Source organism: Ursus arctos, unplaced genomic scaffold (genome assembly GCF_023065955.2).
Source record: "Ursus arctos isolate Adak ecotype North America unplaced genomic scaffold, UrsArc2.0 scaffold_39, whole genome shotgun sequence".
Lineage (NCBI taxonomy): Eukaryota > Metazoa > Chordata > Mammalia > Carnivora > Ursidae > Ursus > Ursus arctos.
The window spans coordinates 1,514,324-1,658,502 of NW_026623055.1; the positions used below are offsets into that span (position 1 = coordinate 1,514,324).

A 144,179-nucleotide genomic window follows, 5' to 3' on the forward strand; every position below is an offset into this window, starting at 1 on the left:
ATGAGTAACAAACTAAGGGCTTCAGAGGGGAGGGGGTGGGGGAATGGGATAGGCCGGTGATGGGTAGTAAGGAGGGCACGTATTGCATGGCGCACTGGGTGTTATACGCAACTAATGAATCATCGAACTTTACATCAAAAACCAAGGATGTACTGTATGGTGACTAACATAATAAAAAATATTATTAAAATATAAAATAAATAAATAAATAAATAAATAAATCTTGACCCTTAACACCATACACAAAATTTAACCTCAAAATCGATCAAAGACCTAACTATAAAAGTAGAACTTTCAGGAGAAAACAGAAAAGAAATACCTAGTAAACTGTGCTTAACATATATTTCTTTTTTTTTTTTTTTAAAGATTTTATTTATTTATTCGGCAGAGATAGAGACAGCCAGCGAGAGAGGGAACACAAGCAGGGGGAGTGGGAGAGGAAGAAGCAGGCTCATAACGGAGGAGCCTGATGTGGGACTTGATCCCAGAACACTGGGATCACGCCCTGAGCTGAAGGCAGACGCTTAACCGCTGTGCCACCCAGGCGCCCCTTAACATATATTTCTTAAACAGAGCATCATAAGCAGAAACTGTAACACAGGAAAATTTATAAAATGGACTTCATCAGAATTCCAACCTTTTGACCTTCAAAATACAATGTTAAGAAAATGAAAAGACAAACCAAGGACTGGGAGAAAGTATTTCCAAAATATAAATGCAACAAAGGACTTGTATCTAGAACATATAAAAAACACTTACAGCTCAAAGACAAATAGCTTAATTTTTAAACTGCCAAAATATTTCAACAGACACTTTCCCAAAGAAAATATATGAATAACATAACAGCACATGGGAAAACTCTCAACATTATTAGTCATTAAGGAAATAGAAACTAAAACTCCAACGAGATACCATGACGTACCTACTAGCATGGTTAAAATTAAGAAGACGGAAGACATTAAATGATGCCAAGAATTTGGATCAGTTGCAACACTCTTCCACTGCTTGTGGGAGTGCAAAATAGCACAACCAGTTTGGAAAACAGTTGGGCAGTTTCTTAAAAGGTTAAACATAACATCTACCCTATGACCCAGCTATTCCACTCCTAAGTATTTAACCAAGAAAAATCAAAGTGTGTATCCAAATAAAGAGTAGGACATGAATATTTATGGCAGCCTTCTTTTTTTTAATAATAATATTTTTTATTATATTATGTTAGTCACCATACAGTAAAACTATGGCAGCTTTCTTTGCAATTGCCAAAGTCTGGAAAATAACGAAATGTCCATTACCAGGTGAATCAATAAATTATGGTATATTCATGAGAAGGATTACTACTCAGTGATAAAAAATAAAACTATTGATACATGCAATGGTGGATGAATCTCAAAATAATTATGCTGAGTGAAAGAAGGAAGACAAAAATAAAGTCCTACTGTACAATTCCATTTATATAAAATTCTGGACAATGCAAAGTAATCTATAGTGACAGAAACCAGTTCACTGGTTACCTGAGAATGGATTACAAAGAGATATGAAGAAACTTTTGGTGGTGACAAATATGTTCCTTATTCTGATTGTGGTGATGGTATCATGGGTATATCCATATGTTAAAACTCATAAAACTATACACTTAAGGTAGATGCCATTTATTTTATATAATTGCATCTCAGTAAAACTCTGGAAAATGAGCATAAAAGACTATAGGTCATCTCTAAGTAGGTGTGCCATCACCATAAACTATTTCCTTGATCATGTCAGGTCACATTCAGAAGAAATGTGTGTTTCCTTCAGGGAAAATGTTCCTTTTTCCAATTCCTTCTCCATGTTTTTCAATGAAATTTTTATCCATCTTCAGAAGTGACAAAAGCCAAAAACAGAGACTATCCAAACAGGCACACTTGAAGGATCTCTTTGTGTAAGACAGGAACTTCCATTGTCTTGGCCCTGAGACTCATCTTGTGTGTGGGGAGGACTTGCTACTCACGACACTTAGAGCTTGCAATCCTCTCTAGTGTGAAGGGAAGTACTGGAGATAGATTGAGGCAAACTGTGGATCTGGTGAAAAGATATTTGACTTCCACAATTGGAAAGGAAGTGGATCCTCACAAAGAGAAAAGAGCTGAAAAATGGAAACTACTAGATAGAGCAGGAAAACATTCTGCTGAAAACACTGATCAGTCCAGAGAGCTGTATAGGGTATCAAGCAAAACCTCCCACCACTCCATCCTCCTTCTGCTCTGCTGCCATTGACCGCACCCAGCATCAGCATTGGCTCCTACCAACAGTCAGAGAGCTGTAGACCCATCAGTTCAAAGAGAAGAAGATGGGGTAGGTGAGGTCCCCTTGGAGAAGTTCTCATCGTATTTCCTGTTGTAAATGGAATGCAAGACCGCTCCCAGAGGATATTATGGCCCTTTCCCTGGAACAGATTCCACAGTGACCCGTCTCCTTCTTTTGTGGAATCTGGAGACTGAAAATCCCAATAGCTCTAAGGCGAAATTATATCCGCCCAACTCATCAAGCCCGCACCTGTCCATGCAAGGTGTTTCCTGGCTCGAGACTGCTCAGGAAGCTGCACAGGACCCACCTGTGGTCAGTGAGGCAGGTGGAGAGGATTGGCAGGATCTCCTAGGAAGGAAGCAATTTCTGCTCATTCCTGCAACACATACTTTGTGGGAGCCCACAAAGTACCAGGAATGTTAAGTATAGGAAACACATCTTTGACCAGACAGGGGATAATCCCTGGCCTCAATCCCTGAGCTCTCTGACATGTCCATGGTCAATTATATTCTGCTGCCTCTGGAGGTGCAGTGCAGAGAACGTGAGGCTCAGGATTGCTGCAACCACTCACCCTAAGGGAGGCCCAGAAGGCAGGCAGGACAGGCCAGAACAGCCCTTGATGTCTTTAATGACATGACTAAGTCACTGAATTTGAATATCAATTATCTGATTCAATAAAACATATAAAGTGTGGGACTTGTGGGGGGGGGGGGGAGAGTGGGAAACAGAAATAACCCAGTAGAAAAGTAGACAAAAGGCAGGAACTGACATCCAAAAAAGGAGAAACAGGAATGATTAAAAACCCAGAATACGAAAAGATCATCATCTTCATTACTAATCAAGAAACAGAAACTAAAGGAAACCTAACTTACCATTTAACATCCATCAGACAAAAAAGTAATAATAATAAAATTAACGATTCCAAAGTGTCAAGCAAAGAAAACTCTTTAAATGGTAATCAGGATACAAATTCCTACATCCATTTGGAAAAACAGTTTGACATTACCTTCTAAAGTTGAACACATATATATTCCGAGATCCAGGAACTGCACTGCTAGCTATATACCTAGAGCAATTCTTACACAAGTATATTGGAAGAAATGTATAGATAATCTCATACCAGCATTGTCTTAATAGGAGGAAAGAAAACAAAACTGGAAAGAACCTAATGGCCATCATTCGGAGAGAGACTAAACAAAGTAAGGGATGGTCACACGGTGGAACACTACACAGCAGTGAACTATAGCTGCATGTTTCCACATGAATGAATCCCAGAAATAAAACAGTAAATGAAAAAAGCAAACTCTAAAAACATTCTCAATGAAACCTGTTGGTTAGAGATACCACCACCAAGCTTGGTATTAGCCAGTATGCACTGGCACAGCTGTGCTGAACACTTAGGGCCTCATCCCAGTCACCAGGCCCACATCATACTGGTTGTTAAATATTTAGAACATTACCCCTCCAAAAATCTATGAAGAAAGCAGAGGTCATGTAACCACAATGTTCAATACCTTCCCATTTTGGGAAAGGAATGAGATGTGGGGAACAAAGGCTTGAAAGTTAAAGTTATTGATAATGTTTTATTTCTTGTACTTGTCTGAGAGTACCTATTTCTCATTTTATTATTCTTTTATTCTAGACACATTTGTGTGTGGGTGTGTGTGTGTGCACATGTACGTGTGTGTGCACACACATGTGTACTCTTTCCTTGGGGGTGTTTTTTTTCTCCACCTCAATAAATGTATGTGTGTGTCTACATTGTTTTGTTCACATAGTTCAAGTGGCAGCCCGTGTCCAAGATCCCTCCTCAGCGCCCCCATCCTGGTCTTGCTATCTGGCATCAGTGCCCCCCTGCATGTCCCCTCCCACAGTAAGAACACCTGGCTGTCACTACAGAAATGACAGTGTGTGGTTTCCAAGTTTTGGTCACAAAAAGTAAATTCTCACCCATTCTGAGAGAAGCCAGCGGTCATGTTGTGAGGAATCTCAAATAGCCCGGGATCCACGCAGTAAGGAATTGAGGCCTCCTGTGTACAGCCAGCAACAACTGGCCAGCCAGGTGAGTGAGACATCTTGCAACTGGATCTGCTGGTCCTGGGAAAGCCTTCAAATGACTGCAGCTCCAGCTGACATTTGAACTGCTACTCCAGGAGATGAGACACCCTGAAGCAGGACCACCAGCTGAGTCGTCCCCTAGTTCCCAACCCACAGAAAATGGGTAGAGATAATCAATGGTCATTATTGCCTTAAACATCTAAGTATTGGGGTGGTTTGTTATGCAGCAGTGGGTAACTAATAAATCGGGGACCATGGAAGTAAAGTGCTACTAAAACACAAACCTACAAGGTGGGAGAAGCTGTGTGCTTGGCAGCGGGCAGCAGCGGGGGGAGGGTACTTTGAAGAGGGCTAACGAGAGCCTAGAGGACTTGGAACAAACTGTTAGCAAAAGCTGGTGGCATTTGAGGAGGCTGCCTGTGAGGGCTTCAAGGAAGCAGAGGAGACTATTATTGGAAACAAGAGGTTGTGTAGTGGCAGAAAGTTGATGATCAACACTGTCATCTACAGAACGTGGAGCATATAATGTACCTCCCGAGCTGGTGACGGAACTGAATTCTGAAGGTGTGCTGGTGTTTGTCTTACTGCTCAGACCAAAATGCAACAGGGCAGAGATAAGCCAGAGGAGGGACAATTACACAGGAAGGATCCAGGAATGGTTGCATTTGAAAACCCCCAGTCTCCCCAAATGGAAAGGATGCTAAAATTAAGAAATGGCTTCTGGGCAAAGAACAAATCCAGGGCCCTCTCAAGAAAACGTGGTCTAAAGGTGAAGCTGAGAGTGGAACTGAAAAATCCTTTGTTATGACCTCAAAGAACTGTTCAGCCCCATACTGTCTGGGACTTCTAAGGACTTTGAAGGCATTGCCTTTCGATGTCTCAGTCAGTAGCAGCCTAAGGTAGAGATAAAGTCTTATCTGGAAGAGATTTGTGGGTGTGGCTTTCGTCCAAGGAATAAAACACACTATGGCAGGAGACCCACAAAAACTTTAATAAGAGAATCGCTGTGGCAGAAACACCACCAGCTTGGACTGAAAGGGCAGAGACAGTTCAAAATGAAAAGTAGACTTTGGACCTCAAACATCTACAGACAGGAAGACTGGGAAACTACTTGGTTACAAGCATAGGCTGCCTCTCATGGGAAAGGAAAGATGATTAGGGTAGAAATAAGAGCCAGATGGCAAAGCCAAAAGGCAAAGAGACTCATTCCAAGGCAGCAGTAGGACTGAGTCCTTTTAAAGTGATTTTTTAAATGTATCCCAATGGATTTCAGAATTGCTATGGACCAGTGACTCCTATGTGGCCCCCTTCTCCCTGCTTTTTGGCAGGAATGTCTATAACAGTTATCCCGTGCCCGCTGCCCCACCATTGAATATTGGGTGTGTGAGAGGCAAATAACTTGTCTCTTTAACTCACAGATCTTCAGACTGTGAGCAACTGGGCCTGAGTAGCCCCACAGTTGGCCCTAATGTAAGTAATGAGATCCTAGGTTTGGTTTTCTTTCTTTCTTTCTTTCTTTCTTTCTTTCTTTCTTTCTTTTTTTTTTGAGGAGATACTTTAATGGGATGAAACCCTTAACAAGGGACCTTGAGAAGAGATGAGTATATTTTGGATGTGGGAAGGACATGAGTCATTGGAGGCCAGAGGGTGAACTATGGTGGCCAGTCTCCAAGATGGCCCCCAATGCTCCTCACCTCCTGGTATTTATGCCCTAGTGTACTTCTATTTCACAGCGAGCAGGGCCTGTGTGTGTAACCAATAGAAATCACAGCATATGACTTCCAAGACTAGGTCATCAAAGACGTTTGGGACTTCCTTTGAGCTCTCCTGGATCACTCACTCAGCCGAAAGCCAATGACCATGCCATGGAAAAATACAGGCAGCTGTACTTTGAAGAAGGTCCACACAGCAAGCAACAGTCAGCCCTCACTTACTGGCCATTCAAAAGAGACCTTGAAATTGTTGTTTCAAGCATCTAAGTTTTGGGGTCACTTGTTATGCAGTCATGCAGCCAGAGATAACTAATAGACTTGGGAACTTGGTAATGGGATGCTACTATAACCAAAATCTAAAATGTGGGAGAAGCTGTAGATTTAGCAGTGGGCAGAAGCTGGGTCCTCCACCCCCTGCACAAGCTTTCTGACAACTACAGGGCTAGACCAGGTCTTGAATACAACCTCGTGAGCAATTTCAAGCTAAGCCACTCCCAAATCCCTGACCCCCCCCCAATCAATGTCAGACAATACATACATGCCCACTGTTTAAAGCCACTGAGCATTGGGGTAATTTTTTATGCAGCAATAGATAAATAATACATTTCATAGTAAATATATTTCACAAAAGAAATAAATTTACTGAAACTCAAGGGAAGCGTAGACCATAGTCAGGAATCAGTAACACAGAGGGGGCAGGTGGGGTGGAAACATCTGACTATTGTGCACAAATGAGATCATCCTATACTTTCTATTCTGTAGTCTGTGGTGCACCCTAAAACTTCTACAATGTTTCAGAGCAGAAGGAAATGGTATGTCAGTTGTATGTTTTTTAAGAAAGATTTTTAAAGCAATGGCCAGTGAAAATTATATTCTGGGTGGTTTTCAAATGGAAACACTCATTCCAGTGAAAGAAAAAAGAAGTGTGCAGTGGGCTGCCCCACCAGAAAACAAAGCAAAAATATGATTTTTACTCATCACTTTAAAACAAACCATAATTAATAAAATGAATTTATAATACTTTCATTTTATTAATAATACAAACTTTGTAAAAATCTATCCAGGTGCCTGTCAAAGAGATAGTTTCAACTCCCTGTGCTTTTTTCCTAGTTTCTACCCAACTGCATATAGTTTTCAGTGGTTAAAAGCAAACACACAAGGTGTATTCTTTGCTCACTTAACATTACATTGTCTTACAGGGGTTTTTGTGTTTTGTGTTTTGTGTTGACCCATAGACTATGTTTATCATTATTACGAGTGTATTTTTTTTTCCCTGTGGAAAAAATTATAAACCTTTATTTTTTTAATGTTTTTTTTATTATGTTAGTCATCATACAGTACATCCCTGGTTTTTGATGTAAAGTTCGATGATTCATTGGTTGCGTATAACACCCAGTGCACCATGCAATACGTGCCCTCCTTACTACCCATCACCAGCCTATCCCATTCCCCCACCCGCCTCCCCTCTGAAGCCCTCAGTTTGTTTCTCAGAGTCCATAGTCTCTCATGCTTCATTCCCCCTTCTGATTACCCCCCCTTTCTTTATCCCTTTCTTCCCCTACCGATCTTCCTAGTATATTTTCAAGCATTTTAAGGCCCCTTCAAATTTCTTGTAAAATTTATAAATTTCTCACTTCATACCCAAGTGTGCAAAGAAAACATGGGTTCTTTATCCTCTGTTAACTACTTGGATATTCTCATGATCCCACACCTCCTTAAGAATAAGGACCAGTAAACTTTCAACTTGACAGTTTATGTTGCTACAGTCTCTGCCCAATTAATTAAAGGAGTTCTTTTGGATGACTTCTGGGGGTGGATAAGATGTCCTATGTTCTCTCACTCCCATGCCCCTATCCACGAGGTCGTCAGGGCTTAGAGGTGCTGGTGCCCTAGTGTATTCCTATTTCACAGCGAGCAGGGCCTGTGTGTGTAACCAATAGAAATCACAGCGTATTCCTTCCAAGACTAGGCCATCAAAGACATTTGGGATTTCCCTTGAGCTCTCCTGGATCACTCATTCTGGGGGAAACCAATGACCATGCCACGAAAACATGCAAGCACCCCTAGAGGGCATGGAGGCCTTGCCTTCTGCTGACCTCCACCTTGGACTGGGCACTAGGAATGCATAAGCTGGTTTCACTTAGCGAGGTGGTCTGGTCCTGCCCCTTGTATCCAGCTGGAAAATGAGGCTTCTCCTTTGGCATTTCTCCCAAAGGGCCTGTCGACCTGCTCTGGCTGATACACCCCAGCTCAGCCCTTGCTGGTGCTATGGGCCCCTTGGGGTCCCCTTGTCACAATTACAATACAGTCTCCACCCCATTCCTTCTCCAGGCAGCTCACCCTAGCCACGTTCATCTACGGGGTCCCATCACCACCCCCACCTTGGCAGCCATCTAGAGGGTTCGGCCTGCTGGCCCCTGAGGATGTGCACGCATGTCCGGGCCCCAGCCCCCAATGTCCCACAGGGGCTGATGGGGCTCAGGCCTGCCACCTGGTGCTGTTCTCTTTTCCTACACTGTTCCATCCAACCTGATCACCACCACCACTGCCCCACCAACAGTTCTGAACTGGAAACAGGACCAAGTTCCCTCCCCTTTTGCTTTTTATAACCAACCTATCCAAGACACCTCCCTCTCTGTTCTTGATCCCACCCCCACCACTCTGTTTCCATCTCCTTTTGACAAGAGAGTGTGTGGAGCAAAACAGAAAAGTATCTAGGACAGAACCCAAAAGGAAAAACAAGGGTGGCAGGACCCCACACATTGGAAATAAGCAGCCAAAGAGGGAGGAGAGAAACCAGAAGCATCTAGGGTAACAGTAGTCATGGGAAGAGAGAGGCTCACAGAGGGAGAGGGGAACCACCTAGGCATGAGAAGACAGGAAATGCCCAAGTGTCCACTGCCTTTAGCAACATGGAGGTCAGTGGTGAGAGTTTCAGGGGAGTGGAGAGGAGCAAGGAAGCCCGACGGAGTGGGGCAAGGGATGAGTGGGGGGAAGGAGAGGGAGACAGTGAATGTAGACACTGCTTTCAAGAAATTTGGCTGTGAAAGGGAGGAGACAGAAGATACAGGATGGGGATGTGGCATCCTCGGAGAGGCTGGCTTTGTGTTTTGTGTTTTGGTTTTTTGGACGGGGCAGCATGAGTGAGTTAAATACTGACAGGAGTCGGCCAGCCGTGAGAGAGAGGCTGGCAGGGCAGGGGAGCTCTTTACCAATAGCTTCTGTCTTCCTCTGTGAAGCGGGAGGGAGGCAAAATCACCCACTAGGAGTTTGGTGACAGGTGGCAGGACCAAAGGACTGGGGGAGGGAAGCTTTGAAAGAGCTTTTGTGCTCAATGGAAGGGAAAGCCATGTGGGAACGTACACAGGAATTGCCATGGAGTGCTGGATGCCCACATGACCTCAGCAAACATGACTCGATAGGGGCAGCAAGCCGGAGGGAAGCATGAGTGTGATTTTGTGTGTGTGTGTGCGCGCGCGCACGTGCCAACACTCAGGTCCAGTCACAGAGATGGCCAGCCATCTGTCATGTCAGATCACTTCATGCAACCAGCCACTGCAGGCCACGCACGTGCTTTACCACAGTGACCCCTGGGGGCTCCGGGAAACATGCTACCTGGATTATACGCTCCTGGAGGGCCGGGATGGTGCTGTCTACAGTAGACACAAAGCTGGAAGGGTCCTTAGAAATCATCTAGTCAAACCACCCTATTTTTCACAAGTTAAAACTCAGGTTGGGGAAGGAGCCAGGAATCCAAGGCTGTCCTTCCCCAGCTTAGCCCAGCACCCTTTCTCCAGCACGGGCCACCCCTGTCTCCCTCAGTGCACACAGCCACCGCTTTGGCTTCTAGGGTAAGTGTGACTTTTCAAAGGACGGCTTTACCCAGTGCCAGGACTTGGTAAAATTGTAAAGTAGAAAGACCATTCGGTTTCTAAAGCAATACAACCTCTCCCAGTGATGCTAAGTGATTTACTAAAATCAAGTGTATGGCTCTGGAGAGGGGATCCGAGGGGATCCAAGGGACATTAACATTCCATGTCTTCGGATTTCCAAGGGGCTAAGCTTCTTGACTTGTGAAAAGCTGTTTCTTCTTCCGTTAATGTGACACAGAGTGGGTTAGAACAAGGCTTTCTGCAGTTCTGAATGATACCAGCAGAGGGCAGTCTACACCACCATGCATTACATTGCCTGTGCCTGTTATTTTAGGGCTGAAATTCACGTGGCATCAGTCACCTTTAACCACACAAGTGGCTCACACTTCTTGGCTCATCTCTTATTAATTCAGCAGTAGAGAGGTATAGGAGGGGAGAGGAGGAGAATGGGAGAGCTGGGTCCAGACAATGGGAGCATCATGAGAATGCTGCTATTTGTCTACTAAAAGCAGAGAGAAAATAGAATTTGCTGATATCACAACAAAAGGGAAAAGGCCCAGCTTTAGAAATTAGCAACTTCAAAGTCTAGTCGTTACAACCGAGCAACTCTTCTGAAAACTCGAGAAGGTAAGTACATCAAGAAAGGAGGAGTGCGAAACTCTAGGAATACAAACACGTAGGAGGCATCGTCCTGGTCTTCAAGGAACTGAGGGTGCCGAGGTGAAAGAAGGTACAGAGCCCCGAGTGCTCTGCGGGCAGTTCGAGCGGATTCAACCTCATCTAATCTGCATAGCTAGAGTGGAAGGTTCCTGCCAGGAATCAGAGGTTAGCCTGGCCAGGTTATGAGTCAGAAGTCAAGAGAGGGCATGCAGCAGTGTTCACGTTTATGAAGGCCTGTTATTCTTCTACACCATAATCTTAACTCCAGGGCACAAAGTTTATACTCCTCCTAAAGGAATTCACCGGAAGTCCCATAGCACTAAACCACAGCTTTCAGATCAACACTGCTCTCTCCCACAAGGGGCATAGGCCCATTATTGGGGCATCTTAGCCGAACAGAACTTAGAATTAGGCCACTCACCAATATAGTGGTTTGCAACAGATTTTATTCCAGACTTTTAAATCCCCTGGATCTCTGGCATTCCCAGGAGGGATAGTGTCCCTTAAACAGCTTCTCATAAAAATTGTCTGTGAGTGGCAAGGCTTCATATTTATGGCTGAGTAATATTCCAGTGTATATGTATTTGCCACCTGACCTTCGAATCGAAGAAACAAATGAACATGGTGGGGGAGGGGGGAAGAGAGAGACAAACCAAGAAACTGACTCCTGACTATAGAGACCAAACTGATGGTTACTGGAGGGGAGGCGGGTGAGAGGGGGTGGGTGAAACAGGTGACGGCGATTAAGGAGTGCCCTTGCTATGAGCGGCACCGGGTGACGTATGGAATGTTGAATCCCTAAATTTTACACCTAAAACCAATATTACACTGTGTGTTAACTGATTTAAATAAAAATTTGGAGGGAAAAAAAGTCTCTGTGACTTGTCCAGGTGTAGAGCACATTTAGCAAACTCAAGCCTCCAGATGTGGCCCTCGAACAGGACCATCGTTTCTACAACAAAGGAGCACAGACGAGAGATGAGGACCGTTGCCACCTCTGATCTGTGTGCATTTGGGGCCTTCCTGTCCTGATGAAATGACCCCCATCCCAATGAACAACTGCAAAAGCAAGAACAAAATGTACTCTGTTCTAAAGGCTTTGTCGCTTCAGCTATGATGTCAAAGCCATTCCCAGAAAGTGATTTTTTTTTAAGCCAAATTTCAGATCTTGAGACAGGTAGCAGAGAATAGTAGTTTGTGAAATGAATGGAGAAGCTAAAAAAGTGAGAACAGCATCTCAGATGCTCATTAATAGACTGAGTCCAGAACGCCTTTTAATGAGAAGGCAGGAACATCGTGCCTCAAACTCTCAAGAAAGTGGCCACCACCTGTGCGGCCAGTTCGGCCGGCCAGCGTCCCGGCCAGCCGGTATCGAGAAGCCGGTGAACCCGTCTGGTTCGTCTTCGCATCATGGAACTTAATACTTCAACTGTTCCCTCCAACCTCCAGCTTTTCTTGCTACCATGTAGCAGGTGAACTTCTCTCAAAGTTTCAAAGAAAATACGAAGCCTACAGCCAGGAATTCTGTCCTATCCTGCCACCATCTTATCTGAACCTATGGGCAGCCCTTTCGCATTCACTCGGCCTTCACATCTCTGGCTGCTTCATAGTCCCCTCCCTGCCCCGTCCTCTCAGGCACTTGACTTCACTTTCCCCTCTTTCCCATATAACCTCAGCCTCTCCTTACAAGCTTCCTTGCCAGCAGCCTTTGGACCTTCTCTCACCTTCCCGAAGTGAGCCCTCCCCGGTGGCCCCCACCAAACGCGCCTCATCTCTTCTTGTCCCAGCCTCGCTCCAATTCATCCACACTCCACTGTTTGCTTTTCTTTGGCTCCCGTACTCCTCAAGCCCCTCCGATCGAACTGCCCTCTGCTAAAACTCTCTTTTTTCCTTCCGGTCAGCAATGGCTCTGCACGTTGATAAACCTGCAGCCTCTTGGTTTAAATCTTTTGGACCTTTCAGAAGCCTTGAGCGCAGTTAACTATTTTGTTCCTTCTTGAAACACTCTTCCCTCAGCTTCCCAAGTGACCGCTCTCTCTGTTCACCTTCTGATTGGCCCCTTTTTCTAAATTTGCTTTGAGAGCTCTCTCTTCGCCTCCAGATCTTTAAACAGTAGAGTTAAACCAAGACTCCATCCTGGACACTCCTTTCTAGTTCTCCCTCGCAGGTCTAACCTCTCCCGTGGCTTCACAGATTCATAAAGCCCCAGTCCCTAACTCCAGGCCAAATATCTGCTCCAGGTGGCAGACCTCCACCCCAGCTACCTACTTCCCATCTCCATGGGGAGGTCTCACTTGCCCCCAGCCTCTACAAATCCAAAAGGAATGGCTGGGTCTCTTCCTCCCACACAAACAGCTCCTCCCTCCCTCTCCATCCCTCTCCCCTCGTGAAAGGGCACCTCCATGCTGAAGCTCTTCGTGCTAAAACCAGAGCTCATCCTTGACCCTTCCCTGCTTCCCTGTACCTCCCCACTTGCACCCAATGGGTTGTTGAGCTCTGCCTATCCTGTCTCCTAAGTATATCCCCAACCCATCTACTTTTCTCCATCTCCACTCCCTCCGTCCTACCCAAAGCACCTGTAACTTTCACTGTAGGACACTCCCAAAAGCATGTTAAAGATTTTCCCCTTTGCACATGCTGCCACACCGCACTTGGTAGTGAGGACACAGCTTCAACTTAAATCACTGAAGATGTGATCCTTAGCCTGGTGTCAGGCTGGAGCAACATGGCCCTCCCATGTGGTCTCACCACCACCCAGTCTTCCCCCTGGATCCTGGGTCCCAGACCCATGGGGGCATTTCATACCATCTTGGGCACCAAAGTCCTCCCGGCCAGGAATCTTCTGCCATGAGATCCCCCCTGACTGAGACAATCTTCTCTCCTCCCCTGCCTCTCCCCTTCTCCCTCCCTCAGGCTTTCCTCCTCTGCCCAGCCCAGCCTGGCTAATTCCACTCACACTTTAGAATCTCACCTTTCACTTTACTCCCACGGGGACATTTTGCTGATTGCCACCTGCCCCAGAAGAGGTTATACCCTTCTGTGTATTTACAGCATTTCTCCACAGCACCACACTGGTAATTAAAGAGTTGTTTAGTTATTGTTAAGTGGATATCTGCTCTCCTAAACTATAGACTCCCAGAAAGCAGAAACCTGTGCCTGGCTTTGCACACTGCCGCTGCCTCCCTAGGGCCCAGGGCAGTGCTGGTATTAGCAGACACTCAATAAATATTTGTGGAATGAATGAACCCTCAACTCAGACTGCCATGTGGATGAGAGTTGTAGCAGAGCCCCTTAGGCACCTTTGCAGAGCCTCGAGGCCTCATGAGTCCCGGATCCTGCTCTTCATGGGCTCTGAGGATGATGGTCATGCATCCCAGTTTGCCCAGACCAGCCCCAGTTTACGCCTGTTGTTTAGACATAATTCACGTGTCCCTTTCACTCTCAAAGGGGTCCTGGTTTGAACTTTAAGAGTGGTGCTGCCCACGTGCCTCTTGTCCCCAACCCTGGGGAGGTCACATGAGTGGGTGGAGCCTGGCGTGTAAGGGAGCTGGACCCCCAGCGTGAGACCAGACCCAATACCTGGATTCTTCCCCTTTCTCACTGCCGAGGGGACATCTCAGGGTTTGGCTGGGGCGGCCCCTCAGAGGCACGGTCCCGTGGACTGGGACATCAGTCGTGATTAACAGCGGCAAGTTCCCTGCTATGGACTCCCCTGCCGCCCTCCTTTTTATCCCTGCTCCCTCTTCCTTCTGCCTCCAGCCTTGATTTCTAGAGAACCCAGGCTAAAAACCAGGACTGACTTCCACGGGGCCCCAAAGGGAAGAAGTAAATCTGGAGAGTGGGAGAGAGTAAGTATGAGAAGACGCACTTGGGCTCAGGAAAACACCTGCCAGCACCAAGTACGTGCTTGTCCCTCTTCAGAGGTCATGAGTTCCCTGTCATCAGAAGTGTGGGCATAGAGGCTATACACTGTCAAACAGAACACCATGAAGGTGCGTCCGGACCAGACCCACCTCAGCAGACTTCTAACCACCTTTCTGCCTGAGGCTCCCAGGCGCCCTCTTGGGGGAAAGGTAACCAATCTCAAGTACTATTGTGAATAGAGAAAGCAATTGACACGTGGGTAAACGGCTCTTTGGTTCAGAAACCTTCTCCAGAGAGCTCTTTTCCACAAAAGTTCTGGCTCGTCATGTGCCCAAATAAAGGTATAATGGCCAAAAGATCAAGGCTTAAAAATGATGAGAAACACAGATAACTCCCCAAACATTCATACCTGGCATAATGAGCAGGCACAATCCATCTAAAAAATTTGATCTTGAAGATCTCATTGGCTGACACGTAGTAACACGCTTAAACTTTTTTCTCAACTTAACAATTCTAAAGAAAGTCAATTTTATTTTTAAGTTAATTTGTTTAAAAGCTCCGAACATTCTTAGATAAAGTTCATATCAACCTCCCATACTCTCAAGCTATAGTTTGGGATGGTTTTCAAACGGGAGGTAACTTCCCTTCTCAGGGACGCTTCACTAAGCACAGTGTGGATGCCAGCAAAAATGCCACGTGGCTTCAGCACCTTGAACGTGTCGAGGAAGGGAAAGGAAGCCAGTCCTGATGGCGCCCTGGCAGCGACCAAAGCTGCCGGCCCAGGCGAGCACACGCATCCCCCCGGTAAGTCTACAAAAAGAGGCGCAGCCGTTCTGGCCACTCGGGGCTTGTGAACGTGGAAGTCGTCCGCTGCAGCGGTCGGGGGAGGAACCCGGCTTTGGGAGGCGGTGTAGGCGGCCGCCCAGGATTCACAGAAACCATCTAGGCGTGACCGGACTCTGACCACAGCCGGAAGAAGGGCCAGCACATTCCTGCCAAGGGGACCAAGAAGTTAGGCCGGGGGTCGGGACCCTCGGCACACAAGCTCCAGTGCCAGTGCGGGGGCCTGGGGTGCTCCGTGGGGAAGGCGAGGCGCACAGCACTCAAAAGAGCTGCAGTGACTTGACAGGGAAAAAGAAAGGGGGGGGGCAATGCGCGCCTCGGTGCCTTCGGTGGACACACGGGGCACCCAGCACCCTGGATAGAAGGCTCACAAGAACCCTTTCAGAGCCCCCCACTGTGGCCTGCGACCACGGTCCCCGGCGGGGCCCCGGCTCAGATTAGCCCCGGAGCCCAGGGAAGAGAAATGTGTAGGTGGGACCCAGCAGAGGCGCCAGTGCGAGCAGCTGAGGAAGGTGCACAGGCACCGCCGTCCCCCCACGAGCTTTGGGCATGTGCCCGACTCATTTTTTATTCATATACACATTTGCCATTCACAAGGGATATGTCCTAAAGCCATCTAGAAAGCCCCCACAATTCGTGCGCAGCGAGGGGAGGCGGGGGCGGCGGGCATCAGCCCAAGCGCTCACTGGAACAATTTCGCGAATCAGCTTTTCCTTTCCCTCTGTGGAGGGTGTGTTGAAGCTGTACACGACGAGGCCTGGAATTTAACTTGATTGCAAAATTCAACTTTTGCCCACTCATTGCCCTCCTCACCTCCGTCACCAGATTGCTTTTCAAGGCCAGTTCTCACAAATGAACCACGCGCATTTCGCGTTTCAAGCATTCACGGGAGCAACCCGCAAGAAACCGCAGGGCAGGACCCAGCCTTCCACCTCCGTTCTCCAGCTACGGGGCCCTCCTCTTGCCTACACCTCCGACCCAACTTCTCAGTGACATCTCTATGCCGCTGACCTTTGCACCTGTTGTCTGTCCTGGAAAGAACGACGCCTCTTATTGCATAGGATTAAGCTATGGATATTAGTAAATGTTCAAAAAACCAAGCGGAAACCACCTGATGCTGGGGATGGTCCTGGCCTCAAAGGATGGCGGTCAGAATTTAGAGCTGAGAGGAAGCCTTAGGTGGCCCCTCACTTTACTCCCATACTCACAGGGGTGAGAGCTGAGGGGGTCTAGGGGACTTGCTCCCTTGAAGAATACGTAAAAAAACTTGCCCAAGGATGCCCGCTGGTTAGTGGTAGCAGTGGAACTAGAATCCAGATCAAAGCTTGTCCCATGTCACGGGCTCCCCATGTTTACATAGCATGTGAGAGCACATTTACAGCGGCACTTGGAAACTTGTGACTCTAGATGCCTTCCTCTTCAGTCGCTGTCCCCTAAATGACAGTCAACCACATTCAACAAGCTATGAAGCAGCGCTCACCGGGCACTTCCTATGTGCCAGGCACTATGGAGAAGGAGTCAAAGGAAGGACAAGCTGTCCCACTGCTCAAGAGCTTACAATCTAGTTGGAGAAACAAGACATTTGTCCACTAGAGTTTACTGAGTGGCCATGTGCCAGGCACCACTGGCGTGAACTAAACTAGACCTCACTGAGCTTCCCACCCAATGGGGGAGACAGGGCAAAAAGCAGACAAGTAAGTAAGAGGAGTCAAAGCGGAGCTCATGAAGGGTGGTGTGGTGGACAGTGTCTGCACCACTCTCAAAGACTGGGGGGCGGGGGGCTGGATACCATCTCTTCTCTGAGGTGTGATGTGTGAGTTGATGCATCTCGTAACCACAAGGGAAATGGTCCAAAGGAAGAGCCTTCCCAAGCAGAGGGACAAGGAGGCACAGGTTGACATGCCCCACATACAGGACGAAGGCCAAAGGAGCAGGTAACCCAGGAGAAGAAGAGTCCGAATTGAGCTCAAAAAGTCAGGCACAAAGCAGACCACGCAGAGCCCTTAAGCGCAGGTGGGGAATTGGGATTTGGTGTAGGAGAAGGGCGTCCTCTGACCTTCCAGGCACAAAGCTGACTGAATAGGAATCGGCATATGTACTGCCACAAAGACTCATGCCACGTCCAGGGGAGGGACTGCGTGGAGGTGAAAGAAACTGGTGAGGGGGCCGAGATTCCTGCCCAAGGGAGCAGAGCCAAAAGTGTCAGAAGTAAAGCGCAGGCCCGTCTGATTTCTGAAATGTACAACACGTGTTTATTACAGGCCTCGGCAGAGAAAGGCAGCTTTTTATGATCCCGAGTCAATTTTGCATACAGGAGCTAAATATACAGGCAGAATAATTATTTTCACTTTTTGTTAGAGGTGGTAGCACACGGGAGAGATTGCTCCTTTGGGAAGAAGAGGAACAGCCTTCCAAAAGGTGAGGAGGGCAAGTGCAAAGGCACTCAGCTCTGGGGCCCTGTTCAGGGTGGGGGCGGGGGTGGGGGAGAACCGGAGAGGTGAATGCACTACCTGGAGTTCACCGCCAGGTTTCCACCGAAATGCTATCCGCATTAGGGTCAGCTTGTCCATTTGTACAAAAAATGCAGCTGGGATATCGATAGGGATCACACTGACTCTAGTCAATTTGGAGAGTACTGCCGTCTTAACACTACCAAGTCTTCTAATTCACAAACATGACATGTCTTTCCATTTACTTAGATCTTTTAATTTTTTTAAAGCTTTTGTTTATTTGAGAGAGACAGAGTACGTGAGCAGGGAGGAGGAGTAGAGGGAGAGGGAGAAGCAGGCTCCCCAATGAGCAGGGAGCCCGACATGGGGCTCAATCCCAGGACCCTGAGATCATGACTTGAGCCGAAGGCAGACGCTCACCTGACCGAGCCACCCAGGGGTCCCTAGATCTTTAATTTTGTTAACAGTGTTTTACAGGTTTGGTATATAGGCATACTTGTTTTATTGCACTTCTCTGATACCGCTTTTTTTTTTTTTTTTTTTTTTTTTACAAATTAAACGTTTGTCGCATCGAGCAAGTCTATCAGCACCATTTTTCCAACGGCATTTGCTCACTTTGTGTCTCTGTGTCACATTTGGGTAATACCTGCACTGTTTCAAATGTTTTCATTATTATCATGTTTGTTACAGTGATCTGTAATCAGTGATTATGACTCGCCGGGAGCGCAGATGATGGTTAGTATTTTTTTTTCTTTTAGCAATAAAGTATTTTTAAAATAAGGTAAGTACATTATTTTTCTAGACATAATGCCACTGCACACTTAACAGACTACAGTGTGGTGTAAACACAACTTGTATATGCGCTGGGAAATCAAACAATTCATTTGACTCGCTTTATTGCAATATTCGCTGTATCACAGCAGTCTGGAATTGAACCTGCGAGTCTTTCACTTCTTCTGTTAAGTTTATTCATAAATATCTTCTAAGATGCTATTACAATTGGAATTGCCTTCCTAATTTCGCTTTCGGATTGTTCAACGCACGTGTATAGAAGTACCACTGACTTTTGTATATATATCTTGTATCTTCCAACCTTGCTGAACTTTTTTATTAGCGCCAATATTTTTTTTTGGGGGGGGGGAGGGAAGCAGGAGAGGAAGAGAGAATTTTAAGCAGACTCCATGCCCAGTGTGGAGCCTGACACAGGGCTCGATCTCACAACCTGGAGATCACGACCAGAGTCGAAATCAAGAGTCAGATGTTTAACCTACTAAGCCACCCAGGCGCCCCTCCAATACTTTTTTTCTTATTTCTTGGGATTACTATATGCAAAAATCACATCATCTGCAAATAGATAGTTTTACTTCCTTTCCAGTATGCTACCTTTTATTTCTTTTGCTTCCCTAATTGTCCTGGCTAGAATCTTCTGTAGCAAAAGTGGACATCCTTATCTTTTTCCTAATCTTAGGAGGAAAGCATTCAGTCATTCACCATTGAGTATGAAATAGCCGTAGGTTTTTCTTAGGTGCCTTTTATCGTGTTTAGAAAGTTTCCTTCTATTTCTAGTTTGTAGAGTGTTTTTAACATGAAAGGGTGTCGGATTTGGTCAAATGCCATTTCCTCGTCAATTAAGATGACCATGTCATTTTTGTCCTTAATTCTATTAGTATAGTGAATTACATGGATTCATTTTCATTCGTTGAACCAGCCTGCGTTTCTGGGATAAATCCCATTTGGCCATGGTATATAGTCCTACTATATCTTGCTGGATTCAGTTTGCAAGTGTTTTGCTAAGGATTTTTGTCTTTATATTCATAGAGGACATCAGTCTGTAGTTTTCTTTTCTTGTGACATCTTTGTCTGGTATACGTATCAAGGTACCAATGGGTCCTCATATAAGGAATGGTCTTATAGAGTGAGTCGGAACGTATTCCCTCCTATTCTACCTTTTGGAAGAGTTTGTGAAGAACTGGTATTAATTCACCAGTGAAGACATCTGGGCCTGGGTTTTTCTTTGTTCCCATTCACGTTTGTACAATCAGTGGCTAGCGAAGGCCTGGCGGGGTGTTGGGCACCTGGCGATAAGTGTTGGCTAATGTGGAACGAACTTTTTATTTTACTAGGACCTTGGTGTGGTCACCAACAGGTCCTCTGAGCACCTGCACTGACCCATTCCATGGAGTCACAAAATGAGGTTCACATCCCCTCCTCTGCAGTAGGGAGAAAATTGCACCCCTGGCCCTGAGTGGGGAGGACATACTCACCGTCATCCAGGATGACCAACAGTGGAGCCAGGAGGTCACGTATGCCCTGGACATAGCCGATCTCAATGTGCTGCCAGATGTAGCTTCAAGAGAGACAAGGGGCCCAAGGATGGCACTCACGACCTGTCTCTCCAACCCGCTCATCCTCTCCCTCCTCCCTGACGCAGTTCCCCACCCCTCACCTGGACCACTCATTCCTTCAGCTCCCACCTTCATTCCCTTCCCCCATCTGACACGCTTCAAATATCCTATTCTCAGGCACCACGATGGCCTTCCTAAAGCCCAACTCAAAGCACCACATGTTCACAGGCCCCCCACTATGACAAGACAACATGCAAACCCCTTCGCTGGGGGTACACGGCATTCACTGTCTCCTCCCCATCACAGCCCCACCACCTCCTGGTACTTCCTCCTCTCAGGCACACATTCATGCCCCTGTGCTTTGCCCTGGCAGTTCTGTGCCTGGAGTTCCCATCTGCCCCCTTAATAATAACTAATATCTACTGAGCATTTACTGTATACTCAGCCACTAAAAATGTATTACACCATGAAATTCTCAAAATAATCATATGAGAAAGGTATTATCATATCCCGTTTTACAGATGAGGAGACTGAGGCCAGAGACACAAGTGACATGCATAGAGTCATACACCTAATAATAAATGGCAGAGGCAGGATCTGAACCCAGGTGGCCTCACCACAGAGTACATATATGCCAAGTGGTTTCTTGAGTCTCTCCTAATTTTGTCAAAGGCCATCTTGAATGTCACCTCCTCTGTGAGGCCTTCCATGATTTCTTCCAAGGCCATAACCCAGAAAAGGTTGGTTTATCCTTCCTTCTTCCCCAGCACCTTTTCATTTTAATGTAACATACTATATTAAAGTTCATTATATTTGTATCTCCTCAACTCAATTTTGAGAGGCAATGATTGCTTAGGAGACTGTAAAATAGAATAGTTAAGGGATAGTACTTATTAATAAAAATGAGTTAGAGCAGGGATTGGCACACCTTTCCTGAGAGGTCCGGATAATAATTATTTTCAGCTTTGCACGCCGTGCGTTCTCTGTCTCAACTACTCAACTCTGCAGAAGCAATCATAGAGACTATGCGAACGAATGGGCATGGCTGGGTTCTAATAAAGCTTTATTTACAAAAACGAGTGGTGGGCCGGATTTGGCCTGTGGGCTACACTAGTATAGCCCTAACCCTGAGTTAGAGCAGCCTGGAGAGATGCCCACGATGCATGATTAAGTGTATAAAGCAATTCGTAGAAGACAGAGTATTAATCCCATATAGATAAAATAAAAAAACATTAAAACACATATGTACTCATGTGATATTATATAATACACACTATATTATGTTATTTTACACATAAATATACACATGGCTTGGGAGGATGTTTACTCAATTGTTAGCAGTAGTTTCTTCTAGGCGAGGGGGCATTATGACTGGAGAGGGAAGCAGCTTCTCTTTAGACCTTAGGAACTTGTGGTTTCGCTGGGTGATTGAGGTTTTTAATAAGCCTGAGTTACCTTCTTATTTTAAGAAAGAAAATATTCAGTATGTAGTGAAAAGTAATGAGAGGCTCCAGGTCTTGGCTTAAGGAAACAAAGCACAAGACTCTGGAGCCCGAGAGACGTGAGTACGAGCTCCTGCTCAGCCAACTGCCCGCTGGGGGACGGGAGCAAAGAGCTGGCCTTCAACCTCCATCTCCTCCCCTGTGGACGGGGGTAACACTTCACCCCACGGGCTTGCTGTGAGGACGAGATGAAACAGTGTTTAGTGAAGGGCTCAGGAGAGTGCCTGTATACAGTAAGTGCTTAATAAATGCTCCCTGTTGTGATCATTGCTCGGATTGTTATCTTATTGTCAGCGTGGGCTGGTGTAAACGCCAGGTGGGCAAGGTGCCAGGGGCAGAGGCTGCCGTCCGGCTGGGCTCCCTGTGAGCCCCGTCTCTGCCACCCCTCCCGCCCCCCCCCCCCCCGCAGACCTCCCCATCCCCCCACCTGCACATGATGTTGCACAGCTTCTCCAGGTTGGCGGGCGTGAAGTACCAGTAGTTGCGGTCACATCTCTGCACGTCCTTCTCGATGCGGTGCAGGTTCACCGTGTACAGGTCCAGGAGCTCCGGCTGCAGACCCAGGGGACGGGGAGGAAGGAACAGTTACACCCCAACTCCTCCCAGAGGTGGGATTCCAAGGGTTCTCCCTCCTCCCTCCTCGCCCTCTCCTGCTGCCACTGAAAAGCATGTCCTCTCCCTGGCCTGGGTGGGTGTTCGATTTCGTTTCTGTTGTTTCCCCCGAAAGCCTCTTTTCACTTTGTGGGATGGAAGTTCTTTTAGCTTTTCTCCCTTCTATAAAACAGAACAATTCTCTAAGGTGCACAGACGAATGGTCCCCGTTGAGTGGACGAGGGTTATAACCAGCTGGAGGGGCAGCGACCCTCCCCCACTGAACACCGGACAGGAAGAAGGGAGGAAGCGAGCGGGAGTCTGGTTCCCACCATATGCTGGACTTACTGCCTTGACCCCACCTGATGAAAAGGTCCAATGATATGGCAAGAAAAATACGGAACATTCCAAGGCCAAAATTTAACCCAGAAAGGCAAGAAAATACCAAATCTGGCTTCTGCCTTGAAGGAAGCTTCCAAATTGGCAAAACATAAGCTTGGGTTGAATGGTTTTGGGGTCTTTCTCCCCTAAGGTAAGGAATCTAATAAGAGACTTTCCTGCATGAAGGTGGGACCCCCTCAAAAGCCCCATCCCTGGTAAGGGAACCCCGGAAGAAAAACTAACATTTGGGTTCTCAAGGACAGCTGCCTGTTTTGAATCAAGGTGTCAGATGAACTGTAAAATAGATCTCTCTGGATAATTAACAGCTTTGAATCAGATTTACAACATACACAGGTGCATAATTCAAAAGCAAAAGTAACCTCCATGTACAGGTGGAGAAAAATCTAAGATGACAGCTATCCATTGGGAGCAGTGGACCGGGGAAGGCCACTGGAGAGACTTCGCGAGACATACAAATGAACAGAAAACCTCATGTGTCCGCAGTGTTCCAGGAGAGATTTAGAAAACTGGCAGAGTGCGGAGGCTGGGGGCATGGAGTGATGACCCATACGTAGCAAACGTAGGAAAAGACAACAGAGATAAGGAAATCAAAATGCATCCGGGGAAAACAAAATTGTTTTTGTAGGAAAGAAAAAGAAATAGTGCTTCCTACGTGGTGTATACATTCTGTTGTTATACGAGTGTGAACAAGAGCCATTTAACTGAAATCATTGTAACTGTAGTGGATGGATGGGGATGGGAAGGTGTCACTTATGGGGCGAGGGTGTGGGTGTGGAATGTCTGGAATTGCAGAAAAAAAGAGGAAAAAAAGATCAAGAAGTAGCAATACAAGTATGTTATTTACGGACACAGGGGTAAACACCAGATAACTTGGGCAGAGTAAGTAACCATTATGACCTCTGGGGAGGGCTCCACGGGGGCAGGTGGGGGGCACTTCTGATTTCCTATTCAGCCTTGTCTGTTTGACTCTACAAACTATGGGCATGTGTATCTTAGATAGAAATAAGTTCTTCAAAGGAAAATGGAAACACAACTCCTGGCTCCGAAAACCTCCCATTCAGTTGACATCCTTTGGCTTGGACCTTCTGGCAAGAAAGCAAACTTGAGGATTTAAAGGACGTTGGACCTGATCGTACGCCAAGATACTCATCCTCAAGGCTGCTATTGACTGAGAGGTCACCGCATGTCAGGCATGGAGGACCGGACTCACTAATTCTGAGAACAGCTCAAGAGAGAAGGTACTCGACTGATAGGGAAACTGAGGCTCAGAGACATGAAGTGGCGTGCCTCAGCTGGGATTGAACCTGGGGTGGTTTGAACAGCAGAGCCTGGTATGATATTGTCCTCCCTCCCAAAGGGGCTTTTCCAGTGCAGCCTCTGTGCCTGGGAAAATGTAACAGAGCAGAGGTCGTGCTGGGAAACTGAGGCTTGTGGGACACGCCCACCCTCCCACAGCTGTTAGGTGAGAACACGGAGTGGAGGAGAATCCTGGTGACTTACAGAGTAAGTGACGCCGCTGGAGGACACGGGTGATGCCTCGTTGTTGGCAGAAACGGCCACGGCCAGAGAAGCCAGGGCGGGGAAGAGACTTTCCATCTCGGGTTCTTCTGAGAGCTTGTCCTCACTGTCCACCTGGCTGTGCTTCTCCACCTCGCCGCCCCCCCAGCCCTCCATGGCAGCCCCCTCCACGGGCAGGGCCACGTCCATGCTGCCGGTGAAGGACATGAACTCGTCCATGCTCTTGTTGGCGAGGAGGTCGCTCTCCAGGCTGTCCTGCATGGCCAGCTCCTCATGGGGGGCCTCATCCCAGGAGGTGGTGGCCTCACTGCTCTGCCCGTTCTCCACGCTGCTGTCCCCAGGCCGAAGTGCCAGGGGGGCATTCTGTTGGGTGTCCATGACACTGTCTTCTGTGCTCAGGCTGGGCTCCGAGTGCTCCGAGAGGCCCGAGGAGACGTTGTGGGAGGAGGGATAGCCAGAGTCTGGGAAACAGGTGCCATTCACCAGGTTCCCATTGGGGATCTTGGGCTGTTTCTCCTCCAACCTGCCTTCTGCCTCGACTTGCTCCACTTTGTCACAGACTCAAACACCTGAAGACGAGGTGCACAAAAACAGACAGACAGAGAATGTCCCCTGTGGCCTGGTTCCAGCAGCCGCCTAAATATCCATCAGCAGGGGACTGGTTCAAATATGGAACATGCACGTGGAATACTATACAGTTGGGGAAAAGGATGGGGTGGAACCAGGTATGATACAAGCTCCCGCTGTGAAAAATAAAAAAAGTGACCTATTGCATGGAAATGCATAGAATAATCCAGAAATAAGGAAGCACTGAAATTGCCTGAGGAGAGAGTACTAGGGAATTCAAGTGGCAAGGAGCGTAACTTTCATCACACAAAATGATAGGCACATAGTTTTTAAAGCAAAAAATTGGTTAAAAACAGAAGGAACAGGCTAGAAACAGCATAGTATATCCACGTGCTTGGCTGTTACGGATTAATTTTCAAAAGTACTTTGATAATGTATGAACTACCATGGAAAAGCCTCCAGGATACATCTCAAAGATTGTTCTGTGGTTCTTTGTGTCCTGAGGTCAGATCCTATCAAGGATGTAAGACCATGTTCCAAGGGAACACGAAGTATTTCTTCTCTGTGTGTTTATGTCACCAATCTGATTTGCTGTTAAAATCACGTTTTTGGTTTTTCAAAATTTCTTCTAGATTCAACTGTTTTAAATTATGCAAAAAAAAAAAAATGTCCCTAACTCCAAAGTTGGAACTAGGAAACAAGGGCTATTCAGGGAAATGTAGCTTCTTTTCCTGAGCCCTCCCTTGACTCCTGCAGGCGACCATTCTGATTCATTTCTGGCTTATTCATCCATTGTTTTTGAAAATAGGTATATTAATATTAATATTCCCTCTTGTTATGCAAGAGGTGACATAGTACACCTATTTTGGGGGCTTTGCTTTTTTATTTAATATCACGTGAGACGAGTTAACATTTCACTGAATAAAATGGAAAGCTGTGGACCAACACACATGATGGCATTTATGTAGAAATTTTCAAAAATTACCAAACATTGCAATATGTCCTCTATATACCGTGTACATATTTCTGTGTACGTACAGGCAATCAGTAGGGTCTGACAGCACACACAGCAAAATGATGCTATTTCTAGGGAGGGCAAGTGGGTATTAGGAATGATCAAAGCCAAATTTAGCTTTTTCTGCAATACTTTAATTTTTTACAGGGAGAAGAGATTCATATATTACTTGTGTGCCTAAAAACTCCATTTTTAATGCTAGCATGAAAAGCTAAAACAAATAAACCCTAGGTGACCTATAGATGATGGACCTCCCATCCCTTTACTCCAGGTTGGAGGGAGAGGGTGGGTGGGGGAAGGGGAGTCTGGGGAAGGGGCGGGGCCTCTGGAAGGTCACCTGTGTGCTGCTGCTGGAGTCACTCTGCAGGCGGACATGCTGGCGGCCTGAACTGCAGCTCTGGGAGGACTGATAGAAAAAGGGGCCGAGAGAGCAGGGGTGAGGCTGTATCCCGGCTTTGGGGCCCTGCTCTCAGCTCAGGCAGGGATTCTGTAAGTGCGGCCTCATCTCTATTCCTGACTTGGGCAGGTCCCTTCAGGGCCTCAGCCTCCTATCTGTACAATGAGAGTGGGGGGGGGGTATCCCTCTGCTCCCTGGAGCCTCAGGGCCACACAGCAGCCAGGGGACCCCAGTTCCCACTCCTGCAACCGCAAAACCCTACCTTTAATTGCCCTGTACTTGAGACTTCCGCCTACTATTTAAGTTCAACTCCCAGTGACTGGTTGGCACTAATGGCCTGATTTTTTTATTCCTCTGTCTACATGCTTTTGCCCTTAGAACTTCTCATTCCTGCCTACTTGGCTGCGAGGCTTGGCCCTGGGACCTGCGGCAGCCCGGGGATGTGAGCAACCTTGCCAGGGCAGACGTTTAACCAGCCCTCGTGTATCTCCACTTTGTCTATGATCTGCGTTCACTATGAGAACATGCCCAGCTCTGCCTGCTGGACGATGGGACATGTGGGGCACATCCCGGTCACCCCAGACATGGCAGAGAGCCCAGCGAAGATCAAGAAACCTTTTAGCGGACCAGGCGCTGACAGCAGGCAAGAGTGAGCCCTGCCAGCCCCACTCAGAAGTGCTCCGCTGGGGCGCCTGGGTGGCACAGCGGTTAAGCGTCTGCCTTCGGCTCAGGGCGTGATCCCGGCGTTATGGGATCGAGCCCCACATCAGGCTCCTCCACTATGAGCCTGCTTCTTCCTCTCCCACTCCCCCTGCTGTGTTCCCTCTCTTGCTGGCTGTCTCTATCTCTGTTAAATAAATAAATAAAATCTTTAAAAAAAAAAAAAAAAAAAGAAGTGCTCCGCTGAGCCAGACCCACGAGGACACATTCAGGGCTCATTGTCAGAAGTCACTGACTTTTGGTGGTCGCTTGCTATGCTGTGCAGCGTGACTGCTGGCAACCCGATGAGTGTGCCTCGCTGGGGAAGAGAATTAACCTTGTTCTCAGCTCCTTCTTTGGGCTGCCAAGCCGGCGCTTCGGTGAGGGCGGAGAGGTGTGATGTGGCCACGGGAGCGTTCCCGACATTCCAGAACGCGGTGCTCAGCGCGCATGTGCCGAATATGTGAAAGTCGAGCGCTGTGCCAGGCGCTTTGTATGCACGATCTCACGTGAGCTGCACACAAACTTCCCCTATGCCAGTGGGTGTTCCCTTTAACAGATGTGGAAATTGAGGCCCGGAAGTAAAGGTGCTTGCTGGAGGCCCCGCAGCCAGAAAATGGTGAGGCTGGATTCCAATGCAGGTCTCTCGAACTCCAAGGTCACCTCCCACCCACATGCTAGGGGTGACAGCTCCAGACAGCCGTCACCGTCCCTACAAGAGCTACACGGAGCAGATCCCTGCCTTTACCGCCCCTCCCCCACCCTCGTGCTCCCAGATGGGTGCCGCCCATCACCTCGTTGCTGATGGTAGCGTCCCTGTGCCTCATCTGGTGCAGGTGGCCGTCCAGGCTGGCCCCTGACGAGCATTTGGCCAAGGCAGCCGCGTGGGACTCCCGCTCCCTCTGCCGCACGATCGCCTCACAGCCCAGCCATTCGGCCATGGTCTGCGCATAGCACGCGTGAATCTGCTCGTCCACCTGCCGGGGCAGAGACAAGGTCAGCCCTGGGGAGAGCCAGCCCAAGCCAGACGAGGACGCCAGCTCCGACCTGGGAGCCTGAGCCCCAGAGACACCCCAGATGTCATGGACATCCAACGGACACCCACTATGTGCAGGGCACCGGCTGGGCCCTGAGGGTACACAAACGTGCGCGAGGCTGCATCTTTCTTTCAATGTTCCCTTCCTCCCTCCTATTCATTCATTCATTCATTCATTCATTCATTCACACATTCAAATATCCGTGGAGCCAGGGAGCATACTAAGCCCAGGGTGTACTGAAGTGAGAGGACTGTTTCTTTCCTTTCTTATTACCTTCTCTCCTTCCTCATTCACTCATTCACCCCTAATTCGGGAGGCACCTACAATGTGCCAGGTACCCACTCCACCACCCGTCCACCCTCCCCCCCCCACATTTACTGAGGGCCTCCCACGTGCCCTGTGCAGGGCCAGGTGCCGAGGATACAAAGATGAACAAAACTGACCCCTCCCTTTACTTACAGGAGGACTACAGATTTCAAGCATTTCCCTTGTGGCATGTCAGCGGATGGGAGGGTAGCTGGCCTTGTTCCTGATACACGGCCTGGGTAACCGAGGCTCTGAATCAGCCCGGCCTCTGGGCACAAGTCGGGACAGACAGGCTGATCTAAGTAAGGGTGTGGACAGGCATGAAGACAGAAGGCAGGGAACTTGCTCCGTGTCCAGGTTGGGAGGGGTGGGGAATCCTTTAGCTATTCAGGGCTTCCAGAGAGAGACTCAGGGTCCACCCTGCCCAAGGCCTGTCCTCCCTCCCACGGACTTCCAGAAGATTCATCCCAGCATACCTCCCCATTCCCACTGCCTTTCTAGGCTAGGTTTCCATGACCCTGCACCAGGACGACCCCAGCAGCCTCCTTCCCGGTGCCTGCTTGTCCCAGCCTGGCCCCTCCTATGAGTTTACCCCTCAGCAGCCTCCTCTTTTTTCCTCCCCAGCCCCACCTCTCACTGTCACCCCCCACCCTCCTGTCCTTTATGTGCCAGCCACCATGTCCACCATGCCCTTCCCGCCCTTCCCCACACAGATACACACACACACTGCATTATGCACGAGTCTCCCCTTGGGCTTAGCTCTGGCTGGCCCCTGTTCCTAGAGGCCCTGCCTCACCCCCATGGCCTGGAAAGAGAGCAGGTAAGCCTTCTGCCTGGTAGAGGTGCCTCCTATGCGCTCTTACAACCCTGGGTTTGCCTCCATCGGACTCTGCACGACCCCCACTAACCTGGCAAGGACCTCGTCTAACACACCGCTGGGTCCCTGGTCCCAAGCACAGGGCCTGGCACCCCAGAACGCTGTTCCTGTTCACCGGGAGCCCAGCAGGCAAGGGGGTGAGGTGTGGCAGGGGCCTCCCGCTATTTCCGAGACGATTTCAGACAGTTCACTGGCATGGGGTCTTATCATACAGAATCACGGTGTGATTTCTATTTTCAGCTCCCCTTTAACTTTTCAGATTACGGGGAAGGTCAGTCTGGTGCTACAGTGTCTTGAACACCTCCTATCACACTTCAGAAACCCCCTCCTGACAAAGAGAGAGCTGGCCTCAGGCAGGCTACGGCATCTGCGTGGAACTGAATTATGTCCTTTTGTCATATCCTATTTGTTTTTATGGTTTCCTTCTATTACGCAAGTCATGTCAGTTTTCCATTGATGGCAGGGATACCAAATATCATTTTAAATAAGCTATATACATAGTGAGTCAATTTACTGACAAATGTATAATAGCACAGGTGGTACTCGGATATGGAATGTTAATACCACCAGGTTTTAAGAACTTAGTATGAATAAAAGAATGCAGAATCTCTCGATAATTTTTATATTGACTACAGGCTGAAATGGTAATATACTGGGTATGTTGGGTTAAATAAAATGTATTATTAAAATTACTTTCACCTTGATAAAATGATACAGACCTACCCATACACACACACACACACACACGCACACACACGCGTGTGCACACACACGAGATACTGCAGAAGCTGGTGAAGTCCTAGTGAGGCCTGTAGTCAAGGGAGCTCTATGGTGCCCACGCTAACGTACCGGTTTTGATAATGAGCTACTGTTCTAGGCGATGCTTCCATTGGGTACGGCAGGACCTCTTTGTCACAGTTTTTGCAACTTCTTGTGAACTTATCATTTGTAAAAATATTTATGGGCATCTGTTCCTTTCTACTTTCTGAAACAGGACTACTAAAGCATTAACCGAACACTCAGGATCAACGTAGGTGCCCCGGTGTGCTATCGGCTGGAGACGACTCACAGCAGGGTAGCATTAGACCAATGCAACGGAATGGGAATCCACACTAACGGGCCCAACTGATTGCTGACAGGGACACAAAAGCAGTTCAGTGCAAGAAGGATGGCCATTTTGTCGAATGGGGCTGAAGCCGCTGGACGTCAAAGGCAAACAATGAACCCCGACCTCAACCACTCCCTGTATACACAAAGGAACTCAAAATGGATCACAGACATAAGTGTAACACGTGCAACTATAAAACTTTGAGAAAAGAAACATAAGAGAAAATCTTCGGAATCTAGGGCTAACTAAGCAAAACGTTCTTAGACTCGACACCAAAAGCTCAATGTACATGAGGAAAAATTGGTAAACTAAACCTCATAAAAAATTTAGACATTTGTTCTGCAAAAGCCCCATTAAGAGGATGAAAAGACAAGACACAGACTGGGAGAAAATACTTGCAAACCATTTATCCAACAGAGAAGGAATATCTGGAGTGTATTAAGAACTCCCGAATGCAACAGTAAAAACCCGAACAATTCAGCTAGAGAATGGACAAACGACGTGAGCAGACACCTCACCAAAGATACCCAGATGCCAAGTAAGCGTGTGCAAAGATGTTCACTGTCACTGGCCATTTGGGAAATGCAAATTAAAACCACAATGAAACCTCCTTGACACCTGTCTGAGTGACTAACGTAAAAAACAACAACGAGACCAAAACTCCAGGGAGGGTGCAGGTGTGGCTCACTCGGATATTGCGGGTGGGAAGAGAACACAGCTCAGCCGCTGCAGAAGCTGGACAGTTTCTCCCAAAACTAAGCATGCATAGTGTGCGTCCCAGCATTGTACCCTTGAGCGTTTAATGATGACTTACACTCCCACGAAAACACGAATGTTCACTGCAGCTTTCTTTGTAATAGCCCAAACCAGGACAAAACCCACCTATCCGCCGACAGATGGATAGTCAAACTGTGATTCACCCAGGCCGTGGGACACCATGGAACTCTTGGCCATAGAAAGGACAGACTGCCAGGGGATTATGCTGAGTGAAAAGGTCAATCCCAAAAGGTTAGATACGACATGATCCCATTTCTACAACATCGTCCAAATGACAAAGTTGCAGGAAGGAGGAACAGACTGGTGGTTGCCAAATGTTAGGCCGGGAGGTGGGGCTCAAAAAGGGTAACACGAGGACCCTGGTAGCACCGGAAGTGTTCAGTATGTTGACTGGGGTGGTACACACACACACACACACACACACACACACACACACACACACACGTCAATGCCCTGGTTGTGATACTGTATTATAGTTTTGTAAGATGCTACCATTGGGAGAAATTGGATAAAGGATATGCGAGACCCTTCTGCATTATTTCTTGTAACTATGTGAATCTATAATTATCTCCCAAAATAAAATTTTAAGCAATGGCATCTGTGGCTTGCATTGTATTTCTACCGGACAGCCCCGCCCTGGGGTTTCCTGGCTCCCCCACGTTCCCCTGCCCCATCTTGGTCCAGCATGAAACCAGAGCACCCCCAGCCCCACCTTTTGCTGCCAAAGACCCCACTGCCCATCAGGGGCAACCAACCTCCTTCCTTTCTGCCTCTGTCATCCCGAACTGGTAGTGGCCCAGGAGGAAGGGCCACACAGCCTTGCGGATCTCTGGCTGGATGCCGCCATAGGAGATGAGATGTAGCAGCTCCCGTTCCTCGTAGCTCTGTGGTAGGTGGCAGGAAGTAAAGGGTTGGTCAACAGAAAACCAGAAGGAGGGCTCCGTGACCTGGCAGCCCTACTTCTCAGACCTGGCCTTTAGAGATCATGCTGTGAATAAGCAAAGCTGTGTGTACCGGGACAGCCATCCTGGCATCATATGGGAAAACCCCCAACTGCCCGCTGACAGAGGAACAACGGATCCCTACATGGGAACACCACATCAAAAGGGCAGGAGGAGAAAGGGCAGGACGCGCATCCGTGAGAACTTACACAAAAAGATGTTCAAAGTGTATTATTAGGTGGAAAAAAATCCCAAGAGGCGGAACATATCTAGTGTGAACCCATTTTTTTGCAAAAAATCCCAAAAGGTCAGTATAGAATGAACGAACATTTCTACTGAATTTTTAGTCGATGTTGTGCATTGTGTCGATATGGCAGCATGAGTTCAAAGTTATTAACCTTGATTCAGCTCAAAGAAAATTGCTTAAAAGCAAATCAATCCCAAATGAACATTTCCAGCTGGTTCTTCATGCACTATGACTCCTGTGCACACTAAGACGACTTTAACAACTGTTTGCTGTATTGTCCAATAGATTTACTCTCTTTTCAAAAATTCACTTTCAGGCAAAGACTTTGCAGTTATAATTAGTCATGCTGGGCACCCAGCAGGCCCAATCTGTTCATGTTTGTGTGTGTGTGTGTGTGTGTGTGTGTGTGTGTGTGTGTATGGAAAGTACCAATGACTACTAGAAAGCTACTCTGAAGGGTAGTAGGGTTCTGTTTCCTCCTATCTCTTTACATTCCAAAATTACAAGCATATGTGACATTTTTTAAAAGTAAGCTCAATGCCCAGCATGGGGCTCAAACTCACAACCCTGAGATCAAGAGTCACATGCTCTACTGACTGAGCCAGCCAGGCATCCCACTGATTTTACATCTTAATGCACGTCTTAGATGTACCCAACCACAATGGCAAAACCAGCCATTCTTTTGTCTTTGTTGGAAATTTTAACTTGTATTCTGCAGACAGCCTTGTCAAAGCTGCTTAAAATCCGAGAACTATTTGTGTCCGAGGCTGTAAACGCTTCATTAAAAAGCCACCTGCTTGGGTCCTGGAGCCCACAGCTGGACTCCATTTCCCAGCCTCCCTTGCAGTTAGGTGTGGCCACGTGATGAGGCGCTGGCCAATGGGATCTGGCAGGATGTGCTATAAGCCATTTCCAGGCCAGGGCTTTAAAGGAGCAAGTGTACTCCCTTCAGACTCTGCATCCCCCCATTAACCCTGGAGGATGGTGGGGCCATGAGAATGAAAGGCCCCTGAACCTCTGGAGGGAGGACAAATGCCCACTCGCCAGGAATGCCCACCTAGGACTCCTCACGGAGCAAGAAACATACCCCATGATGTCAAGCAACTGAAAAAGTGGGGACATTTGTTATACTGCTGCTCAGTCCACCCTAATACAACAATGCAACCAAGAAGGGTAAAAATACGGCCCATTTGTGAAAGGACTGCAAAAGTGTTAGACGAAAATTTTTCATTTTTGACTAATTTATTTGATCAACCAACTTGTACTTAGACTAGTACCTTCCAAACTGGGGGGATCACTGAAGCGTTTGGGGAACTTCCAAAAAATATAAATTCTTGGGCTCCACTCCCAGAGATGCTAAATCAGTAACACTGGAGTGGAGCCCAGAAGTCTATATCTTTCGAATTCCTCAGGAAATGTGCACTCTCCCAGGCCCCCGGGGATTATGAACACTGTGACTTTTTTGAGAAAGTAAGCTGGCATATCTATTTAAATTTTAAATGCGTATCAATCAATTTCTAGGAATCTACCCCTGAAATAAAAGCACTAGGCAGAATGGTATGTGCTTATGAAGATGTTGACTGGAGCACTGTTTGAAATAGTTTTTAAAAAGAGAAAGAGCCCCGTTGTCTATCATTAGGGGAAGATTTGAATAAATTATGGGCTACTCATCTGTGAGGTGTTAAGGTGCTAGCATTTAGGACTTCACCTACAGATCTGAAAGACCTCTTTTTTTTTTTTTTTAAAGATTTTGTTTATTCGACAGAGAGAGAGACAGCCAGCGAGAGAGGGAACACAAGCAGGGGAAGTGGGAGAGGAAGAAGCAGGCTCATAGCGGAGGAGCCGATGTGGGGCTCGATCCCAGAACACCGGGATCACGCCCTGAGCCGAAGGCAGACGCTTAACCGCTGTGCCACCCAGGCGCCCCTGAAAGACGTCTTTGATATAAACTGAAATTGTTGCTTAAAATACAAATATAACATCACCTCATTTTAAAAAAATAAGAATTACAGACATATCTATGTAGACATATCTATGAATGTATAAGCACCAGAAATATACATTAGGGTCTCTACATAACTGACACTATTCATTAACTCAGGCGATCAGAACGAACGCATTGTGGCAGAAAGAAGGTAACTAAACAATTTTCGTTTTATACACCTGCATTCTTCCTTGTTTGAGTTGTCCCAGTAAGCAGGCATTCCTCCTGTTGTTCAGAAAAACAGCTAATTTTGGCCAAAAAAAAATGTCAAATAACCCTTCTGTTTGTCCAGGTTTGGGAACCAGTTTGTTTCTCCCAGAGTCCCCCAGCATTCCCAAATCAATACACAGGATAGCACCTTTCCCCAGCGTGGCGAAGCCAGGCCCTCCCCAGGGCCCGGGTGGGAAGGCACCCGGCGGACTGAGCCACCGCGTTCGTCCCGCGTGGAGAAATCAGGTCTCTCTTCTGAAAGCCTGCTGCTGGCGGCAGTGAGACTAGTGTCTATCGAAATCGATTCTGCCTTCCACACCAGCCATGGAGGCACTTTTCCAACAAAGGTCCCTGTGGCCCCACACATTTGAGGGATTGTTCCATATGCTCCCCCCCCCATCCCACCCACCCCCGTTTCTTGAGACCGGCAAGTGTATCAGCCTAGCCAAGGTTCTAGGAAGTGCTGCAGGGTACAGAAAAGTTGACTCATCTTGTTTCCCAAACTCTCCGACCGTGAAGCTTTTTTCCACCGTAAACACCTTCCTTGTGGGGACATTTGCCTTCTGATAAGAAAATCTTAGAAATCTGTCTCCGGGTGAAATATCTAATGGGAGGATTCTCTGGCCCTGAGGCAGAGGGGCACGTGGCGGGCTTTCCTCCGCCCAGCTGCCTCCTCTGACTTCACTACCTCCGTCACTCTAAGTAGTTCAACTGTGCTGTAAGTTCCTTCCTGCTGGGGACTTAAAGCACTTCTTGCACCACTGAGCATACAGCTGGTGCTTAATAAATGCTTGGTGATGGATTCATTCTTACTCCTTCTAGATGAGAATATGTACTTTCCATCCTCCTTGATCCTCACCCTTACAGGCAGAAGTGGGCTGTGGGTCTTGGAACTCTCAAGAAGGGAAGGGCCTTTGCGTTGGGTATGCAGAACCCAAAGGTGTCATAACAGCCTCAAGTCCTCACAAGCAGGTGGGTCTACTGCTCAGATAACCAGACGGTCCCCCCACAGGCTCTGTCTGCCCCACTGCAGACCGAGCCAGGCCAAGCCTTACTGTGCTGTCCTGAAGGTACTGCTCCCAGATCCTGGCCGTCAGCCCGTGCCCAGCATCACAGGGCGAGTCTGGAGACACGATCATGTGATTGACCAGGGCTGACAGGTGGGTCCTCACGGTGGACAGGTGTCTGCAGTAGGCAAGCCCTGGAGAGGGAGGGAGGGAAAGGGCCATCATCCACCACCCAACCCACCTTGCCTTGTCTCATGGATCTCAAAGCACTGCCCCGCCCGCAATCCCAGTGAACCCTCATGACCTAGAAAGTCCCACCATCCCTTTCTTCCAGGCGAGGAAGGGGCTCTGAGGGGCAAAATCCCTTGCTGGCCTGACTGCTTAATAGTTGGGTGAGCCTGGAGACGTCCGATCACCTTTCTTAGCCTGGGCCAGGGTGACATTATTTCTGCCAGAAGCCAAGGTATTTAATCCATGGGCAGAGGCCGGGAAGGGGCGGCAGGAAGGAGGTGGTAAGTGACCCCACAGGCTCGCTGTGCCTCTGGGTGCCTCCAATCTGTCCCAAGGGAGGAGAATGGCAGAGGTGGACGAATCTTGTGCAAAGTGCAGCTGGATAAAGAAGGCCCTGGGAGATGTACCTAGTTTGCTTTCAGAGATGGCTCTGCACTCTTAAAGGGTTTCCCACTAACCTGCTGCCCCTTACTTGCTCTGCCCTGGGCACCTGGAGGGCACAGTGCCTGGTACACAAGAGGCAATCAGCAAATGCCAGAGTGTGTTTGCTCTGCCTGTGCCCCCGCCCTCTGACTCTCCCTTATCAAGGCCCAGAGAGGACCCTTCTGGGGCCTGAGGACAGGCCCCTACCAGCAATGAGGAGGAGGAGGGGGAGGGGAAAGGAGGGGGAGGAGGAGGGAGTGACTAACACTTACACAAGCACGCACTACGTGCCAGGGAGCTGCCCGTACCTCACATACTTAACTCACTAAATTCTCATACAACCATATGAAACAGGTACTCCTATCTTCTCCACATTATAGACGGGGAAACCGAGGCACAGACTGCTTCTGTCTCCTGCCCAGGTCACACTGCTAGGAAGTGCAGAGTTAGGATTTGATCACAAGCTGCACAGCACCAGAACCTGGGCTCTTAACCACCACCAGGGACAAGCCACTGAATGCGATAACATTGTTTGAGATCCCTCTTGACCCCCAACCCTTCCTCCAGGAAGCTCTTCCATTTGGGTCCCATAAATACTCGTCCAGGGCCTGCTCCACGCCAGGCCCTGCATTAGGCACTGGGGATGGGTGATAACAGAACAGGCAAAAATCCTTGCTCTTGGGAGCTCATGCTCTCCCTGCCCCTCCAGGCACTCGGGCACACGGCTGGCCCTGCTATTCCCCAGGCCTACGCAGGATATATTAACACTTTTCTAGAATCCCTGATAATACACACGATTTATCTCCCTCATCTAGGCTGGGAGGCTGGGAAAATAAAACGTGCTAAGAATCAACACAGCGAGTGAAGGAAAACAAACAAAACAGCCTTTGAGGTCAGACAGGCCTAGGTTTGAGTCCCAGCTCTGTCCTGCATTAGCGGTGTGACCTTGGACAAGTCACTCTGCCTCCTTGTGCCTTAGCTTCCTCATATGCTAACTGGAAATAATCAGAATACCTGTATTTAAGCTTTAATTTTTAACTTCTCCTTACTCTTCTGCTTCTGCCCACAGGTGAGGGGAACGGACTTTCGCTGAGCACCCATGACATGGAATGCTGGGTGCTAGGGGTTTTATACAGGCTTCTCTTTTAATTCTGAGAACAAACCCTCTAAGGCAGGCACTGGGGATGCGATGGTGACCAACCAAACCCCTGCCACGAGGAGCCCCATCGTTGGCTGCCCTCTCTAAGAACTAGAGATAAAACTTATGCCCAGTCCCTGGTGGAGGGAGTTCAGGCTCCGAGAAGTCTGCCTAACTTCACTAAAACTAGACACATCCGGGAACTAGGGGAGCCGAGGTTCACGTGCCAGAGCCGGGCTCCTTCCCCCAATACTGATGCCATACAACAGGCATTCGATCAACGTGCCCGTAGACCACAGTGGCAAAAAAGGCCAGTACGCACATCCATAGAAGGCTCTGGAAAGGATCTGGTACTTCATGTTGTCACAGAGGAGCTTCAGCGGTGCCCTGCAGGTGGAGGAAGAGGGGACACTTAGAAAAGACCACACAGAGCCCACGTTTCCTGGAGGAGTGGAGCCCGTTACCCGGAGGGGGCAGATTAAAACCAACCAGCCAAGGGGACTCTGGGGGGACTACTGTTTCTACCCATTCGTCCACTTCACCTATCAGCTCTGGGGTCACTTTCTCCCCAACTCTCTGTGGTTTGCATGGGGCTGATTCGACCCCGTGCAGGATTCAGGCTGGAGGCACAGGCATTGGGTAAGACGTGGTCATGTGATCCGACCTGAGCCAATGAGAACGAGCCCTGGGACTTTCGTTGGAACTACGGGGAGATACACACTCTTTTCTCTGCTCGAGTTCCTAAGCCAGAGGGATGTAGGGCAGTGGCTGCTGGGATCCATTTCTGCCGCTGCATAGGAAGGGCCTGCCTGAGAATGAAACCATCACGGAGGCAGCCAGAGACAAGAGGTGAAGAAACAGAGACATTTGTGTTCTGAGCGTCTGGAACCAACCATGCCTGAAGTCACTGCACCTCTAGACTCCTCAGTTCTGCTGAGATTTTCTTCTGTATTTGAACCAGTCTGCAGTGGGTTTCTGTCACTTGTAGAAAGAGTTCTGACTTCTGAAGTGACCCAGCTAAACCAAACTGAGCCGAACTGGGACTCAGAGTCTGGCTGTTGCAAAGGAGGTGACGCCTCAGAGCTTCTCCTTGCATGGGAATTTGGGGGGGGGGGCTGTTTTGGCTGAAAGAGGAGAGGGGAGTAAGGCCCTAGCACTGTTGGGGAAATCAAGGACTGCTGATGGGACTGCATTCTCACAGAGAACAGAGTGGAGGAATATCTGCATCTTTTTTTCTCAGGACATCCTGGGGACACTCAGGAAAACTCAACAAGACAGGAACAGGGGCATGGCTAAGGTGTTCCAGTTACACACATGGAGGCATTAAACATGAAAATCACCCTCGTCATGGCCTCAAGTTGGTGGGGCTCAGGCTTGCTCAGTTTACCTAAGAAGAGCACCACACGGACAGCTGTCCCACAGGGGACTTGGCTTGTGAAAGGTGATGAACTCCCCGTCACTCCAGGTGTGGAAGCAGATGCCACGAGAGGGGACACTAGGTTACAACAGCATTTTTCAATGGCCCCTGGACCACAGCCCAAGAATCACTTGGGATTTCTCCAATATGCGGATTCCTGGGCCCCGCACCGACCGACTCAATCGGGGCCCCTAAGGAAGTTGTCTGGGAACCAGTATCACCTCCCGCTGGTGATTCTGATGCACACAAACGTGGGAGACTCTCTGATTACAGGAAAGCTTCTCAAACTGAAACGTGCACACACGATCTTAGGATCCAGTGAAATGCAGATTCTGCTTCAGTAGGTCTGGCAAGATGGACTGAGATCTGCCCCAGGATGCTGCTGCAGGTCTGTGGACCACGTGCCGAAAGCAGGCCCTGGACGACTGCAAGAGTGTGATGCCAGCTCCCACCCCTTAAGCTCCTATGGCTGAAGACAGGACCACCCATGGGGCCAGGGGCCTGGCATGGAAAAAGGGGTTCCACTCTCCCCAGCCAGGCCAGGTGGGTTTGGTGGGAAACAAGACCAGTCTCATTATTGCACTGAGCAGCCCTGAAGACACATGAGATCTGTCGGCCAGGAGATAGATGATCTGGGGGGGTCTAACTTTATCCAATAAAATAAGAAGCGTCACTTAATTGAACATTTCCAGGGGCTGGGTACCACGTGCTGGCCACATTAGACCAGTATCTGATTTGTCCTTACAATAGCTATGCAAAGCAAGCATTCGTATCCCCATTCGGTGGAGAAGCAAATGGAGGCACATGTGGTTTGCAGTGAGTAGTATTGCTAGTTTCCGCCTTCCAAGAGCATGATAGGGCTGCGCTTCCTGGAATGTTGTGGATGAGGTCAATGAGGCGTGAGCAGAAAGAGTATGTGCTGCTCTCAGGGTGGAGCATTTCATTGTCCTTCAGGAGCCCCAGACCTACCTTTCCCTCTGTCACTGCGACTGGGAATATTCCAGAAGGTGTCGTTCCATCAGCCAGGCCCTTTAATGTGGTGCAAGCAGAGCCCCCAGCTGACCCACGAGAGACACACAGTACGCATGATAAATCAACCTCTGTTGTACTAAGCCATTGAGATTCCAGGACTGTTTGTTACTGCAACATAACCTTGGTTATCCTGACTGATACGTGTAAGGAAGCTAGGACTTCATGAGGCTAGGATTTAACCCAGACCTCGATGATCTCATAGCTTATGTTCCTCCTCTGAATTCAGTGCTGGGCAAGACATGGGTATCTACAAATCTTTGGCAAATCCTTCCACACCCTCCACCCACAGATTAAGCCCCTCATACCTCTCATGGTTGCAGCCATTGGACGAGCCACCATCGGCCAGGCCACTCTGTGAACAGGGTGAGCAGGAGGATTTCTGGGGGCTGGGTTGCCAAAGGGGCGGTAGGTTGCTCACGGAGACATCCATCAGGTCCTGGGGGACTGTGGTGGACAGGAGGGTCGGAGCAAGAGCCCCGGTTAAGCCTATGTGGGTCACAGAAAGCTCATCCCAAAGCAACCAGCTTGCCCCTAGGCCAGCACAGGGACAGGGAAAGACCCTGAATGTGACAGTCAGAGACAGCGACCCCAATCATTATCTGACCCAGACCTGTGAGCCCACCTGATCCAGGGAAAACCACCACCAAGATTTGGGGCCCTCAGCAGACAGGCAGAGCTGATGAGAGCTGAAGAGAGAGGAAGAAGTGGGGCATGGGGGGAAGAGAGACAGACAAGAGGGACAGACCCAGTCCCAGAGCAGGAGGCCGAGCCTCACCATGTTGTCATTCAAGCGTCCTCACAGGAGGCTGACAAGAAGGAAGAGGAGCCTGCTGGGGGCTTCTGGGGACGGCTCATAGTCCCGAGTCGCCAGAGACAGACTCTCTGGAAGACAGAGTCTACCGGGGAGACAGAAGGGAGCCTAACTCAACAGATGAGGCAGGGTGCCAAGGACGAGGGACCCAATGGAGCTCCTGCTGATGAGGCCACCTGCACTGTCCATCATCCTGAGCCATAGGGCTCTTCCATCAACAGGTCTCAAACAGGTGGGTTACCCCCACCCAGAATCACGTGGCGGGGGGCTTCTTAAAAAGCCATGCCTGTATCCTACCCCTGACCTACTGAATTTAAACCTCCTGGAGATACAGCCCTTAAATCCGTATATCCAAAAAAATTTTGATAACAGCAGCCACGTTCGAGAACCAAGAGAGCATGACTGATATCCTAACACGGACACTGGTGACTTGTGATCACATGGTCCCAGGATGCAGCACTTGGAGTGTCCCTCACCGCCTTCCCTGCCAGCTCCATGGAAACCGCCCCGTCTGCAGAGCCGCATGACAGACACAACGGTGACTCACACATTACAATTTCTATCACTAACTTCCTGGCCTCCTGGCAGTTCCAGACAGGTGCAAACATTTTATTTTCTCTAGGACAGGGCTCGGGAAACATTTTCCGTCAAGGGCCAGGCAGTAAACATTTTTAGGGTTCGTGAACCATTTGGCCGCGATCATAGCCACTCAACTTTGTCATCATCATGCAAACACAGCCATCCACAAGCTGCAAACACGTGAGCGTGGCTATGTTCCAATAACACTTTATTTATGGACACTGAAATCTGAGTTTCGTATTTTTACAGGTCACAAATATTACTCTTCTTTTGATTTTTTTCAATCATTAAAAAAATGTAAAAACCATTCTTAGCTCATGGGTCGCACTGAATGAGGTTGGCTCCGGCCCCTGGGCCCTGGTTTGCCAAGTCCTGACCTAGGAGATTGAGAAGGGTGCACATCTGTCCCACAGGCCCTGCCCCCTCAAGGATGACTGGTAATCCCTGGCCTCTTCCCTTGGGCTGCGAGGCTGGGAAGTTATGGACCCAGGGCCACTTGTCATCAGAGCTCAGTAGCTGACAGGGCCCAGCCCTAGCCACTGTTAGTGCAGAAAGCTCCTCCCCAAGCTGATTCACTGATGAGCTGGCCAAGAAAGACCAGTGAGCCCCTGTAAAATGTTCTAGAAAAGCATCCCCAGTTCTCCGCCAGTCTCAGGGAAGCATTGATCAGCTTCAGCAAGCTGTGGCCAGTATGCCTTGGCCCCGGCCCCAGCATCTCACACTCCACCAGCATCACCAGTGGACCCCTTCCCTATGGACCCCACAACACTCCAAGCTGCATTCTGCCACGTGGAGGCTGGACAGCGTGAGGGCATCCATTTGTCTCCGGCTTCCCTCGTCCTGGGGACCAAGACTCAAAAGACAGCATGGCAGAGGTGGCCAGCACCCAGCCCCAGGCATGGGAGGAGCCCAGACATTACTGGGGGGCTGCTGCTTCCGGCCCGACACGGGGAAGGTGGTGTCCCATCTGGCTCGCGCCCACTGACCGCCCCTGGCCACCACCAGCACGGACCGGCTGGTAGGAACCACCGTCCTGGCGGGGCTCGCGGAGCCGGGGGCAGGGCTGCCCAGGGGGTCAGGAGCAACTTGAGACACAAAACAAAAAGCACTAGTGAAATGAAATGTCTGAGGTGGGCAGAACCCTGAAACAGCCAAAGAACCCACTCCTCGGGGCTTGATCTCCCCCCTGCCCGGCTCTGCACAGCTCCCATGTATTGTGTTGGCTTTGAGGAAGAAAGAACGCTGATGTTTATAAAATGCCCTACTCTGTGCCGGCTGCTGTGCAGGGATTGCTTTATCAGCCTTAATGCCCCTGTGGGAGATGCATCTCTCCTCCCATTCTGCAGAGTGGAAACTGAGGCTCAGAATGGCAACACTACTGAACCATCCACGGCCCCAGCAGGTGGTAACTGGCATAACAGCTCTTTCCGACCGAGGTCCCCTTTCTCTTTCTGCTAACGACAGCTATCACTTACTGAGAGTAAATATTATTATTATTATTATCCCCTTTTACAGATTTGGGAACTGAGGCACAGATGGAAGCATCATGCCCAAGACCACCCAGTGAACAAATAGTGCAGCTGGGATTCTGACCCAGGGCATCAGACCCCAAGACCCTATTCACACTCTCCTGACCGATATCCCCCCTCAACCTCATCCATCCTCTGTCCAGACCAGCAGTTCTCAACTGGGGCAATTCTGGCCCCTCAAGGACATTTGGCGATGTCTGGCGACATTTTTTGTTGTCGCAACCTGAGAATTTGCTAGATGCTATTGGCATCTATCCAGTGGGTAGAGACCAGGGATGCTGCTTGCCATCCTATAATGGACAAGACCCCCCCTCCCAAACACACAATTATTCATCCAATGTGTCAACCCCGCCCTAGGCCAGCTCTGTTCAATAGGAATCTTCCCTGAGCCACCAGCTTATTTTAGAAGTTTCTAGTAGCCACACTAAAGGGGGGGAAAGAAACAGATGAAATCAATTTCAACAGTATATTCTGTTTGACCTAGTGTATCCCTAATGTTACCATTTTAACATAGAGTCAATATAACATTGCTGATGAGATATTTTACATTCTTTCCTATTGTTGCTCCAAAGTCTCCAGAATGCAGGGTGTCTTTTACACTTAAGGCACATCTCTCTTCGAACTCGTTGCATTTCAAGTGCTCGGGAGCCACACGTGGCTCACGCCTACCACGCCAGATGGTACAGACAGTCTCAGCAACACAGGAGTCTGAAAATGCCCTCCTCTGACTCTGAGCCTGTCTGCACGGTTCAGAACTTGTCTTTGCCTCCTCTGTGCACACAGACCGGGTGGTGGAGACAGAGGCAGGAAGACACTGAGAGGGGGTTTAGAACCATTTATGGCCCCTCATCCCTCCCACAGGGCCAAACTCTTCTCTCTTATTACTTGAGGCAGGCATCTGCAAACTTTTTCTATAAAGGGCCAGATAGTAACTATTTTTGGCTTTGTGGACCATACGGTCTCTGTCACAACACTCCCACTCCGCTGCTGCGGTGTGAGAGCAGCCACACACAATATGGATATGAATGGGCGGGACTGTGTTCCAATAAAACTTTATTTACAAAAGTAGGCCGGGGGCCGAATTTGGACCACAGGAAGGAGTCTGCCCATTTCTGATGTAGGCACTTCTTCAGAAAGGACGTCCTTGTTCTCAAAGATTCTGAAAACCATACATGACTGCTTGTGTTAGCTCTGTGAGGCTCAGGCCCCTGGGAAAAAAACCACTTGTCCTCTAGTTCCAAACACCTGGAATCATTTTCATGATCAGCTAACATCTGGATCCAGGGGGCCCAGAGACGGGGCAGCTTACCGAATTCAGACCGCATGCCGGGGCAGATGGTCCTGAACACGTAATCTGTGGCCTCGTCGTCTTCCTTGTCTGAAGACGTGGACTCGGAACCCTGAGGGCTTCGCTTGCGCAGTTTGGGAAATACTTTGCCCTGAAAGAAGGTGTCCTATTGCACAGTCCTTGGGATACACCTGTCCCCACAATCTGCACAGCCTGAGGGTTTCAGTGGGGTGTGTATGTGCCCACAAAGCCACTTAAGGATCCATGGGCAAGAATGACCACTCCTCCGGGTGCCTGGGTGGCTCAGTCGGTTAAGCATCTGACTCTTGATTTCGGCTCAAGTCATGATCTCAGGGTCGTGAGATCCGGCCCCAAGTCTTGGGTTGGGTGCGGAGCCTACTTGGGATTCTCCCTCTCCCCCACCCCTCCCCCACCCTGCTTGCACACACACGCATGCACCTCTCTTTCAAAAAATAAAGAATGACCACTCCCCATAGCTGACCCCCACCCCAGCCTCCCTGGGTCCCCTGTGATCACTCACCTTTCCCCGCTGAGACCAGAGTGGAGGGTCCAGCTGCCCATGAGGGAGCAGCCCATTTTCCAGGCACGAGAGGAACTGCAGGAGGTGCCCTCCCTTGGGGAAGCAGAAAGGCGGCCTCTGGATCCCGTCCTGGCTGACCAGCACCACTGTCCCGCCGCTGTCCACTGCCACCACGACCCAGCCAGAGGAGATCCAGCGGGAAGTCAGTATGAGGCATGGGTATGGGGCCCTCCCGGCATACGCATCCCCCCAGGCATGTCAAACCAGACCCACAGACCTGCTCCAAGGCTCTGAGAAAGGCCTGGGCAGAAGGTCAGGGCCAGTTTTTAGCCCCCGCCAAGCCTCTTCCACCCCACCTGCCACGGTCACTGACCAGGAAGTAGAGGACATGATCCAGAAGACTATGTTTGGCCCCGATGAAGTCACCCCCCAAAGGAAATGATGCCCCTAAACATGTGATGTCCCTCTACACCCTCAATCACCCTCTACGAATCAGCCTGACCTATTTCTTCATGGAGGCTTGCAGACCTATCCCTTCTCAGGGCAGTAGTTGACTTGCTAGCACGTATTGAGCGCTTACTGTATATAGCACAGCATGTTAAAGGCAGTGTCTTACTGGAATACTCAAAATAGACCTATGAGGTATATCTCTTATTGTGTGTTTTACAAGTGATGAAACCAAGGCTCAGAGAGGCGATGTAATTTGCCCAGGGCTGCACAGTAGGGCCTGGATCTGAACCCAGATCTGTCTCACTAACTAAGCTTCATGTTTTGTGCCTTGGTGGGGCATGGATCACTTGCTTTCTACAGCAGGATGGCCTTTTGCTTGTTCTGAATGTGCCTTCTCTGAGCCTTAAAGGAGAACTCTAGTTATTAATCCCAGATCTTGAGAGCACAGGCTTTGGAATGATAAAGACCTGATTTCGAGTCCAAACTCAGGAGTTCCCGGGGTGTGTGACCTCGTGCCAAGCTGTTTAGAGCCCTGCTTGGCACATCATAAGCGCTCAATAGGCGTGAGCAGCTAATACCATGGGTTTGGTGCTGAGCCCTTATCATATGTCACAGGATGTTCACAACAACGCCAGGAGTAGGTGCTGTTGTGATTCCGTTTTACAGATGGGGAAACTGAGGCTCAGCGAGAGGTCACTTGTTTGAGGCTGCACAGGTACTAAGGAGGTGGGGCCAGGCAGGGGAGCCAGGAGGAACACCCCAGCCCCGTGCTCCCCCATGGTCCCTACCTTGCTGATGGCAGTGCAGGTACACAATCTCCTCCAGGCAGATGGTCATGGCATAGTCCCAGTAGACGCTGGAAGGGGAGGGATGGTTAGGTCCGCAGGATGCCTGCTCACTGATTCGTGGCAAAGGGCCCAGGAGGCCACGAAACCACACCCATGGGCTCCTGCACCCTTCTCACTAGGACCCACCTGTCTCCAACATCTGTATTCCAGGCTTCCCAGAATCCATCTCCCCTTCTTTGGTCCCAGCACCCCAGTTTTCTAAGGACCACTCCTCTCTTAACCCCAGTCCATGTGGCTGAGGCGGAGTCCACCCACCCTCTATGCCAGGATTCCAGGAATGGCCATCTGACCCCAGCCTGGCCGGTCAGCATTTTCCACTGTTCCAGCCAAGTGACTGGTTTAGGGATGGCCCTGCAACCCAAGCAGAAATAATGAGGCTCGGAGAGAGAGTTAAGATGGCAGAGGAGTAGGGGGTCCCCTTTTTCAGCCGGTCCCCTGAGTCGAGCTGGATAGGTACCAGACCAGCCTAAACACCCACGGAATCAGCCTGAGACGCAGGAAGATACATCTGGATCTCTACAAATGAACATCTCTAGCACTGAGCATTGAGGTACGAAGTGGGGGAGCCGTGAATCCCCGCACAGATATTGGAAGATAAACAGAAGGGGGAGGGAGCCACCGTGCTCGGGCACCGACCGGGAAGCAGGAGCCACCTGCACGGGGGAGCGGGCGGGCTCCCGGACTGGCACCCGCAAGAGAGAGAGCAGACTGAGACCGTAAGCCTGGGAACGCGCCCGACCAGAGTGAAAACCAACGCCCCGGAGTGCTCACTGGAACCGGACTGATACCGGGAGCTCGGGAGTGTGCGCGCGTCCAAACTGAAAACCAGAGCTCTGGAGTGCACACTCAAACTAGGCTGAAACCAACAGTTTGGGAGTGCGCGTGCGCGACCAGACTGAAAACCGGTGCTCCGGAGCACCCCGAACCACACTGAAACCGAGAGCTCGGGAGCGCACGCGGGAACCGGGGCGGCTGGCGGTGTTCGAAGCACAAAGGATAGGGACTTGCCAGCCCTGGAAGCGAGGACTGGGAGAGTGGCTGTGGGGCGCACAACCTGGGACACTTCAGGGTTTTTAGCAGCACCAACAGAAACAGAGTTAAAGTGGCCAGGAGAGTTCAGTGGAGAGCGGACTGTGATCTCTCTGTTCTGAGACAGAGGCTAGGATTCAGCCACTGCTGCTCTGACTCTCAGAAGAGGCACAGAAAACCATCAGGGAAAGCTGCCAGAGAACAAAAGCCCGGAATTACCAGCTCACATTGTGCCCATCCCCATCCCCCCTCGCAGGGGACGGGGCAACTCTACCCAAACAGGGGTGCCTGAGTATCAGTGCGGCAGGCCCCTCCCCCAGAAGGCAGGCTGAAAAATCAAGAAGCCCACATTCCTAAGGTCCCTATAAAACAAAAGCACGCTGCCTGGGTCCTGGTCAATAATTTGGGCTCTGGGCATCCCGGCTACCTCTCCTCATCAGAATGACGAGAAGGAGAAATACCCCCCAGCAAAGAAAAGACCATGAGTCTGTGGCCTCTGCCACAGAACTGATATTTATGGATATAACCAAATTGTGAGAAATGGAGTTCAGAGTAACAATGGTCAAGATGATGTGTAGACTTGAAGAAAATATTAACGAGAATATAGAATCTCTAAGGGCGGAAATGAGAGCGAATCTGGCAGAAATTAAAAATGCTATGAATCAAATGCAGTCTAAACTAGAGGCTCTGACGGCTAGGGTGAATGAGGCAGAAGAAGGAATTAGTGAAATGGAGGATGGGATGGTAGAAGGGAAAGTTAAAATGAAACTTGGCTCAAAAAAATCCAATCTCAAGAATGTAGGTTACGGGAGATTACTGACTCAATGAAACGTTCCAATGTCAGAATCATCAGCATCCCCGAAGGGGTGGAAAAAGAGAGAGGTCTAGAAGAGATATTTGAACAAATTGTAGCTGAAAACTTCCCTAATCTAGCAAAGGATTCAAGCATTCGTGTTCAAGAGGCAGAGAGGACCCGTCCCAAATTCAACCACGACAAACTTACGCCACGCCCGTCATGTCATAGTGCATTTCGTAACTATTAGATTGAAGGATGCAGTATTGAAAGCGGCCAGGGCAAAGAAATTTCTCACATACAAAGGCAAAAATATCAGGATTACGTCAGACTTGTCTACACAGACCTGGAATGAGAGAAAGGGTTGGGGGGGGCATTTTTAAAGCTCTTTCAGAGAAAAACATGCAGCCAAGGATCCTTTATCCAGCAAGGCTGTCATTCAGAATTGATGGACAGATAAGGACCTTCCAGAATCGCCAGACACTGACCAATTTCATAACCACGAAACCAGCCCTACAGGAGATATTAAGGGGGGGTTCTATAAAAGTAAAAAGGCCCAAGAGTGATACAGAACAGAAAGCTACAATCTATAGAAACAAAGACTTTACAGGCAACATGACCTCATTAAAATCATATTTCTCAGTAATCATTCTCAATGTGAATGGCCTAAATGCTCCCATAAATGCCACAGGGTTGCAGATTGGATAAAAAGACATGACCCATCCATTTGCTGTCTACAAGAGACTCATTTTGAACCTAAAGATACATCCAGACTGAAAGTGAAGGGATGGAAAACCATTTTTCATGCCAGTGGACCTCAAAAGAAAGCTGGGGTAGCAATTCTCAGATCAGACAGATTGGATTTTACTAAAGACTGTAGTTAGAGACACAGTAGGACACTATATTATTCTTAAAGGATGTATCCAACAAGTGGATATGACAATTATAAATGTCTATACCCCCAACAGGGGAGCAGCAAGATACACAAGCCAACTCTTAACCAGAATAAAGAGACATATAGATAAAAATATGTTAATAGTAGGGGACCTCAACACTCTGCTCACAGACAGATCACCTAAGCAGAAAATCAACAAAGAAACAAGGCTTTGAATGAGATACTAGACCAGATGGACCTCATAGATATATATATATAGAACACTACACCCCAGAACAAAAGAATACTCATTCTTTTCGAATGCACATGGAACTTTCTCCAGAATAGACCATATACTGGGTCACAAAACAGGTCTCAACCGATACCAAAAGACTGAAATTATTCCCTGCATATTCTCAGACCACATGCTTTGAAATTGGAACTCAATCAAAAGGAAAAATTTGGAAGAAACTCAAATACTTGGAAACTAAGAACCATCCTGCTCAAGAATGATTCGATAAACCAGGAAATCAAAAATCAATTTAAACAATTTATGGAGAATAACAAAAATGAAAACACAATGGTCCAAAACCTACGGGACACTGCAAAGGCAGCCCTAAGGGGGAAATACATAGCCATCCCGGCCTCACTCAAAAGAATAGAAAAATCTAAAATGCAGTTTTTATATTCTGACCTCAAGAAGCTGGAACAGGAACAGAAGAACAGGCCTAACCCATGCACGAGAAAGCAGTTCAAGATTAGAGCAGAGATCAATGAATTAGAAACAAAGAGCACAGTAGTTCAGATCAACAGAATTAGAAGCTGGTTCTTTGAAAGAATAAATAAGATCAATAAGCCACTGGCAAGACTTATTCAAAAGAATAGAGAAAGGACCCAAATTAATAAAATTATGAATGAAAAGGGAGAGGTCACAACTAACACCAATGAAATAGGAAGGATCATTAGAAACTTTTATCAACAGCTTTATGCCAATAAATTAAACAACCTGGCAGAAATGGATGCCTTCCTGGAAACCTATAAACTACCAAAACTGAAACTGGAAGAAATTGATTTTTTAAACAGACCAATTAATTATAAGAGATTGAAGCAGTGATCAAAAATCTCCCGAAAAACAAGACTCCAGGGCCTGATGGATTCCCCAGGCAATTCTACCAAACATTCAAAGAAGAAATAATACCTATTCTCCTGAAGCTGTTTCAAAAAACTGGATACAGAAGGAAAACTAGCAAACTCATTCTATGAGGCCAGTATTACTTTGCCTGATCCCCAAACCAGGCAAAGACCCCCTCAAAAAGGAGAATTACAGACCGATTTCCCTGATGAATATGGACGCCAAAATTCTCAACAAGATCCTAGCTAATAGGATCCAACAGTACATTAAAAGGATTATCCATCATGACCAAGTGGGATTCATCCCTGGGATGCAAGGGTGGTTCAACATTCGCAAATCGATCAGTGTAACAGATCATATCAACAAGAGTCAAGAACCATACAATCCTCTCAATAGATGCAGAAAAAGCATTTGACAAAATACAGCATCGTTTCCTGATTAAAACACTTCAGAGTGTAGGGATAGAGGGTACATTCCTCAATTTCATAAAAACCATCTATGAAAAGCCTACAGCAAATATCATTCGCAATGGGGAAAAGCTGGAAGCCTTTCCCTTAAGATCAGGAACACGACAAGGATGCCCACTCTCGCTACTATTATTCAACATAGTACTAGAAGTCCTTGCAACAGCAATCAGACAACAAAAAGGGATCAAAGATATCCAAATCGGCAAAGAAGAAGTCAAACTGTCTCTCTTCGCAGATGACATGATACTCTATATATGGAAAACCCAAAGAATTCTCCCCCAAACTACTAGAAGTTATACAGCAATTCAGTAATGTGGTGGGATACAAAATCAATGCTCAGAAACCAGTTGCATTTCTATACACGAACAATGAGACTGAAGAAAGAGAAATCAGGGAATCCATTCCACTTACGATAGCACCAAAAACCATACATTATCTCGGAATTAACTTAACCAGAGAAGTAAAGGATCTGTATTCTAGAAACTACAAATCACTCTTGAAAGACATTGAAGAAGACACAAAAAGATGGAAAAACATTCCATGCTCGTGGATCGGAAGAATTAACATAGTTAAAATGTCTATGCTACCCAGAACAATCTACACTTTCAATGCCATCCTGATCAAAATACCAATGACATTTTACAAAGAACTGGAACAAACAGCCCTTAAATTTGTGTGGAACCAGAAAAGGCCCAGAATCGCCAAGGAACTGTTGAAAAGGAAAAACAAAGCTGGGGGAATCACAAGGCCAGATTTTGAGCTGTACTACAAAGCTGTGATCACAAAGACAATATGGTACTGGCACAAAAACAGACACACAGACCAATGGAACAGGATAGAGAACCCAGAAATGGACCCTCGGCTCTTTGGGCAACTAATCTTTGACAAAGCAGGAAAAAACATCCAGTGGAAAAAAGACAGTCTCTTCAATAAATGGTGCTGGGAAAATTGGACAGCTACAGGCAAAAGAATGAAACTTGACCACTCTCTCACACCATACAAAAAGATAAACTCCAAATGGATGAAAGACCTCGATGTGAGACAGGATTCCATCAAAATCCTAGAGGAGAACATAGGCAGCAACCTGTAGGACATCGGCCACAGCAACATTTTTCATGATACATCTCCAAAGGCAAGAGAAACAAAAGAAAAAATGAACTTGTGGGGCTTCATCAAGATAAAAAGCTTCTGCACAGCCAAGGAAACAGTCAAAAAAACTAAGAGGCAGCCCACGGAATGGGAGAAGATATTTGCAAATGACACTACAGATAAAAGACTGGTACCCAAGATCTACAAAGAACTGCTCAAACTCAATACACGAGAAACAAATAAACAAATCAAAAAATGGGCAGAAGATATGAACAGACACTTTTCCAATGAAGACATACAAATGGCTAACAGACACATGAAAAAATGTTCAAAATCATTAGCCATCAGAGAAATTCAAATCAAAACCACACTGAGATAGCACCTTCTGCCAGTTGGAATGGCAAAAATTGACAAGGCAGGAAACAACAATCGTTGGAGAGGATGTGGAGAAAGGGGATCCCTCCTACGTTGTTGGTGGGAATGCAAGTTGGTACAGCCACTCTGGAAAACAGTGTGGAGGTCCCTTAAAAAGTTAAAAATTGAGCTACCCTATGACCCAGCCATTGCACTACTGGGTATTTACCCCAAAGATACAGACGTAGTGAAGTGAAGGGCCATTAAGCACCCCAATGTTCATAGCAGCATTGTCCACAATAGCTAAATCGTGGAAGGAGCCAGGATGCCCTTCAACAGATGACTGGATTAAGAAGATGTGGTCCATATATACAATGGAATATTACTCAGCCATTAAAAAGAACGATTTCTCAACATTTGCTACAATATGGATTGGACTGGAGGCGATAATGCTAAGCGAAATAAGTCAAGCAGAGAAAGACAATTATCATATGGTTTCACTCATTTATGGAACATAAGAAATAGGAAGATTGGTAGGAAAAGAAGGGGAAGAAGAAAGGGGGGGTAAACAGAAGGGGGAATGAACCATGAGAGACTATGGACTCTGGGAAGCAAACTGAGGACTTCAGAGGGGAGGGGGGTCCGGGAATGGGATAGACTGGTGATGGGTAGTAAGGAGGGCACATATTGCATGGTGCACTGGGTGTTATTCGCAAGTAATGAATCATGGAACTTTACATCGAAAACTAGGGATGTACTGTATGGTGACTAACATAATAAAAAAAAATAAAATAAAAAAATGGATAGCAAAAAAGAAAAAATTAAAAGTAATTTGAAAATAAAAAACAAGATTAAATTTTAGTTTCAACATAATCAATACAAATGAGTTGAACTAATCAATTAAAACACAGACATCAATTTGGAATAAAAATTTAAAAAAATAAATTTCTTTATATTAATTATATTAATTCATTATTACTTAAACTGATTAAAACCACATTTTACATATATTCTAGGCAATAATATATATACATGCATGTATATACATATGTATGTATGTATATTATGTGCATATACATACATATGTTTGTATACACATATATACTATATACATATGAAAGGTATTTGAAATGAAACCATCATTTCCCTGACTGTAGCATCAAAAATGTGGCAGTAAGAATCCAATAAATGACATTTCTATCAATAAAATAGCTTATAATTACAAAATTCCTTGATTATACATTTTGTCCCAGACCCTGCTAAATATGTGTATGGGATATTTATTCATGCTACAGATCTTATTAAATATGTGTATAAGATATTCATAGACCCTACTAAATATGTGGATGAGATTCCAGTTCATTCATATAAATTATTCTTTTCCACTGAAATAAGATTCTTGACAAAGTTATTTAATAAGACTCTCTGCATTTTGATTGACTATTGCTGTGTAACAAACTGCTCCAATAATTAATGGCTTATAACAGCAACGATTTATTATTTCTCCTGATTTTGTGGGTTGAATGAGTCCATCTTGGCCATTCCGCTTATATGGAGATGACTGAGCTTACTAGGTTGCTTTCAGATGGTGGTTTGGCTAGGCTAGAAAGTCCAGATAAATCCTGTACACTTCTCTCTGTCTACACGCGCTGCCTGCCTATAGACAGCTTGGACTTCTTTACACTGTAACTATAATACAAGAGAACAGCACAATTTGCAAGTGTTTATAAAATTTCTATTTGTGTGGTGCTTACAATTGTTAAATTGTCTAAAGAAAGTCACAAGGTCAGGCGTAGAGTCAATGTATGAGGGGACCGCACAAGACATAAATACAGGGAGTGGTTCACTGGGGAATAGTTAATAGTAACAACACTATTTTCACCGTGGTACCACCTCACTCAAACAATCAAAATCTAATTAATTGTGTCTCCATGTTTAAAGGCACCTTTGTCTTTGAACCTTTGCTTCTAAAATAGCATCTGCAACGTAACCCAGTTACGTGAAAATTTAGTATTCTGAGTCACTTTCTAATCGCTCCCCCATATATGAGAAACCTAGAAAACATGTTCTTTCCCAAATTATGTTTAAAGTTATGATACGATTTTTGCAATGTGAGAAGTGACCTATGGGACCAGATGACACAGGTTCAAATCCCAACTGTCGTTTAAAATAACTTCATGACCTCAGGCAAGGTATTTAAAACTCTTCTATAAGAATCCAATTTCTCGTTTGTGAAACCAGAGTTAATATACATATGGTTATGAAAACAATGCTTTGTGACACGTTTTGTTTAACAATGAAAATAAGGATGAGAACGAGTATGTTAATAATGATGAAGACGACATTATTGTTAAATGATGATAAGGGGCGTAAACCCAAACCAAAACTTCCTTTCGTTCAAAACTGCCAGCAACGACTGGGAAGTTAAGAGCATTGCTCTAGTCTCACAGTGAATTTTTTTTTAAGACTTTATTTATTTATTTATTTATTTATTTATTTATTTATTTATTCGACAGAGATAGAGACAGCCAGTGAGAGAGGGAACACAAGCAGGGGGAGTGGGAGAGGAAGAAGCAGGCTCATAGCGGAGGAGCCTGACGTGGGGCTCGATCCCACAACGCCGGGATCACGCCCTGAGCCGAAGGCAGACACTTAACCGCTGTGCCACCCAGGCGCCCCTCACAGTGAATTTTTAGTAAGTTTAACATTGCATATATTTATGCCATCAATTAATATCATGTAAGCCTACTGCACATTACATATGGATTTCAAACTCATTTTCAGCTCTTCTTTTGCTTTATTTACTAAATATTTAGTTGGTACTGAAGTTCTGCAGCTACGGGTCTGCCCATCCTTTTTTCCTGAACATAAATGGTAATATTTCTCCACTGGAATTATTTTGCTTTTCAGTGGAAAACAGGCAATTTAAATGTAAACATCTCTAGGGATTTTTCAGACTGCACAGGATTATTCTGTACACTGCTTACCAGAGAGAGCCATTTAATACCCCGTAACAGAGAGCAGTCCCTGAGTCTGTATCTCGAGGTAATGTGAGCAACTTTGCTTCATTCAGTTCCAGACTAAGGATGCACTTCACGGCAGAGATATGGAAATACTCTCAGGACAAATCTGCTCGCGTGGTAGGTCTAACATCCCACTGAAAATATTAACTTGAAAATGCAAATTTAAAACTATCTGCAGAATGGATTTTTATTTCTCAGATTTGAGAGATATCAAATCATATAAAAATATCATATTTTAAATCCCAACAATTTCGTCTTAAGAAAGCATACCACCAATTTCCATTTGTGAATTCATCTATGTAAGGGATTTTTTTATAGGTAAAAGATGATGATTTTCATTTTGTTTTAAGTGGCATTCAACAATTATTATTGAATAAATCACTCAAATACTAAACTAGACTCCTAAATACACAAAGAACCAAAAACTTTTCTTTTCTACATCTATTCTTGATTTCTTCTTTGGATTTACTAATAAAGTGTATTAAACTACATTAATGACAATTTAAAGAAAGTAGAAAAAAGTAAAACTTGCCAGGTTTTCAAGAATATACTGATGTCGAGGATTCAACTGACATTTTGGATAAGGTTCTGAAAAAGTGACATATGAGCCCCAATGAGTAACTCAACGATGCGGATTTTCATACTGAGGAATGAGCAAAAATACCTTAGAAATCACCACACTGAATTAGACTAAAAGTGACACATTTTATCAAGGGTCACACATTTTACTGATGAGTTATGATTATTTCATTCAACTTTAAAACGTAACCCACTTCCTTCACTGAAGAGCTCCAACACATATTTACAGCATTTCACCTGTGGTTTATTTTGCAGATAACATTTTCATGTATCAGTAAGCTTAACGGTGGGGTATTTTTCTTCACACACTTCTACTTGGATGACTGCAACTGAAATGCTGTAAAGCATTAGGGTCAACCCTAAGGACCTGTATACATGTGACCATTTTTAAACAAAAACATGGAAATTCCAAATATCTTCATTGATAATCTGTGGCTACGAAGGATTGCTTCTAGTCTTAGGAGTATTGTTTTGAATTCCAGAAATAGAAGTTGATCGATTTTTTCAGCTTCAATAACTGATTCAAATATGGTCAATATAATCCACAGTTATTAGGTTTCTAGGCTTGACCGAGAGTTTGAGCAAGCTGGAACCCTTATGTTGCCTTAGTATCTAGTTTTCTTAATCGAACACTCTAACAATCAGGCCAGCTGTCTTTTGAAGAGATGACCTGGCGAACGTTACAGTAGTCTTAGCAGGGAAAAGATAAGCAAGGCTTCTTTTAACTTATTTCTGGAGCAATGACAACTATAATGAGGACTTTCATATACTTACTTTTAAGTACAAATCATTCACGATCACAGGGACATTGAGGATGGTTACCTTTGCAGGTCAATTTGTTGATGTAACATTAATGCCATTTAGTCACTGCGGATTTAAGTACCTTCGAATTAACCACTAATAGTTGCGAACTTCTGTGTACTTCCTCTTACAAACCCCCTGGCACAGCCTCCAACAACTTCCCACGCATTTCACAGTTTATTCTTAGTGAGAAGTGCTTCTTTCCTTCTGAACTCTCACGTTACGGGCTAAGGAAAATGAGTGTAGTTTTCTTTTCATTGCGGTCTATATCTAAGTACTTCTCACCAGGAGAGCTTCAGAATTTTGCTGTAAGCTAAATGCATGTTTCTCTAAATGGTAGCTTTGACCTGTGAAACGTGAAATGGTTCTTTTAATGGAAAAATTCCCAAATAGCTAAGGGTTGGATAGTTCACTAAATAATTCTTAAAACAAAACTATGATAATTTATACATTCTTTTAATATGTTATATATATATTTTTAAGATTTTATTTATTTATTTGACAGAGAGAGACAGCCAGCGAGAGAGGGAACACAAGCAGGGGGACTGGGAGAGGAAGAAGCAGGCTCCCAGCGGAGGAGCCTGATGCGGGGCTCGATCCCAGAACACCAGGATCACGCCCTGAGCCAAAGGCAGACGCTTAACGACTGAGCCACCCAGGCGCCCCAATATGCTATATATTTTAATATATGATATGTTTACCATAGTGATCATTATATTTTCTATAGCAACTATACCAAAGAGGTGGATTCAAAATTTCCAAGGCTCTTGGCTTAGATCGGAACTCAAACATGAAAGGAATTCTTCCAGAGTCAAACCATTTCTGAATCTGTGAGCTTCCAAAAAGACCTCCCTGAAGCTATCGCGCAAATGGAAAAAAAGCTGGAGCTGCAATCCTCGCGTCACCCAACGTGAACTGGGTACTGGCCTCTCCCAAGGTGTCTACGGTTCTTCTGAAATACTCTGCAGTATTCTATACACAGTCAACTCTTTGACTCAAGCAGGCATCGGTCTTCTTTAGGAGAGGCTCACAGGCCCACAAGATAGTCATTCAGGATTCTGTCCTCAGGGGACTCCTGTTTTCAGATTCTATGATAGTCTGTGTGATAGGGCCAGAAATGGCGGGCTACTGGTCACAAATGGCTGTGTGTCCATGACCGGAGACAAGGCTGGAGAGGATGGACTGTGTGGCATTCTATCAAGCCAGAGGGAAGGAAGCCAGCCTTTATGAAGTGCCTACTCTCTCTATGTATTTTCCACACATTCTGTATCTTACATAATCCTCACAGCCCATGAGCCACTGGAAAGTAGCAGGTACTCGGAGAACGTGTACTTCCTCAGAGCAGTAAGTTCGTCAGAGTGAGTAGGGATTCAAATTCCAGTTGGCCTGGGGCGCCTGGGTGGCACAGCGGTTAAGCGTCTGCCTTCGGCTCAGGGCGTGATCCCGGCGTTTTGGGATCGAGCCCCACATCAGGCTCCTCCGCTAGGAGCCTGCTTCTTCCTCTCCCACTCCCCCTGCTTGTGTTCCCTCTCTCACTGGCTGTCTCTCTCTCTGTCGAATAAATAAAATCTTAAAAAAAAAAAAAAAATTCCAGTTGGCCTGACTCAAAACACCCATGTTAGTCAGTCAGTTATGTGTGAGTTTATTATTTATTTTTACCTCTTCAGATCCCAGACTGATCTGAGCCAGTGAGCGAGTGCTACTTCAAGAGCACAGAAACAGAGAATAGAAGTCCCCTCACCCAGAGACCCCTGGGAATTCACATATTTTCTATGACAATTTTTGCAAGACCAGGCCATTTCCAGCCATAAGAACTTTGACACTTTGATACTAGAGTTTAGTCTGGACCTTTGAAGATGGGTTCAGAGCTAACCAACATTAACTACTTAATAATCTACCCTGCTCTGCAAACAAGGGCACCTGATTGCCAGCCCAGCGTACTCTCAGGCAGGCTCCGGCCTAGCAAAATTTCAGGTAATGATCGCCATACTGCCCGCGGTACCAGGAAGTGTGCTAATCATATTCCCAACTTCTCACTTGGCTTAGAGCCTTGTATGACTTCATAAAGGCCAAGAGTAACAAAAGTTAGTAGACCTGAACTTCAAAGTTCCAAGCCACAAGAAGCTACCCTCCAAAACTTCACTCTTGCGTCTGCCTTGACAATTCTGATTTTAAGCGTGGTTTGGCCACTGGCACTAACCACAGTCTGCAGGACTGGAAGTAGTTACCATGTCGGCTTACCATGTGGCACTGAGTAAATCAACATCTGTGCCTTGTTCTTCTTCACTCATGCAGAACAGGACTTATTTTTTTGAAAGGCATACCCTATTAGTGAAGCTGTTAGACTAAGAAATAATCGTATGTAACTGTTCTGTTTTGTTAGCCAAATATTTTATGTAATGTGAGACCAAGTCTTTTTTTTTTTTTTTTAGATTTTTTTAAAGATTTTATTTATTTATTCGACAGAAATAGAGACAGCCAGCGAGAGAGGGAACACAAGCAGGGGGAGTGGGAGAGGAAGAAGCAGGCTCCCACCGGAGGAGCCTGATGTGGGGCTCGATCCCATAACGCCGGGATCACGCCCTGAGCCGAAGGCAGACGCTTAACCGCTGTGCCACCCAGGCGCCCCAACGACACCAAGTCTTATGTATTCCACGGGACTGTCCATTACCTTAACAAAAAAAGACCATGACCTCACACCTACTGTCTCTGAACAGATAGAGGGGTCAAAGCCAGAGACTAATGGTTTATCAGCCATAAAATAGTCATCTAGGGCCTTAGGACAGCCGATAGGTTAGAATTAGTGAGATGTGATTCTGCGAGTTTTTAGTTTTAGGGTTATAAAGAGATGAGACTGGTGTAAACATGAAGATTCCATTTTGCCCTTAAGTGAAGAACAATCTTGGAATTGGTTTTTGATTGTGAACAGAGACAGAGTGTGTCATAAGTAATTCACCCAACCATAGAAAGCAAAGTATACAAAATTACAGACGGTCCTCAAGAACACAGGGACACATAAGGTTAGATTTCTGCTAGAATATGCAAGAGTCAGTGTAAGTTTGAGAGATGGGGTCGAAGACCTAACTGCTGAACCCAGACAAGACATCCTGTGTGATTTGGGGCAAACCACCAAAATACTCTGTTTCATTTGCTAGACCCCTAACACAGAGGTGACAACAGCTACTGCCTTTAGGTCACACATTACATGAATAATCATAGGATCCTTAAGTCCAATTTATTTATTTGTTCAAATTGGTAACGAATCCACATCAGACAAACTTTAAAAGACGCAAAAGTACTCAATAAAAGCTCTCTACTTCTGACACCCAATCCACCATCCCCTTCCAAGAAACGACTGATGGGACAATTTCTTACGTACAGTTTCAGAAATGGTCTGGCATTTACAAGCGCACACAAACACATACCTTTCTCTGCCTACTGCATTCAGTGCCTTGAACAGTGCTGGCCACAGTGGGTAAGGCACAAATATTCATTTAACAGAATTAGTACTATAGGTACTTTTTGCATCTTGCCCTTGCATTCAGATATATCTTGGAAATAGCTGCCTCACTCTTTTCCTTTCCAAAATTCTTCTTTTGGTGTAATATACATACAGGAAATGCACGTGCCACACATGCACAGTGCACTAGGTTTTCATAAACTGAATCACCTAGCTATGCGGCACCCTGATCAAGAAAGGACATTACCAACAGCCTAAATGCTCTGCTCATCCTCACTGCCAGCACACCTTTCACCCTGCACACACCTAGAGTAACCGCTACCCTGACTTCTAAAAACCAATTAGTTTCTCCTGTATTCGTATTTATAGAAATTCAATAATACAATGGGTACCCTTTTCTGTTCACCTTCTTTCCCATAGCCTTTTGTCGGATTAAACTGTACTTTTGTGAGGACATGTAAATCCTTCATTCTCACTGCCCTATGGTATTTCATTGAGTGGAGACACCATCATTGATACATATGTTCAACTGCCAACGGGTATGTGTGTAGTTCCCAATTTGGGGCTATTTTATTTAGTGTACTTGAACATTCTGCACAAACTTGTCATTCCCCTAACAGTGAAACTGCTGAGGCACAGAGGAGGTCCACGCCTAACTTTCCTAGGAACTACTGAACTGCTTTCCAAAATGGTTGTACCGATCGATGTACGCTTCCACGACACGTGAGACTTCCTACAGCCATATGTCCTCACCAATAGCCGGAATGATTCCATGGTTTGGTTTTGTTTAGAGATTTTAGTTATTTATTCGTCAGAGAGAGAGAGAGAGAGAGCACCAGCAGGAGGGAAGGGTAGAGGGAGAGGGAGAAGTAGACTCCCTGCTGAGCAAGAAGCCCGACGCAGCACTCGATTCAGGACCCTGGGATCATGAGCTGAGCCGCAGGCAGATGCTGAACTGACTGAGCCAGCCAGGTGCCCTCCATGGTTTTGTTTGTTCTGTTTAGCTCTTCTGGTGGGGCTGCCATTGTGTTTACAACTCCACGATGACAAATGGAAAGCAGCCACCTTCCAAAGGTTTACTGGACATTTGGATTATCATCTTTTATGATAATCTATTCAAGTCTTTTGCCCATTTTTCTATTGGGTTATTCTTTTCTCTTACTGATTTCTAGTTCTTTACATGTTGGCAATATGATCCGTTGGTCAGACACGTGTACTGGGAATGTCTTCTTCCTTCTGTGGGTTGCCATTTTAATCTCTCAAGGGTGTCTTTCTGTGAACAGAAGTTCTTAATTTTAATAGACTTGGTATAATTTTTTTTTCCTAAGTTAGTGTATTTTGTGTCCCTTTTTAGAATCTCTGCCTATTCCAAGGTCAAGATGTTCTCTTATGCTCTCTGCTTTTTTTTTTTTTTAAAGATGTATTTATTTATTCTTAGAGAAAGAGAGAAAGCGGGGGAGGGGCAGAGGGAGAGAAAGAATCTCAAGCAGGGTCCCCGCTTAGCACAGAGCCGGGCACAGGGCTCAATCTCACAACCCTGAGATCATGACCTGAGCCAAAATCAAGAGTCAGATGCTTGACTAAGCCACCCAGACACCCCTATTGTGCTCTCTTTTGAAAGTCTCCACCTTTCAGACCTTTGGAATCATTTTTTATGGCATGAAGTAGGGGTCCAGTGATCAATTCTTTTGGCATGAGGCAAGGGTCCAGCACATTTTTTCAATATACACAACCAATTGACCCGGCACCATTTTTTGAAGAGATCATCCTTAAACCACCAAATGCCAGTATCATCAGTATCATCTTTAGCAGACACTTTGTCTGTTTGAGCCTGATATTTATATGCATGTGCCATAAATTACTAAACCCATCCCCCACTGACTCACATACATTTTCACATTTTTTTATGAAAATGCTCTAATGAATACACTTGTCCATATATCATTCCCCACATGTGTTACTGTATCTTCAGGATAAACTCACAGAAGTGGAATTGGTAAGTCAAAAGGTATATGCATTTTAAATCAATATTTGATAGAGGTTATACCTATTTTATTTTATTTTATTTTTTTTAAAAGATTTTTTTTAAGATTTTATTTATTTATTTGACAGAGATAGAGACTGCCAGTGAGAGAGGGAACACAAGCAGGGGGAGTGGGAGAGGAAGAAGCAGGCTCCCAGTGGAGGAGCCTGATGTGGGGCTCGATCCCGTAACGCCGGGATCACGCCCTGAGCCGAAGGCAGACGCCCAACCACTGTGCCACCCAGGCGCCCCAAGGTTATACCAATTTTAATTGGATCTTTCAGACCACAATGATACGGCACATACAGTATTCTTATAAGACACGGCACATTAGAATTACGCTTATACCAAAGTTCCCAACATTTTCTGAGCCTTTGGATTCCTTTTTCAAAGACAATAAATGTGTAACTATGCTTCGAGTACCCACTGATTGAGAAAAGATATACAAGCATGGAAGTTCATAGAAACTATGCCTCACAATCCTGTGAGATGGAAAAACTAAAATGAATCACGCTGTCATGATGTGGGGGGCAAGCCTTCTCTGTTTATTTGCTTCTGTTCATAAGGGAGCTCAAAGCCTGGCTGGAGAGCTCAGAAACCAGGTAGACGGACGCCAGCCCTGTTCTAGGAGGAGTGTGTTCCAATACGAAGTCCACAGTAGCTCTCGGCCTGAGATGAGGGAGCATATCCTCCCAGTATCGAACTGCCCACTGCCCCTTCCCATCAGAACAGTGCAGGAGGACTGGCATCCCCCACGACAGCAGGGAGCCTTGCTCAGACTTCTCCTAGCTTAAGTGTTCTGAATAAAGCATCACTATTTTGCTCAAAATACAGGTCTAAAAAAAGACCAACGTTCTCTCACTTCCAGGTCAATATTATAATCCTTTATGATCGATACATGACCTCTCCTTCACCCATCAACACTCGGTAAACCATAGTAACATTCATTCTCAAACATGCCTGTAAAGTTGTAAGACTGTCACACTACTTATTAATTTTGCGACTGACATTATTTCAATACCATGGTGCTGGGCGACTGACATTATGTCAATACCATGGACCAAAGACCACTGGGCCCATAGCAGGCCTGAAACATGACCACCATGGAACCCACAGCGTGACTTCTACTTTGCAGGCTCAAACCTTCAAAACATCCTTCCTTCCCAGAACTCTTAAAAAGGGGAAGGTGAACAGCAAAGAAAACCGTCAACAAAACGGAAAGGCAGCCTACCAAATGGAAGAAAATATCTGCAAATCACCTATCTGATAAGGAGTTATCCAATATAGAAAGAAATCATAAACTCAGTAGCAAAAAAAAAAAATCCAAATTAGAAATGGGAAGAAGATATGAACAGACATTTTTCCAAAGACACATGCCCCAGAGACACATGAAAAGATGTCCAATGTCACGAATCATCAGGGAAACACAAATCAAAACCACAATATCACCGCAAATCTTTTAGAACGTTATTATTAAAAAGACAAGAAGCAAGTATTAGTGAGGATATGGAGCAAAGGAAAGTCTTGTGTCAGTTGATGGGAATGTAAATTAGTGCAGCTAGTATGGAAAACAGTATGGAGTTTCCTCAAAAATTAAAAATAGAACTACCATCTAATCCATCAATCCCCCTTCTGGGTATTTATTCAAAGGAACACTAACTTGAAAAGATAGCTGCACCTCCATGTTTCATGCATCATTATTTAAAATAGCCAAGATTTGGAAACAAGCTAAGCGTCCACTGATGGATGAATGGATAAAGAAAATGTGATACAGACACACCGGAATATTATTCACCCATAAAAAAGAAGAAAATCCTGCCATTTGCAGGATTATGCTAAGTGAAAGAAGACAGAGAGAGAAAGACAAATATTGTCTGATATCACTTACATGTGGATTGTAAGCAAAAAAAAAAAACCCCAAAAATGGAACTCATAGATAGAACAGATTGGTGGCTGCCAGAGGTGGGGGATGGGTGGCGATCGAAAGGTACAAATTTCCAATTCTAAAATAAGTAAGTCCTGGGGATGTAATGTACAGCCTAGTGACTACAGTTAATAATACTGTACTGTCTATTTGAAAGTTGAAATTAGCCTTTAAAAGTCCAATTCTAAAATAAGTAAGTCCTGGGGATGTAGTGTACAGCCTAATGACTACAGTTAATAATACTGTACTGTCTATTTGAAAGTTGAAATTAGCCTTTAAAAGTCCTCATCACGGGGCGCTTGGGTGCCGCAGTTGGTTACCCGTGCAACTCTTGGTTTCAGCTCAGGCTGTGATCTCAGGATCACGGGATCGAGCCACATCGGGCTCCATGCTTAGTGTGGAGTCGGCTTGAGACTCTCTCTCTCCCTCTGCCTTTCCCTCTGCCCCTCCTACTCATGCTATTTCTCTCTAAAATAAATAAATAAATCTTAAAAAAAAAAAAAGGTCTCCATCACCAGGAAAACTTTATAACGATGTGTGCTTATGGATGTTAACTAGACTTAACGTGGTGATCATTTCACATTCTAGACACTTGACACTGTACAAGTGAACTTGCCATCATGTTATATGTCAATGATATTTCAATAAGGGGGGGGGAGAAGATGATTTGATAGCTGGATCTTCTTTATAACAAAACCTCCACCAAGAAAAAACCCAGGGAAGACAGACATTTTCCCGTTAGGACTGCGTGGGGTTCAATTACTTGTCAGACCCCTAAGTAGGCGTATAAAGAAACTTGCTCTGTCTGGTTATAAAGAGAGAGGAAGCAGCCAGAAGACAATAGGCTGAAACAAATCTGCTAGTAGACCCATGACTCTGGTTAATCACTTTATGCCTCTGCGGCATATTTTTCCAATATACAAGGATGTTAGCTATGAAGGGATACGTATAGACTCTAGCCCTTAATATTTTGATTCTACACACAAAAAGGCAAAGCTGTCAGATTCTGTAACTCAGATTTATGACTTATAACCAGTCTCCAGCAGGAAAGTCTGGGGAGGGAGAGCCCTATCACTCCAGGCTCAGAGAAAGTACAGACAAAGTACGGCACATCCTGTCCCAGGTACACATGTAACAAACCGGTCAGCAGGATGCATTCTTACGCACCTTGGCTGAGTCAGCCAAGAGCTATCTTCAAGAGGGAATGAATCTCTGCTCCGATCTCTTTTCCTCAAGTTATTTGACAAGATAAAGAATGGATGCCTAGGATTCTTAGAGAGAGAGGGCTTCCAAGGGGTCCAACTACTGTATCTGACATGGGCAGTCCCCGAGTTTAATGGGGTATGGGAAAGTAGGAGAAAATGGCACAATCTGGAAACGTGGATCCATGACTATAAAGCCACTGGAACAACAGCAGCTTTGCGATGGCACAGAGCTTTGGGAAAGACAAAGACCACTTTCGTCTCTTGCTTGGGAACTGGCTGCCAGTAATTCAGACAATCGTTTGAGTCCCGACTGCCGGAGCACACGGCCTGGACATCACTTGCAAAAATAAAATTAACACAACCATCCTCTGCTTTCCCTTGCTTACCCAAATCTCTGCCTCAAAGTCATTTCTTCGCCTGATGTCCAAAGCACATTTTTTTAACCTCTTACTTTTTTTAAAAAATAATATTTTTTATTATGTTAGTCACCATACAATACATCCCTAGTTTTTGATGTAAAGTTCCATGATTCATTACTTGCATATAACATTTTTAAACTTAAAAATAAAAGCCCATGATTCCTGAGGTATGCTGGATGCTACCTATAAACCAATGTCGAAGGACTGCCAAAGAGGTGTCTGGGTGGCTCAGTGGTTAAGCATCTGCCTTCGGCTCAGGGCGTGACCCCAGAGCCCTGGGATTGAGCCCCACATCAGGCTCCTCCACTGGGAGCCTGCTGCTTCCTCTCCCACTCCCCCTGCCTGTGTTCCCTCTCTCTTGCTGGCTGTCTCTCTCTCCGTCAAATAAATAAATAAATAAATAAATAAATAAAATCTTTATAAATAAATAAATAAATAAATAAAGTCTTTAAACCTTACACGGAAGACACATAAAATAAGGTTATGTACTGACCAGTTGATGAAAATGTGACCAGAGGCTCACAGCAACCTGACCTTGAATTTCGCCTAGGAGCGATGGCTCAGTATTCCCTAAGTCAGTGTTCCCAGCTACTTTACAGAATATTAACTTCCACCAATCACAGGGATCTACATTACAACAGAGAGAACGCTGGAGTTGGGCATCATCCTTGCTCTTTAATAGAGAAATGGCTTGACAGGTACCAGATTCTAGCCAGACTCCAGTACACTGCTGTTTTATTTTTGTTGGTGTTATTTTTATAGTTGCTCTTTCCTATGACATGTGATACTGGTTCTCCTTTAGTGGTAGGAATGTAGGATTTTCTTTTGCAATAATTGTTTTCAGTAAAGACAAAAAAAAAAAAAAAGGTCGCAACATAGAAGATGAACTAGGAAACAGACCAGGCAAACGGGTTGGAATCAGGCATGAAGCTGCTTCACAAGGTCACCTGGACACGGCAGAGATCAAGGTGACAATGAACAACTAAAGTCTGGGGAAACATATGGAGTAGAGTTTTGGCTTGAGAGTAAGATTATACAGCCATAGATGAAAAACGTACCCTCTGTGAGCCTCAGTTGTCTTATCTGGGAAAGGGGACGATAGATGAGAACTACAGCATTATCTCAATTTAATGAAATAGCAGGTAGAGAAGCAAAGCTGAAACTTTTTGGTCTTGGAACCCCTTTATACTCTTAAAAGTTACGAGACTCTCAAAGAGATTTTGTTTATCTGGGTTCCATCTGTCACTATTTACCATATTAGAAAGTAAAACTGAGACATTTTATACTTTTTTACTTAACTAATTTAAAATAATCATAATAGGGGCGCCTGGGTGGCTCAGTCAGTTAAGCAGCTGACTTTGGCTCAGGTCAAGATCTTGGCGTCCTGGGATGGAGCCTCGTAGGGGGCTCCCTGCTCAGCAGGGAGTCTGCTTCTGCCTCCCCCTCCCCCCTACCCCCCTCCTCCTCCACTTGTGCTCTCTTTCTCTCAAATAAATAAATAAAATCTTAAAAATAAAATAATCATGGGGCACCTGGGTGGCTCAGTTGGTTGAGTGACCGACTCTTGATTTCAGCTCAGGGTATGATCTCCGGGTCCTGTGATCAGGCCCCACCTTGGGCTCCATGCTCAGGGTGGAGTCTGCTCGTTCTTCTCCCTCTGCTCCTCCCCCTTCTTGCACACTCTTTCTCAAATAATAAAAGTTTTTAAAAATTTAAATAAATAATAAAATAATCATAATAAACCCAATGCATGTTTTTTGTGAATATGTATTTTTCCAAATAAAAACACTTCTCCAATAATGCTAAGTGAAATAAGTCAAGCAGAGAAAGACAACTATCACATGATTTCTCTCATCTATGGAACATAAGAACTAGGATGATCGGTAGGGGAAGAAAGGGATAAAGAAAGGGGGGGTAATCACAAGGGGGAATGAAGCATGAGAGACTATGGACTATGAGAAACAAACTGAGGACCTCAGAGGGGAGGGGGGTGGGGGAATGGGATAGACCGGTGATGGGTAGTAAGGAGGGCACGTATTGCATGGAGCACTGGGTGTTATACACAACTAATGAATCATCGAGCCTTACATCGGAAACCGGGGATGTACTGTATGGTGACTAACATAATCTAATAAAAAATCATTAAAAAAAAAAACACTTCTCCAAACAAAACCACTTAGGAGAGGCACTGCTTTGCATCTTCGTAAATCTCTTTAATGTCTACCTTCATGAAAGGCAACTGGGTTCTCCCATCGACTTCGGCGTTCAATCTGCTGTGATATCACACTTCATGCAGGCTCTGGGAAACCATATACTCAAGAGAGGGTAGAGTGAAACAGGCCGATAACATCTTAGCATCATAGCCAAAAAAGTTTTCAATCTCATGGGCTCACTGAAAATGTCTCCACAACCCCCACATGTACCTGGAACATACTGAATTAAAGGGTTTTGTAAAACAAAGTAAATTCATAATAAATATTACTTCTCTCTGCCCTTTGTTCTTAGCCTCGATGTTATTAGAACAAGAACACATTAGGGCAAAGACTTCTTCATCAGCTGTACAATATCTAGCAGCACCCTGCCTCTGTAGACAGCTGATCAACAAGGGTTACTTACTACTGCTGCTTACTCTGGTTCAGTAATTAATCTGCCGTGTGATCTTCAGCCAAGGATTTTTAGTCTGTGCTCAAATTCAGAGATCCATGGACTTGAAAAGGGAAAAAAATACATCTCTATTTTCTAACCCTCAGCATGTACCTTAATTATGACAACAGGCAATAGACCCCCACTTGTACCAAACTGAAATCATAGGTATTTTCATATCATTTCACAGTTACTGCAGATATCTTAAGAAAATCATACATGCTCATCACTAATTCAAAAGTACTGTAGTTATTAGACCTGCCAGGAGATCTTGGTATCTAGTGCACAGATAAGCACGTATATTACAATATCACAAATTTTGAAAAATATCTTGACAGCTGTATTTCAATACAACTGGGTTTCATTTTCAATCCTTCAGAGTTGACTTTGTGTATTTAAAATCATTATTCTAAGGAAGGGATCCACTGGCTTAACCAGATGACCAAGGGAGTTCATGTAGTCAAAAGATTACCTTGTGTTAAGCAATTCACTTTACCTCTTTAGACACTAAGTTCTTCTCTTTAAAGGGACACTGGACTAGTAATACTAGAGATTATTCTGAGATCCTCCCCCCAAGAGCTGGACGGGAACCCACAGCACACCTGAATGCATTAACAAAGAGCTACAAGGGTCTGCTTTCAATTTTTACACCAGCATTCGAGAATCTACTCTACCAAGCTAAATGCATTCAGATTAATGGGGCCTAGCAGAATCAAACAGAAAGCAAAGATTCTCCCACACTATCTTTTATCACATTATAACAGTAGAGATCACAAATAAGCAATAATGAACTATTTTGCAAAAAAAAAAAATCAACCATCAACATAGTCTGGGGCTGTTATTGATATAAATAGCTTGTTTGGGTGCAGACTTAAACATAAATGTTTCCAATCATCAGAAGAGTAACCTGGATATATACCACTAACATTTGCTTTAAATCTAAATAAAAGTGATTGTACCCTCATATCCTCAAACAGAAAAAAATCAAGAAAGAAAGAAAGAGTGAGAGAAAGAGAGAAAGTAAAGAAGAAAGAAAGAAAGAAAGAAAGAAAGAAAGAAAGAGAAAGAAAGAAAGAAAGAAAGAAAGAAAGAAAGAAAGAAAGAAAGAAAGAAGAAAAAGGAAGGAGGAAAGGGAATTTTCCATGGCTATAGGAAGAGCACTTTATTCTAAGCACTTGGCAGGGAGCACTTCACACTGGGATACGAATGGACTAGAACTTTAAAGAAGCAAATCTACTGCTTCTTTCCCTTGATAACACAGATAACACACATGGGTCATTTAGGCCCTTCTAAATGCTAGAGATTGAGCCAACACAGCTATGTTTAATAACCAAGAAAGCCCAGACAGATTGCATCTCAGTCCCCATAGAAAAATCTGGGCTACGTCAGGAGCAACCAATAGTGGCACCAAGATAATATGAGTAGAGACTGCTAGCTTCACTTAGCAAAATTCAAATTGAGATCAAAGCCCTACCCTCACACAGAGTAGCTGTGAGTCATTGAAATGCTTCAAAATGGCTACCATATGGCTTCCTTCACCCAGAAACGCAATCTGACCAACAGACACTCGTAAGTGATTACTATCCCCCCAAAAGTCCAACAAGCCAATTTTCCTAATTCTGTTTAAGTGAGTCTTTCTACTCTATGCTTCCTTATTTTCTCAACAGCACATCTCTCTCTCTCTCTCTCTCTCTCTCTCTGTCTCTTTTTACTTGCAAAGATGAAGACAGAGTGAAGGCTCTCACTTTCTGCACTTAACTAAACAAAATAAAACTCAAATGGTGGTGAATGGAGGGTTGGGGGGGTGGGAGAGGAACTGCATTAAATCATCACAGAAATTAGGTTAGGGCTTTAGAATGTCACCTCAACACCAAGGACAAGCGGTTACTGAAGACACGCTCTATGCCTAGTACTGTGACAGGAATACAGAACCATAACCTGATTCAGTGAACCCAAGGATAAAAGGGTAAGTAACAAAGGATGGCACAATGTAGTGACTGTGAGGACAGGCGTAAAGGTTTGGGAAGGTCTGGTTCATACCAAATCTGGGGAAGTAATGGCAATGGATTTGAGCCCTGAGGAAAAGGCCGGATTGGGGGGATGGAGAAGTGGGAGGGCACTCTGGACAGGGGACAGGCACAAGAGAGCAAAGTCTCAAAGGAGAGACTCGCCATTGCACATGGCGCAAGAGCAAGGAAGGGCAGTGTCGGCACTGGTGAGTTCAAGAAAGAAGCCAGGAAAGATAAGGTTGGTGGAGATAGGTTGAACCAGATTATCTTAACCTTGAAAATTGGGCTCAATTTAGACTTTACCCTGTAGGCCAATGAAGGCTTCCAAGCAGGGAGGTGTTAGGAACAACAGTGAGTTTTAGGGATAAACAATGGTTGGGGCGCCTGGGTGGCACAGCGGTTAAGCGTCTGCCTTCGGCTCAGGGCGTGATCCCGGCGTTCTGGGATCGAGCCCCACATCAGGCTCCTCTGCTATGAGCCTGCTTCTTCCTCTCCCACTCCCCCTGCTTGTGTTCCCTCTCTCACTGGCTGTCTCTATCTCTGTCGAATAAATAAATAAAATCTTAAAAAAAAAAAAAAACAATGGTGATTTATCTCCTCAGCTAATCTGTCCTAACAGTGGGTCCTTTTGTCAAGCCAAGATTAATCAGAATCTATTGTGTCTAGTAAAATAAGTGTGCCAAATTACATCCTGGGGCCATTTTGCTACCGCCTATGCCCTGGAAATGTAATTCAAATACCTTTCTCGACTGATGATAAATAACGGGGGAACCTGACCCCAGAATAGAAAAAAAAAAGTATATTAAAAAGAAAACATGTCATACTTGCTCCTATGACTATGGCAATTAAAACCATATTGGGGGTATGCTTGCATTAACTACACAAAAGTCATAATAGTTTTGGATCCTGTTAAAATTAAAACTGATAAAATTAAACTTTGTAAGTAGTAATTAATGATTAGGCATTGCTAAATATGCTTTAATTTAGTAGTACTCTGAAATGCTCAAAAATAAAGAAATGGATTCCCTCTATCTTAGACCATTTCACTTCCATAACTACTGGCTAGTGCTGGCACCTGCCTGAAGCCCCAGGACCAGGTAGTCTGAGGCAGAAGAAACGCCTACTCATTTCTGAGTTGTAGCCACAGGAGAGTGCAAGGATTCTAAATAAAATTTAAGAGGAAACAAGCTTTTTGGAGCAGAGGGAAAACAAGGAATTATGTATATACAATATATATTATTATATACACAGATACATACATACATAAAGGGTCACAATCAAGAATACTATAGTAAATGTAAAAGGGTCTGGTTGTTGGTTTAACTGACTCGCGGTTACAGAGGTAAAAAGCACCCAGAGGATGTTAAGAGTATCTCTGAAAGAACTCCACTGACAGAAAACGCAGAAGCACCGAAGAGGTTCAGGGACCACTCCTTCTAACTCAAGCCCGGAGGGAAAATGGGGGCAGGAAAGGGACGAGAGTAAAAGATTAAATTACAAATGGGCCCAATGAATGAACCTGAGAGGAAGTGATAAAATTCTCAACACACACAACTGTTGTTCATTCTAGGGAACCGCCGGGAAGTCTACTTGCCCTTGTAATCGCCGGACTTAAGGCAGTCTTTCCAGGAGACCTCTGCAACCTCGCTCCTGGTTAAAAGGTGCAAGGGCCATGGTTTTTCACCCGGGTCAAAACCAGGCACATCCAGTGTTTCCGATGCAAAACAACACAACAACAATCCCTCCGCGGGTGGTGGGGGTTCTTCCAGGAGGGCTGCTAGGAATGCCAAGGGCCTGGCCAGGACCTGTCACAGTTTTCTTAACAAAATATCCTCATGTTATCCCACGACGAAACTCGGGGCTCGGAAGGCAGTCTTACACTGTCTCATACACGCTCCGTTAGCGACGAGGGTGTTTGCACAATCAGCCCCCGGCGCAACCACCCCCGTTGCCTGGTCACACACTTCATGTCTCTTCCATCACCTCCACCCCACGACTTCAGTTTCCCATTCAGTTTATAACTGTTAGCAGGGTCCCAGTCCCTGGGAGGAAAGGGGGGCGGGCGGCTTTCTCCCGCCAAGCCCTCACTTTGGGACATCAGAGAGAACCCAGGAAGAGGGAAGTCAGAAAGCCCCGGGTCCGCGAGCGGCAACCCGCAATCCGCCGACGGCGGCCGATTACAACTACTCAATGAAACCCCAAGGATGGGGAGGAGAAAGGCGAGCACCCAGGCCCGGTGCCCCAAATGAATGAATAGCAAGCGAGCGCTCATCTTTTGACGTTCCCACCATGCAAAGCGCTGGAGCTCTGGGTTCTGGAGCCCAATTACCAGTCCCGGAGCCCGAGTGCACTCGGATTCCCCAAACCCGGAGGGACGTCCCCAACCGGGAACTGCCGCTGCGGGAGTTGAGCTCTGCTTGAGCCCGCGAGGGCAGCGGGAGCCGAAACCGGTGCCGGGCAGCGCGGGTACCCAGCGGCCCGGCGTCCGCCACCCAACTCTGCGCAAGGCAGGGCCGCTCCCGCGAACTTCGCGGCAGCAGGGCGCGGGCGGGGTGGGGCGAGCACTCACCAACCCCGTACTTCTGCCTCTTGGTCGGGATCCAGCTGGCCATGGCGGCGACGTCGCCCCGCAGCGGCGGCTGCGGCGGCTACAGCTCCTGCGTCCCCGGCAGCCGCCGTGCCGCGCTCCTGCACGGCTCGGGCTCCTCCGCCGTGTTCCGGCAAACTTCGCCGACCCCGCGAGCCGTCTCCCCGCCGCGCCGCGCGCGCGCGCGGATTTGCTCCTGCTCCGCCCCGGCCCGCGGTCACCTGCTGGGCCGGGCAGCCCCGCAGTCGCGCGCCCCTCCCTGCGGCGCGGCCCCAGCCCCTGCCGCGGGCCGCGCCCTCCTCCCGCCGGGGCCGCCTCCCCGCCCCGACCCGCGGGCGCCGGCCTCTCCCGCCCGCCCCGGGGCGCTGCGCTCTCCTGGGTTCGCCTCGCATACTTCCCGGGAGCGGCTTCCCAGGGCCGACTGGGCTCAGGTTTTTTTCCTTTGAGTGTTTGGCGCCGCCCCCCCCCCCCCCCCCGCCTTCCTCCCCCGGGTTAAACCCTCGAGGTTGGATCCCGGGGGGCGTCGGGAGGGCAGCGCTGGAGGCGCGGGACACACCCAGGCGAGCTGCGGGTGGGCGAGGAGTGCGGGGTCGCTCCCACTGCGCGCCGTGCCTCTGGGGGAACGAGTATAAATTCTTAAGTTGCTTCTTGGGCCCTGGCACCCCCAGTGCCTGGCACTCAGCGGGCGCTCAATAAATATTTGTTGAATGAATGAGCAGTTGACAACTGCGTTCACCCCCTGGAGCTTTAACTGACACTGAGAGAGCCGGAAGCCGGACTCCAGGGCAGACGTGATCCCCCCGCGCCACCTTTTATAGCTTTCAAAACAGGCTCATTTACTCTTCGGGTAAATAGAGACCTGATGCGAGGGAGAAAAGCTCCTCAGAAGTGTCAGTTTCCTGGGGGAGATCCGTTGGGAAAAATTCTTTAGAGAGCCTTAACTTGGACATCCTGTACCCCCCAAACACCGGCACTCCTCCCCAGCTGGAGAAATGCACACCCTTATGCTCCAGGGGAAAGTTCGCCCCAAGACCCCCCTTTTCCAAGAGACCAGCAGCCTAAAGAGCATCCCCGCGGAGGCGGAGACGGGGACAGGGCACGTCCAGTCTTCTCTCCTTCACTGATTGCATCCTTTGACCAACAGCCAAATCCAGGGACTGCTCCTTTGAACTGCAGAAGGCTCTTGTTGGAGCCCTCTGAAACCCCTCCTGGAACTCACTTCCTCCTGGAGAGACCTGGGAAATGAAGATGGGATTAGAGACCCCCAGTTGAGGAGTGAAGGTGAGGGACGTTTTGCTACCTGACCCACAGAAGTAAAATCTCAGAGTAAATGACCAGCCGATTTGTGTTCACGGTTTGAGAAAATACCTCTTGAAAGAAATTGTTTTGTCCTTGCAGTCTGTGAAATTTTCCTTGCCTATTTGGAACATGAAAGAAAGATAAACACGTAGTAAAAGGGAGTGAAACTTGACTGGAGAATTCGTGCATTGTAACTTTAGTAACTTTTGTAAAACCAGATATGAAATTTAAAAAAAAAAAGTTTCTCAGAGTCTATAGTCTCTCATGCTTTTTTTTTTTTTAATTTCATATCTGGTTTTACAAAAGTTACTAAAGTTACAATGCACGAATTCTCCAGTCAAGTTTCACTCCCTTTTACTACGTGTGTATGGACCACAACTTCTGAGAAACAAACTGCGGGCTTCAGAGGGGAGGGGGGTGGGGGAATGGGATAGACCGGTGATGGGTAGTAAGGAGGGCACGTATTGCATGGTGCATTGGGTGTTACACGCAACTAGTGAATCATCGAACTTTACATCAAAAACCAGGGATGTACTGTATGGTGACTAGCATAATAAAAAAATATTTAAAAAATAAAATAAAAAATGTAAAAAAAAGGTCCTGTTCTAGGTGGGTTACTCCTAGCACTCACTTTCTTCTCCATCAAAAATAGGTATTTATTGGGGCGCCTGGGTGGCACGGCGGTTAAGCGTCTGCCTTCGGCTCAGGGCCTGATCCCGGCGTTATGGGATCGAGCCCCACATTGGGCTCCTCTGCTGTGAGCCTGCTTCTTCCTCTCCCGCTCCCCCTGCTTGTGTTCCTTCTCTCACTGGCTGTCTCTACCCTGTCGAATAAATAAATTTAAAAAAAATCTTAAAAATAGGTATTTATTTACAGCATGTAGTGATAATTTAAGAATCTGTCACTTTAGACTTAACATCCAGAAGGCATGAAGGCATTCCACCATCTCCCTGAATATATTTTTTCTTTCCCTGCCAATGACATCATGATTAACCTAATGACCCAGGCTAGATAATCTCTTCTTTCCACAAACGTTAGGCACTGTTGTAAGAATGGATCGCAGCAGTGAATACAGTAAAATCCCTACCGTCATAGAGCCTGCAGTCTGGAAGAGGAGAGTAAAACAAACAAAGATATGCCACATGACGCTGAGCATGTAGAGACAAATGCGAAGCAGGGAAGAGAGGATGTCTGGGGGGACAGGCTGCTGCTGTTTTATACTGGGTGGTCTGCGAAGGTGACATTGAAGTGTAAGACCAGACAGAAGTATGGATTCCAGGGGAAAGTATTCTGGATATCAGGAATGACAAATGCAGAAGCCTGGAGGCATGTTTAGCAGGTTCCCAAAACTGCAAGGAATCCTGGTCGGTAAGAGGTGAGTGAGGAGCAAACTTGGTCCAAGAGGCACAAGGTGGCCAGATAGAGTGGCACCCTGAAAGGCACTGTAAGGACTTACAGAGTACAACAGAAGACGAAGTTGGAGGGTTTTAAGCCAACCGAGGACACAATCTAATTTGCTTGCCTGTGGGACGAACAGACTACAAAGGCCCAAGGGAAGACATAGTAATATTTCAGTAGTTCAAGCAAGAAATGAAAGTAGTTGGGTCCAGGATGGTAGGGGAGAGATGGAAAAGAGGCTGGATTCTTACATATACTGAAGGCAGAACCAACAGGAGGGCAGTGTGCACAGAGGGGAATTTACTGTGAGGCTTCTGGACACTTTCATTAGCTTATGTTTCTGGAAAGTTTGCAAAGAAAAAAAAAACCCGTGTGTGTGTGTGTGTGTGTGTGTGTGTGTGTGTGTGTGTGTGTCTTTTCTTAAGATCTTTACTATATATGCTTCAGGCCCCAGAGACCTTGGATCTCATCCCTGGGTGTGAGAGACAAGATGGGTCAAGGATGACTCTAAGGTTGGGGGCTTGAGTAACTGGTAAATATACCCAATTGTTCTGTATTGAAGTTTTTCTTTCTTATTTCTTTAGGGCCTACTTGGTCATACCTTCCTCGGTGATGCCTCCACGTGGACCGTTAGGAGCTGAAGCATTTGCGTTCTAGAATGCGGGCTTCACAAAGTTATTTTAACCCCCTCTGTTCAAGGAAATTGACCAATGGTCTCTAACCTCCGGTACATTCTGAATTTAATACACATCAGCGTGTTCATGCTCATCCGGAGGATCTGGATTTCTACCAAAATCATTTCAGCTGCCTTTTCTGGAATGTTTTCAGCTGCCACCCCCTACCACTTTTTGTAAAACCTGAGGTTGGAATTTGGGCACTGGATATTTCAAGTTTGACAATAGTTGCATGAAGAGGGTTGGAGGCAAAGGCAAAATTTTAATTACAGCTTTCGGTATGTTTATTCTTTTTCCTCTGAAGACTGAAGTCCGCCCACTTTGTTATATCAGATGGTTAAATCCCAATTTGAAAGTCCATTTAAATCATAAACGCAGAGCTACTCAATGTCTTTTATTAAAATGAGGCTGAGAATTAGGGAGTCAACTAGATGGGTGGGTGGAATAAGAGCAGGATTCCCAGAAATACCACTTGCTCTTTCCTCTGATATCTTTTCAGAAGAAACAGTAAGCATACCTCACAACCAGAGATATTCAGACTCCAAAATCTACACAAATACAAACATATTTATGCACCAGCACACTCTGCTTGAAGGTGCCTTGGAGAAAGAAATGAGGATACATGAATTTGGAGGCTAGTTTGACATGAAAATTGTGGCTATCCCTTACAATGCCTAAGAGAATAGATGCATGTGAGGGTAACTGGCAAGAGCTTCACTTCCTCCATTGATTACCAGGTTTATTTTGCGCTGACTTGATTGCTTCTCTGAGGGAAGTTATGGATTCTGCTTAAAAAGCGTCTCTTTTTTTTTCTAGGTAGAAGAGGCTCATTCTTTGAGCCTACATATGAGTGAATGTAGCTGCTAGAATGCACCCCCCCCAAAATAGAGGAAAAACGTAATTGGCTCTAACCACCACTTTAAGGTCTTTCAAGGGCAAATGCTTTAGGACAAGGTGGTTGTATGTAGGTCAGGTGCAGGGCGATGCATGGTTATTTGGGACCTGTGAGCCAAATGGGACGAAGGAACTGACCTCCACACCCCTAGGAGCAATTTTTTTAAAAAATGTACCCTACAAACTCACTATCTACTCTTTGCCCCCCAAATGATTTGTCTGGTAAGCATCTTTGGGTCTGTTCTTGCCTCTGCCATGTGGCTTTGTAGGTCCTGTTTCTCTGCTGAGTGAGAAATGATGGTCGGTGTTCTAATGCCAGTCATATCCTCATCCCCATCGCTGCAAGATTTATGCTTGGGAACCCTCTTCATGAATACAGCAAAAAGCCTTTAGTTTGTTTCTAGAATGCTCGTTGCTGGGACGCCTGGGTGGCACAGCGGTTAAGCATCTGCCTTCGGCTCAGGGCGTGATCCCGGCGTTGTGGGATCGAGCCCCACATCAGGCTCCTCCGCTAGGAGTCTGCTTCTTCCTCTCCCACTCCCCCTGCTTGTGTTCCCTCTCTCGCTGGCTGTCTCTATCTCTGTCGAATAAATAAATAAAATCTAAAAAAAAAAAAAAAACCCTCTAAAACGAATGCTCGTTGCTGCAAATATCGAAATATGCTCCAAGATCACCTTTGGGAGAAACCAATGACATGAGCAATTCAAAGTCATCAGTCTGATGAAAATTGGATCAATACGTAGGTGAGAAGCAATGAAAACCACCTGAGTTTTCAAAACTTTGCTTATAGATGTATCTTGAAAAGTTCCTATATGAACTTGAAAATCTGTCTTCCTTAAACTCTTTAAAACAAGAGATGGTGGGAACTAAGAAGCAATGTGAAAAAATTATAATGTAAGCTTAAGTAAAAAATAATTAAATTGTATATGCCATAATACAACTATATAAAATTATATTTTACATGGAAAAATTACTATAGAGGACCATTAAAAAATGGAAAGTTTTATTCAACCTTCTTCAAAATAAAATAAACAAAAGAAAACCACTTGGTTGCTGAGATTCCTGGACGCTGTAGGAAACCAGGAAATTAAATGCCTAAATTTGACCTTTATTTGGGACAAGAGTGAAGTTTCATTCTGCAGCCGCTTGGTAACAGTGACACTGTGACTATATTGTTTAAGTGACTGTCATAGTCAGCAGATTTGTCTTCCTATTACTTCATGGTCAGTTAAGAAACACACATTCGATCTAGAATTTTTATTTAACACCAGATAGATTTTCCATGGTTACCAGCTGTAGTGTAACAATAATAATTAATATTCACGGCCTGTGCCTGGCACTATTCTAAATCAACTTGTTTAATCCTCACACAAGCTAATGAGATAAATCAAACTATTTTCATCCTCCCCCCTTACAAATGTGGAAAGCATGGCCCAGAACATGCTAAGATATTGCCCACATCATAAGTTAGTGTCAGAACGAAATTCAAACCCTGAGCAGACTGGCTCCAGGGTCCATGCTCTGAACCAGGAGTCAGTGAACCGTTGCTATAAGGGGCCCATATATATATTTTAGATTTTCAGGCCATCTGGTCTCTGTTGCAACCACTCCACTCTGTAATTAGAACAGGAAAATAGCCATAGACAATACGTGAACAAATGAATGGGGCCGTTTTCCAATAAAACTTTATTTGTAGACGTGAAATTTGAATCTCATATGATTTTCATGTGTCATGAAATAATCTTTGTTTTTTACTTTTTCAATCCTTTAAAAATGTAGAAAACATTCTTAACTTGAAGCTTGTACAAAAACAGGTTGTGTGTTGTTGTTGGCCCGGGGGCCATAGTTGGCCAATTCCTGCTCAAAACCATTACTACCACATTTTGAAGTGAGCGGAAAGGCTGAGGGTGCCACCAGGAGAAGGGTCAGGGTGACAAGGGAGACATCAGTGTAGGAACTTTCCACCAGAAGTCCGCTGTATGAGTTTGAGTGAAGAGAAGGACTCCAAGTAATACAAGTTACCTTAGAGGTTGGGGCACTTCTGAAAACAGTATGTTTGGGGGAATTGTCTCCTGGCCTAGCCCTCTGAACTCTATTCTGGATGACAGGAACTATAAATAAACATAACTAAACCTCTGTAAGACAGCATACAAGCAACTGCTTTGCTACCCGCTGAACAAGTAGACATCTACAGGTGGACGGGGGAGGAACATTTATCACACCATTGTTCACAACAGCCAAGATATGGAAACAGCTAAGTGTCCATCCAAAGATGAATGGATAAAGAAGATGTGGTGTGTACATACAACAGATTACTGTTCAGTCATGAGAAAGACAGGCATGTGTGATAGCACATGGATGGACCTCGAGGGCAGTATGCTAAGTGAAATAAGTCAAACAGAGAAAGATAAATACTGTATGATCTCACTTAACGGTGAAGTCTAAAAAAAGCCAAATTCATAGAGAGTATAATGGTGGTTGCCAGGTCTGGGGGTTGAGAGAAGTGAGGGGATGCTGGTCAAAGGGCACAAACTTCCAGGTCAAAGATGAATGAGTTCTGAGGATCTAATGTACAGTACGGTGATTATAGCTAATGATACTGTATTATATACTTAAAAGCTGCTAAGAGAGTAGATCTGAAATGTTCTCACCTGAACTATACAGGAAAGCATATGGTAATTACGTGATGTGATCAAGGTGTTAGCCATAGCCGCGGGGGTAATTATTTTGCAATATATGAAGGTATCAAATCAACATGTTATACACCTTAAACTTACACAATGTTATATGTTAATTATATCTCAGTAAAGCTGAGGGGGAAATGAGTGGAGGGGGCATTCTCCTGAGTATCTCAGATCACGGTGCCAGAAGGAGATGTGACAACCTCTGTGAAAACGTTTGCACGGCCAGGTAGCTACTGATGATATCACCTGGCAAAGGTCAGAGCAGAAGAAAAGAAAGCAACGTGGGCAGATGGGTGTGAATTCTGAGTTACACCCTCTGGGCTTTTCCAGAAATACTAGAAGGGAGACTTGGCAGGGAAAGGAGGGTGTTGAAAGTGTAGAACCAGAGACCGATAGGAGTTTTTTTTTTTTTCAGTTTTGCTGAAATATAATGACATATCGAATTGCATGTGGTTAAGGTGTGCGATGGGATGACTTGATACACTTCTTTTTTTTTTTTTTAAAGATTATTTATTTATTTATTCGACAGAGATAGAGACAGTCAGCGAGAGAGGGAACACAAGCAGGGGGAGTGGGAGAGGAAGAAGCAGGCTCACAGCGGAGGAGCCTGATGTGGGGCTCGATCCTAGATCGCCGGGATCACGCCCTGAGCCGAAGGCAGACGCTTAACCGCTGTGCCACCCAGGCGCCCCCTTTTTTTTTTTTTTTTAAAGATTTTGATACACTTCTATATTGTGAGATAAGGACCACAGTAAGGTCCCCTTCTGTCACTTCTACCACTTTGTGTGTGTGGTAAAAACTTTTAAGATTTACTCTTAGGAAGTTTCAAGGACATAATACAGTATTGTTTTTTTTTTAAAGATTTTATTTATTTATTTGACAGAGATAGAGCCAGCCAGCGAGAGAGGGAACACAAGCAGGGGGAGTGGGAGAGGAAGAAGCAGGCTCCTAGCGGAGGAGCCTGATGTGGGGCTCGATCCCATAACGCCGGGATCACGCCCTGAGCCGAAGGCAGATGCTTAACCGCTGTGCCACGCAGGCGCCCCATAATACAGTATTGTTAGCTATAATCACCATGCTGTACATTGGATTTCCAGAACCTATCTACTTTATAACTGGAAGTCTGTGCCCTTTGACCAACTTTTCCCCCTCCCCCCAGGCCCTGGTAACCACCAATTTCCTCTCTATTTCTATAAGTTCGACTTTTTTTTTTAGATTCCACATATACATAAGATCGTACAGTATTGGTCTTTTTCTGTCTGATTTATTTCACTCAGCCTAATACCCTCAAGATCCATCCATGTTCTTGCAAATGGGAGGATTTCCTTCTATTTCCACGCTGAATAATATCACACTGTGCATAAATACACCACATTTCCTTTTCCCATTCATCCGTTGATAGGATATTTCCATATCTCGACCATTGTGAATAATGCTGCAGTGAACATGGGAGTGCAGATATCTCTTCAATACCCTGTTCTCATCTCGTTTGGACACACAGATAAGTAATATTCTGAAATGCTTTCACATTCATTAGCTCACTAAAATTGAGACCGCTGTTTGCTGTCTGTAACTGTCCTTGGTTTCAGAATTCATGTTTTTTGAACGTCATCCTTTTTATTCTCTTGAGAGAACCTACATTCAGCCTCGGATTGTTCGTGCCACAGTACGAGTAACTCCACGTTTTAGGGATTGTTCATTGGGATTACAAGATTTTAAATTGGGATCGTTCGAAAGCCATTCTTTGAATCAAGCAAATCTGTGATTGCCAAGCCCATTAATGATAGCTTAACAAACTTTTCACGTTAAAATGCAGTCAACATTCTAAAGTAATACTCTGCAATCTCAGGGTATGGCTTCAGCCCAAGATGGTTTCGCCTCCTATTTGGGCAATATTCCCGAGCTCACTTTCAAGATAACAAGATCTGTCTACACACTTTGCCCAGATCACCGGGCTCCGCTGCATCGGGGGAGGGCGCCCCAGGGCTTTCTACTTACATAGTTTCTTAGTCATGTTACTGTGGCAGAATGTTCTTATTTAAACAAGCCCTTCCCTCCCATAAAATTAGGCCTCAGGGTTCGTTTCTCAGAACCATTCATACCACAGAGGCAAAAAGTCTTTTAGGAGAAGTAAACTCGCTTATGTTCTTTGTGGAGACAAACTCCAGTTAGAAATGGCCTGACTGCTAATGTCTGTCCTTGTTAACTGGGCATGGCCCACACTTCAAGTGCCCAGAGGGCTCTAGCCCTGGGAGTTGTGTTTTGATTTCTCCTGTAATTTGCCAGAAGGGCCTCTATCCAAGGAGGTCACAGGTCTCTATGAGGCAAATTAAAACGTGAGCCAATTTTGAGTAGTTGCTGGGGTAAGTGGGGGGATTCCATTGGCCTTGATGCTTGGAATTTTTTCCTCCAAGAGGTACAGTTTCAGGGATGTACACAGACGCAATTAAAAATTACTTGGGGCACGATTTGACTTTTTATTTTATGTTCTCTATACTACTTATTATCTTTTTAATAAGTGTGGTAGACGCAACGTGATCCCCAAGGATGTCTATTTCCTCATCCTTGGAACCTGGGACTATGGTACTGTATGTACATGGCACAAGGGACTTCGCAGATGTGATTAAGCGACAGATCTTGAGGAGGAAGCAGCCAGGAGCCGAGGAGCCTTCTAGAAGCTGGAAAACATAGCAAAAAGGATTCTCCCTTACAGTCTCCAAAAGGAATACAGGTTTGCTGACACCTAGATTTTAGCCCCTGAGATTCATTTTGCACTTCTGACCTGCAGAACCCGAAGATAGTAAGTTTGTGTTGTCTCAAGCCACTCAGTTCGTGGTCATTTGCACAATAGTAACAGGAAACGAACACACTCCGTGTGTATTACTTTTACTACTTTAAAAAAAAATTTAAAGAAATAGAAACAAACAGATGTAAGCCTGTTGGTGGAGGAAAGGTGGGAAGTGGGATGAAATCCCACCCTCTTTCTTGGTGAAGGCAGGCAAGGCCATATTTTGATTTTGCATGTATTCATTTTAAAAGTTTTAACCAGGCTGGAAAAACTGCAGGAAGATCCATTGTCATGGAAACCCAAACACGGGATTATCAGACATGATAATCTGTTTTGAAAGACTTTCAACCTGAAGAACTTTCTGCCATCCCACCCACCGTGGTGCTGCCCAGGGAGGTTGGCCTAGGGATCAAGCTGACACCTGTGCATATGGATATCTCTGAGCAATCTAGGCCCTGTGAGAGGGTGATGGCCCCACTCGTGGCCTTTTATTTAGAAATCAGTGTGGCCGTCAGGTAGGATTGGTAAGAGATCCCAGGACAGTGCCTAGGAAAGATGGGCATAGCTCTGTCTCAGCCAGGTAGGCAAGAGACCTCCCTTCCTTCATCCCATCTTCTCTCTACCATTCTTTGGGGTGACTGTTTTCCCCAGTGCTGGGACTTTACACTTCAGAAGTACCTAGCAGGATGACTTGTAAGCACATCGTTAATGAATGTTGATATAGTGATTTGGAGAGCACCACAACTCTCAGACTTACTGGTGATCACCTAAAATGGCACTCTTCACCCTTACCCCTTCACTTTTATCACAACTGTGTGCAGGATTTAAAACCACCAGAGATGTCCTTGGTAGCCAGTCCAGGAAATCTGGTTGGAGTAACTCAAGTGAAATACAATCTTTCTTCCAATGAAAAGGAGGAAAAGAAGGTGGTGGCAGGGCAGGTGACAAGCCCAATTGGGAGTTTGGAAGTGTAGTTGGGGGGAGGTGGGGGACTAAAAGATTGCATTACAGCTCCTTTTTGAAAACTGCTTTATCACAACACTCAGCGCCACTTGAAAGGATCTGCATCTGTCTGAGGCCCTAGAGTGCTGAGGTTTTTCCTGCACCTGCCAAATCATTCCTGAAACTGACACTCTTTTTCCCAGCCAATGGAATCGTTCTATTAAAAATTGGAATGAGTCGACTTTGCAGTGCTTTGGTTGATAGAAGAAATAGTCATTCTTAGCAGAAAACAAACAAACAAACAAAAAAACCCTGCTTGGTGCATAAGTACCAGGACAAAGACAATGTTTAGTCAAAGAACAGGGAAAATAAAGTACTCAATCTGGGGACAAGAATTGCTCCTTTAAGGGACCGTTGTTGTATGGTTGAGCCAAGGTATATGGTAGCAGGATAAAAGGACACTGACAGATCAGTATAAAACCATCACAGAGCCCACTTCCCCAGTGAAGAAATTGCCTTCAGGTGAAGCCCAGTGATTGACCCAAGATCTATTAGGTGGTAAGTGGCCGAGCCAGGAATTTAATACAGATGTCCTGACTCCAAGCCCAGTGCTGCCTACTTATCAAGCTGCCCAGCTGTCAGAAAGACTGTGATGCCAGCTGTTTGTAAGTGTCTATCACTTCTGCTCACACTTTCTTAGCCAAGCAAGTCACATATCCATGAGGCAAGACATACAAACCTGGGAGCGTAGTGAATAAATGGGAACAATGATATAATCTATATCATTTCCCTCTGTCCCTTGGACCCAGTGGTGGTAGCAGCTGTTGATAACCCCTAAATTAGCTCACCCTCCTTGGGCTTTTTTTTTTAGAATTGACAATTACTCTCATTAAATCCTCACCAAAAATTTGTAGTCTGCATTATCATCCTCATTTGATAAATGAGAAGGCTGAAATTCGAAGAATTTAAATGATTTTCCCAAGTTTAAAAACAATGGACTAAAACGAGTATCCTCAGAGGCCAGAGTTCAGAATCCGTGTTCTTTCTTCCCCTCTAGCATGCCTTCCTTTGTGGAATTGGACAAAGCACACATGTGTCCATGTCGGAAGCAGATGAGGATGACTCCCATGAAATCTCTGGGGGACATACAAGGACACTAGAGATCTGAGCTATGTGACCGGCATGAGTCACTGAAGAGAAGTTCCAGCCCTTTGTTGCAAGTTTGTCTTTCTGTAAACCCAAGGGGTCATACCAACAGTTACACTTTCTTCTAAGTGAAAGGTACAGGCGGTGAGGCATGGCAGCCAACAATTCTGCTACATGCTCTGCTTCCTGAGACACTTAGCCTGCAACCCATCACCTTTCTGCCTCTGTTTCCATCAACACTCCGTAGACTGCTAAACCTCTAGGTGGGGTAGTTTGGGTTTTTAAAAAATAAGCACCAGGCCCATTGCAGCATTCACAACAGCCAAGAGATGTGATCAATGGATGAACGGATAAAGAAAATGTGGTATATACAAGCACATATTATGCAGCCTTAAAAAAAAAAAAAGAAAAAAAATTCTGTCACATGCTAAGACTTGGAGGAACCTTGAGAACATTATGCTAAGCCAGTTACAAAAGGAAAAATACTGTGTGATTCAACTCATATGACGTCTCTAAAGTAATCAATAAATAGAAAGGTGGTGACCAAGCGCTGGAGAGAGGAGGGAGGAGGAATTTGTTTTAATGGGTACAGAGTTTCAGTTCTGTAAGATGAGGAAGTTCTAGAGATCTGTTGCACAACAATGTAAATATACTTCAGGCAACTGAGCTGTACACTTAAAAATGATTCAGATAATAAACTTAATGTTATGTGTTTTTTAACCACAATTTTTAAAAAGAGAAAAAAAATTACAACTAATACACACACGTAAGAAGTAGGGTTCTCCAGGCTAGAAGTAGGATGCTGGCTCGGGAATCATTACACAGCTTGGAGATGCCAATCTAGGCTGTAACTAGGTAACTAAACTGTAGCTTTCGGGCTTACCATGCTTAATCAGATTGGAACTCAGCCATTGAGCTTTACCGGTCTTTACCGCTAGATGGCGTTAAATACTACCTGTGCTAATCTGCAGAGAGAACAGGGGAAGAGGTCTGTTGAGGCAGATTTTTTGACTACTCACAGTGCACAACTACCACAGTGCTTTTCATTCCAAAGGCACTGGATAAATATTTATGCCGTTGAATTGAAGGGACTCTAATAGCATCTGGTGTTGACTCTCTTGATTTGAAAGCTGTCCTCCTAACAACCAACACACTGTCATGGAGTCCCCACTGTGGGCTTCCAACTGGTCTCAACTCCACATCACTCGGCGTTTGTGCAGCTCGTGGCTGCGTGCTGACACTGGATCTCCAACTTCTGCTTTTCCTAGGACCTGGCTCCTGGGTACACTTCCCTGATTTTGCTTCTCTCCTCCAGTTGGATTTGCGACCCTGTCCGTGTCTCCCTCTACTTTTGCCCTCTGCCCTCCTGGACTTCATCCAGTCTATACTTTTCCATTTGCTTCCTCCTCTCTCCGTTTTGTGTTTTCAAACCTTGGACACAAAATACCATTACATTTAGCACAACCCGGGGATTCATTGGAAGATAGTACTAAGAGTTTTTAGCATCTCCATATGACAGCCAGTGAAGGTTTGATAACAAGCCTTCTATACAAAGTAAGCACCAATAAGCCATTCTTGTCCCCCTGATAGAAATACATTGGTGGTGGAATCCTTAGTCTTAGAGGGGGTGCCTTTCAGGGAAAATCTGACCCATCTTCCTATCTCTCACTTACGGTAATCTGAAAATATCCAAATACAAGTTATCACTGTCAGACACACAAATTAGTACAAAGGCACATAAAGGCCTGAAACTCGATACCCGTTTTTTTTTTTAATTAAAATAGGAAGGACCACCCAAAATATCCTGCAGATGCTCTTTTTTGCCCTAATAGTGTTTTATAATAATTCGTTCCTCTGTGTGAGTTCTTCTAAAGATGATAAGCGAAGGCTGAAGTGATGGAAACATACATTCTGGAAGATCTCCTACAGGAGAGATACCAAGACATAGCCATAAAGCAGACAAAGGCAGAACAGCAGCCTTGAGGTTGATTGCTGATCAGAAAGTTCTACCCCTGGCTCTGTCCGTCACCACCTATGGGACCTTGGCTAAGTTATTTAGGGACTCTTAAGTTCTGTTCTGTTCATCTATCCAATGGGGATAAAAATACTACCAGCCTGATAAGGTTATGACAAGTAAGTACAAAGATCTATGTAAAGCTCTTAGCACAGTAATCCTTAATAAGATTTAGGTAAGTGGAAATAGTGAAAGCAACACAAAACACCAGTTTCTAATGCTAAGCGAAATAAGTCAAGCAGAGAAAGACAATATTCATATGGTTTCACTCATTTATGGAACAGAAGTAGGAAGATCGGTAGGAGAAGAAAGGGAAGAAGAAAGGGGGGGTAAACAGAACGGGCAATGAACCATGAGAGACTATGGACTCTGGGAAGCAAACTGAGGGCTTCAGAGGGGAGGGGGGTGAGGGATTGGGATAGGCCGGTGATGGGTATTACGGAGGGCACGTATTGCATGGTGCACTGGGTGTTATACGCAAGTAATGAATCATGGAACTTTACATCGAAAACTAGGGATGTACTGTATGGTGACTAACATAATATAATAAAAAATTATTATACAAAACAACAAAAACAAAAACACACCTATTTCTGCCATGAAAGGGCAGGTTTTAAAAGAATTCTGAAAATTCAGAACGAATAGGCTCTGGCATAGCTGCAATTTATACTTAGAACAGTGGGTGGCGCTAGTACCATAGCTATCGAGCATGACCTTGCCCCTGACAATTTTTTTTTTTTTTTTTTAAACAGCATTCCTTTTCAGCTTTCTTCTCCAGGAATAGCAACATTTCCCCCTTGATCTTTTAATTTTTGTTATCCCCTTATAATTTCATAGGCTATTTTCAGTAGCACAGTAAATTATCTCTATTTTAAAACGCAGACACAAATTGCCATGAGCTGATTTCATGAAATTTTAAAATTTATTTTGAAGTTTTGCCCTCTTTCTAATTCATTCCCCAAACTTAACTGTATTGTTCTATTATGGGCATTGAAACAAATATTTCACATGTGTGAACATCGTTCATCCCAAGAAAGTTTCAAGCCCCTTTTTCTAGGATACCATAGGATATGTTTATTAGAAGGAGTGTTTGAAGAAAAGACTGAGCATAGCAGGAAAACTACCAATGGTTCTGAAATCATCCCTCAGTTGCTTGGTGGATATGCTCATGGTTAATTCAGCAATGATTATAATTACATGTGTTTTTTTTCTTCTTTTTAATTTTTAAATTTTTTAAAAATTTTAAAAGATTTATTTATTTATTTTAGAGAGAGAGAGAAGGAGCGAGCAAGCAATAGAGTGAGCACGCAGGGCAGGGGGTGCATAGAGGGAAAGAATCTCAAGCAGACTCCCCACTGAGCGTGAGCCCAACTCAGGGCCCGATCCCACAAGATCATGATCTGAGCCAATACCAAGAGTGGGACGCTTAACTGACTGAGCCACCCAGGTGCCCCTATAATTATATTTTCCAATTCAATTTGTGTTGCTCTCACAAATACCTTCATGAATTTTATTTCCTATGCTGTTGTCATTGCAACTAAGTTCAGGTCATTCTCTAGGCTGGCCTAGAAGCTACAGGTTGGACCTTCTTTGGTGCCTCAGGCTTGAACTGTAACATGGCTCAGGGCTCCTTCGCATCACAGGGTTTAGAGATTCTCTAAGAGTTAACTCAGTCCCTAAGGGTAAGAGGCTCCCTCAGAGCCAACTGTAGGCAAACACAGGCTCAGTGCAAAATGTATTTGTGCAACCACACCCCAAAGTCTTGTTTGCTGCCATAGTTCTGTGGTCTGAGCAAAAAGGGTGGTGTTAGCAGAGATCGACAACAGGGGCACGGCTGTCAGCTTGGGAGGTGAACTCTGAGGGTCCCGCTAATGCCTCTTAGGGGAGCAGCAGCCACCAGACTTGCAGAATTCAGAATGACATCCTACAACCCACTGAAAGGCCCATTCTACCCAAGAGAGCACGCTACTGACAAAATAATAGCAACCGGCGTGATCTGTTTAAACTTCTCCGTGACAGGTGAAATAATTTTGAAGCTAAATTCTCTTCTGTGTTTGAAGATGGGTCAAGTTTAACCCAACTTTGCAGAAACTGAAATATCACACATACCATATGGTAGTAAATTTGGTGAAAGAGCCTCAGTGGGTTTTGTTTTGGGTTTTTTGTTTTGTTTTGTTTTGTTTTGCCTATGGAGTCCCCATACATGTACATCAAAACAAGGGAAAAGAGGGAGAATATATTTGCAAATGACACTACAGATAAAAAACTGGTATCCAAGATCTACAAAGAACTTCTCAAACTCAGTACACGAGAAACAAATAAACAAATCAAAAAATGGGCAGAAGATATGAACAGACACTTTTCCAATGAAGACATACAAATGGCTAACAGACACATGAAAAAATGTTCAAAATCATTAGCCACCAGGTAAATTCAAATCAAAACCACACTAAGATACCACCTTACGCCAGTTAGAATGGCAAAAATAGACAAGGCAGGAAACAACAATTGTTGGAGAGGATGTGGAGAAAGGGGATCCCTCCTACATTGTTGGTGGGAATGCAAGTTGGTACAGCCACTCTGGAAAACAGTGTGGAGGTCCCTTAAAAAGTTAAAAATTGAGCTACCCTATGATCCAGCCATTGCACTACTGGGTATCTACCCCAAAGATACAGACGTAGTGAAGAGAAGAGCCATATGCACCCCAATGTTCATAGCAGCAGTGTCCACAATAGCTAAATCGTGGAAGGAGCCAAGATGCCCTTCAACAGATGACTGGATTAAGAAGATGTGGTCCATGGGGTGCCTGGGTGGCAATGGGGCGCCTGGGTGGCACAGCAGTTAAGCGTCTGCCTTTGGCTCAGGGCGTGATCCTGGCATTATGAGATCGAGCCCCACATCAGGCTCCTGATATGAGCCTGCTTCTTCCTCTCCCACTCCCCCTGCTTGTGTTCCCTCTCTCGCTGGCAGTCTCTATCTCTGTCAAATAAATAAATAAAATCTTAAAAAAAAAAAAAGAAGATGTGGTCCATATATACAATGGAATATTACTCAGCTATCAGAAAGAACGAGTTCTCAACATTTGCTGCAACATGGATGGCACTGGAGGAGATAATGCTAAGTGAAATAAGTCAAGCAGAGAAAGACAATTATCATATGGTTTCTCTCATCTATGGAACATAAGAAGTAGGAAGATCGGTAGGAGAAGAAAGGGATAAAGAAAGTGGGAGTAATCAGAAGGAGGAGTGAAGCATGAGAGATTATGGACTCTGGGAAACAAACTGAGGGCTTCAGAGGGGAGGGAGGTGGGGGAATGGGATAGACTGGTGGTGGGTAGTAAGGAGGGCACGTATTGCATGGTGCACTGGGTGTTATACGCAACTAATGAATCATGGAACTTTACATCAAAAACCAGGGATGTACTGTATGGTGACTAACACAATATAATAAAAAATATTATTATAAAAAAATACACCAAAAAAAAGAAAACTTATAAGAAAAAGAATCTAATAAAAATGTATTTTCTTAAAAAAAATAAATATATGATAAAATTCTGATTGTTTGAAAGTATTCGTTGTTGATTCTGTTAGCCAGTTATATAATCAGCACACAATAACAATTTGGTCTCAAATGCATGTCTCGCATTTCCTTGCATTGGATAGAGCAACCCTGAATACTGCTCTAACCACGGTGTTACCGGACCTCACTTCTTATTTCTGGCGAATGGGAATACGTGACAGCGCTGAAGTGTGATGCCGTGTGCCAGTTTCCAGGACACGCTCCTCATCAAGTTGAGGATGAATGTCTTATTCTTAGTTTACTAAGAGTTTGGATTGCGAGCGAATGCTAATTTTAACCAAATGCCTTTTGTCTATCCACCCACGATGGCTTATCCATACTGAATCCTTGAAGAGATGCACTAATATTTCATTCCGAATCTCTATTTATAGCTGTATTTGTATTATATTTGCACAAATATCAATGTATATTTTTTTTCCTCCCACATTTTAACAGGTTTTTCTGCCAGGGTTATGTTGTTTCATACGATAAGCCAGCAAGCATGCCATCTTTTCCTATGGAAGAGTTTATATTACATCCTCAACGGATCTCTTCTTGGAATATACAAAAAGCATTCGCCTTTATGGCTAGGCCTGCCACGTTTCTTAGACGTAGTATTTTGACGACATTTTCGATGTCTTCTCTGCTGTTTGGCCGCCTGAGGTTGTCTATTTCTTGGCTCAGTTTTGGTCATTTACATTTTCCCAGTGAATTCTGTTTGTGATGTTGACAATTTATTAAGTGAGAACTATATGCATAATCTTATGTAAATTTGCTCCTCTAATTCTGTGGTCCTATGTCCTTTGGTATTTTTAGTTTCATATTTATGTTTCGTTTTGTTTTTAAGTAGGCTCCGGGCCCAGTGCGGAGCACAACGCAGGGCTTGAGTTCAGGACCCAGAGATCAAGGCCTGAGCTGAAATTAAGAGTCGATCACTTAATCGGACTGCGCCACCCCGGCGCCCCTGTTTTTCTTTGATTCTTGGCTGTGTTCACTACAGGTCTATTCATTCTATTGGTATGCTTCTACTTCAAATGGCTCACAGAACCTTAAGTAAAATACATGGCCATTGCAATTTTCCTGTTGTTCACATTCTAGGTGAATAGTAGTTTCCTGTCTTCGAAGAACACACTTATACTGAAGAATTCTAACATTTGAACCCAGGCAATGAGTTACAACAACAGGTTCCATACATACTATTACAACTGCTATATGAAAAAAACACTTTAATATAAAATATAATACAATTAAATTCTTAAATCCACATGGTAGGTTTAAAAAAAAACTGAATGCTTAATGTATTCTTAAGTAGTTACTTCAATAAATATGCATTGATGCGCAAAAAGTTTTTGTTCGGTATTACAGCATATGCAAAGATGAAAAATAAAATTATCCCTTACCTGCAAGTTCTTTAAATATACTTTAAAATGGGGATCAATGCACATAGAGCCCTAATACACAAATAGAATAAACGCCGTCATAGAAGCCCGAAAGTCCATTTGAACACAGGGGATAGAAAAAATAACATCTGTGTGGAATGGATCTTGTCATCAAGTCTCCCTTTTGACAGGCTGCTATGAAAAAGATGTGAAGTTATCTATATGTGATGTTTCTTTCTTTCTTTCTTTTTTTTTTTTTTATTTATTCAACAGAGAGAGAGACAGCCAGCGAGAGAGGGAACACAGCAGGGGGAGTGGAAGAGAAAGAAACAGGCTCATAGCAGAAGAGCCTGATGTGGGGCTCGATCCCAGATCGCTGGGATCACGCCCTGAGCCAAAGGCAGACGCTTAACCGCTGTGCCACCCAGGCGCCCTATATGTGATGTTTCTTGTGCATTAATACGTGTTTTCTATCTGGTCACGCTGAGAACACAGTTGTATGGGAATAACAAAACAAAACCAAAACCATATTTCTCCAGACGGTTAAGAGACAGAAATTGCAGAGGATCCACGAGACTTCTACTATATAAGAAACACAAACTGACAAGACAGTATGACAATCACTCTTAAATGGAACTGCAACCCTATAATCAATCACAAAGTCATTATTGAGAACCGTCAGTCTTCTAAAGTGGTAGGTCTCAACAATCAATGGCCCTGGTAATTTTACTAATATCTTAAAAATAAAACCTAGGACACCGTTCTTTTTGGTATTCAATAGAATGTGGGTGTGGTGTGTTTATGTGTTCAGGAAGGTAGAACTACTTTTTTTTTTTAAAGATTTTATTTATTTATTCGACAGAGATAGAGACAGCCAGCAAGAGAGGGAACACAAGCAGGGGGAGTGGGAGAGGAAGAAGCAGGCTCATGGTGGAGGAGCCTGATGTGGGGCTCGATCCCATAACGCCGGGATCACGCCCTGAGCTGAAGGCAGACGCTTAACCGCTGTGCCACCCAGGCGCCCCCGAGGTAGAACTACTTTTTAAAAATTTTATAAAAATTTTTATAAATGATGTTGAGGGAAATTTTTATTTATTTATTTATTTATTTATTTATTTATTTATTTATTTAACAAACAAAAAAGTGGTTTATAAACCCTGTTTTGCCTTTGCTTAATTATTATGCAAATTTATGTCATATATGAATCCAGCTGTACTTCCGAATAAAAACATTCTGACTTAGTCTTTGAAAAGTTGAAGCTGTACTCGTCAAACCTTTTTTTGTTTTGGCTTTTTATGGAAAAAATAATGTATAAATGATGTTGAGAGGGGCGCCTGGGTGGCTCAGTCAGTTAAGTATCTGACTCTTGGTTTTGGCTCAGGTCATGATCTCAGCACAGAGTTTGCTTGAGATTCTCTCCCTCTCCTTTCCCCTCTGCCCCTCCCCCTGCGCTCTCTCTCTTTCTCTCTCTAATAAATAAAATCTTAGAAAAAACAAACCTATCTATGATGTTGAGAGAAAAAAAAGGACAGTCTTCAAAATGATCAATGTTTCATAATTTTAACAGAAAAAGCATGCATTAAACAAGGTGGAAATACTGTAATTCAATACTCTGGCATTTATAGCATAAAATATATGTCAGCAACATATACCGTAAATATGATTTTTGAAATTATACTCTCAAATACTTTTAAAGTTGTTGTTACAGGAAAGTGGAAATTTTATCCTATCCTTTAGTGAGCTATATAAAAGCAGTACTTAATATATTTCAGTGCTATGTCTTCAAATATTTTTCAGCACTTAACTATAAATCAGAAATGTACATCTCAGAATTTTATGCATCTTTACTGATTTGAGAGGATAAATCTTTTGTTTAGTATTTTTAATTATATTATTACTCCTAATATTATTTATGAGTACCTGGCTTTCTTTTTTTTTTTAAGATTTTATTTATTTATTTGACAGAGAGAGACAGCCAGAGAGAGAGGGAACACAAGCAGGGGGAGTGGGAGAGGAAGAAGCAGGCTCCTGGTGGAGGAGCCTGATGTGGGGCTCGAACCCAGAACGCTGGGATCACGCCCTGAGCCGAAGGCAGATGCTTAACCACTGCGCTACCCAGGCGCCCCAGTACCTAGCTTTCATACAGAAATGTGTAGGAAAGAAAACAGGTCAAGCACATTCAAATTCTAACTCAATGAGTTCGCAATTCTCACGAAGAGAGGTTTTATCAGCAACCATAGACGGTGCTAAGAAAAATGAAAAAGACAAAGGAGCAATTGAAGCAGGTGGGTTTGCCACAAAACAGATGGGCTTAAGAAAGAGAAAAAAAAAAATGATTTCAGACAGAGGGAAAAGAGTAAACACTAATCAGAATGCTCTTCCAAGTATATAGGGTTGTGTGAAATGAGGTGTGAAGTTTGGAGTGGGTGGAGAAGACAAATTTATAACATGGAGGCAAACTTACAACGAAGCAGTTATGATATTTGAATTTCTCACTTCTTTGTCATTAAAAGACCTTAAAATCTTTGAGAGCACACTCTAAGAATTGGTTATATTTGCTTAAGGAACAGCTTAGCTACATTTGCATTATTTCTTAGTTTATACCAAAATTCTTTAAAAATGACATGCTTAGGGGCGCCTGGGTGACACAGCGGTTAAGCGTCTGCCTTCGGCTCAGGGCATGATCCCGGCGTTCTGGGATCGAGCCCCACATCAGGCTCCTCCGCTGGGAGCCTGCTTCTTCCTCTCCCACTCCCCCTGCTTGTGTTCCCTCTCTCGCTGGCTGTCTCTATCTCTGTCGAATAAATAAATAAAATCTTAAAAAAAAATGACATGCTTAAAGATACTTTATGTGGATCTGAAAATCTCACAAGAATATAAGCTCTACGAATAATGATTTTTAATTATTGAAAATACCTTATCTTTATAGTTTGCCTTTATATCTCATGTTGTACATATATGCTTGTTTTCTTTTGATTTATATTCAAATGCCATTAAAGGTTAAGCAATTTTCATTTATAGATTAAAAAGGTTCTTATAAACCAATAGTTGCGGTGAAGCTCTAAAACTAGAGATATTGGAACACTTTTTTTTTTTTTTAACATTCTGGTAGCTCAACAAAAACAACTTAAATGCAGCTTATGAGGCCTGAAAAATTCTGGAATAACATGGGTTAAGCACATGCTTGGTCCGGACAAGTCCAGCAATTTATTTAAGTAACCTTGCTTTCAGAGAAAAATTTGAAACTTACATAATTGACGAAATATCACCTTTACTTCATTGTACATGGCAACTCAGAACAACACTTATTTAATAATTATTCATTTAACTCTAATTAACCTCTCTTCACTTTACTAGAAGTCGGGGCCCAAATTCAGTCACCCTGCTGCCCGCATCCCAAACTCTTACCTTTTCTTCCCTCCTTTGCGCCTGTCAAAACCAGAATAGGGTATGGACTCCAAGGGTCAGGACTTGGTTCTTGCACCTGTTAGCTGAGATCTATAGGAGACAAAGGCATGAAAGCCAAGATTTGTGTCCGTATAATTTATGGCCCAGTAATCCCATTAGGTTTATCTACATATGGTTCAGTAATCAACTTCCAATGCCATTCTCCAAAATGACCAAATTCAAATCAAGTCTACATTTTTCAAGCTGTTTTCCCCCATGACACTCACATTCCTACTTGCATTAAAGATAAGTCTTGCTAATTGGGTTCTGAGTCTATCCCAGTATGCCCCATTTAGGGTCTTTTCTATTTTTCATTCTGTATCTCATCTGAGTTTTTAACCTTTCTGTCCTGCTGCTTACTTTCTATTACTATGTAAGTACTAAGTGATAATGGGACGTCAAACAAGATGAAGGTATAAGACATATATAAACAATATTTAGCAACAGGCAGTCATTGTTAAATTTAGTGAAAATAGTTTCATTCAACTATTAGGGCATGGGAAACCAGGTATCAGCAGATGCTCGCTTTCAATCCTTTTTCCCTATTATTGTAAGAGTAATTCCTCAATTATACAGTTCTGGCAACTTCAGTCTTTCAGTTAAAATACTTTCACGGGGGGCGCCTGGGTGGCGGAGTCGTTAAGCGTCTGCCTTCGGCTCAGGGCGTGATCCTGGCGTTATGGGATCGAGCCCCACATCAGGCTCCTCTGCTAGGAGCCTGCTTCTTCCTCTCCCACTCCCCCTGCTTGTCTCTCTCTCACTGGCTGTCTCCATGTCAAATAAATAAATAAAATCTTTTTAAAATAAATAAATAAATAAAATACTTTCACGGATTCCAATTTCTCTCAAGATAAGATACACTTAGCTTAGAAAGCTCAGCTAAGCATAATTCATTTCTTCACATATGCCCCCATTTTTTGACTTTGGCAATTCCTTTGGGTTGGAACAGTCCTGAGCTATTCTTCACTTGGCTCCATCAAGACCACATTCTTAAGATGTTGTTATTTCATCTTGGTGTATGTGGGGTTTATGTGAATGCTTTAATCTCTAAACTAAATTAGAGCCTCATGATGTCTGCACCCACTGACAGAAAATCTTATTTTTAATACCGGTGTCACTTAGCTTATACAAAATGCTTATATATATTTAATTCCCATGAAGGTATAAACTTTGTCTTTGTGATCTTCAAATAAACCATCAGGAGATTGCACAGTTAAAGAAAAATCTAATAAGTGAACGGATGCGTGACTGAATCAATTGTGGGTGGATAGGCAGAACTGTCAATGAATGAGTAAATGCTACTTTGTGAAAAATCTGAGTTTACAGAGTTACAAATCTATGCTAAAGACTGAGTTATATATTTAAATCAAGGTTGGGATAAAAAAAAATAATGTGCATTTGAGGGAGGTCCATAAAAGACTAGGAAATGCAGAATTTTTTTGGTGAAATTTAGGAAGTTATTGCATGATTCCTGACAAATGGTTATTGTACTTAATTCTCAGAATGCAGTAGAAATGATAAAGGGATGGGGAAGATAATCTTTACTTCTCCATATAAACAGAGACTTGGTTAAGTACTTTACTTCTCTAAACCTGTTTCTATCAGTAGACCAGATGATATTAATACCTATTTAAGGACAAATTAAATAATTATTCATAATTTGCATGTGCCAGTCACAGAGTAAGCATTTAACGTTACTTGGCGTTACATTTCTTATGTCATGGATCTCTTTTGTTATTTACTTGCTTATTTATGTTTGAGAGAGAGAGAGAGAGAGAGAGTGCCTGTGTGAGCGAGGGGGAAAGGGGGAAGAGCAGGGGGACCGGGAGAGAAAGAATTCCAAGTAGGCTCCACACCCAGGGCAGAGCCTGTTGTTGGGCTCCATCTCACAACCCTGAGATCATGACCTGAGCTGAAACTGAGAGTCAGAGGTTCAACTGACTGAGCTACCCAGGCGCCCCATCATGGATCTCTTTTTATGTTGTTGCCTTGTTCCTAATAATCTTCTGGTTATTTTTGGATCAGGCCCAACCGAGTCTCTCACTGATAACCACACAAAATGTGCAAATACACAGTTCCTATTACCATCACGGAGTGAAGGTAGGAAAATGATAGTTTTTGAGAGTTCGCACATTCGACAAATACACATTCGAAAACATAACAAATGCCAAAATCTGTCTAGGTCCTGGAGATACAGTAATTGACACTTGTTGTTAAGTGTTATGAAAAAAAATAATAGATGGAGAAATGGCAGTGCCATCTTTCAACCTGGAGTTATGGTTTGAATTGCACTTTTAGTAGAGTTGTCAGGGAAAGTCTTTCTGAAAAGATGACACTTTATCAAAGACCTGAATATGTATGAAAGGAGTGGGAATAGCAAGTTCAAGGCCCTGAGGCTAAAAGGTGCCTAGCATATTTAAGGAATACTAAGGTTGGAACAGAGTAAGTAGAGAATTAGAGGTCAGAATAAAGATTAATAATAACAATGAGAGGACTAGATAATGTGGTTTTCTTCTCAAGAGTAAGAAGGGTAATCACTGAAGAGTCTGAGTAAATGAAAGATATGATAGGACCCAAGGATATGGACAGCAAGATTTGAGAACACAAAGGAGATATAATATACTGTGCAGAGAATAGACTATAGAGGCAAGCTTAAAATCAGTAAGACTAGTGAGGAAACTATCACAGTAATCCAAGAAAAAAGATTATGATGGGTTGAACTGGGGCAGCAGGTATGGAGGCAGGGACGTGGACAGTGTCTGAAAGGAGAAGCAACAAGACTGATAGATCACACAGGGGTTATTAAAGAGAAGAGAGAGTAACGACTCCAAGTTTTTTATCCTGTGTAACTGCTAGTTTCTGCAAAGTAGGTTTTCATAGAAGCAGGTTAGGGTAGGGTGTGGCAGGGATACAGATATGCTCTCAGGACCCCTTCAAGAGAGGAAATCCGTCCAACTCAGAAGAAAATGGCTAGCTGATCGCTGCCAGCTCACTGCTAGCTCCTTCAGGGTTTGCTTCAGCTCTCTAGCCAACATCATGCTTTTTTCAGGACAGATCCAGCAGAAGAGCTAAAGAAGGTGATGGTGCCACTTCCGGAGAAGTCGTGAGAAAGTCATTCAGGGACATAGTCATTTTCGTCCAACATGAGATACTTCTAAAAAGGGCAGTCTTTGCTCCAGGGCTTCTCACTGAGCTGGTAGACACTGCCGGAGCAGCATCCTGGTCTAGTAACTCCCCCAACTGAATCACGTTTCCTCCCTTTAACGTTCACAGCTGTAACCCCTGACAAGTCTTTCGCATTCCGAACTCACTGTCTGCAACAAGACTTCTCAGATTTTCAGGGAACAGGCTGTCCTAGGAAATTAATTCATCTGAGAAATCAAATCTTCCCACTTGGTCCAAATCTCTACAGAGAACGAAGTACAGCACCGGCACGTGCATCAAGCGTGAGTGCAGGAATGAAGACTCAGCTTTCCTTAGGGCGTCAGCATCTGCTTACATGGCCGGAGCACGTCCATGTCGGAAACTCTAGATGAACCTTTCCTCAGGCAAAAACGATGGTATTCCACGAAGTCTGTTTATTTCGATGCCACAATCCCATAACAGAACAAATTCCTTTTTTTCACATGAATGTTCTTAAAATGTGTGAGATCAGCTGTCACAGTTTCTTATATTTTCCTTCATTGTAAGCAGAGTATGACTTTTTTTCTAACTTTCCTTGTACTTGTCGTTTCCTCTTTGCTGTTAGCACTATATTCCGACAACCCAAAACTTAGGAAATTTCTCAGAGCAGACCACCCAGATTACTTCCTAGGTAAAAAGCAAAATGTAGAAAATAGTAGTGTTGACACTTACTTAAAATTTTTATTATTATGATTTTAAATATGGCAAATTTAGTATCATCATAGTGTCTGTAAGTATATTGATATATATCTGTTTGTATATTTATGCGTGTGTGGTGTTATTATCTATGTCTATAACTATATTTAATCATTTATCATGTAGTAAAAAGGGCATTAGATTTAAAGACACAAACCTAAATTCCTAATTCTGATTCTGCTAATTCTTATGTATCTGAAATAGCCCAAGTCGTAATTGCTCAACTTTGGGTTCCTAATTGTAAAGAGTGGTATAATAGATGTGAACATTTTGTAAACCATATAAATACATAGCTATGAACACAGATAATTACATAGTTATGACGTGGCTGTTGGTTTAATTGTTTGTATGTCAAACTGGTTAGCTCATCTATCATAACATTCACTGCATGTTTGATATCTGATTCAATTAGCAGTTATCCATGCAGTTTAAAAGGCATGAATCACTAGCCCATTTATATGATTACTTGATGATACACTTGTAAACAGTTCATCTAATTTATCTTGGAGGACTAGCCTAAAATACTGTCTAAAGGTAGAGTTAGCATGCACTTGCCCATTTATTCATTTTGCAAAGTACTGTTCAGTATTTATTGTATTTCAGAGGAAATGTGCTCGGTCTAATCCAATACTGTGACATTCTGGTAAAATATATAATAAGGTTATTGCTTAAACCATTCACCCTCAATAGCTTAAAAAATGTAAATAATCATAAACTACAAATATGTATATTTAAGATATTTTTAAATTCCAAGATACAGTTCTGCTTTTTTATATTAATATAAATTATCATTATTTTCTTTATAATTTATATAAGGAGTTAAAACCATCTTATTTTAATTTCTCTTCAAATTTGACATGGTATATAATGGAAAGCCATTAATATGAATGAAATATATCTACATATATATAGTTATAAATAAATCATGGAAAATATGTCTTTATATATTATGTATTTTGAATGGAGATATACAGAATTGAGTCATTTAAGAAAGAATTCATAATACTTGTGTATAATTTTAAACAACCAGATTAAATCATCCATTCATCCATCCACCCATCATTTATTCTATACACTGCATAATGTTTTGTTTCCTTCTGTCGTCACTCCAATTTCTCTGAATGTGAAAGGGGAGAAAGAATTTGTAAAGAGGAGTGTCTGAAAAAATATGTTCGTTAATACTTGCCTATCCAACCTTCCAACAAAAGCAACGCCCGCCAGGCTGGAGGCCGCAAGGGCGACCCTTGAAAGCGGGGCCCGCTGCGCTGGAGGCCGCAAGGGCGACCACGGGAAGCGGCGCCCCTGCGGGAAGCACTGGCGGCGGCGCCCTTGTTGGAGGCAGCACCAGGCGCGGTGAAGGCCGCACGGCGTTCACGGAAGCCGCGCCTCAACCGGAGGCGCCGGCATCGGTGCCCTTCCAGGAGGCGGCGCCCACCGAGCTGGAGGTGGCCGAAGCCCACACAGAAGCAGCGCCCTTCGAGGAGGCGGCGACGACTTGCTGGAGGCGGTACCGGCAGCAGTGAAGGAAGCAGGGACGTGCACAGACGCGGCGCCCTGCTGGAGGCACCACCAGCGCGACCGGCGCACTGGAGGCCTGCAAGAGACGACGCAGGCGGCGCCCGCCGCTCCCGGGGCCTCAAGCTGGAGGAGGCGGTGCCAGCCTCCCCCAGGGCCCACACGCTGGAGGAGGCGGCGGGCGTCCACGGAAGCGGCACCCCTGCCAGAGACGCCGGCAGCGGTCCCCTTGCTGGAGGTGGTGTCCGCAGCAGCGCCTTTCTTGCAGGCAGCGCCCGCCTCACTGGAGGCGGCAGGAGCAGTCATGCATGCGGCGCCCCTGCCAAAGGCTTCTGGGACCGCGCTCCTTCTGGAGGCGGGGCCCGGTGCGCAGGAGGCCGAAGGGCACCCGTGGAAGCCCCGCGCGCTGGACGGTCCTCCTCACTTTAGTGCTGCAGGGACTCCGGCGTGGATGCAGATGGCGGCGCTGGAGGCTTCAGCAGCGTTGATGAAGTCAGCAGCGGTGGCGCTGAAGGCGTCCTCGGCCTCAAGGGAGTCAGCGGGAGCAGCGGCGTTGCTGGAGGCGTTGGAGGCCGTGCAGGCCGTGCTGGAGGCGGCGCCAGCGGCGGTGTTCCTGGAGGGGCGTTGACTGAGGACGCCTCGGTGCTGGAGGCAGCCCCAGCGTCGGCGGCGCCTCCCTCTGACATCAGTGGTGCCCGGACTCTGGCATTGAAGGCAGCATCACTGGAGGCCAGGGCGGCGTCAACAGATTCGGCTTCAGCGCTGGAGGCGGCGGCGGTGGAGGCAGTGGCAGCAAGGGCGATGGTGAGTTCCCAGGCGGCATGGGCTGCGATGTGAGCGGCAGTGAGGGTGGTGATGGTGTCGCGGGTGTGGATGTCCGTGGTGTTGCTGGCGGTGGCGGCGCGTCAGTGAGGTCAGGGGCCCCGGTGGCAGCGGCGCGTGCATTGTAGGTACGCAGTGAGGTCAAGGGCCGTGATGTCGTGGGTTTCCTGGCGGGGAAGAGGATGGCGTGCTTGGTTAGGGCTCTGAGTCCCAGGCGGCGGTGAGGGCGAGGGATATGAGTTGTCACCGGGTGGCAAGGGCAGCAGTGGTATGGTCGTAGGCGAAGATGGAAGAGGGCATGGGTGGAATGTTCAGCGGTGGCCACAGCAGCAAGGGCTGCGGCTCGGGTGGCAGGGAGATGGGCTGCGTTGGAAAGGGTGGTGAGGTTGGGGAACGCAGCGTGGCGAGGGCGGTGAGTTCTGCGGTGGCAAGGGCAGCGTGGTGGCGATGGTGGTGAGGTCCCTGGCATTGCTGGCAGCGGTGTGTCAGTGACATCAGGGGCGGCAATGTTGTGGGTGGCGTAGGCCGTGTGGACGACATCAGAGGTCAGGGTTGTTAGTTCTGCCAGGGCAGTGGAGTGGATGGATGCAGCCTCAATGGCAGCCCTGGCATGGGCGAAAATGGTGTGTTCCGGGGCAACCTCAGCGGTAAGGGCGGGAGTGGCATCCTGTCTATGGGAGTGGTGGTGTGGGCAGGGAGTTCTGCGGCGGTGGCAGCCACAGCTCTGGTGATGAGGTCCCTGGCATTTCTAGCAGCCAGGACGCTGGCAGTGAGGTCCCTGGCGTTTCTGGCGGTGGTGGTGCATCAGTGACCTCAAGGGCCGTGGAGGCAGCAGCGCAGGCCCTTCCATGCACCAGTGACATCAAGTGGGTTGGCATGGTGGGCAGCATTGGCGGTGAGGATGGGGGGGAGGGAGAGGTCGGTGAGTGTCCGGGTGTCAAGAGCAGCCAGGGCAGTGGAGTCGGGGAGGGCACTTGCGGTGGCAAGGGCACAACAAATCTTCGTTATGGAACCATTTCTCCACGGACATGGACTTGTAGGTTATCCTTCTCTCTTGGCTCCTCTATGTTACGTTATGTATATACAGTCTTGTATTATACTTTGCATTATAGATGTTGTATATGTTGTTTATTTAAATATTATGCTTTATATGTTATATTACTAAACAATACTGTTGCAATGAAAACACAGGTCTAAATATATTTCAAATAGGTATTTTCATTTTCTTTGGCTAAAAGCTAAGAAGAGAAGTTACTGTATGGTGGGGTAGTTCTCTTTTTAATTTTTCTTTTGTTTGCGGAGCCTGCATACTGTTTTCCACAGCGTGTGCACCTACTTAGGTACCCAGCAACAGTGTGCCAGGGATCCCTTTCCTTCACATCCTAGGTAAGGTTTGTTATTTCTGTCTTTTTAAAAATTATTTATTTATTTTTTATTTATTTTTAAAGATTTTATTTATTTATTTGACAGAGATAGACAGCCAGCGAGAGAGGGAACACAAGCAGGGGGAGTGGGAGAGGAAGAAGCAGGCTCCCAGCGGAGGAGCCTGATGTGGGGCTCGATCCCAGAACCCCGGGATCACGCCCTGAGCCGAAGGCAGATGCTTAACTGCTGTGCCACCCAGGCGCCCCATCTGTCTTTTTCTTTAATAATAATTTTTTATTATGTCATGTTAGTCACCATACAGTACATCCATAGTTGTTGGTTTTTTTTCTCATTATCGCTCATTTTATTCAATGTTGTGATTCAGGTTCTGGCCAAAGCAAACAGTAACAACAACAACAACAAGAGCAAGAACAACGAACAGGTTGATTCTATTACAAAGGCAGAGAATTTGTACTTTAAAAATTGCAGAGAATAATCTGATAATCAACAAAGAAAAACACAGGAACATTCTTATCCACTGTCATTAGCCATTTAAAAAACAGACTAGGGGCACCTGGGTGGCTCAGTTGGTTAAGCATCTGCCATCATCTCAGGTTTTGATCCCGGGGTCCTGGGATCCAGCCCTGTGTCCGGCTCCCTGCTCAGTGGGGAGCCTGCCTCTCCCTCTCCCATCCATTCGTGCTCTCTCTCGCTCTTTTTTATCTGTCTCTCTTTATCAAATAAATAAATAAAATCTTCTAAAAAATAAAATAAAAAACAAAACAGAAAGAAATAAATCACAGTGACAACAAAGACTAAAATATCTAGAAGTAACTAAACAAGAAATAATCAAGATTTTCATGGAGAAAATTTAAAATGTCACCAAAGGATGTAAAAGAAGACTGAACAAATGGGAGAGGTACATAATTGATCTGGATAGGACCATACCTTCTAATATACTTTATTTTTTAATAATAATATTTTTTTTATTATATTAGTCACCATACAGTACATCCCTAGTTTTTGACGTAAAGTTCCATGATTCATTACTTGCGTATAACACCCAGTGCACCATGCAATACGTGGCCTCCTTAATACCCATCACCAGCCTATCCCATTCCCCCACCCCCTCCCCTCTAAAGCCCTCAGTTTGTTTCCCAGAGTCCATAGTCTCTCCTGGTTCAATCCCCCTTCTGTTTACCCCCCCCTTTCTTCTGCCTATTCTTCTCCTACCGATCTTCCTACTTATTATGTTCCATAAATGAGTGAAACCATATGATAATTGTCTTTCTCTGCTTGACTTATTTCGCATAGCATTATCTCCTCCAGTCCCATCCATGTTGCAGCAAATGTTGAGAAATCGTTCTTTTTGATAGCTGAGTAATATTCCATTGTATATATGGACCACATCTTCTTAATCCAGTCATCTGTGGAAGGGCATCTCGGCTTCTTCCACGATTTAGCTATTGTGGACAATGCTGCTATGAGCATTGGGGTGCATATGGCCCTTCTCTTCACTACCTCTGTATCTTTGGGGTAAATACCCAGTAGTGCAATTGCTGGATCATAGGGTAGCTCAATTTTTAACTTTTTAAGGGACCTCCACACTGTTTTCCAGAGTGGCTGTACCAATTTGCATTCCCACCAATAGTGTAAAAGGGATCCCCTTTCTCCACATCCTCTCCAACATTTGTTGTTTCCTGCCTTGTCAATTTTTGCCATTCTCACTGGTGTAAGGTGGTATCTCAGTGTGGTTTTGATTTGAATTTCCCTGATGGCTAATGATTTTGAACATTTTTTCATGTGTCTGTTAGCCATTTGTGTGTCTTCATTGGAAAAGTGTCTGTTCATGTCTTCTGCCCATTTTTTGATTTATTTGTTTCTCGTGTATTGAGTTTGAGAAGTTCTTTGTAGATCTTGGATACCAGTCTTTTACCTGTAATGTCATTTGCAAATATCTTCTCCCATTCCGTGGGCTGCCTCTTAGTTTTTTTGACTGTTTCCTTGGCTGTGCAGAAGCTTTTTATTTTCATGAAGTCCCACAATTTCATTTTTTCTTTTGTATCTCTTGCCTTTGGAGATGTGTCATGAAAAAAGTTGCTGTGGCCAATGTCGTAGAGGTTGCTGCCTATGTTCTCCTCTAGGATTTTGATGGATTCCTGTCTCACATCAAGGTCTTTCATCCATTTGGCGTTTATCATTGTATATGGTGTGAGAGAGTGGTCAATTTTCATTCTTTTGCATGTAGCTGTCCAATTTTCCCAGCACCATTTATTGAAGAGACTGTCTTTTTTCCACTGGATGTTTTTTTCCTGCTTTGTCAGACATTAGTTGCCCAAAGAGCCGAGGGTCTGTTTCTGGGTTCTCTATTCTGTTCCATTGGTCTATGTGTCTGTTTTTGTGCCAGTACCATGCTGTCTTGGTGATCACAGCTTTGTAGTATAGCTTGAAATCTGGCAACGTGATGCCCCCAGCTTTATTTTTCCTTTTCAACAATTCCTTGGCAACTCGGGGCCTTTTCTGGTTCCGCACAAATTTGAGGACTATTTGTTCCAGTTCTTTGAAAAAAGTCATTGGTATTTTGATCAGGATGGCATTGAAAGTGTAGATTGCTCTGGATAGCATAGACATTTTAACTATGTTAATTCTTCCGATCCATGAGCATGGAATATTTTTCCATCTTTTTGTGTCTTCTTCAATGTCTTTCAAGAGTGATTTGTAGTTTCTAGAATATACATCCTTTACTTCTCTGGTTAAGTTAATTCCGAGATAACGTATGATTTTTGGTGCTATTGTAAATGGAATGGATTCCCTAATTTCTCTTTCTTCAGTCTCACTGTTCGTGTATAGAAATGCAACCGGTTTCTGAACATTGATTTTGTATCCCACCACATTACTGAATTGCTCTATAACTTCTAGTAGTTTGGGGGTGAATTCTTTTGGGTTTTCCATATATAGAGTATCATGTCATCTGTGAAGAGAGACAGTTTGACTTCTTCTTTGCTGATTTGGATACCTTTTATCCCTTTTTGTCATCTGATGGCTGTTGCAAGGACTTCTAGTACTATGTTGAATAATAGTGGCGAGAGTGGGCATCCTTGTCGTGTTCCTGATCTTAAGGGAAAGGCTTCCAGCTTTTCCCCATTGAGAATGATATTTGCTGTAGGCTTTTCGTAGATGGTTTTTATGAAATTGAGGAGTGTGCCCTCTATCCCTACACTCTGAATTGTTTTAATCAGGAAAGGATGCTGTATTTTGTCAAATGCTTTTTCTGCATCTATTGAGAGGATCATATGGTTCTTGACTCCTTTCTTGTTGATATAATCTATCACACTGATAGATTTGCGAATGTTGAACCACCCTTGCATCCCAGGGATGAATCCCACTTGGTCATGATGGATAAAACTTTTAATGTACTGTTGGATCCTATTGGCTAGGATCGTGTTGAGTATTTTGGCGTCCATATTAATCAGGAATATCAGTCTGTAATTCTCCTTTTTGATGGGGTCTTTGCCTGGTTTGGGGATCAAGGTAATATTGGCCTCATAGAATGAGTTTGATAGTTTTCCTTCTCTTTCTATTTTTTGAAACAGCTTCAGGAGAATAGGTATTATTTCTTCTTTGAATGTTTGGTAGAATTCCCTGGGGAATCCATCAGGCCCTGGAGTCTTGTTTTTCGGGAGGTTTTTGATCACTGCTTCAATCTCTTTGTAATTAATTGGTCTTCTGTTTAAGAAATCAATTTCTTCCAGTTTCAGTCTTGGTAGTTTATAGGTTTCCAGGAAGGCATCCATTTCTGCCAGGTTGTTTAATTTATTGGCATAAAGCTGTTGATAAAAGTTTCTAATGATCCTTCCTATTTCATTGGTGTTGGTTGTGGCCTCTCCCTTTTCATTCATAATTTTATTAATTTGGGTCCTTTCTCTATTCTTTTGGATAAGTCTTGCCAGTGGCTTATCGATCTTATTTATTCTTTCAAAGAACCAGCTTCTAGTTCTATTGATCTGCTCTACTGGGCTCCTGGTTTCTGATTCATTGATCTCTGCTCTAATCTTGACCAGCTGCTTTCTTGTGCGTGGGTTAGGCCTGTCCCTCTGTTGCTGTTCCAGCTTCTTGAGGTGAGAATATAAAAACTGCATTTTGGATTTTTCTATTCTTTTGAGTGAGGCTTGGATGGCTATGTATTTTCCCCTCAGGACTGCCTTTGCAGTGTCCCATAGGTTTTGGACCGTTGTGTTTTCATTCTCGTTGGTCTCCATAAATTGTTTAAATTGATTTTTGATTTCCTGGTTTATTGAATCATTCTTGAGCAGGATGGTTCTTAGTTTCCAAGTATTCGAATTTCTTCCAACTTTTTCCTTGTGATTGAGTTCCAGTTTCAAAGCATTGTGGTCTCAGAATATGCAGGGAATAGTGTCAGACTTTTGGTATCGGTTGAGACCTGTTTTGTGACCCAGTATATGGTCTATTCTGGAGAACGTTCCACGTGCATTCGAAAAGAATGAGCATTCTGTTGTTCTGGGGTGTAGTGTTCTGTATATATCTATGAGGTCCATCTGGTCTAGTATGTCATTCAAAGCTCTTGTTTCCTTGTTGATTTTCTGCTTAGGTGATCTACCTGTTGCTGATAGTGGAGTGTTAAGGTCCTCTACTATTAACGTATTTTTATCTATACGTCTCTTTATTCTGATTAAGAGTTGGCTTGTGTATCTAGCTGCTCCCCTGTTGGGGGCGTAGATATTTATAATTGTCATATCCACGTGTTGGATACATCCTTTAAGAATAATATAGTGTCCTTCTGTATCTCTAACTGCAGTCTTCAGTTTAAAATCCAGTCTGTCTGAAATGAGAATTGCTACCCCAGCTTTCTTTTGAGGCCCATTGGCATGAAAAATGGTTTTCCATCCCTTTACTTTCAGTTTGGATGTATCTCTAGGTTCAAAATGAGTCTCTTGAGACAGCAAATGGATGGGTCATGTCTTTTTATCCAATCCGCAACCCTGTGGCATTTTATGGGAGCATTTAGGGCATTCACATTGGGAGTAATTATTGAGAGATATTATTTTAATGATGTCATGTTGCCTGTAAAGTCTTTGTTTCTATAGATTGTAACGTTCTGTTCTGTATCACTCTTGGGGCATTTTTACTTTTATAGAACCCCCCTTAATATCTCCTGTAGGGCTGGTTTCGTGGTTACGAAATTGGTCAGTATCTGGCGATTCTGGAAGGTCCTTATCTGTCCATCAATTCTGAATGACAGCCTTACTGGATAAAGGATCCTTGGCTGCATGTTTTTCTCTGAAAGAGCTTTAAAAATGCCCCCCCAACCCTTTCTCTCATTCCAGGTCTGTGTAGACAGGTCTGACGTAATCCTGATACTTTTGCCTTTGTATGTGAGAAATTTCTTTGCCCTGGCCGCTTTCAATACCGTATCCTTGGATCTAATATTTGCATGTTGCACTATGACATGACATGGTATAGGTCTGTGGTCACTTACCTTGGGAGGGGTCCTCTCTGCCTCTTGGACACGAATGCTTGTTTCCTTTGCCAGATTAGGGATGTTCTCAGCTACAATTTGTTCAAATATCTCTTCTAGACCTCTCTCTTTCTCCACCCCCTTGGAGATGCTGATGATTCTGACATTGGAACGTTTCATTGAGTCAGTAATCTCCCGTAACCTTGATTCTTGACATGGATTTTTTTGAGCCAAGTTTCGTTTTAACTTTCTCTTCTACCATCCCATCCTCCAATTCACTAATTCGTTCTTCTGCCTCATTTACCCTGGCTGCCAGAGCATCTGGTTTTGACTGCATATGATTCATAGCATTTTTAATTTCTGCCAGATTCACTCTCATTTCCGCCCTTAGAGATTCTACATTCTCGTTAATATTTTCATTAATATTTTTTTCAAGCCTACACATCATCTTGACCACTGTTACTCTGAACTCCATTTCTGATAATTTGGTTATATCCATATCCATCAGTTCTGTGGCAGAGGGCACAGACTCATTATCTTTTCTTTGCCGGGGGGGATTTCCTACTCGTCATGCTCATGAGGGGAGGTTGCAGGGTTGCCCAGAGCCCAAATTATTGACCAGGACTCAGGCAGTGTGCTCTTGTTTTATAGGGACCTTAGGGATGTGGGCTTCTTGATTTTTCAGCCTGCCTTCTGGGGGAGGGGCCTGCCGCGCTGATACTCAGGCAACCCTGTTTGGGTAGAGACTCCCTGTCCCCTGTGAGGGGGGATGGGGATGGGCACAATGTGAGCTGGTATTTCCAGGCTTTTGTTCTCTGGCGGCTTTCCCTGGCAGTTTTCTGTGCCTCTTCTGAGAGTCAGAGCAGCAGTGGCCGAATCCTTGCCTCTGTCTCAGAACAGAGAGATCACAGTCCCTCTCCACAGTGCTCTTCTGGCCACTTTACCTCTGTTTCTGTTGGTGCTGTTAAAAACCCTGCAGCGTCCTGGGTTGTGTGCCCCACAGCCGGCATCCCAGCCCTCACTTCCAGGGCTGGCACGTCTCTGTCCTTTGTCTTTCTAACACCGCCAGCCGTCTGGCGCCCCCGCGCACTCCCGAGCTCCCTGTTTCAGTAGGGTTCGCATGCGCTCCGGAGCTCCGGTTTTCAGTCTGGCTGCACACGCATTCCCAGGCTCACAGTCTCAGTCTGCTCTCTAGTCTGCCCAGTTGCAGTGCAGGTGGCTACCGCTTCCCGGTGCCCGAGCGTGGCGGCTCTTCCCCCTTCCGTTTATCTTCCAATATCTGTGCTCGGATTCATGGCTCCCTGCTTCGTACCTCAATACTCAGTGCTGGAGATGTTCATTTGTAGAGATCCAGATGTATCTTCCTGTGTCTCAGGCTGATTCCGTGGATTTTCAGGATGGTCTGGTACCTATCCAGCTCGACTCAGGGGACCAGCTGAAAAAGGGGACCCCTACTCCTCCGCCATCTTAACTCCTCCCCTTCTCATCCATAGTTTTTGATGTAATGTTCCATGATTCATTACTTGCATATAACACCCAGTGCACCATGCAATACGTGCCCTCCTTATTACCCATCACCTGCCTATCGTAGTCCCCGACCCCCCCCCTCCCCTCTGAAGCCCTCAGTTTGTTTCCCAGAGTCCATAGTCTCTCATGGTTCATTCCCCCTTCATTCTTCCCTTCCTTCTCCTACCGAAACTGACCGAATTCAGACTTTTTTAAACAGTGTTTTACTAATAAAAGTTTTATAGTATAGCAGATGTAAAATGAAAATTTAAGTCACCTATGTGTCCCTGACAGGGGTATCCTTTTATTTTTTTTTAAGTTAACATACAGTACAGTATTGGTTTCTGGAGTAGAATTTGGTCATTCATCACTTACATACAACATTTAGTGCTGATATCAACAAGTGTCCTCTTTCATACCCATCACCCATCTACCGAACCCTGACCCACTTCCCTCCATCAACCGACAGTGTGCAGAGCTGCCTTGGGCTCTGAAAGTTCTAGCATGAGCCATCGCCATGGCAACCTGATTATGATGCACACCTCTCTTTCCATTTCAACTGTCACTCTGTGAGCCGAGCCCGTGCACTTTGGCTAGCAGGTGTGAAGCTTCCCACGATGGGAAATCTGAACTGTTGTTCTAAAGGTATGTTCGTACTGATTTTCTGAATTCTCTTCTCTCACGTTGGCTGCCTCACTTTTAGAGAAATTTGTTTCTTTTTTTAAATTTCTGTTTTCATTTCCACACTCCAATTTGTCCACAGTTTTAGATGAAAATTCTAGGTTTTCCGTATTAGTTAATTTTGATTTTTCAATGAAGCTGGCTTCCTTAAATTCAGAAATTCTAAATTCAGAAAACTGGACTGTTTCTGAATGTCAATTTTGTCCACACTCATCCAGAGAACACACGCAGGGAATACAGCACACTGCTCTCGGTGGATTGGGAGGATCTTGATGCCATCCCAGCAACCCATGATAGAGAAAGGAATTCCAGGTCAACTCTTCTCAGTGTAGATGACAAAATCTGAAAGCAAGTGCGAACAGTCTAAATCCAGAGCTTTATAGAAGGAGAGACACTGGAATATCTTGTGGTATTTTCATGGGTTGATGTGGAGGGCTTCCCCGTCTGTCTGGATGATGCCTGCGAGTGCATGAGAAGGGACCATGCCATCGAGTAGGTGGGATGAACATTTCACAGCTGAGGAATGGACTGTCTGAAGATCTTCAGAGATAGTCCTGGGGTGGGTTCTCAAGGCTCTGTGTATGTATGGAGGGAACTCCCTAAGAGGAGACAGGAGACTGTCCCCTAACCCTACAGTGTCTAGAGAGGATGAAGAGACCTGAGAATAGAGAGTGGAATTGGGGAAGGAAGGAAGGAAGGAAGGAAGGAAGGAAGGAAGGAAGGAAAGAAGGAAGGAAGGAGGGTGGGTGGGAGGGAGGGAGGAAGGAAGGAAGGTGGGTGGGAGGGAGGGAAGGAAGGAAGGAAGGAGGAAGGAAGGAAGAGGGAGGGAGGAAGGAAGGAAGCAAGCAAGCAAGCATCTGACAACAAGATGCCAACACTGCTCTCTCTTTCTATGCATTTCCCAGGAATTTGTGTGGAGGAGGAGGCTGAATTTGAGGAGCCCCTCACAGTCATGCCGGCCCCTCCCAGGCTGACACAGAAGAGAGTCTGTTTCTGCCTGGATCACCGCGTGTACCCGATCGGGGACACCAAGGATGGTACTGTGGCAATTTACTCATTAAGTTGATTTCAGAATCATTCTTTCATTCAGTGACATAGACATTACAGAAGAAGAGAAAAACGCTGAGACAGATTTTTCTATGATTTCATATGTATGCATTTAAATTTATTAAGTCCGGGGCGCCTGGGTGGCACAGCGGTTAAGCGTCTGCCTTCGGCTCAGGGCGTGATCCCGGCGTTATGGGATCGAGCCCCACATCGGGCTCCTCTGCTATGAGCCTGCTTCTTCCTCTCCCACTCCCCCTGCTTGTGCTCCCTCTCTCGCTGGCTGTCTCTATCTCTCTGTCAGATAAATAAATAAAATCTTTTTAAAAAAATAAAAAAATAAAAAAATAAATTTATTAAGTCCATCGCCATTAAGGAAGTTAGTTAGTTAGTTAGTTCACTCCAAACATTGGAGCCTCACTTTAGTCCAGGCCCCTCAGACCATTCCGGAGATCAACAGTAGGGACGGTCAGCATCACAGACTTCGTTCCTGAAAGCAACCATCCCCAGCCCAGATGGCCACTGTCATGCTAATTCCCATGAACTGCTTCTCGGGATTGGTCAGTTGAAGGCAAGCGAATTCTTGGCAGGGTCATAGCGTGACAGTTGGTTTGTAATGGCCTGGATTTTGAATCAGCTTGGGAGCCAGCAGTCCACCAGTCACAGTGGGTGGTCAACTGGCCTTCAGGAAGGCCCTGGCTGACTGAGCTGATATCGCAAAGAGCTGGGGGAAGGTGGCCCGAGCTGCGCTTCCCTGGTCCTTCACTGGGGCTCAATTTGGACGGACCTGCATCATTAGTTGATGTCAGGGACCCAAACAGAGAGGTGGGTTAGGATTGAGATTGTTCTCGTGGCACAGACACCTCCTGCAGGCGCCCACTCTCTCCCAAAGAAACACTGGCATAAGTGGATTTGGGAAATTGAGGGCAGCTATTGGTTTAGAGGTTCAGGAAGTTTTCTCAGGGGCCCTGGGCTGGTGTCAGTTGCTCAGGATCTCTTCCCCTCAGGGAACCAACTACATTCATCTGCCGGATCCGTCACTCACCAGCGTGGCCCCTCTGGACACTCACTTCCAACTCCCTATATTTCAACGCCCTCCACTGTAAATTATGGGTCACAGCCCCTGCTTCCCCTCCCAACAGTGCTGCTGTGGGGATGACAGGAGTAGATGACACATATACTCTGTGAGCTCCAAGGCATCGTTCCCATGTGAAGGATAAAGAGTGAGCTTCCTTCCCCCCATGCAGTGCAGTCATCCCAGTCCCATGTCTGGATTCACCCACTACCGGGTGTCTAGCTCATTCTGGAGGCATTCAGAACCTGAACACCTACAGAGCAATGGTGAAGGATCAGTCCTTTACTACGTCCGAGGCTTTATTTGAGGTCAATCACATTTCCCATCCTCACAGCACGCTAATGAATAGGAGGTATGACTATGTCCACATTTCAGACCAGGAAACTAAGTCACAGAGGGCTCTCAAGAACTCTCTCAGGTATGTGTGGCTGCTAAATGGAATGTGAATCCAGGCCATCAGGTGTGGTCTCTGTGCGTAGCTGCATTTCTCTAATATCTCTGCTAAACAACAGTGGTTGCCCAGAAAACCTGTCAGTTGGGGGATTTCAGTGCACACCACACTGCAACATCGTCCTAGGTCCCACTTTGAGGGAGGACTGTCTGCTAGGCAGCTGGTGAGTAGGGGGAGCCGAAGGTTGAACTGGGAGTAAATTATGACTTGTTTTCCTATGGTCTTCTGACAACAAGATGCCAACACTGCTCTCTCTTTCTATGCATTTCCCAGGAATTTGTGTGGAGGAGGAGCCTAAATTTGAGGAGCCCCTCACAGTCATGCCGGCCCCTGCCAGGCCAACACAGAAGAGAGTCCGTTTCTGCCTGATTGACCGCGTGTACCTGATCAGGGACACCGAGGACGGTACTGTGGCAATTTACTCATTAAGTTGATTTCAGAATCATTCTTTCATTTAGTGACATAGACATTACAGAAGAAGAGAAAAATGCTAGACAGATTTTTCTATGATTTCATATGTATGCATTTAAATTTATTAAGTCCATCGCCATTAAGTGTCAAAGTCAAGATGCATTTCTCCCTGAAAGTGGATCCATGTGTCATAGGAAGAAAGTATCTACTAGCTGAATGTATGGATCTTAGCTATTTTTGGAACACAGGTCAATATACATCTCTCCACGAACCACGGGTTTCAGATTTTTAGTAAGCAGAGACCATATCTAGAACTGGGAGATTAGGAGAGAGGTAAGATGGCAGAGGAGTAGGGGACCCCTTTTCCAGCCGGTCCCCTGAGTCGAGCTGGATAGGTACCAGACCAGCCTAAACAACCACGGAATCAGCCTGAGACACAGGAAGATACATCTGGATCTCTATAAATGAACATCTCCAGTGCTGAGTATTGAGGTACGAAGTGGGGAGCCGTGAAACCGCGCACAGATATCGGAAGATAAATGGAAGGGGGAGGGAGCCGCCGAGTTTGGACAGCGGGAAGCATTAGCCACCTGCACGGGGGAGCGGGCGGACTCACGGATGGCACCCCACCCGCGAAACAGCAGACTGAGACCGTGAGCCGGGAGCGCACGCCACCAGGCATTTCGCGGAACACCGGAATCCCGGTGTGCTCACGGGATCCAGACTGACACCGGGAGCTTCCGGAGCGCGCGGGGCGGCTGGCGGCGTTAGAAACACAAAGGACAGAGACGCGCCAGCCCTGGAAGTGAGGGCTGGGACGCCGGGTGTGGGGCGCACATCCCGGGTCGCTGCAGGGTTGAGCAGCACCAACAGTAACGGAGTTAAAGTGGCCAGAACATTAGTAGTATTATTTATTTAGTATTTATTTATTTAAAAATAAATTAGTAGCCTCTGTTCTGTGACAGAGGCTGAGATTCGGCCGCTGCTGCTCTGACTCTCAGAAGAGGCACAGCAAACTGCCAGGGAAAGCCGCCATAGAACAAAAGCCTGGAAATACCGGCTCAGAGAGTGCCCATCCCCATCCCCCCTCGCAGGGGACATGGAGACTCTACCCAAACAGGGTTGCCTGAGTATCGGCGCGGCAGGCCCCTCCCCCAGAACACAGAAGGCAGGCTGAAAAATCAAGAAGCCCACAACCCGGGGCACCTGGGTGGCGCAGTCATTGAGCGCCTGTCTTCGGCTTAGGGCGTGATCCCGGCATTCCGGAAAGGAGTCCCTCATCGGGCTCCTCTGCTGGGAGCCTGCTTCTTCCTCTCCCAATCCCCTGCTTCTGTTCCCGTTCTTGCTGACTGTCTGTCTCTCTCAGATAAATAAATAAAATCTTTAAAGAAGAAGCCCACATCCCCAAGATCCCTATAAAACAAGGGGCACGGCCTGGGACCCAGTCAATAATTTGGGCTCTGGACAACCCCGCAACCTCTCCTCATCAGAATGACAAGAAGGAGAAGCCCCCCCCCCAGCAAAGAAAAGACAGTGAGTCTGTGGCCTCTGCCACAGAAATAATGGATATGGATGTAACCAAATTATCAGAAATGGAATTCAGAGTAACAATGGTCAAAATGATGAGTAGAATTGAAATAAGTATTAACGAAAAGGTTACTGAGAATATAGAATCCCTAAGAACAGAAATGAGAGCAAATCTGACAGAAATTAAAAATTCTATGAGCCAAATGCAGGCAAAACCAGAGGCTCTGATGGCCAGGGTCACCGAAACAGAGGAACGTGTTAGTGAATTGGATGATGAGTTAATAGAGGAAAAAATGAAAATAGAAGCTGGTCTTAAAAAAATCCACGCCCACGAATGTAGGTTACGGGAGATTACTGACTCAATGAAATGATCCAATGTTAGAATCATCGGCATCCCCGAGGGGGTGGAGAAAAACAGAGGTCTAGAAGAGATATTTGAACAAATTGTAGCTGAAAACTTCCCTAATCTAGCGAGGGAAACAAACATTCGTGTCCAAGAGGCAGAGAGGACCCCTCCCAAGCTCAACCACGACAAACCTACGCCACGTCACGTCATAGTGCATTTCGCAAATGTTAGATCCAAGGATACAGTATTGAAAGCGGCCAGGGCAAAGAAATTTCTCACATACCAAGGCAAAGGCATCAGAATTACGTCAGACCTGTCTACACAGACCTGGAATGAGAGAAAGCGTTGGGGGGGGGGGGTATTTTTAAAACTCTTTCAGAGAAAAACATGCAGCCAAGGATCCTTTATCCAGCAAGGCTGTCATTCAGAATTGATGGACAAATAAAGACATTTCAGAATCGACAGTCACTAGCCAATTTCGTAACCATGAAACCAGCCCTACAGGAGATATTAAGGGGGGTTCTATAAAGGTAAAAAGGCCCCAAGAATGATACAGAAAATAAAGTTACAACCAATACAAACAAAGACTTTACTGGCAACATGGCATCATTAAAATCATATCTCTCAGTACTCAGTCTCAATGTGAATGGCTTAAATTCTCCCTTAACGCCACAGGGTTGCAGATTGGATAAAAAGAAATGACCCATCCATTTGCTGTCTACAAGAGACTCATTTCGAACCCAAAGATGCATTCAGACTGAGAGTAAGGGGATGGAGTAACATCTTTCACGCAAATGGACCTCAAAAGAAAGCTGGGGTAGCAATTCTCATATCAGATAGATTGGATTTTAAACTAGAGACTATAGTTAGAGATGCAGAAGGGCACTATATTATTCTTAAAGGAAGTATTCAACAAGTGGATATGACAATAATAAATATATATGCCCCCAACAGGGGAGCAGCAAGATACACAAGCCAACTCTTAACCAGAATAAAGAGACATATACATAAAAATACATTAATAGTAGGGGACCTCAACACTCCACTATCAGAAATAGACAGAACACCCTGGCAAAAACTAAGCAAAGAATCAAAGGCTTTGAATGCCATACTCGACGAGTTGGACCTTATAGATATATATAGAACACTACATCCCAGAACCAAAGCATACTCATTCTATTCTAATGCCCATGGAACATTCTCAAGAATAGACCATGTTCTGGGACACAAAACAGGTCTCAACCGATACCAAAAGATTGAAATTATCCCCTGCATATTCTCAGACCACAACGCTCTGAAATTGGAACTCAACCACAAGGAAAAATTTGGAAGAAGCTCAAACACTTGGAGACTAAGAACCATCCTGCTCAGGAATGACTCGGTAAACCAGGAAATCAAAAATCAACTTAAACGATTTATGGAGACCAACGAGAATGAAAACACAATGGTCCAAAACCTATGGGATACTGCAAAGGCAGTCCTAAGGGGGAAATACATAGCCATCCAAGCCTCACTCAAAAGAATAGAAAAATCTAAAATGCAGTTTTTATATTCTCACCTCAAGAAGCTGGAACAGCAACAGAGGGACAGGCCTAATCCACTCACAAGGAAGCAGTTGACCAAAATTAGAGCAGAAATCAATCAATCAGAAACCAGAAGTACAGTAGAGCAGATCAACAGGACTAGAAGCTGGTTCCTTGAGAGAATCAATAAAATTGACAGACCACTGGCAAGACTTATCCAAAAGAAAAGAGAAAGGACCTAAATTATTAAAATTATGAATGAAAAAGGAGAGGTCACGACCAACACCATTGAAATTGGAAGAACTATTAGAAATTTTTATCAACAGCTATATGCCAATAAACTAAGCAATCTGGAAAAGATGGAATCCTTCCTGGAAACCTATAAACTACCAAGATTGAAACCGGAAGAAATTGATTCCTTAAACAGGCCAATTAATTATGAAGAAATTGAGTCAGTGATAAACAACCTTCCAAATAACAAAACTCCAGGCCTGGACGGTATTCCTGGGGAATTCTACCACACATTCAAAGAAGAAATAATACCTATTCTCCTAAAGCTATTTCAAAAAATAGAAACAGAAGGAAAGCTACCAAACTCATTCTATGAGGCCAATATTACCTTGATCCCCAAACCAGGCAAGACCCCCTCAAAAAGGAGAATTACAGACCGATTTCCCTAATGAATATCGACGCCAAAATCCTCAACAAGATACTTGCTAATAGAATCCAACAGTACGTTAAAAGGATTATCCATCACGATCAAGTGGGATTCATACCTGGGATGCAAGCGTGGTTCAATATTCGCAAATCAATCAGCGTGATACATCATATCAACAAGAAAAGACTCAGGAACCATATGATCCTCTCAATTGATGCCGAAAAAGCATTTGACAAAATACAGCATCCTTTCCTGATTAAAACCCTTCAGAGTGTAGGAATAGAGGGTACATTTCTCAATCGTATAAAAGCCATCTATGAAAAGCCTACTGCAAATATTATTCTCAATGGGGAAAAGCTGGAGCCTTTCCCTTAAGATCAGGAACACGACAAGGATGCCCTTTCGCCACTATTATTCAACATAGTACTAGAAGTCCTTGCAACAGCAATCAGACGACAAAAAGGGATCAAAGGTATCCAAATCAGCAAAGAAGAAGTCAAAATGTCTCTCTTTGCAGATGACATGATACTCTATATGGAAAACCCAAAAGAATCCACTCCCAAACTATTAGAAGTTATAGAGCAATTCAGTAATGTGGCGGGATACAAAATCAGTGCTCAGAAATCAGTTGCATTTCTATACACGAATAACGAGACCAAAGAAAGAGAAATTAGGGAATCCATTCCATTTACAATAGCACCAAAAATCATACGTTACCTTGGAATTAACTTAACCAGAGACGTAAAGGATTTATATTCTAGAAACTATAAATCACTCTTGAAAGACATTGAGGAAGACATAAAAAGATGGAAAGATATTCCATGCTCATGGATCGGAAGAATTAGCATAGTTAAAATGTCCATGCTACCCAGAGCAATCTACACTTTCAATGCTATCCCGATCAAAATACCAAGGACATTTTTCAAAGAACTGGAACAAATAGTCCTTAAATTTGTATGGAAACAGAAAAGGCCCCGAATCTCCAAGGAACTGTTGAAAAGGAAAAACAAAGCTGGGGGCATCACAATGCCGGATTTCGAGCTGTACTACAAAGCTGTGATCACAAAGACAGCATGGTACTGGCATAAAAACAGACACATAGACCAATGGAACAGAATAGAGAGCCCAGAAATGGACCCTCGGCTCTTTGGGCAACTAATATTTGATAAAGCAGGAAAAAACATCCGGTGGGAGAAACACAGTCTCTTCAATAAATGGTGCTGGGAAAATTGGACAGCTACATGCAAAAGAATGAAACTTGACCACTCTCTCACACCATACACAAAAATAAACTCCAAATGGATGAAAGACCTCGATGTGAGACAGGAATCCATCAAAATTCTAGAGGGGAACATAGGCAGCAACCTCTACGACATCGGCCAAAGCAACCTTTTTCATGATACATCCCCAAAGGCAAGAGAAACAAAAGATAAAATGAATTTATGGGACTTCATCAAGATTAAAAGTTTCTGCACAGCCAAGGAAACAGTCAGAAAAACTAAGAGGCAGCCCACGGAATGGGAGAATATACTTGCAAATGATGCTACAGATAAAAGACTGGTATCCAAGATCTACAAAGAACTTCTCAAACTCAGTACACGAGAAACAAATAAACAAATCAAAAAATGGGCAGAAGATATGAACAGACACTTTTCCAATGAAGACATACAAATGGCTAACAGACACATGAAAAAATGTTCAAAATCATTAGCCATCAAGGAAATTCAAATCAAAACCACACTGAGATACCACCTTACGCCAGTTAGAATGGCAAAAATAGACAAGGCAAGAAACAACAATTGTTGGAGAGGATGTGGAGAAAGGGGATCCCTCCTACATTGTTGGTGGGAATGCAAGTTGGTACAGCCACTCTGGAAAACAGTGTGGAGGTCCCTTAAAAAGTTAAAAATTGAGCTACCCTATGATCCAGCCATTGCACTACTGGGTATCTACCCCAAAGATACAGACGTAGTAAAGAGAAGGGCCATATGCACCCCAATGTTCATAGCAGCATTGTCCACAATAGCTAAATCGTGGAAGGAGCCGAGATGCCCTTCAACAGATGACTGGATTAAGAAGTTGTGGTCCATATGTACAATGGAATATTACTCAGCTATCAGAAAGAACGAGTTCTCAACATTTGCTACAACATGGACAGCACTGGAGGAGATAAGGCTAAGTGAAATAAGTCAAGCAGAGAAAGACAACTATCATGATTTCTCTCATCTATGGAACATAAAAACTAGAACGATCGGTAGGAGAAGAAAGGGATAAAGAAAGGGGGGGTAATCAGAAGGGGGAATGAAACATGAGAGACTATGGACTATGAGAAACAAACTGAGGGCTTCAGAGGGGAAGGGGGTGGGGGAATGGGATAGACCGGTGATGGGTAGTAAGGAGGGCACGTATTGCATGGTGCACTGGGTGTTATACACAACTAATGAATCATCGAGCCTTACATCGGAAACTGGGGATGTACTGTATGGTGACTAACATAATATAATAAAAAATCATTAAAAAAAAAATCCGTCCTGTGGGGAAAGCACACATTCAATGGGATACATACACATCATGGAGTGCTCTTCAGCCCTAAGAAGAAACTAAAGTTTTCAATATGCTATGAAATGGATGCACCATGAGAAACTAATATGCTATTGGAAGCAAGGCACACACAGAAAGACGTATATTACACGGTCCCACCTTTGAGGAAACTAGAGTAGGGAAATCGATAGACCCAGAAAGTAGAGAGTACGATGGAGGGAGGAAGGGGGAAGTGCAGTCATTGGTGCATGCGTACAGAGGTCCCTCAAGACAGGATGCAAATGTTTGGGATGCAGATGGTAGTGTCGACTACAAAGCGTTATGAATGCAAATGGTGTCACTGAGCACACACCTAGTAATTACTGAAAGCGTAAACACCACGTAGAGTCCATCACATAAACACCGAGTCCCCCGAGGCAATAGAGGACAGATACAGTCGCAGCAGATTCGCAGGGATGAAAGCTAACTGGTCCCGTGAGAGGTGAAGACGTGGGAGTGTGGCTGGCCTTCACAGTGGGCGGGAGGGCTCAGGGGACTGCGTCATGAAACACAGTGTGCCTTGAGTGTTTCCCTGTTTGAGATGGATGATTTCCCGCTGATGGGATCCCCTTGGCTTGAAAGCAAAGGCCCCCTTTCTCTTTTCCTTCCTGCTCCTTGCCTCTGTATTTCTTTGTACACCAAGGAGGTTGGCCCGGCAGCAGGTCAGGCCTTCCTCGTTCACCGATCACATACATCCCCTGTGGCCCCATGTCCACATCAAGCAAAATTCCCTGAGTCATTCCTGAGTAGCACAACCAATATCCTGACAGCTACTCTGTGTTCTCCTAGATCCTATGGAGGGCCAGGCCGAGGGTCTGCCCACGGACGGGACAGAGGAGGGGGCCCCATCTGTCCCTCAGGTAAGTGCGCCTCTCTTTCTCTGAGATAGCGATGTTCCTTCCTTCTTCTTCAATCACTGCAGGATGGAAATCTGGCACGATACCTCAGACATGAGATAGGCAGTCTCCTTTGTTGGAGGAATGCCGAGCGGAAGTCTGTTACCCACTGACAGGGGACACAAAAAAGGGCGACGAAACAGGACAGCCTCAGTGACAAACTGTATGGGATCGAACACCTTCTTCAGCAGAACATGTTTCTCCTGGAAAAAGAATGTTCTATCTGTTGATCACAGTGGATCTCAGAGATCTGCCGTGCAAAGCTCAAGCATCACTAAATGTGTCCTCTTTAACGTGGGTGGGGGGACATTGACTCAACCGCTGTACCCCACCAATTTCCTGAAGTCCTCACCAAACAGAAGAGCTGTGCAAACAGTGGACAGGATGGTGTGATCCTCATTGTGTTTTATTTTCTCCAATCACAGGTAGATGCTGGGAGAAACGAACAGTGTACGTATTTAAGAGTATCATACTTGGTGATGAAATCTAGGGTAAAAAGAAGTTTGCCCCCTGATTATGGGTTCCTCCTGCGAATGAAGTGGGGGTAAATTGAGAGAGATTGTCCAGTAAGGCACTGTGACCGTGTGTTACAGGGCCTGGCGGAACTATGGCGTGCAGAAGGTGTGACTTGTGTGCACGTGGGGTGAAGGGCCTGTGTGTGTGAGTCTGTGTGTTAGGATTGTGAACGTGAGTGTGTGCATTTTTCAGGACGTACTTCTCACACTTCCATCGCAATAAAAGTGTCACCCTTCTGAAACACTCCCATCACCATGGCACACTTTACATACTCATCCCCCCCCCCACCACCACAGCTATACATGGAGGATGTTTCCATTTCCTTTCCTGAGACGGGGTTGGCACAGAGATGAATGATCAAAACCCTTGACTCCCTACGTGAAGAGCCAAGGTGTGAACCCAGGTGTCGGTCGGCACGTTGCTTGGGACTATTGACCTGCACTTATCTTTCAGCCACGGGGTCAGGAGCTTGCAAGGGAGCTGGCCAGCAAAGGAGCACCAGCATTGCTTACTTAGCTCACGTCCTAGATTCTACAAAGGCCCCCTACACTGCCCAACATGACACAGTGGCCTCCATGGTCACATAAAGCAGGGAAACTCTAGGGGCACAAAGCACTGGCTGTGGCCTGGCCACTGGTGTGGAGCAGACATAGAAAGGCCACATCATCCTGGTCGAGCCCATAGATGCTGCAAATGGGAGGCCCCATGGAGGGACAGCACAGGGCAACATCCGTCATGCTGGGGTTATTGCGTATACAGGACCACTGGCAGATAAGAACCAGGGAGGTAATTTAGTGTGCTTCATCAGATTTCCAGAAGCCTTAGCAGGGTGGCAGGTCTGTATGCACACACCCAAGGGCCATGGGCAAATAGGAACTCAAGGTCAAACTTGGTTGTACGCTTTGTGCCCAATACCGCTTTTCCACATCTCCTGCACAGCAGGGTTAGAGTGCCAGTGCTCATTCCAGGCCTCCTCTGTGTAAGGAACTTCCCATTTGTCCGATGGCCTGGGCCGGTTGGGACCACCACTGTCTTGATAGACACACCCACATGGTACAGCCCAAGGAAAGTAGAAGGAATACATCAAACTCATTGACTTGGCTATGTTTTACAACGTAGGGTGTCCATATTTTCCAATGCTACACATCGGAGTGTCCTTAGGACAAATGATGAGTGAAGGAAACTACTGAGGTACCTTCCCTAGGACCAAATGCTGCCCCGCAATAAAGGCTGCTTTTCATCCAGGGCAAAATCTTACAAGGACATGATGAATACAGGAGCAGCATAGGCAGATCCTGGGGCAAGAACTGATTTCCAAAGAAGAAGAGACTGACAGCTTAGTGGCACTTCAGTCGAGAGAGGTTCTGGGACTCGGTCCTCACGCAGAAGGCACTGTAGGGTTTACCCGTATTTGATGGACTATTTCGTGTTGATCAGGCCCGCCTCGCTAGAAACACCAAAATCCCTTTTCTCATTTCCTTCCTGCTCCTCTCCCGTCCCTTCCTCTGTCCACCAAGGAGGGTGCCCAGCAGCCGTGCAGTCCCTACATGTTCACCAACCACACACACGCACTCGCCTCCTGTCCTCATCCACCCAGACTCCCCGTGCAGTCCCTGAACAGCCGACACCGGTCCTCACAGCGGCTCTGTATCCTCCCAGCTCCCCCCGAGGACCTGGTGGAAGAGGACCTGGTGGAAGAGCTACCCGGTTCAAAGGCCGAGGAAGAAACTCCAACTCTCCCTCAGGTAAACTCATGTCTTGTGCCTCAGATACGACCATCGTTCTGCTTCTGTTTCCATGAACATGCGAGCACGTACGTCCCAGAGGGCATATACAACTTCCTTGGTGCTGAGAGGTCGTAGCGAGTCTCTATCACTCATGGACACTGTATTTAGAGGGGCGTTAAAAACGTCACCACCAATTAGTTACACGATGCATGGTTGCGAGCATTTTCCAGATCATTTCCTGATCTGGAAAATGACTTTGTGTTTGCTGGCCAGAATGGACCCGTGAGATCTGACATTCAACGCTGGAGCCTTTTTGGCAGGTGAAGTTATCATTTTTGTGATCATGCACTCAGTGACTGTATCCCATCCAGCTTGCTTACGTCACCCAGAGAACAAAAGATGTGTGCAAATGGTGTGCAGACGAGGGTGTGATCCTCATGGTGTTTCCTTTTTTCTAACTGCAGGAGGAGGCAACCGGACAGGGTCAAGGTACATCTTCTAAGATCCGTCTTTTCGTGAGGACACATCTGGTTGATGAATCAGGTAGGGCTTTCTCTTCTTTTTTCCGGAGAGCTTCCCTGATTCTGGGATCCCACTGGGAATGGAGGCGGGGACTGAGTGAGAAAAACGGATTGCCCTGTAAAAACCTAGGACCCTGTTGTACAGTCCCCGGACACAAGTAGGTCCTTTAGGGGGTGTGGCTGGTGTGTATGAGGGTTGGGGGTTGTTTCTGTGTGAGTCGATGCGACAGGATTGTGCCAGTGGGAGTGTTGAGTGTGTGTGTTTCATCAGAAGACATTTCTCACTGACACAAGCATCAGATTTCCTAAGGTAAACCTCATCCCCACTGTGCACACTGCCTAGGACACCACATGCCTCCCTGACCACAGCTACACCTGGAGGTTTGCTTAGGATTCCCTTTCCTCAGATGGGGATGGGGCAGAAATGAAGGGGCCAACATCTGTCGTAGTAGGGGACATTTCTCATACATGGTCAAAGCAGAGAAGATTCGGGAAGATATTTTAGCCTATCAGAAAATCATCATTAGCCTTCAAAAACGCTTACATCTTGAAAGCGCTTAAACGGAAGGGTCAGTGGCAAATGGGAACTCTCAGTGAAGCTTCATCATTAGCTTGGTGCCCGACCCAACTTGCTGCAAATCCCCTGCACGGCCAGGTTACACCGTGTCTCTGCTCTCGCCAGGCCTCCCCTCTGTAACAAACTTGCCACTTGCTGGTGGGCTCCGGGGAGAATGGGTCCCACTGACTCAAAGGACACACACACACATTGCACAGAAAAGGAAGACTGGAATGAAACAGCACCTTGTCTATGGTGGCTACGTTGAAATGCAGGAATGTATGTTGAAATGTTGGATCTTTGATTTTCCTTATGATAAATGATTAGGGAAAAAATATAAAATTGTAGGGTAGTTTTCCTAGGGTTGGATGCAGCCCTGCAACACAGGGTTCTTTTAATAAATTACAACCTTCTAGAAGAGATGAGATATAGGTAGGAGCAGGGTATATTTATCCTGCAAAGAAACTGTCTTGAAAATGTGCACCACACATTTGCAGTTTTGCTAAACTTCAAAGAGTCAGTGGGGTTCATAGGACTGTCAGGAAAGCGTAGCATGCATATTACTGATTGCCCCCTTTTCAAATTGACGATTTCACCCTGATTCAGTTCCCTGTAGCTCAGATTCAGAGGCCATGTTTCTCTTTACTTTCCTGCTCCTCTCCCTGACCTTTCCTGATCCAGCAGCAGATCAGGCCATACGGACTAACCAGCCATCTCTGTACACTCATGTGCATGTCCACACCAAGGAAAACTCCCCAAGCAATTCCTGAGCAGCCCCAACAGTGTCCTGACAGTCTCTGTGCATATCTACCTAGATTCCCCAGATGGCCTCATGGATGACCTTTCCAAGGACAGCAGGGGGAAAGACGCCCAGTGTTCCACCAACGAGGTAAGCAGGCCCTTCTTCGTGTGAGCTACAACATTCTTTTTTCCTCTAGCAATCGAAGTCAGACACACAAATCTCAGCATGAACATCCCGCTTGCTATCTACACTTTCCTTGGTGGGGAGAATGTTCACTGAGGTGGGGAGAATGTTCACTGAGATGAATCAGGTACCAACTGTTACCTGATTCCAAAGACATGTAAAAAACAGCAGGATCAGCAAGAGTCTGCAGGGTAGGGAGCTTTTTCCCAGGTAGCAGCTATTCCTCCTTGCCAGTGATTTTGTCAAATGGATCCGGGACATGCATCCTGCATGAAGATTTGACACCTTCGTCCACAGCTGACTTTGTTCTGTTCATGTTTTGGGGTTCGCTGGGCTCTATCACCCTTTCCCATCCGGTTTTCTCCCATCACCAAGATAACAAAAGTGCTGTGCAAACAGGACAAGCATGATCTGATCCTCATAACGTTTTCTTCTCTGAAATTGCAGGTGGTCCTGATGAAAAATGAGGGTGGTACGTATCCTCTATTCTAGAGTCACTCACTTGTTTGCAACCATCTAGAAAATGGGAAAGGTGGGGCTTTGTTGCAGGGTCAATATTGAGAGCCACCCTGATGCCAGGTCCTGCTGGCGTGAGCATAGGGGAAGTTGAAATAGAAAGGGGTTTTCCGAGTGTAGACCTGTGGCCCAATGGCACTGTCCCTGGAAGCTAGTGTGCTGTCCGTAGGTGGTGTGGGTTTGTGTGCGGGGCAGGAAGTGCGTCTGCGTTTGAGTGCATGTGCTGTGATCCTTAGGATTTGTGTGTGTGTTAGTTTGGTGAAGGGTGTGTTCCTGTAGGTTCATGTTCCCTTAAACATTGCCCCTCATGTTGTCAACCTTCTCAGTGACATTCCCCATCACCATCACATCATGTACATCTATGCATATGAAATCTCTTCAACAGGTACAGTTTAAATATGTGTTCATTACTTGCAAATACACATCAGGGAACCTGGAAAGCAAATCTCATCACTCCCTAGGAAGAGGATAATTGTGCACAGAAGACACAAATTCGCGTTTCATAATCCCTGTTACTGAGTCAGTGACGCTATGACTCTTCCCTCGTGGTAGGTCTCGTGGCACGGTACGCCGCTCTTGCCCCTTCACTCACACACAACTCTCTTCATCAGAGGCCCCGCAATGAGGCCCTCCCAAGCCTCAATCCGAAGCACTCCGTGCTGGGACAGACTCCTTCCTTCTGCACGTGGCTTCTGTGGCCGCCTCGTGCCACACTCAGTTCTGGGAGGAACCTGAGAAAGGACCAGCTGCCAGGACTAGTTGGGGCCAGTTCCCTCTGTCTTTCTCCATTGAGATCGACCATTTACCTTCAGGTACTGGGTCTAAGAATAAAACTGTCATTCTCACGTGGAAAATCACACGCCCACCACTGATCCTAGGCGTGGCTCTCTGAGGTGGGCAAAGCAAGTGTAATAGGAAAGGAGAGATGAGGTCTGCCTCAGGGACTGAGCGTCATTGTGGGTACCTGGGCCTCTTCCAAGGAGGAAGGAAGGGCGCTTTGTGCATTGGAAGGCGGGGAAAGAGAACCTCAAACCTTGACAGTGCGATGGGAGCATCACCACTTGCTTCCCTGTCCATGTGCCCGTGAAAGAGGGGCTTGTTTTATTCTGAAGGATTTTGCAGGTAAACAAATTATTTTCAGTCACTATGAATGTACACAGAGCCAAATTTGGGTTTCCGTTTTCCTTTGGTGCCTAAATCTTGTGAGAAACATGTATTTTAATAGAATGTGATTATCATACACCTATTTTCCTCAAAGAAACAAGGACAAACAGACTGCTTGGTTTTAAAATGTCATTCATTGGCTCCAAAAACCGTCCCATCGAAAGAAGGTTGTCCTAGAAATCCTCCATCTGCACATCATAGTTTCTCATTGCTGGAGCTTGACTGCAAAGATTCAAGTTCAGGAGCAGCAGTCTTACCTGCGCCCACATGGCCACACTTAGCCTAATAGGAGCTCCTTCGTGGGGGACGAGAAAGCATGTGGCCACCTTGCTGGGGTGCCCCTGTGCAGACATCTTCTTCAGCACCTGGACAGAGCAGCTTCCCATCATCCTCTCCACCTACCTGTGTGCCCCTTCCCCTCTCTCCCACCCGCCGAACCCTGTCAGTGCTGGATCTATGCGAGTTCCTTTTGCAACAACAGTTGGAGGACCCTCGACACACTTTTCCAGGATAGTTGCACCATTCTGCATTCCACTAGTAGCATACAAAGGCTCTCGTTCTCTGCATCCTTCCAACATCCGTTCCGGGGTTGAATTTCTGGTTTGGATCCCCGCTACCCTAACAGATGAACGGATATCGTCCTTTCGATTTCCACTGCCTTCGTGATGCGTTATGTTGAATATCTTTTTATATGTCTGTTGACCACTCATTTGTTTCCTTTGCAGCAAAGTCTATTTAAGTCTCTTCCCTATTCCCTAATTGGGTTAAATGCCATTCTTATTTTTTTCCCATTTTTTAAATGAGCATCCTTTTCTGATAAAAGAATTACAAATATTTTCTCCAACATGTAGGTTGGCTTCTCATTCTCCTTCTCATTAGTTGTTTCAGAGAGTATGCTTTTCCTAACGTGTAGTCTTGTCAAGGTTCCTTATGCCACGAATGAGTGCTTTTGTTTGGGGGCTCTCTATTTTGCTCCAACGTGTCCCTGCCTATTCTTGTGATGGCACCATCCTGTCTGCATAGTGACGCTGTCCACTGTCTTTTAGAGTCGGCGTCTTTGGAGCCACCACCTTGTTCTTCATTCTCAGGAATGTTTTGGCTGTCTGTGTTCCTTGGCGGTGCCATAGATATTTTAGCAGTTTTTCTATTTTTATACCATGACATTGTCATCTTGGTAGCTGCTGCATTGAATCCGTGCATTTATTCCAGGAACTGGGTGTTCCCCTTGGTCTCTTAGTGTCGACAGGCCTCCAGTAGTGCCTGGCAGGTGTGGGTTAGCCCAGGAACTACCTCCATGTAAGTGGTCGAATCAGGCCAGCAATTCATAGGAGAGAAGCAAGCAGGGGAGCGGGGGTTTTATCTAGCTCATCGTTGGATTCTAGTGCTGTGCTATCCCTGAAGGAGTCTGTCTGCAATCCATTTCACACAATTATTCATTAACTCAATGAACTACACTCAAATCATAAAATAAAACCTCCAATTGCTCCCTCACACCAGCCACATGCCAAGCAGCCCATAGCTGTTGGAATTTCAGATTCTGACATTTGGAGGGGAGAGCTAGAAGGGGCGTGTAGACCTGACACTCTGAGGATATTCCTACAGCATCTTGGTCTCACCAGAAGGTTTGCAACTGGGATCCTAGTCTCGTTGAAGGGCTCTGTCTCCAGCAGCCCCGTGAACATCTGACAATGTACGAGAAAGGTCAGGTAGTGCTGCATGACCCGTAGACCTCTCAGCTAAAGTGGGATGAACGGGTGAGCCTTTCTTTCTAATAACAGGATTTCTCCTGTTTCTGTTCCTACAGATTTGGAAGTGGAAAGTGTACACGACTCCAGCAGTGAGGAAGAGGAAGACTTTTCAGGTAGGGAACAGCACTGACGTAGAGAACAGTGGGGGAGAGGGCTCTGGGAACATGGGGTTGCACCTGCCACTCGGGAGAATGAAGAAGGTGGGTAAGAAATCAGAAAGGAAAAGGGAAACATTGGAGACAGGTATGATTTGTTCATTTCATATTTTCTAACTGAAAAGAGCAGAAATTGTGTCCATGGGTCTTTGGTGTGCTCTGCTCTGTCATCAGCACTCCTTGGTTTGCTATTTTCATGATCTTTCCCATAACACCTGCACTTCCTCCCTCTGCCTCTGCCAGATGTCGAAGCCTGGTTTCTCTGGTCAGTGCCTCTCGGGAATTGTGCACGAGACATTCTATGTCGTTCTTGCCATTGACCTACAATGGCATGACTTGTGGGCCACAACAACCCTCTCCCACACACGAGAACCTGGACGCTAAGTTCTGCTGTGAGCCAGGAGGTGGAAGAGAGTAAACCCTCTCCCTCATAACTGCCAGGACTTGGACCAAACCTTTGTGGTTCTGTCCTGTTTGCTGCACCTTCAAGAGGACTCCCAGAGCTGGGGGGGCTAAAGAATATTTCCTCCGGCATCACTACCTAGGCTCCCATGTCCCTTAGCTTATGGCAGCCTTCACACCCCACCCGAGTCTGACCCCTGAATGTGCTTCCAGGGGAGAGAGGCCCCTGTGCAGCTACCACCCCGGAGACCCTCTGGGGCGGGCCGGAGTTCTAGAGGCCTGTGCGAACGTGCAGCTGGGCCTGTTCCACACACTTGCTGTCACAGCCCCACTGACCTGTCACCAGGGGTCGTCTAGGCATAGGACAGAGCCTCTTGGCAGCAGGGCCAGGGAGTCACTACTCATCTCACAACCGCCAGTCCGGGCTCACAGCACTGGCCATGCTCCCCACTCTCCAGTGATGCCCACCCTGGGAACTTTCCTCAGGCCTGCCCAGGGCTCTGCCCGCCCTGCCGAGGTCCTTGCCCTGTAAGGCTCAGCGGAGCACCGGCAGGCACCATGTGTTTCAGTGGACACACTGTAGCCATTTTCCAGTGCGGCACTCAAACATTCAGGGGAAATGGACAAGTTACTGTGCTCTCCTTTGCATTCAACCTCTGTACCACTTGTGCAAACAGGTGACATTGTTTCAGCCTGAAGCATTTCCCTGGGAAGGTCATCTCAGTCACTGAGACACTGGATATGTGGAGGCGGTTGGCACTCTCTCCCTCGAGTTCCCCAGCAATCCCAGACCCAGGACAGCTGCTCCCGACACAGAGGGATCAGGGAATTGATTCTGTGGGAGCCAGCATATCTCCTCTCCTTCCTTGGTTGTCCCCTATTTGAGAACACTATGATTGGTAGAGCTTGGCAGGGGGAAGGGAATGGGGCATCATGAGGAGAGGAGGAGGAAGGGGAGCAGGGAGGAGAGGAGCAAGGCGGGAGGAAGGCAAAGTCCTGCATAGACAGTCATGGGGACAGTGATGGCTTACGGGGGGACAGGATGAAACAGACTTCATTCCTGGTCAAGGAGAGAAGCCGAGGTGGGAAAAGCAAGTGAGAGACCAGAGACCCACTTCCACCCTATGGAGATAAAGGGACCAAGGCCAGGGAGGACTCAGAGCTGAGGACCCATCAAACTGAGGCCAGAGCCCATCATGCTAAGAGCAGGAGCCAGAGGTTCTCACCTCCTGTCCTCTGTCCTCTCCCAAGGACACACAGCATCCTCGATCCACTGTGCACTGACAGATAACTTCAAGGATGAAGAGGATTCCCAGGGAAGGAACAACATTGTGCCTATAATTCAATTCCTCCTCCATCTCTTGCACTTCCTCTCACTGCTGTCTGTCCATAAGCACCTCTTCCTAGCTCTTCCTTGTTCCCTGGTTTCACGAGGGCCCACCCTGGTGGACCTGGTCTCCTGCAGGCACTGAGGCTTTGCGTCTGCATTGTTCATGAAATCACTCTGCAGCCGTCCCCACCCCTTTCTTCGCATCAGCCTGACCCCTCACCACTGAGCCTGGGGAGCAGCCCTGACAGCAGCAGGGCAGAGCTCACCCTGCTGAGGGGCCTCAGGAAGGGAGGGAGTCTGGGAGTCTGTGGACATGCCTGATTCTTTTCTTCCTTTCAGCTCTCGAGAATCTCTCCTTCCACAGACTTGAGAGCTAAAACAAGAGAAGCAGTCTGTCCTTCAGAAGAGAAGGACTTAGGAAAGTGATGATTTGGGCAGGAAAGGGGGAAGGCAAACTTGCACATATGTTCTCCGTCGCTTCCCTGACTTACTTGTTAGCACCTCAGGAAGGCACACAAAACCTGGGGTGCTGCCCCGGTGCCTGAGCACAAACAGGAGACGAGAGGAAGGTCAGACTAGTCCCTGCAGGCACTTGGGTGCCCCGAGCACATCCCACGAGGAACCTCCGCCTGAGCCGTACAACTCCCCGTGGTGGTCGGGCTGTGTCCTCCAGCAGCTGCTGAACTGGGACGGAGGGCAGTGGGTACCTCTAGGGACTGGACCCCAGAAGGTGAGTGCACTGGGCTCTTCTGGAAAAGGGCCTCAGGAGCTGTTGACCCCTCACTTTGCAGGACCCAGTCCTGCCCTCCCAACCTGCAGAAGTCAGCAGAGAGCTTCGTCCAGAACATCGCTAGTAGGCATGAGATATTGATGGAGTGGCCTTATCTCTCCCCTCAGGGAGCTGAGAAAGGAGCGAACAGGACAGTCCCCTGGTCTCGTGCAAGCAACATAGCTCCCCTCGCCCAGCGGTGGACCCCTGTGGACACTAGTAGGTCCAGGTATCAAGCTGAGATATGGATGATTGCCAGTCAGTTGGGAGCTGCCCAACTCCTTGGGTCCCCTGAACCTCCAAAAAGCCTTGTAGGAGGTAGGGGGTCACCTCATGGCCCCATTTCTCCATGTGAGTTTGAGGTTCTATCAATTCTGCTCAGTCTATGGGCAAGAGCAGGGCGGGAAGGCCACCCTGTCTGCTCCCAACTCGCTCATGCCCCACCCACAGTGTGGACTGTGCAAAGTCACTTCCCCTCCTGTCTCCACAGGAACACATAGTCTCTGCCATGCCACCTGCAACACTCACGAGTGCAAAGGCTCCTCCACAGAGAAGGGCATGCTGAGGGCTCTCAGAGAGGCTGGGAATGGGACAGGCAAGCAGGACAGGGACCCAGCAGTCCCAGAGGAGGACAGTCAGGGGAGGGGCTGTCTGACCCTCAGAATGTAGCCTTCACTCTGCCCCAGGGGGTCTGTGGGGAGCTTCACATTCTTCAGGACACACATGGGTCCTGCAGGGAAATCACCTCAAGACCTCAGAAGACACACCCAACACTAACCTGTAGACCTCTTGTAAGAGCTGCGGAAAACCACGCGCCTCTCATGATCTCATACAACTCCCCCCGCTGTTTCCCACAGCTGCATAACAAGACAGATGCCCCAGGTTCTCCAAAGCTGCTCTGAGAAAGTGAGCCAGCATGGCACTGGGGATCTATATACAGCTTCGGTAGTGGCCCTGAGGACAAGTCAGCGTGAACTTATTTGGGAGGTTCAGAACCAAGACAACTTAACCACTGTGATGCAGAACCACCGGGGAGATGACAGGGTGTACCACTCTTGTACGTATCGCACTGGAATCTGCTGTGAAGACGCGGAGGTCAGACGTGTTGCATCCTACCCACGAGGCCAAGGAATGTGAGCCAAGAAGAACCATCTGTAAAACAAGTACAGCATTGAGTTGGGGGTCTTAGGGATGGCACTCTGGGAGACACAGAGTCACCCCCAAACTGAAAGTGTGCTCTGCACTGCCAGCAGGGAGTGCAGGCTCAAAGAGGCCAAAACCACCAGGTCACACAAGCTGTGAAAGAATTAGGATTGCTGCTAGCAGACCTTAAACTAATACATGGTTGGCGGTTTGGCTACCAGGTGTTCCCTGATGTCTATTTCAGACCAAAGCAGGAGGATGTGGTCCTGGAGGTGGCCCAGAGGTCAGTGATCATTTGCAACACTGACAAAAGTCCAAAGTTCGTACAGCTCCCAGAACCAAAACAGAAGATGTGCATCAACCCTATTTCAACTGCATTTTGCAGGACTGTCTTAGCAATGCTTACTCCTCCTGGAGTAATCTTTCACATTTGAAATGTGTTCTCATTCATCGACCACTGGATCTTCGATTATATGGAACTGAAACAGGAGACGTGCATAAACCCTACCTCCTCCATGTCTTTTCCACTCTACGTGAGTGACTCTGTCAGTCTTCCTTCCTTCTTTCATAACTCTATTCTTTTTTTAAATATTTTTTATTGCATTGTTAGTCACCATACAGTACATCCCTACTAGAAGTTATAGAGCAATTCAGTAATGTGGCGGGGTACAAAATCAATGCTCAGAAATCAGTTGTATTTCTATACATGAACAATGAGATTGAAGAAAGAGAAATTAGGGAATCCATTCCATTTACAATAGCACCAAAAATCATACATTATCTTGGAATTAACTTAACCAGAGAAGTAAAGGATGTATATTCTAGAAACTACAAATCACTCTTGAAAGACATTGAGGAAGACACAAAAAGATGGAAAAATATTTCATGCTCATGGATCGGAAGAATTAACATAGTTAAAATGTCTATGCTATCCAGAGCAACCTACACTTTCAATGCCATCCTGATCAAAATACCAATGACATTTTTCAAAGAACAGGAACAAACAGCCCTTAAATTTGTGCAGAACCAGAAAAGGCCCCAAATCGCCAAGGAATTGTTGAAAAGGAAAAACAAAGCTGGGGGCATCATGTTGCCACATTTCAAGCTATACTACAAAGCTGTGATCACCAAGACAGCATGGTACTGGCACAAAAACAGACACATAGACCAATGGAACAGAATAGAGAACCCAGAAATGGACCCTCGGCTCTTTGGGCAACTAATCTTTGACAAAGCAGGAAAAAACATCCAGTGGAAAAAAGACAGTCTCTTCAATAAATGGTGCTGGGAAAATTGGATAGCTACATGCAAAAGAATGAAACTTGACCACTCTCTCACACCATACACAACGATAAACTCCAACTGGATGAAAGACCTTGGTGTAAGACAGGAATCCATCAAAATCCTAGAGGAGAACATAAGCAGCAACTTCTACGACATTGGCCACAGCAACCTTTTTCATGACACATCTCCAATTCAAGAGAAACAAAAGAAAAAATGAACTTATGGGACTTCATCAAGATAAAAAGCTTCTGCACAGCCAAGGAAACAGTCAAAAAAAACTAAGAGGCAGCCCACGGAATGGGAGAAGATATTTGCAAATGACATTACAGATAAAAGACTGGTATCCAAGATCTACAAAGAACTTCTCAAACTCAATACATGATAAACAAACAAATCATAAAATCGGCAAAAGATATGAACAGACACTTTTCTAATGAAGACATACAAGTGGCTAACAGACACATGAAAAAATGTTCAAAATCATTAGCCATCAGAGAAATTCAAATCAAAACCACACTGAGATACCACCTTACGCCAGTTAGAATGGCAAAATTTGACAAGGCAAGAAACAACAATTGTTGGAGAGGATGTGGAGAAAGGGGATCCCTCCTACATTGTTGGTGGGAATGCAAGTTGGTACAGCCACTCTGGAAAACAGTGTGGAGGTCCCTTAAAAAGTTAAAAATTGAGCTACCCTATGATCCAGCAATTGCACTACTGGGTGTTTACCCCAAAGATACAGATGTAGTGAACAGAAGGGCCATATGCACCCCAATGTTCATAGCAGCATTGTCCACAATAGCTAAATCGTGGAAGGAGCCGAGACGCCCTTCAACAGATGACTGGATTAAGAAGTTGTGGTCCAGGGGCGCCTGGGTGGCACAGCGGTTAAGCGTCTGCCTTCGGCTCAGGGCGTGATCCCGGCGTTATGGGATCGAGCCCCACATCAGGCTCCTCCGCTAGGAGCCTGCTTCTTCCTCTCCCACTCCCCCTGCTTGTGTTCCCTCTCTCGCTGGCTGTCTCTATCTCTGCCGAATAAATAAATAAAATCTTTAAAAAAAAAAAAAAAGTTGTGGTCCATATATACAATGGAATATTACTCAGCTATCCGAAAGAACGAGTTCTCAACATTTGCTACAACAAGGATGGCACTGGAGGAGATAATGCTAAGTGAAATAAGTCAAGCAGAGAAAGACAACTATCATATGATTTCTCTCATCTATGGAACATAAGAACTAGGATGATCGGTAGGGGAAGAAAGGGATAAAGAAAGGGGGGGTAGGGGCGCCTGGGTAGTGCAGTCGTTAAAGCGTCTGCCTTCGGCTCAGGGCGTGATCCTGGCGTTCCGGGATTGAGTCCCACATCGGGCTCCTCCGCTGGGAGCCTGCTTCTTCCTCTCCCACTCCCCCTGCTTGTGTTCCCTCTCTCACTGGCTGTCTCTGTCAAATAAATAAATAAAATCTTTAAAAAAAAAAAAAAAGAAAGGGGGGGTAATCAGAAGGGGGAATGAAACATGAGAGACTATGGACTATGAGAAACAAACTGAGGGCCTCAGAGGGGAGAGGGGTGGGGGAATGGGATAGGCTGGTGATGGGTAGTAAGGAGGGCATGTATTGCATGGTGCACTGGGTGTTATACACAACTAATGAATCATCGAGCCTTACATCGGAAACCGGGGATGTACTGTATGGTGACTAACATAATATAATAAAAAAATCATTAAAAAAAATAAAAAATAAAAACAATAACAACAAAAAAAATAAAATAAAATAAAAGAAGTAGATGACACAAATACCAAGATGATGCAAATAGCAAAATGATAGATTTATATTCAATCATAATAATATTCACATATTAATATATAAAGTACACTGAAATATAAGAAAAGGCAGAGGATGTCAAATGGGATTTAAACATAGCAAGACACAAGTGCATGCAGCTTACCAAAAAAACACTTTAAATATACAGACAATTAAATCAAAATGAAAGGACGAAAAATGAGATGTAATGCTCCCACAGATCATAAGAAAGGTGGAGTAGCTATATTAATTTCAGACAAGACATATTTTAGAGCAAAGACTATTAGCCAGGATAAAGAGGATATTTTCATAATAATGAATCAGTTCACTAAGAAGATGTACAAATATCAAAGGTTTATGTACCTAATAACAGAGGTTCAAAACACAGCAGCAAAACTTGTTAAAAATAAGGTGAAACATATAAATCCACCATTATAGTCAGAGATTTCAACAATCCTCAGTAATTGACAAAAACAAGGGGACAAAAAGTAAGTGGGGATATAGAAAAGTTGCATAACCCTACCTACCAACTTGAGTTAATTAACATTTATAGATATCCACCCAACAAGAGTAGAATAAATTTTTCATTCAAATGCATACAGAGCATATACTAAGATGGACCATATTCAAGACTATGAAACAAGTCTACATAAATTTAAAAGTACACAAGTCATGGGGCGCCTGTGTGGCACAGCGGTTAAGCGTCTGCCTTTGGCTCAGGGCGTGATCCCGGCGATATGGGATCGAGCCCCACATCAGGCTCCTCCGCTATGAGCCTGCTTCTTCCTCTCCCACTCCCCCTGCTTGTTTTCCCTCTCTCGCTGGCTGTCTCTATCTCTGTCAAATAAATAAATAAAATCTTTAAAAAAAAAAAAGTACACAAGTCATACAAAATGCATTATCCAACTACCATGGAAGCAAATTAGAAATCAATTAACATGGAGTCCTCCCTGAGGGCAGGCCTTGTTAAGAAGAGTGTTCTGGTGTCTTTCAAAATGGTTTCTTTTCCTCTCTCTCTGCCAGAAGTATGAGGGGATTTTTCACAGCTGTTCACTGTGGGACCCTGGTGGAGCTTCTGGAGGTAAAACTGAAAAAAACTCCATGTGAACTGCTTTAGAACTGCATTCGAATCTACAACTATCTCCACAAGAATTTCAATTAAAAAATAAGTCTTATAGAAGTATAAAACTCAGGGGGAGGAGTTAAGATGGCGGAGGAGTAGGAGACACCGTTTTCAGCCGGTCCCCCGAGTCGAGCTGGATAGGTACCAGACCAGCCTAAACAACCACGGAACCAGCCTGAGACGCAGGAAGACGCATCTGGATCTCTATAAATGAACATCTCCAGCGCTGAGTATTGAGGTACGAAGCGGGGAGCCATGAAACTGTGCACAGATATCGGAAGATAAACGGAAGGGGGAGGGAGCCGCCGCGTTCGGGCGCCGGGAAGCGGTAGCCACTTGCACGGGAGAGTGGGCGGGGCTCGCGGACGGCACCCGCAAAACAGCAGACTGAGACCGTGAGCCGGGTGCGCGCGCCACCAGGCATCTCGCGGAACACCGGAATCCGGAATCCCGGTGCGCTCACTGGATCCAGACTGAGACCGGGAGATCCGGGAGCGCGCGCGGGGCGGCTGGCGGCTGGCGGCATTAGAAACACAAAGGACAGAGACGCGCCGGCCCTGGAAGTGAGGGCTTGGACGCCGGGTGTGGGGCGCACATCCCCGACGCTGCAGGGTTGAGCAGCACCAACAGAAACAGAGTTAAAGTGGCCAGAACATTAGTAGAGAACAGGCCGCAATCCCTCTGTTCTGTGACAGAGGCTGAAATTTGGCCGCTGCTGCTCTGACTCTCAGAAGAGGCACAGCAAACCGCCAGGGAAAGCCGCCAGAGAACAAAAGCCTGGAAAAACCGGCTCAGGGAGTGCCCATCCCCATCCCCCCTCGCAGGGGACGCCGAGACTCTACCCAAACATGGCTGCCTGAGTATCGGCGCGGCAGGCCCCTCCCCCAGAACACAGAAGGCAGGCTGAAAAATCAAGAAGCCCACAACCCGGGTGCCTGGGTGGCACAGTCATTGAGCGCCTGCCTTCGGCTTAGGGCGTGATCCCGGCGTTCCGGAAAGGAGTCCCTCATCGGGCTCCTCCGCTGGGAGCCTGCTTCTTCCTCTCCCACTCCCCTGCTTCTATTCCCTCTCTCGCTGGTTGGCTGCCACATAAATAAATAAATAAATAAAATCTTTAAAGAAGAAGCCCACATCCCTAAGATCCCTATAAAACAAGGGGCACGGCCTGGGACCCAGTCAATAATTTGGGCTCTGGAAACCCCGCAACCTCTCTTCATCAGAATGACAAGAAGGAGAACCCCCCCCCCAGCAAAGAAAAGACAGTGATTCTGGGGCCTCTGCCACAGAAATAATGGATATGGATGTAACCAAATTATCAGAAATGGAATTCAGAGTAACGATGGTCAAAATGATGAGTAGAATTGAAAAAACTATTAACGAAAAGGTTACTGAGAATATAGAATCCCTAAGGACAGAAATGAGAGCGAATCTGACAGAAATTAAAAATTCTATGAGCCAAATGCAGGCAAAACTAGAGGCTCTGACGGCCAGGGTCGCAGAAGCAGAGGAACGGGTTAGTGAATTGGAGGATGGGTTAATAGAGGAAAAAATGAAAATAGAAGATGGTCTTAAAAAAATCCACACCCACGAATGTAGGTTACGGGAGATTACTGACTCCATGAAACGATCCAATGTTAGAATCATCGGCATCCCCGAGGGGGTGGAGAAAAACAGAGGTCTAGAAGAGATATTTGAACAAATTGTAGCTGAAAACTTCCCTAATCTAGCAAGGGAAACAAACATTCATGTCCAAGAGGCAGAGAGGACCCCTCCCAAGCTCAACCATGACAAACCTACGCCACGTCACGTCATAGTGCAATTTGCAAATATTAGATGCAAGGATACAGTATTGAAAGCGGCCAGGGCAAAGAAATTTCTCACGTACCAAGGCAAAAGCATCAGAATTACGTCAGACCTGTCTACACAGACCTGGAATGAGAGAAAGGGTTGGGGGAGCATATTTAAAGCTCTTTCAGAGAAAAACATGCAGCCAAGGATCCTTTATCCAGCAAGGCTCTCATTCAGAATTGATGGAGAAATAAAGACATTTCAGAATCGCCAGTCACTAACCAATTTTGTAACCACGAAACCAGCCCTACAGGAGATATTACGGGGGGTTCTATAAAAGTAAAAAGGCCCCAAGAGTGATACAGAACAGAAAGTCACAGCCAATACAAACAAAGACTTTACTGGCAACATGGCAACATTAAAATCATATCTCTCAGTAATCAGTCTTAATGTAAATGGTTTGAACCATCCCATAAAGCGCCACAGGGTTGCAGATTGGATAAAAAGAAATGACCCTTCCATTTGCTGTCTACAAGAGACTCATTTCAAACCCAAAGATGCATTCAGACTGAGAGTAAGGGGATGGAGTACCATCTTTCATGCAAATGGACCTCAAAAGAAAGCTGGGGTAGCAATTCTCATATCAGATAAATTGGATTTTAAACTACAGACTATAGTTAGAGATGCAGAAGGGCACTATATTATTCTTAAGGGAAGTATTCAATAAGTGGATATGACAATTATAAATATATATGCCCCCAACAGGGGAGCAGCAAGATACACATGCCAACTCTTAACCAGAATAAAGAGACATATAAATAAAAATACATTAATAGTAGGGGACCTCAACACTCCACTATCAGAAATAGACAGAACACCCTGGCAAAAACTAAGCAAAGAATCAAAGGCTTTGAATGCCATACTCGACGAGTTGGACCTCATAGATATATATAGAACACTACACCCCAGAACCAAAGAATACTCATTCTATTCTAATGCCCATGGAACATTCTCAAGAATAGACCATGTTCTGGGACACAAAACAGGTCTCAGCCGATACCAAAAGATTGAAATTATCCCCTGCATATTCTCAGACCACAACGCTCTGAAATTGGAACTCAACCACAAGGAAAAATTTGGAAGAAGCTCAAACACTTGGAGACTAAGAACCATCCTGCTCAGGAATGACTCGATAAACCAGGAAATCAAAAATCAAATAAAACAATTTATGGAGACCAATGAGAATGAAAATACAACAGTCCAAAACCTATGGGATACTGCAAAGGCAGTCCTAAGGGGGAAATACATAGCCATCCAAGCCTCACTCAAAAGAATAGAAAAATCTAAAATGCAGTTTTTATATTCTCACCTCAAGAAGCTGGAACAGCAACAGAGGGACAGGCCTAATCCACGCACGAGGAAGCAGTTGACCAAAATTAGAGCTGAAATCAATCAAGCAGAAACCAGAAGTACAGTAGAGCAGATCAACAGGACTAGAAGCTGGTTCCTTGAGAGAATCAATAAAATTGACAGACCACTGGCAAGACTTATCCAAAAGAAAAGAGAAAGGACCCAGATTATTAAAATTATGAATGAAAAAGGAGAGGTCACGACGAGCACCATTGAAATTGGAAGGATTATTAGAAATTTTTATCAACAGCTATATGCCAATAAACTAAGCAATCTGGAAGAGATGGAATCCTTCCTGGAAACCTATAAACTACCAAGATTGAAACCGGAAGAAATTGATTCCTTAAACAGGCCAATTAATTATGAAGAAATTGAGTCAGTGATAAACAACCTTCCAAATAACAAAACTCCAGGCCCGGACGGTTTTCCTGGGGAATTCTACCAAACATTCAAAGAAGAAATAATACCTATTCTCCTAAAGCTATTTCAAAAAATAGAAACAGAAGGAAAGCTACCAAACTCATTCTATGAGGCCAATATTACCTTGATCCCCAAACCAGGCAAAGACCCCATCAAAAAGGAGAATTACAGACCGATTTCCCTAATGAATATGGACGCCAAAATCCTCAACAAGATCCTTGCTAATAGAATCCAACAGTACATTAAAAGGATTATCCATCACGATCAAGTGGGATTCATACCTGGGATGCAAGCGTGGTTCAATATTTGCAAATCAATCAGCGTGATACATCATATCAACAAGAAAAGACTCAGGAACCATATGATCCTCTCAATCGATGCCGAAAAAGCATTTGACAAAATACAGCATCCTTTCCTGATTAAAACCCTTCAGAGTGTAGGAATAGAAGGTACATTTCTCAATCTCATAAAAGCCATCTATGAAAAGCCTACTGCAAATATTATTCTCAATGGGGAAAAGCTGGAAGCCTTTCCCTTAAGATCAGGAACTCGACAAGGATGCCCACTCTCGCCACTATTATTCAACATAGTACTAGAAGTCCTTGCAACAGCAATCAGACGACAAAAAGGGATCAAAGGTATTCAAATTGGCAAAGAAGAAGTCAAAATGTCTCTCTTTGCAGATGACATGATACTCTATATGGAAAACCCAAAAGAAGCCACTCCCAAACTATTAGAAGTTATAGAGCAATTCAGTAACGTGGCAGGATACAAAATAAATGCTCAGAAATCAGTTGCATTTCTATACACGAATAACGAGACCGAAGAAAGAGAAATTAGGGAATCCATCCCATTTACAATAGCACCAAAAACCATACGTTACCTTGGAATTAACTTAACCAGAGACGTAAAGGACCTATATTCTAGAAACTATAAATCACTCTTAAAAGACATTGAGGAAGACATAAAAAGATGGAAAGATATTCCATGCTCATGGATCGGAAGAATTAACATAGTTAAAATGTCCATGCTACCCAGAGCAATCTACACTTTCAATGCTATCCCGATCAAAATACCAAGGACATTTTTCAAAGAACTGGAACAAACAGTCCTTAAATTTGTATGGAACCAGAAAAGGCCCCGAATCTCCAAGGAACTGTTGAAAAGGAAAAACAAAGCTGGGGGCATCACAATGCCGGATTTCGAGCTGTACTACAAAGCTGTGATCACAAAGACAGCATGGTACTGGCACAAAAACAGACACATAGACCAATGGAACAGAATAGAGAGCCCAGAAATGGACCCTCGGCTCTTTGGGCAACTAATATTTGATAAAGCAGGAAAAAACATCCGGTGGGAAAAAGACAGTCTCTTCAATAAATGGTGCTGGGAAAATTGGACAGCTACATGCAAGAGAATGAAACTTGACCACTATCTCACACCATACACAAAAATAAACTCCAAATGGATGAAAGACCTCGATGTGAGACAGGAATCCATCAAAATTCTAGAGGGGAACATAGGCAACAACCTCTACGACATCGGCCAAAGCAACCTTTTTCATGACATATCCCCAAAGGCAAGAGAAACAAAAGATAAAATGAATTTATGGGACTTCATCAAGATTAAAAGTTTCTGCACAGCCAAGGAAACAGTCAGAAAAACTAAGAGGCAGCCCACGGAATGGGAGAAGATATTTGCAAATGACACTACAGATAAAGGACTGGTATCCAAGATCTACAAAGAACTTCTCAAACTCAATACACGAGAAACAAATAAACAAATCAAAAAATGGGCAGAAGATATGAACAGACACTTTTCCAATGAAGACATACAAATGGCTAACAGACACATGAAAAAATGTTCCAAATCATTAGCCATCAAGGAAATTCAAATCAAAACCACACTGAGATACCACCTTACGCCAGTTAGAATGGCAAAAATAGACAAGGCAAGAAACAACAATTGTTGGAGAGGATGTGGAGAAAGGGGATCCCTCCTACATTGTTGGTGGGAATGCAAGTTGGTACAGCCACTCTGGAAAACAGTGTGGAGGTCCCTTAAAAAGTTAAAAATTGAGCTACCCTATGATCCAGCCATTGCACTACTGGGTATTTACCCCAAAGATACAGACGTAGTGAAGAGAAGGGCCATATGCACCCCAATGTTCATAGCAGCAATGTCCACAATAGCTAAATCGTGGAAGGAGCCGAGATGCCCTTCAACAGATGACTGGATTAAGAAGTTGTGGTCCATATATACAATGGAATATTACTCAGCTATCAGAAAGAACGAGTTCTCAACATTTGCTACAACATGGACAGCACTGGAGGAGATAAGGCTAAGTGAAATAAGTCAAGCAGAGAAAGACAACTATCATATGATTTCTCTCATCTATGGAACATAAGAACTAGGATGATCGGTAGGGGAAGAAAGGGATAAAGAAAGGGGGGGTAATCAGAAGGGGGAATGAAACATGAGAGACTATGGACTATGAGAAACAAACTGAGGACTTCAGAGGGGAGGGGGGTGGGGGAATGGGATAGACCGGTGATGGGTAGTAAGGAGGGCACGTATTGCATGGTGCACTGGGTGTTATACACAACTAATGAATCATCGAGCCTTACATCGGAAACCGGTGATGTACTGTATGGTGACTAACATAATATAATAAAAAATCATTTAAAAAAAAAAAAAAAAAAGAAGTATAAAACTCAAAAAAAAAAAAAAAAAGAAATCAATTAACATGAAGATCTCTAAGCAATGAGAAAAAACTGCCAACTAAGAATTCTATATCCAGCAAAGCTCTCATTCAAAAGTGAAAAAGAAATTAAAACATTCTTCTATAAACAAAAGAAAAAAAACTGGGAGAGTTATTCATTACTAGCAAAGCTGTCCAACAATACTAAAGAAAATATTTCAGGTTGCAAAAAAAAAAAAGTCATTGGACAGTAATACAAAATCACAAAGAAACTGCACCACTAAAGGTAAATATAACATTTTAGAATAGTATAAATGTAGCTATTATATGCAGCTCCTTTTCCTATTTGATTTTAAAAAGGCAACTGCAAAAATAAGTAATTAAAATTTATGTTAATGAGCACACAATGTTTAAAAATGTAATTTGTGACAATAATAGTATAAAGGAGGGAGAAACAGCTATATAAGAGTAGTTTTTGCATACTATTGAAATTCAGTTGGTATTAATCTAAATTGTATTGTTATAAATTAAGACACTAACAGTAACTCCCAGGGCAATCAATAAGATATTTTAAAAAATATTTTTAAAGAAATTAAAAATGAATTTAAAAGATATACTAGGAAATTTCTATTTGATACAAAAGAAGGCAATAATGGAAGAACTAACGAACAAAAAAGACATATAGAAAATAAATAGCAGGGGCACCTGGGTAGCGCAGCGGTTAAGTGTCTGCCTTCAGCTCAGGGCGTGATCCCGGCGTTCTGGGATTGAGTCCCACATCGGGCTCCTCCACTGGGAGCCTGCTTCTTCCTCTCCCACTCCCTCTGCTTGTGTTCCCTCTCTCGCTGGCTGTCTCTATCTCTGTCGAATAAATAAATAAAATCTTTAGAAAAAAAAGAAAATAAATAGCAAAATGGTCACATAAATCCTATTTTAATACTTATTACATTAAGTATAAATGTATTAAACTCTCCAATTAAAAGGCAGAGATTGATAGAATGGTTTTTTTTTTAATGATCCAACTATATGCTGTCTATAAGAGATTCACTTTAAATCCAAAGGCATGGGGGAAAATAAAAGAATGGGTAAAGATATACCATGCAAATGTCAACCAAAAGAGAACTGGAGTGGCTAAATTAATATCAAGGAAAAAATTAAGTAAAAAAATATTACCAGAAAGATATTTTATGATACAAGGGTCAATTCCACTAGGAAGATATGACTATTATAAACATATATACAGCTAACAGCTGAGCCCAAAATACATATTTTGGCAAAACTGAAAGGATAGAGGGAGAAATGGCAATTCAACATAATAGTTGGAGACTTCCATATTCCACTTTCAGTAATGGGTAGAACAACTAGGCAGAAGGTTAGTAAAGAAATAGAAGACATGAACAACACAACAAACCAATCAGATTTAACAGACCTCTACAAAACACTCCACCCATCAAGAGCAAAATACACATTCTTCTCAAGTTCCCATGGAACATTCTGAAGAATAAACTATATGCCAGGTTATCCACAAAACAAATCTCCAATTTTTTTTTAAAATCAAAATCACACAAAGTATATTCTCTGATGATAATGAAATAATAAATCAATGATAAGAGGAAATTGGAGACTTTACAGATATGTGGGAATTAAACATTCTAACCAATGAGTCAAAAAATTACCGAAGAAATTAGAAAATGTTTGATATGAATGAAAGGAAAACACAACATACCAAAACTTGTGGGATACAATAAAATTAGAGCTCAGAGGAAAATGTATAGTTGTAAATGCCTATATAAAAAAGAAGGACCCAAATCAATAACTTGACCTGTCACCTTAAGAAAGTAGAAAAAGAAACTAAAACCCAAACTAAACCCAAGTAAGGAGAAGGAAAAAAAATAATAAAGATTAAAAGAGAAATAAACGAAACAGAAAATAGAAAACAATAGAGAAAAATCAATGGAACCTAAAGTACTTTTTTGAAATGATAAACATTTAACAAATCTTTAGCAGAATGAATGACAACAACAACAACAAAAACCCTCAAATTACTAAACTCAGCAACAGAAGAGGAGACATTACTATAGTCCTTACAGGAATGAAGAGGTTTATAAGGGAATGCCAACAAATTGCATAACCTAGATAATGCCAGTATCATCCTGAAAGACCTGATAAAAGCATCATAAGGAAAAACTACAGGGATGCCTGGATGGTGCAGTTGGTTAGGCAACCAACTCTTG

At 45.1% G+C, this 144,179-nt stretch overlaps 1 protein-coding gene across 1 annotated transcript; it reads right to left on the bottom strand.

The window, feature by feature from the left end:
* Window positions 1–15,391: 15,391 nt before the first annotated feature.
* On the bottom strand, window positions 15,392–72,362 carry LOC125282369 (small G protein signaling modulator 1-like). Its single transcript, XM_057306482.1, is given in 15 exon segments — window positions 15,392–15,570; window positions 20,007–20,089; window positions 22,017–22,141; window positions 24,083–24,657; window positions 24,660–24,669; window positions 26,020–26,088; window positions 27,573–27,755; window positions 31,639–31,767; window positions 35,321–35,466; window positions 37,387–37,451; window positions 39,819–39,957; window positions 43,742–43,871; window positions 44,262–44,425; window positions 45,500–45,567; window positions 71,953–72,362. Coding segments are annotated over 15 exon segments (2,475 nt in total).
* Window positions 72,363–144,179: the final 71,817 nt, after the last annotated feature.